Source organism: Barbatula barbatula, assembly GCF_947034865.1.
Source record: "Barbatula barbatula genome assembly, chromosome: 13".
Taxonomy (NCBI): domain Eukaryota; kingdom Metazoa; phylum Chordata; class Actinopteri; order Cypriniformes; family Nemacheilidae; genus Barbatula; species Barbatula barbatula.
The window spans coordinates 22,672,307-22,798,097 of NC_136776.1; the positions used below are offsets into that span (position 1 = coordinate 22,672,307).

General features: G+C 40.8%; 6 protein-coding genes across 10 annotated transcripts; 3 read left to right on the plus strand and 3 right to left on the minus strand.

The window, feature by feature from the left end:
- Nucleotides 1-3,538: 3,538 nt before the first annotated feature.
- kdm4b (lysine (K)-specific demethylase 4B) lies at nt 3,539-33,008 on the minus strand. Its single transcript, XM_079470698.1, has 22 exons — nt 32,882-33,008; nt 29,817-30,150; nt 29,548-29,723; nt 29,273-29,387; nt 28,805-28,998; nt 24,743-24,792; nt 22,354-22,457; nt 18,810-18,947; nt 15,145-15,341; nt 14,832-15,061; nt 14,407-14,543; nt 14,194-14,317; nt 13,296-13,474; nt 12,891-13,092; nt 9,499-9,575; nt 9,207-9,262; nt 9,007-9,115; nt 7,760-7,945; nt 7,517-7,684; nt 7,298-7,417; nt 6,463-6,555; nt 3,539-5,217 (listed from the first exon to the last, which is right to left on the minus strand). The coding sequence occupies exons 2-22, from the start codon at nt 30,129-30,131 to the stop codon at nt 4,888-4,890; spliced, it is 3,300 nt and encodes a 1,099-aa protein (XP_079326824.1). The 5' UTR covers nt 30,132-30,150; nt 32,882-33,008; the 3' UTR covers nt 3,539-4,887.
- Nucleotides 33,009-33,433: 425 nt separating this feature from the next.
- Nucleotides 33,434-41,816, minus strand: uhrf1 (ubiquitin-like with PHD and ring finger domains 1). 2 transcript variants are annotated; one of them, XM_079471766.1, is made up of 17 exons: nt 41,497-41,816; nt 39,387-39,549; nt 38,871-39,131; nt 38,647-38,795; nt 38,054-38,269; nt 37,678-37,793; nt 37,407-37,593; nt 37,181-37,304; nt 36,956-37,063; nt 36,669-36,773; nt 36,477-36,583; nt 36,225-36,387; nt 36,002-36,139; nt 35,614-35,731; nt 35,365-35,516; nt 35,186-35,284; nt 33,434-35,083 (listed from the first exon to the last, which is right to left on the minus strand). In XM_079471766.1, exons 2-17 carry the CDS (start codon nt 39,537-39,539, stop codon nt 34,937-34,939), a joined length of 2,343 nt encoding a protein of 780 aa, XP_079327892.1. In that variant the 5' UTR covers nt 39,540-39,549; nt 41,497-41,816; the 3' UTR covers nt 33,434-34,936. The 2 variants fall into 2 exon arrangements, with proteins under 2 accessions (XP_079327892.1, XP_079327891.1); XM_079471765.1 differs by having other exon boundaries at nt 33,445-35,083; nt 37,678-37,808; nt 41,497-41,784.
- ticam1 (TIR domain containing adaptor molecule 1) lies at nt 41,717-45,967 on the plus strand. The gene is made up of 2 exons (XM_079471767.1): nt 41,717-42,249; nt 43,613-45,967. Exon 2 carries the CDS (start codon nt 43,709-43,711, stop codon nt 45,476-45,478), a length of 1,770 nt encoding a protein of 589 aa, XP_079327893.1. The 5' UTR covers nt 41,717-42,249; nt 43,613-43,708; the 3' UTR covers nt 45,479-45,967.
- Nucleotides 45,968-46,776: 809 nt separating this feature from the next.
- timm44 (translocase of inner mitochondrial membrane 44 homolog (yeast)) lies at nt 46,777-51,893 on the plus strand. Of its 4 annotated transcripts, none has more exons than XM_079470927.1 (13): nt 46,777-46,822; nt 47,255-47,362; nt 47,515-47,688; nt 47,780-47,860; nt 47,989-48,138; nt 48,231-48,367; nt 48,550-48,635; nt 48,727-48,819; nt 49,304-49,428; nt 49,509-49,559; nt 49,709-49,798; nt 49,892-50,002; nt 50,901-51,884. In XM_079470927.1, exons 1-13 carry the CDS (start codon nt 46,793-46,795, stop codon nt 51,018-51,020), a joined length of 1,356 nt encoding a protein of 451 aa, XP_079327053.1. In that variant the 5' UTR covers nt 46,777-46,792; the 3' UTR covers nt 51,021-51,884. The 4 variants fall into 4 exon arrangements, with proteins under 4 accessions (XP_079327053.1, XP_079327050.1, XP_079327051.1 ...); XM_079470924.1 differs by lacking the exon at nt 46,777-46,822 and adding an exon at nt 46,841-46,889 and having other exon boundaries at nt 50,901-51,893; XM_079470925.1 differs by lacking the exon at nt 46,777-46,822 and adding an exon at nt 46,859-46,942.
- Nucleotides 51,894-65,921: 14,028 nt separating this feature from the next.
- On the minus strand, nt 65,922-109,019 carry fbn2b (fibrillin 2b; the record flags this gene model as incomplete). Its single annotated transcript, XM_079471256.1, has 64 exons — nt 65,922-70,315; nt 70,585-70,744; nt 70,826-71,057; nt 71,140-71,259; nt 71,552-71,680; nt 71,772-71,888; nt 71,976-72,098; nt 72,221-72,346; nt 72,458-72,664; nt 72,795-72,920; nt 73,064-73,195; nt 73,308-73,430; nt 73,545-73,664; nt 73,780-73,905; nt 73,991-74,056; nt 74,320-74,472; nt 74,588-74,713; nt 74,967-75,086; nt 75,523-75,651; nt 75,737-75,853; nt 75,931-76,056; nt 76,165-76,290; nt 76,382-76,507; nt 77,781-77,852; nt 77,974-78,123; nt 78,205-78,330; nt 78,591-78,716; nt 78,834-78,902; nt 79,096-79,257; nt 79,334-79,456; nt 80,941-81,063; nt 81,146-81,271; nt 81,483-81,605; nt 81,691-81,813; nt 82,067-82,192; nt 82,277-82,402; nt 82,484-82,606; nt 82,753-82,878; nt 83,682-83,798; nt 83,887-84,015; nt 84,100-84,225; nt 84,319-84,546; nt 84,695-84,820; nt 84,912-84,962; nt 85,189-85,326; nt 85,869-85,988; nt 86,103-86,228; nt 86,381-86,506; nt 86,603-86,656; nt 86,781-87,056; nt 87,153-87,275; nt 87,372-87,497; nt 87,880-87,999; nt 88,267-88,407; nt 88,480-88,713; nt 89,133-89,285; nt 91,675-91,800; nt 93,669-93,794; nt 95,284-95,481; nt 100,227-100,322; nt 100,457-100,552; nt 103,524-103,622; nt 103,823-103,905; nt 108,844-109,019. The coding sequence occupies 64 exons, from the start codon at nt 109,017-109,019 to the stop codon at nt 69,941-69,943; spliced, it is 8,643 nt and encodes a 2,880-aa protein (XP_079327382.1). The 3' UTR covers nt 65,922-69,940.
- Nucleotides 66,825-67,088, plus strand: LOC306902585 (cortexin-1-like; the record flags this gene model as incomplete). The annotated part of the gene is made up of 1 exon (XM_079471257.1): nt 66,825-67,088. The coding sequence occupies one exon, from the start codon at nt 66,825-66,827 to the stop codon at nt 67,086-67,088; it is 264 nt and encodes an 87-aa protein (XP_079327383.1).
- Nucleotides 109,020-125,791: the final 16,772 nt, after the last annotated feature.

Consider the following 125,791-nt stretch of genomic DNA (forward strand, 5'->3'; position numbering starts at 1 on the left):
GAGGGATAGAGGGAACGAATTAGCAGTTAGCAAAAACATTATTTACTCTAAAGCTAATAAGACCATTCCATGTGTGTGTGTGTGTGTGTGTGTGTGTGGATGCAGACGGTGATAAATAGAGCCGAGCTCAGAGTAAAAGATCCCTCATCCACTTCTGGACTAATGGAGCGTTTAGGAGCTTTCGGAGGAGAGAAGCGATTTGTTTGTCGCCTGTGACTGGACAAAGATGCACTTCATTAAGATGCCAGTAACTCAGCACACTGTTTTCATTAAACATCAGAGGACGACTTATCTCACACGCACACCGCAGTCAAGATGTTCTTTCAGCCTTCAAGCTTACACACACAAATCACTCACACGAAAGTATGTGTGGTACAGTGATCATATCATATAAGGTACATTTACACATTCAATTTCATGTTTAAGTACATGTCCACAATACCATGATAATGCCACAACAACCATCATGGCGACATGCTGAGTGATGTCACTCGGCCAACTAAACTGTGCTTCATTGCGTCTTGGCATCCTCTAAACGCATTTTAATATCTGTAATTGCAAATCTGGCAGGATCCCGCTGTCCTTTTCTGGACGTAAAGAAACACTGTTGGAATATCAATGGAGAGAGAGAGAGAGGTCAGAGGGATGCTTTCACATGCTTCTCCGTTTGGCTGGCAGAATTTGTCTAAGGTGGCGCCGGTCTGGTGGCTGTAATTAGGGGGGTCCACACTCACATGAAACGGGTCTGCCGAGGCGACGGGGTCACGTAGAACCTGCTCTCAACACGCCGGCCCTGTTTCATCCGCTGACCTCAAAACAACTTCCACCGGCATCAAAGATAAGGAGCTACATTCACATCACGTATCAGAGCAACGCTGAAGAGAGAGAGAGAGAGAGAGAGAGAGAGTGTGTTGTCATTTTTGTTTTTGGTGGACAGATAGACAAACAGACAAATACTATGGGACAGATAGACAGCCCATCAGACAAATGGATAGACTGACAAAGACAGACAGAGAGGCAAACCCACAGATAAACAGATAGATAGACAGACAGAATGCCCGATAAATAAACAGAAGCAGACCAAATAACCGTCAGACAGATAAACAGATGGACCATTCGATAGACAGATCATACGTTAAATAGGCAGACAGACAGATAGAGAAGTAGACAATCGCACATATAGACAGACAGACAGACAGACCGTCAGATTGATAGATAGACAGACCATCAGATATATAGGAAGGCAGACAATCAGACAGACAGACAGACCGTCAGATATAGATAGATTAGACAGACAGAAAGACAGACCATCCAATGGATGGATGGATGGATGGATGGATGGATGGATGGATGGATGGATGGATGGATGGATGGATGGATGGATGGATGGATGGATGGATGGATGGATGGATGGATGGATGGATGGATGGATGGATGGATGGATGGATGGATGGATGGATGGATGGATGGATGGATGGATGGATGGATGGATGGATGGATGGATGGATGGATGGATGGATGGATGGATGGATGGATGGATGGATGGATGGATGGATGGATGGATGGATGGATGGATGGATGGATGGATGGATGGATGGATGGATGGATGGATGGATGGATGGATGGATGGATGGATGGATGGATGGATGGATGGATGGATGGATGGATGGATGGATGGATGGATGGATGGATGGATGGATGGATGGATGGATGGATGGATGGATGGATGGATGGATGGATGGATGGATGGATGGATGGATGGATGGATGGATGGATGGATGGATGGATGGATGGATGGATGGATGGATGGATGGATGGATGGATGGATGGATGGATGGATGGATGGATGGATGGATGGATGGATGGATGGATGGATGGATGGATGGATGGATGGATGGATGGATGGATGGATGGATGGATGGATGGATGGATGGATGGATGGATGGATGGATGGACAGGATAGACAGATAGACCATCCAATAGATGGATGGATGGATAGATAGACAGACAGACAAGATAGACAGACAGACCATCCAATAGATGGATAGATGGACAGACAGACGATGGATGGATGATCAGACAGATAGATATGCAGACAGACAGATATGCAGACAGACAATCAGACAGGCAGACAGATAGACGGGCAGACAGACCATCAGACATATATATATATATATATATAAGTAAAAGATGATGTAAGATCCCCTTCTGAGGATCTGAACGAGTAGATTATAGTCACTGAAGAAAGTCAAAGCTAACATCATCTCTCCAAACACATCTTTATGCAAAGCAAAACACTGTCAGAAGATGCTGCTTATTTCTGTAGCAGGGACTTTTCTTTCTTCAATCTTCAGATGTTGCAGTTTTATGTTTGAAACATCTGATAGAGAGAGAGAGAGAGAGAGAGAGAGAGAGAGAGAGAGAGAGAGAGAGAGAGAGAGAGAGAGAGAGAGAGAGAGAATGAAGATGCACAGCAGTTAATGAATGCAGATGTCATTTCACATTTCTCCATTTCTGTCCCCAGATGCAGCTGTGTCTCAAAATATCTCCCACACGATGATTCGTAATGAGGAGCTTTACCTTCCACACGTATCTGCTACAGTCTGTCTAATGATCCGTGACATTATGGATACGCAGCGGCCCTGAAAAGTTAAGCCACACTTCAATGTTGTTGCATTAGAATAAATATCACGCAAGTGACATTTATTTAAAAATGCAATGAAGCATTTCAAGCAAATCAAAAATAGAACATTAGAAATGTCACTTTTTAGCAATAACTTCAATAAAACAAAAATATAACTTGCATACTAAATTTAAACATAAATGTGTTATACTGTAGCTTAAATGAACTGGGTGTTTCTGTTTTGGATAAAAGCGTTTACCAAATGCATTCTGGGATATAGATGACATCCTGGATTATCCCAAATACATGGATTGCCAAAATAATTGCACAATATTTTCAGCGCTTTATTATAATGTTTTCCGACGAAAGCTTATTCACAGCAGCTAAATGTCAATTTCGTATGCAAAAGAAACAAACCAAAATAATCTTTAGCATTTCATAATCAGGAGGATTTTTTTATCTATTTAATGGCCTGGGTCTGAGAAAAGCTTTTAATATTTCTACATTGTAATCATTCGCTATTAATGAACAGCAATTTACTGACCTCCAAACTGCCGGAGTGGACAGTTACGCTCGATTCTCAGACAAAAATGATAATGTTTTACAAGTGGAAAATAATAAATGCCTGACAGGATGAACGAACTTGACCTTTGTGATGTTTTCCTGATTTTACTGGTAAAGATTATAAAAATCACCTTTCATTTGTTTACATACATGCATTTGGTAAACACTTTTATCAAAAATGACTTGTGTATTTAAACTATACATTTTATTTGTCAGGATGTGTGCTTTTTGTTGTCCAAATTAGACATCAAAGGAGGGAAATCTATCAATTAAATATGTTGTAAAATATGTTGTTTTCCTGGAATTTCCAAAATACATGATAACATGAAATAAAACTATTCTGACACAGGGCACACTTTCACTTCACATTTTATTAGAATCTTTCCTAGTACTTCTGCACAGATAAACATTTGCCGTCATCAATACGTGACTTATATAGTTAAATTTTCCCACCTTTGTGAAGTTATTGTGTTAATGCGAACCTCACGCATATACCAGTCCAAATTAAATCGACACATATCAACCACCACAGGGACTCAAGATGATGTTGACACATGAGAAATTTGTCACATTAAACTTAAAAAGATGTTTGGCTTTACGGAACGTCCTTTCCAACAAAATCCCCCAAAATGTTCTGCATCTCTGACGATTCTTCAGCCATAGCATATCAGTCTGATGAGGTCTTAAAGCAGGAAGACCAAAAGACGTGTCTGACTCGCTCAAGACAGAAGAGGAAAATGGGCAGAGATTAGAAAAAACAAAACCAGTTTCGGGCACTTAATTTGAAGGTGACATGGCATTTCATCATGTATGGGACATCTAGTATGTACACCTCGTTGGGGTCGTGTGATCCTAAGCGGCCCTCAGTAGTCTAGGACTTCAATAGCACCATGAGAAGGCGGCTCGCGTGTCTATACTTTCCATTGTGAATTCAATCTCTTGAATATAAACCATAAACTAAAAAATGTTTCCCCCATATTTCAACATTATGTTGCAAAGTTTCACCAAATAAAAATCGATAGAAATAATAATAATAACAACAACAACAATAGTACTTTGAATAAAAACAGACAGGTGAATAGTATTCAATATCAACGTCGACATTTACCACGTATGCTACAAAAACGAATCCAATCAACTCGCTGACGAAAATCGTTGATTATAGTCGACAAAATACATGAAGACCTATCGTAACGCAAAGGATTACGCTAACTGAAAGCCATAGCTTCTGACACTGTCGTATTTGCGATTTCTTTATACAAATATTAAATCTATGTCTGACAAAAGACGTTTAAATACTTGTTAAACCCCGGCTGAACTCTTCCTGTCCCTCGAGTATTGAGAAAAATACCTGAAACTGTACAGATAAAGACTGTCTATTTGATATATGCCCGGTTAACGTGACAGTTTGGCTTGAATTAGAAAAATATTTAGTAGAGAAAATCAGGTATAAAGTAAAAAGCACAAAGCGTGATCAATTAGTCCAACAAAAAAAGCGTGTGGCGTCTTCTTCCAAAAGAAAGAGCGAGGGATCGCCGAAGGGTCGGAAGAGCGTGGTGCTCCCGCAAGTGACGCCAATTTCAGAAATCACGCCTCCCGCACGCATCCTTTCGTGGGCGCGAGACTTAGCACAACATAGAGAATAATGACACAAGACATGCAGAAGAGTCGTTTAAGAGTCGAAAGCGAAAGGCAGGGCTTTAATACATCAGCTCGCCGCATTGATCGCCCTCTTCTGGAAAGTCTGAGTTGAGGAGAGACTCCATGTAGGCTACGTAGCTGGAGCTGTGCGTGTAGGTCTCGCTGAGTTCCGGTTGAAGGGCTGGGGCGGGCAGTGTGGCGGGCGGCAGGCAGGGGGGAGTGCTGGCATTTGGGGTAATACTGCTGGGCAGGTAAGGGCTTTCTAAGTCGGGAGGTAGTACTGGTGGTTCGGCTGCTAGCGTAGGAGGCGGGATAGGCAAACGTGGGCGTTTTGCGGCCAGAGGTTCATCAGATGGCTGGGCCTGAGGTTGCAGTTGGTTTGAAGTTGCCTGTCCAAAAAAATTTAATAAACGTCAGAAGAGTTTCAACTTTATGGTTAGCTGAAAAAAAGGTGAATACGAAATTCTAAATCAATAATTTTAAGTCACTTGTACACGGCAAAAAAAAGATTGCTAGCTTACATTTTTCAGTACAATCAAACTCGCTTAGCAAGTCAATTACTTGTTAAAATTTTAAATGGGCAGTTTCATTGTATAGGGAGTTGTAGGGGCTATATATATTAACAATGGGATTGACTTTATAAATGTGAAATTGAAAAACTGCAACTGTCACAGTATTCATAAACTTTGAAAAACAATGTACTCCGAGGCCGCCATTTTTTGCGTCAAAATCTGTGACGTCAAATTGTTGCAACCTAAACCCGTTCTCTTAACGCTACAGCAAAGCACACGCGTTATTCAGTAAAATATGATACATCAAATATAATATCAGATATATAAATACACAGGGACAGTAGGTGGATTTATGTCCTCTTGACACAAGCTTGCCTGAATGCTAAATCATAAGACAGTTAAGACTATTAAAGACATCATACGATCAAATTAACGTATACTTTATACATCATAAGAATATACTGATAAACACAATGATAAGATGCTTACGGTTTATTTATTTATTCTGAATTATAGCCCCCGTCAGCTAATGACCGAGGGAGAGAAGACAATAACGTTAGGCTACTGATGTAAATCAGTCAAAAAGTCAAAATTTGAATTAAATGCCTTTTACATTGGTTAAAACATTGTGTATATATTAAATTAGCAATCATTTTGGTTTTTAATATGTATGTTTGTATCGTTTTATACCAACAATATTAAAATGTATGAAAACACACCAAATGGCTTCTTTATTTTATATCTTTATTATTATTTTAATAAATGTTCTTATCCTACAGCACCTTATATTTACTGAAGAACTGATAAGCGTCTCTGTGTTTAGTTTGGCTGCCATTTACGTCATGGAAAAAGAACACGGCGGCCTCCTTAGGTTACAATGAGTATTACATTTAGGGTTCTTTTAAAGAAATGAAAATATTTGGTTAGTTCCTTACGACAAATGCTACTAGTGTAAGGCTATTACCACGCATTAAGCCATACATCTCTGGGTTCCTTTTAAGGCAGACAATCTTTTAAAACAAACTAAATGTGCTGTATTGGCATTCTGAACGACACAGAACCCTTACACTTCATATTTGTACACAGATTAATTCAACCGCTGGATTAAAAAAAATCCCTCACCAGGCGAGACAAAACCCTCTTGGACAGATCCTGATCCAGAGAGTGAATCTCACTTCGCTTAAGCAGGAGCTGAGTATCATCCTGAAACTCCACCTTTCCGGCAAGAGAGAGAGAGAGAGAGAGAGAGAGAGAGAGAGAGAGAGAGAGAGAGAGAGAGAGAGAGAGAAAGTTCATGTGATATCCCTTTAGTCTTTTCTGACTCTTTGAAACTTTTCAGAAGTCTCCAACACCCTTTTATAAGTTGAAAGCAACAGACATTATGACCCCCAAAGTTGAAAAGAGTTTGCAATCAACACATCCATCTAACATCTGCTCGCTCATTATTTGTTTTCTGCACATGCTAGGTGGGAAAAAACATTTCACTGGAGGAGTCTGGCGAGGCTAAATCTGACCTAGGATTAGATTCCGAGGGCTGTCGCTCACACGGATCTGATAAATAACGAAATGTGGTGGCTTGTTAATTTTTGTGAGAGCTCGTTTAGAGACCTCTGTCCCCAAAGACTGTCTCATGGGTTTGGCTGGAGAACGAAAGAGTCTTGTGAGGTTTTAATTCGAAAGTTTGGTTGACGACAATGAAAACAAAGTCAAGAAGGCCAATCCAGTCTGTAGCCGGGTGTTGCTTCCCGAAAAATACAAGATTACATCCATTTTAATGAACAAAACTAGCAAGTTATCAAAAACATTCATGCAATAGCACTAAAAGAGCGTTTTACCAACATTATATGTCGTTGCTAACCAATCTCCAAATGTTTTTAAAACCCTGTGACATTGTTAAACACTCCTAACTATTTCATTACATAATTGATAGCTTCCAGTAGCATCAAAATGAAGTTACCTGGTACTTTCTGTGAATGTGTTCTTTCACAAAAGACGCGTTGAGGACCTTGCCGTCTAACGTCTTGATGACTACAAGTTCTCCAAGTTCTGGAGGGCCGTTCCGCAAGCAATCGTGACCCTAGAAGAAAATACCGTAACATAAGACCAACGGCCGTAGCTCTGAATTCTGATTGGTCGAGCCCAAAATGAAAGCAACCACAACATTTTACTTGCTCACCAGTAAATTCTCCGGGAAGACGTTATCACAGTATGAGCCGTCGTCAAAATTGACTTCGTAAAAGCTCTGGGATCCGATGCCAGTGATGGTGCAGCGATAGAACCAGCCGTTGCTGTGCTTGCCTATGACCTCCTGACCCAGAGACAGATCACGAGAGCCACCTTTGACCTGCGACGGGAAAGCCGTCAGTGTCCGGCCGGATCGAACATATCCATCGGTTTTCAAAATGCATTTTTCACGTACCTTCTGATTGGTCTGTTTGTGTTTGTGGCAGGTGACGGACACCACGTACGGCAAATCAGCAGGTTTCATCGTCACCCCGGCGAGGAGGGCGCAGGTGACGTGGAAGGACGTCGAGCAGTTGTCGAATGAGCACTGGATGCACGCACCGAAGATCTGTTTGGTCGTCTTGTGGCAGTACACGCACTTCTGAAATTCGTAAAGAGAAACGGCGTTCACGTTTCATTGTTTGGTTTCTCTCACTCGGTCATAATCTCAGCTTTCTTTCCGTCTTCTTTTCTATCACATCGACAGAAAACACCTTTAAACACACACACACTCCGGGATATCGACGGAAGCAAAATTCTTTATTAAATTGTCAATATTTCATTTCAGCAGGAGTGTGTAATGTACGATGCGGCGCCGGCTCGGAAATATTTCATCGGCTTGCGAGAGGTTTTGATTTATCATTCCACATGGATTGATCACGAGACGGGCCGACTGAGAAGAGAGAAAAGGTGATTTACGAACGTCAACCTCAGGGTAATTTATTGGTATATCTAAACATGGGCTTCATTTCTAAAAGAACTGATACAACAGAGAATCCCCTTTATTTTAACGGATGAACCGCACGACAAACATCAGACTTTTCTGAGCGGTTTAGCTCGTGCTATTTGTCCAAACATCAACTATAATGAGATGATTCTAACCTTTCTGAACTTCTAGCATTATGCGTACGATAAATGTTTCTTGAACGTTAACGTGAGGTTGTGCTGGTGAAACAGCTTAAGAAACATTCATACAAACATGTGTGATGAAAGATTATAATGATGTGACCGGTGCTTTCTGCCGGATAAATCTCGCAGGAATCAGACATATGAACATTACGGAGGGTCTATGAAGCGATCGCTCGAACAACATCAGAGACGATCATCTGATCTTCATGTCGCCTCTGTACGGTTTGTGTAATGATGCGTTTGGCGGCGTCAGTCGAGTCGTGGGCCGGTCTGTTCAATCGTGCGACGAAGGGAAAGAACCTGCCTGTATAATCAATGCAGCTCATTTAGCACAGTGAGAAACGACACCTGATTATTCACAAATGCCACATCATTAATAATGCATCATTCACTCGCTTGCCCGAGAGAGAGAGAGAGAGAGAGAGATATTGAACAACGATTGGTTGATATTTATCCTGATGCGTTTCAGCATCTTTACCTACAGGTTGTGGATACTGACGAGAGGTTAGAGGTCATGACTCTGTCTTTACTCACCAGACTCTTCCGGGTATCAGGGACGGCAGTGACGTCAACCGGCTCTCGCTCCACCGCGTTGACAAATCGAACCTCAGCCACGGCGATTGCACAAATCACGTGGACCCACCTGCAGATGGACGGCACAACTTCACACTTCATTCAAAATGAACATGAACAGATGCCTCCTCACTTCCAGAAAGAGAGTTTATAATACGGACCTGTCATCTGTGGTTTTCTTCAAAGCTCCTCCTCTTAAACTGCACAAACAGCACGCCTGCAGCGATGACGAAAAAACATCATCAAACCCATAATAAAACACAGCACTTCTGTTTTGTCTTATTTTCTTTAACGCAAAATGAATGTTGACCTGCGGAGTAGTGATTTACAGACGACTGAACTGACAGCTAGTCAGTGTTAAGACTTTGCTTGAGATCAGATTGACATCTAAGTGAAACTCGTTTTTTAATATTCACAACCGATGACATAACCTCCGTTGAGTCAGATACTTACAGCCGCACACGCCTGCACGCTACACCGTGAACACGTCCAGCCTTCTTGCTTCGTGTCGGGATTGACGCCGTAACAACCTGGTGAGAAAAAGGGACGCGAATTTAGCATTCAAAAGCAATTTTTTTTATTTTTATTTAATTTGATTCATTCTATAACTAATGTTTTTTACAGGTCAAAAAACCAATAACCTAACAGGACATTTCTATGATTTGATCAAACGCTAAAAACGCTGTTCCAACTGGGAGTTCTTAACCAATTAAATAACTCAATGTGGTGAGGAAGGCGGGATGAGAGCCGTGACGCGAGTGATAAATGCAATCAGCTGTGCGGTCCCGCATCTATCACGGAGGAGATTGGGAGCTTAAAAGGACGACCGGCAGGACTGTTGACGAGAGAGGACCGGGCCTGGACATATGTTTAGTTTATGTGTATGTTTTATGGCCGGCAGTCTACCGTGAGGTGGCTGCCGGTTACTTCCGTGTCTATTGTTTATTTAATTAAAGTTTTATTGTTTGAATGTTCGCCAGTTCTCGCCTCCTTCCTTCACTTTCTATGGATCTTTATTACACTCAAGAAAAAGTTGCAAATGTAGAAAATGTATTTGAAAATACTAGAAAAACAAAACAGTAGTACGTATTAAGCTAATTCTTACTCGTACCCATACTATACTCGTACTATAATTCATCATGGCTACGTTGTTCTGAATGCAACAACAAAGAAATCTTTTTTCGGTACAACGAAATCATTTGAAAACATCTTCGTACATATGAATCATGTTGAGCGATTCGTAAAATAAATTGCGTCGATTACGTTTTGTTACATTCTGTATACCACAAATAATACATTTATAAAATGGTATTTTAGTAAAGCAGTCAAATTAAATAAATATTTATTTCTATAAACCCATACAAACAAAAGGTCAGACGGTCAGTACAAGGCGTTCTGCTACAATCCAGAACATGCTGTTAGCAGTAATTACACGAGATGCTCTTCCATTGTGAGTCACAGAAATGGACTGTGATATTGCTGCGACGATCCTTTAAAAAAAAACTGAAATGGAAAGCTCTTTTGACACACTGTCATTTCTCTCTCATCTCAGTCTTATCGAAATCACCGGCTTTCACCTGCTGTGGTTCTAGGGGAAAATCCGTCTAAAAACGTTGAATTTTTCACAAACAAAGACGGTCCAGGTGTCAAGAGAATTGAACTTTATTTCCTCGCGCCAACAAAGTGAGATGTCCTCAAAGCTTCTGAAGATACAGCATCAACAGTTACACACAAACTTCGTAAACCCGTTACGAATCAGGTAAGGTCCTGTTGTCTCTTATTTTTTTATACCCAATCCCTTTTCTTCTGCCCCCCTTATTTCCCAAGCAACAAGGTATGGTTCTAACTGTGGCGGACCAACCGTAATTTAGTTTTTTAATATATTTACACACAATAGGTACGCTTATCGTTCTCGATGATACCAGCCTCCGACGGTTGCACAAGAACATGTTTTTACCAATATTACTGGACCAAGACCATTACTATGGATACTCATAAACGATGGAAAGTCCCCAGAAGTTATGCAAGCTTTTGATCAAAGGTATGCCTCAAAACCTTAAACCAGGAGTCTACAACTATAATCGCTTGAGGTCCAGTAAATGAAACCAGCAGAGGTCCGGACAATTTAAAACCTAAAAACATGAATTGATGGTTTCCGGCAGACCAAAGAAATAAACACTTCTTTTCACATCTATACGACATAACAATTGCTAAATGATCTTAACCTGCAGTGAACGCTTTCATTTCAACTTAAAAAGAAAACAAGTGTTGTTTTCTGCTGACCTGAGATGAACACATAGCAGCATCAAGTTAAGACCGAACATCCTCTGATCGCTCTTCTTGTGGCTGTTTCTATAATATTATTTTCTTTTAACCTTTAGTTATAATAAAACTGTAATATCATAAAAGGTCAACAATTCGTTATCAACCGTGTGATTTATCCAAGTTAGCTACGTTTCCTATGAATACTTCTTGGTTAAACATCATAACAATCGAATTGTGGTGAGTGAAGAAGTGATTATGGTGTGCGTTTACTTTATACTGCAGTGAACATCCATCACAAGTGCCTTAGAAATACACAATACGGTCACCTCACACGAGTCAGGTAAACCCTAACCGCAAGCCCGCCACACAACACACAATCCACGGGCACATGTTTACGTACACGTGCTTGTTTGTCTCATTTTCATAAGTGCTGGAAGAATGTTAGCGAGTTCAAGCGTGAACCGAGGTTGGGGGAAAAACAGTGTGGATAACTGCACAACGGCAGGACTAACAAGCTGTCCGTCACTTCACGCCCCGAGCTTCTAGGAAGTAAACAACCTGGAAGAAACAACTAGAAGTGGGTAAAAGTGGTGTTTTATCTGGAAACGTTCAAGTGGCTGAACCACTGTTTATTTTTATAACGCCAGAACGATGTTTTTAAATCAACTCATCTCATCGTAGAAAACGCAGGAAGATTTACTTGGAGGAAACCGAGAGCATGTGTTCCTATGACAAAATGACGACTTCAATTTGTTTGACGGAGTGAAAACACGGTGACGTTAAACTGATTAGTGTAGCTAAAAGCAGAGTAATAAAGAGCGACTCATCCGAGCGCAATCACACTCAATAAATCATCCGAGCAAACAGAACGACTGCCGAGCGCTCGCTCTAATGAACTTAAGATTCAGACGGCGAGCTGACAGACACGCTGCGTTCTTCTGAACGCAACAACTAAGATTCGGTTTTCTTAAATTGCAAAGTTCGTCCGTCTTTTGATCGAGTCGTTTTCGTAAATATAATCATGTCGCCAGCTTATGTTAAATAACACAGCAGGGTGATTCTGGCAAAGACGAATAGTTTTCTGGAGTAAAAACTTTTGCCTGCACATTTATTTTGGTCTACAGGAAGAAACTGACACAGAGCGCAAAGGGTCCAATCAGAAAGTGTTGTTACCTCAGTGACTCGACCCTCACGCATGTCCAATTCCACAATCTCGCTCTCTCTCTAACAAACACACACTCGTGGACTAATTGGCTAAGCGGCTTAGGCCCGGCCAGAGGAGAGAAACCAACTAAACAAACCGTTTTCCCGTCCGTTCTCTCGTTCGCTTCAGAGGTTTTTGTCGCTTTCTAAATAAATAACAACGCTCGAGTTCGCCGACGGTAAATTGGCTGGAGTTACAAACGGCGAGGGGTCCAGTCAGGAGATAAAGACAGTTTCCTGAATATTTATCAGCGCTTGGGCCCTGCTAGATGCACGGAAACGTGTCGTTTTCATCAAACGAACGCCTTACACGTGACATCATTTTGTTTGACAAACTTAAAGAATCAGGAGACGAGATATCAAGGGTTTGAGCTCACTGGCATGAACTTGTAGTCTGCAGCTTCCACAGGACATCAGGACGCTGGTACCATCATCACCGATATGGGAATTAGACGGAAGTGGTTCGGTGTTTTCCGCACCGGCGCTGAAACACATTTCCGGGACCAGAGGACGGGTGCGAGAGCCCAATCTGGAGGCCGACCCGGCCGTGTCCGAGAGGAGGGAGGGATCCTTCACCGGCTATTCACAGACGGACAGTTGTAAGACTTGCGTTAAATCGCTTTCGGTAAAAAGCATCCAAGGCCAACTGCAAATTGTTTCGCTAAATAAATACGTTAAGTTTAACACACAAACGTAACATTTTTCTGAACCATTTCCCATTGTTAGCTCTGTTATAAACCCCTCAAACGTTATGTTATTATTAAAGGGGGTCGGGTCACCACCTGCTTGTACGGACAGAAGAGCGCGCACACGGCACAGTGTGGCTCGATGGTTGCCATGGCAGCGTTGAACTGTTTCTCGGAGAGGAGGTTCGGCGAGCGGTTTTGCCACAGATCGCTGTCTTCCGTCTTCTTGACAACCGGCTCCACACCGCCATCTACAGGCAGCCCAGAGTAAAGCTCTGCACAAACAAAGATTGAAAAACATTAGAAAAAAAACTTTAGTTCATACATTAATGACATCATCTTTCGTTTTTTAAATGCTAAACAATGCAAATCAAAGAATGTTGTTGTTAATGAAGCATATACGATTATAGGGGATTGTGATTTTGATATTTTAGATGTTTGTTTTGCTCTACACGGACAGCAGGTAAAGCCGAGGGTACGGATGTTTTTGATCTGTTATGATGTCCTCTATCCTGTATTTTTTTGGCCACCCGCAGTGACAGCGGGCGGCTCTCTGTGGTACGGCGGTAAAGGTTTTCAGCTGTGTGTCTCTTCTTAACACACAGCACAGACAAATCAATAAGTGTATTCCTGCCTTTCTGTTTTATAAACCTCTGATTGTTGTGACCGCTTTTCTTCAAACTTTATTGCTTCTGCTTTTTGTGCGCACACAAGCAACACTTCTCCAGCAAACTAGAAAACTCTGAAATGCAGGAAGTTCAATGTGGTTTGCCGAGATACCCATTGTGATCATTGACAATCACATGGTTTTGAATATTAGATCCTCTTGCATTTAAACTTTTCACTTCTTTTTTTCTACTGGCATTGCTAATCTTCCTCTCACAATGAATTGTGGGTAATATCAACCGTTTATGGATCAACACTTATTCAAATGTATCCCAATTAACTTTGACAGCATCTGATGCTAATGATGCATCAGCAAGGCTCCACCCACCCTCATCGCTGGACGCTTCCTGTTTGACTATGGAGTGCGGCGACCTCATGGGCGGCTTGCTGAACGGATGCCGTCGGCTCTTCTTCACCTCCACCTTCTTCTTCAGCTTTGTGAAGGGACTCACCTGAGGGGGAATGACAATTTACGTGTTAACAAAACTCTTGCCTGGAACCGCAACAGAAAAGTTGACTCTTTTGGAGTTGGTTGTCATACCTGTTCAGTCGAAGCAAACTTTTCAAACGCCTCTTGGAAGCTGATTTCGTCTGGACTCTTTGGTTGCTTCTTCTTCCTCTTTTTCTGCTGGCCGTTTTCCAGCGGAGGATCCTGGGAATCTGTTTTGCTATCGTCACCTGATGCAAAGACATGCAGAAAACAAGTTACTACAATATATATATATATATATATTCCTAGGAACTTTATATGCAAAGGCTAAAATACACTACAATACTTTTGCTCAGATTTTCAGTCTGGACCTGTTGCAGAAAAGTGTTTCTATCTGAAGCTTAAAAAACGTCTGCACGTGTATGATGTCCAGTTTACAAAAAACGCGTTCAGATTTTAAAAGTAGTAGTTTTAAACTTGTAGTGTATTCCAGCCATAAGCAGTACTAGCCAATAAAATAATTGGGATTTTCTCACCTGCTTCCCGGAGCGCCGCCTCGGCCTGTTCCTGCTCCTCTCTCTCCAGCGCCTCCAGCGTCAGGAGCGCCTCGCGGGCCATCCGCTCGTCCTTCTGTTTCCGTCTCTCTTCCTCCCTCTCCTCCACCTTCCTCATATACTCGCTCATGTCTAGCTCAATGCCCTCCTCGGCCAGGATCTTCACCTCCTCCAGCTTCAGACGGCGGAACTGTTTCACCTTCGCTTGCGTCCTGGAAGACAAGTACACGTGACACTTCATATAATATACATATGAGGAGCGACATCTCCATCATCACCCAGATCCCTGTCTGACCTCCGCAGCAGTTTCTCTTTGTACGTGACTCTGGTTTTCCTCCAGTGCTCTAGCTCAGAGCTAGTGAGGGTTGTTGGTTTCAGGTGGTCCAGGACCGTAGTGTCTTTTCCCTGTTTCCACTGATCGTAGCGATCGGGCTGGAGGACGCGCACAAACACGTCCATGGAGATCTTCACCATGTCCTTACGACACGTGCACTGCAGAGGGACACGACAAGAACACATCATTCAACACCTCTATAAACCAATACAACAAACTAAGATAAGAGAATCGAGAGAGAGAGAGAGAGAGAGAGAGAGAGAACTAGAGAGAGAGAGAACGAGAGAGAGACACACAGAACAGACAGAGTTAAAAAGAGAGAAAGGAGAGAGGAGACGGAGAGGGGGAAGGTAAGAAAGCGAGATGAATCGAGAGAGAGATGAAGGCAGAAAAAAAGGTAGTACATTTACATTTATTCATTTGGCAGACGCTTTTATCCAAAGCGACTTACAAGTAGTTTTTATTTTATTTTATTTTTTTTAGTAAGACAGAAGAGGGGAAAGAAAGAGTGAGATTAAGAAGGAAAGAAGGAAAGAAGGCAGACAGACATATGGAAAAAGAAAAATAGAGACAGACAGACGGATGGATGGATAGATGGAAGAAAGACAGGACGAAAGAAAAAGAATGAACGAGATAAAAAGAAAAATAAAGACAGACAGGAATCAAGGAAGAATGGATTGATTGATGGATAGATGCAAGAAATACAGGCAGAAAGAGAGAAAGAGAGAAAGAGAGAAAGAGAGAAAGAAAGAAAGAGAGAAAGAAAGAAAGAAAGAAAGCAGACAGACAGACATATGGAAAAATAAAAATAGAGACAGACAGACGGATATATGCATGAAAGACAGAATGTAAGACAAAAAAAAGACAGACAGATACAAAAAAGAAAGAAAGAAAGAAAACAGGCAGACAGACAGATGGAAAAAGAAAAATAGAGACAGACAGATGGATGGATATATGCAAGAAAGAAAATTAATGAACGAGATAAAAAGAAAAAGAAAGACAGAAAGGAATCAAGGAAGGATGGATTGAAGGATAGATCGATGCAAGAAATATGGGCAGAAAGAGAGAAAGAGAGAAAGAAAGAAAGCAGGCAGACAGACAGACAGACAGACATATGGAAAAAGAAAAAGAAAAAGAAAAATAGACACAGACAGACAGAAATATGCATGAAAGAAAGAATGTAATACAAAAAAAAGACAGACAGATACAAAAAAGAAAGAAAGAAAACAGACAGACTGACAGATGGAAAAATAAAAATTGAGACAGACAGATGGATGGATGGATATATGCATAAAAGACAGAAAGAAAGAGATAAACAGAACAAAGCAAGGAAGGTTGGATTGATGGATGGATAGATGAAAGAAAGAAAGAAGTGTTGTGTTGATGTGTTATGCAAACTACCTAACTACAGGGTTAAAATGCAGATAAAGTTCAGACATCCTTTTACCCGATCAGTGATGAGACAACAGAGACAAACATGATGAAAACTGAGATTATTCAATCACATGAGAGGAAGTGAAGGTTTAATTCACGCGCTGCAGACGTCAGCAGAAACCACCGTCTCTCAATCAGCACACAACAGATGAAAATCAACGCGAGTGGCGGTACAATATATTACACCGCAGCGTTATTTTCTGTGCCCGATGTTCAATTACCGGAAACATTCTTCAGCTGAAGTGAAGACAGGCCGCCAGCGTCAACAACAACATCACTGTGTGTGTGTGTAATAACCACAACTAGTGCCAGACTTCACACACACAAGTCAATGTCTCATAACTCCAGAGGTCAGCATATTCTGCTCAGACCTCCCGAATGAGAAGCTGAAGTGCAGGATGATGTCATAAAAATCAAACAAATGTGAATTTTGACATTCGCCCAATGTTACATGTTTGTGGACATATCCCTCAACAGGCCAATAATCAGAATCTAGACAGTGATGCAGAAGTGGACTAACAAGCTGTCTTTGTGTTTTATAATGTGTGTGTGTGTTTAAGATATTTCACTAATGAGATGGGCAATTACAGGCATGTGAGGAGGAAAGTCAAATAATGACTTGGATTTCCAGTAACAGCTGTGAATGCTGGTGATTTGGTTTAATTAGACAGCAGCGAGCGCGAGTCTTCATCACACGACTGTGACCCTCACAACGCTCCTGTGATATTTACCAGCGCCGCTCTTCAGATATCCTTAATCCACACACAACAAGCTCTGTGTGTGTGTGTGTCTGTGTGTGTGTGTGTCACACGTGCTGTGGGACTTTAAAATGCCAGGCATGAAAGAAGCTGGAGAAATAAATAGAAAATTACAAAAAAGCTGAATTTTAAGTATATAGAGACTGTGATCCGCGCGCACAGACCGGAGTTTATTAAAAGAATGAAAGATCAAACAAAAAAAGAAAGAGAAAAAACAAAGCTGCAAACGTGTCAACAAAAATACAATCATAGTAGAAGGAAGATGGGAAAAACGAGAAAGAGACAGACAGACCCACAGAAATCAAAAAGCAGACAGAGTAAAATGAAAAACAGATACACAGAAAGTCAGATAGAAAGACAGACAGACAGACAGATAGACAGGCTCAGAAATCTACAGAAAGAAAGAAAAAACAGACACAACGATATGTGGAAAAAGAGAAAGACAGACAGACAGACACAAAAAAAAACAGAATACCAAAGAAAGAAAGACAAAACAAGCAAGCAGACAGAGGGAAAAGAAAAACAGATACACAGAAAGTCAGACACAAAAAACAGGCAGACAGATGGAAAAAGAACAATAGAGACAGACAGACAGACAGACAGACAGACAGAAATTCAGACAGAAATCCAAAGAAAGAAAGAAAAGACAGACAGATATATGGATGGAAAGAAAGAAAGAAAAAAACAAGCAAGCAGACAGAGGGAAAAGAAAAACAGACAGACAGTAAGATAGACAGACAGAAAGACCAAAAACAGGCAGACAGATGGAAAAAGAACAATAGAGACAGACAGACAGAAATTCAGACAGAAATCGAAAGAAAGAAAGAAAAGACAGACAGATATATGGATGGAAAGAAAGAAAGAAAGAAAGAAAGACAAAACAAGCAGTGCAGACAGAGGGAAAAGAAAAACAGACAGACAGTAAGATAGACAGACAGAAAGCCCAAAAACAGGCAGACAGATGGAAAAAGAACAATAGAGACAGACAGACAGAAATTCAGACAGAAATCCAAAGAAAGAAAGAAAAGACAGACAGATATATGGATGGAAAGAAAGAAAGAAAGAAAGAAAGAAAGACAAAACAAGCAGTGCAGACAGAGGGAAAAGAAAAACAGACAGACAGTAAGATAGACAGACAGAAAGCCCAAAAACAGGCAGACAGATGGAAAAAGAACAATAGAGACAGACAGACAGAAATTCAGACAGAAATCCAAAGAAAGAAAGAAAAGACAGACAGATATATGGATGGAAAGAAAGAAAGAAAGACAAAACAAGCAGTGCAGACAGAGGGAAAAGAAAAACAGACAGACAGTAAGATAGACAGACAGAAAGCCCAAAAACAGGCAGACAGATGGAAAAAGAACAATAGAGACAGACAGAAAGCTAGAAAAAAGACAGAAAGAAATGGAAAGAAAGAAACTCATGATACTGTACCTGTGTGGCCATCTTGCCGTAGTCGACCCAGCGCAGTGTTGCAAAGTTGGTGGATTCTGCGCAGTTGAAGCCGTGGTTGAATCCGGCGTGATAGCCGTACGGAAACGTGACCATAAACTCACCCTCTTCCTGAGTGATCTGCAGGAAAACAAATCTATCCTCAAACATCTTTACAAAAACAGGAATCCACGCAAAACTACAAAACTGTACGTCAATGACGCCGCATTATGACATATGCGGCAATAAGGCCAAATGTTTTCAACGTAAAAAACTAAACACACTGACAGCGATGATCAAGGGTTCACAAATATACCACACGCGACTACATAACAAATATAAGCTGCTATTTGTTTTAACATTATATTTATTTATATTCTAAATACTTATTAAAACCATTTGTTTTTTATGTTTAAATAAACGAACTGCTTTGCAACATTGTATGAAACTAATGTCTTCATTGAGTGTTTTGTCCTTTTATGGATTTGCACTTTTATATTTTTACAATTTTATACAATAACGTAAACAAATAGCAAATGAACAATGTTTGTATGCGGATTAATTTCATATATTATTTGAATATACATGTTGCTCCGTTGCTCCTCATCCTATTAATCCTGTCGAGCTTTGCTCTAATATGAAAACCTTGGAGCGGGAAACATTTACAGGACTCAGTGAAGTGTGCTTTGATGAAAGAGCCAATAACGTCTGAATTAAGCTGTAAACGACACTTCAGAGAGCAGAAAAACCTGACGCGGGAAAATCAGCCGAGACAGACAAACATGTTGAGTTTTAATATCTGTAGCCATTAACCGCCAATGGGCAAAGAAATTTGCTCTCCCCTCTCGTACCAGCACGCAGAACACTCTCTCCTCATTCATTTTCTCGTAGGAATCCGTCTCGCTGCTCGGCTGCCTAGTGGCGAGAGAAAGCTGCGACGGCGACCCAAGCGCAATTAAGGTGAAGACGGCGAGCTTGTCGGGGGGGTTTATCCACCCTTGGCAAATGAAGATTTTCATTTCAGTCAATTTTTCAGCCGGGCGATGGCTGTGAAGTCACGCTTCGACGTATCGCTGCCGTCCATTAGAAAGTTAGATTGATTAACGCTTTTTCTGTTACGTTTGTATAATCCTAAAGGGTGACCATCCTCTAACTTAAGTGTCAATTATGAAAACTATTTAAAAAATAGAAATAATACATAAAATATGAAATAAAATGAAATGAAATGTAAAATCAAATACTATTTACGTGAAACACATAAAATATAATTTAATATGAAATAAATAAATACATTATTTAAAGAGGAAAGATTTGAGGTTCTACATTGGTAACATCCAAAAAACATAGAGAGAGGAGAGAAAGAGGAGAGAAAGAGCGGAGAGAGAGATGAGTGAAAGAGAGGAGAGAAAGGAGAGAGAGGGAGAGGGAGAGGGAGAGAGGGAGAGGGAGAGAGAAGTGAAATAGAGAAGTGAAAGAGAGAAGTGAAAGAGAGAAGTGAAAGAGAGAGAGAGAAAGAGAGAGAGAGAAAGAGAGAGAGAGAAAGAGAGAAGTGAAAGAGAGGAAAGAGAGAAGTGAAAGAGAGGAAAGAGAGGAAAGAGAGAAGTGAAAGAGAGGAGAGAAAGAGAGAAGTGAAAGAGAGGAGAGAAAGAGAGGAAAGAGAGAAGTGAAAGAGAGGAAAGAGAGAGAGAAAGAGAGGAAAGAGAGAAGTGAAAGAGAGAGAGAGAAAGAGAGAAGTGAAAGAGAGGAAAGAGAGAAGTGAAAGAGAGGAGAGAAAGAGAGAAGTGAAAGAGAGGAAAGAGAGAAGTGAAAGAGAGGAGAGAAAGAGAGAAGTGAAAGAGAGGAGAGAAAGAGAGAAGTGAAATAGAGGAGAGAAAGAGAGAAGTGAAAGAGAGGAAAGAGAGAAGTGAAAGAGAGGAAAGAGAGAAGTGAAAGAGAGGAGAGAAAGAGAGAAGTGAAATAGAGGAGAGAAAGAGAGAAGTGAAAGAGAGGAAAGAGAGAAGTGAAAGACAGAGACACAGAGAGAGAGACACAGAGAGAGAGACACAGAGACACAGAGAGAGAGACACAGAGACACAGAGAGACAGAGAGACAGAGAGACAGAGAGACAGAGAGAGAGACAGAGAGAGAGAGAGAGAGAGAGACAGAGAGAGAGACAGAGAGAGAGACAGAGAGAGAGAGAGACAGAGAGAGAGAGAGAGAGAGAGAGAGAGAGAGAGAGAGAGAGAGAGAGAGAGAAGTGAAAGAGAGAAGTGAAAGAAAGACATCCTGCTGAGATCAACACTTTAATAATCTAGAAAATGCGATGGCTGCATCACCTGCCACATGAACGACATCAGCACCAATGAGGACAAAAATGAAGCGCAACACATGAGAGCAGCACACAGTGGATCACAGCTGAACTTGATTGAGAGATTTACTCTGTTTTTAATCTCCAGCCCAGAATCAGCACCAGGGTTTCTGGCTCCTGACAATGGGAATTATTTGTCGATTAAAATACGGCGACGCTGACTAATCTTCACGGGCAGAAATCCGCAGCGGAGTAAATTGAAATGTGAACTCCTGCATGTCCTCTGTCACTGTATGAAGCGGTGAGAATAAACTTCTCTTTGGTGAAGCGCTCTCATCATCTCTGTATACAGAGCTAAGCGCGGACTGCACGGTTTCTGCCCGCTGGCGGCCCGTGACATTTGTGCTCCGTCCCGCATGCATGCGCAGCACGTTCACACGCTCGCACGTGAGAATGCAAGGACATTTCTTCTTGCTTTAAATGTGTTTTGAACATATTGTCTCGATGGAAAGTCATAAGAGGCTGGCTTAAAGCAGCAATCTGTGCCTCTCTGTCGCCATCTCTGTTTCAAACATTAAATTGCAGGTTATGTCGGCTGCTATTTTGAGATCACCTTTTCTTTTTAATAACATCATATCCAAAAGCAAATTAAAGCCAATATCTAAACCATAGATTGAACCCATTCTTCATACATTTCTGACAGCCTCTTCATATGGCTTTATTGATTAGGAATTTGTGTTTAATGGCAAGCTCGCACTACGTGATTTTTGGCCGGATTTGACGTTGCGGACAGATTTCCACCAAGCAAATTATTGCGTGGAGGAATTAAAAACTGCTGGCACATATTCATTAACATTACAGATGGTGTTAAATGGCTAGTATAACAGACATAAAGCTATTTTAAATTATCCTAAAGCAAGTCGGTATAATGGAATATAGCAAACACTTTAATGTGTCGCGCTCCATTACAGTGGATGGCGTAAACGCACCAGCAACTTGTCTGCCATCCACCATCAAACTAGAAGTGTTTGTGTTTTTGCTGTTGGTTCTCGACCTAAGCGCCATAGCGATTCAAGTAGTTTCACAGTCCTGCAGTGTCAGCTCGGCTTTAGTCAATAAAAATTGGACTTGGGTGGTTGATATGGATGCGCAGATCTCCTTAAATTTCATCAGACTGTGGTGACAACCACTCCAACATCACAATACACAGCGAAACTGGATTTCTGCACATTGACAGGAATGGATGGGTATAGAACTCACCCTGTCAAACGGGATGCCGTATTTCTTCAGGATCGACGGAGAAATGAGGGTCATCTTGTGACGGAGGAACGCGTCGCAGCCCTGAGAACTTCCTGGGAAAAAACCTGCAACATAACGACAACAAATAATCAAACAAAATGACTTTGAGTTAGTTCTTGCAGTCAAAGAAACAAAAAAAGTGAGAGTTTGCGAAGTCATTACAATGAAACCATCTTTGTAGGTTAAGAAAGGATGGAGAGAGAGAAAGAGATTGTCATGGCTGATGAGAAAGACGTGATTATGAATGTAACGTATAATTGCCGGTTGGAGGTTATCGTAAAAAGCTCTCTGTACGTCAGACTGGGCCAGTGTGGGTCAGAACATCAACCGCATGCTGAATCATTCTGAAAGCTCTTAATTATTATAATCATCTCCCTCATTCCAGCGCACAGAACACAATATGGGTCATTACGACACGGGTCGCGAAAAACGCACGACGGCTGGACGACGGCGCAAACGCGAAAACACGTGACGGTCGATGATTCATGCCAGCAGCTGTCTATCATTACTGCGGATACGCTCTTAGTGAGTGAAGATCTGGTTTATTTTAATTTAGCGAACCATTTCCTTTAAATAATGCAAAGCTTTGGTTTACCTGCACAGTTTTTTGTCGGGACTGTGATTTGTAGCCCTAATCCCAATACATTTGAAGTCCTTTCTATTCGAACGCAATTTCTTTCAATAAAGTCAAAAAGATCAAGTATAAAGTCTATTAACGCCTCAAAAACAGCCGTTCAACATGTTTACCTTCCTACTTCCAGTGAATATGTCAACTAAAGTAATACATTTTATTTGCGGGGATGCTTTCTTATCCATTTCGTACTTTCGATAAACAAAAGACGGAGTCTGGCTGCCTCTTAGCAAGGTGGCGGCTGTTGATCCATTTATGAGCTGAAACTTAAAATCAGCTCGAACGCCAATTCACCCCTCTTACGTAAAGATGTGATGACATGTATTTTGCATAAACCATTAATGGGCTTTTTAAGAGTTTATCGGAAAGAGTGGCGTCTCTCCACACACGATCGCATGTCTAAACTACAGCTGTTTCCTTCCCTCTCAAACGTTGGGTTTATTTACAGCGGGTTGTCGGGCGCAGTGACTGAGGGTGACACGCGACACAAGCTAATCTTCAATGATCGGTAGAGCGAGAATTAATAATTCTACACGATCTACAGAAGCTATATTCTAAACCTAGTAAAGTGCCTTCTGTCCTCTTGGGGAGTATCATAACTCAAGCCCGTAGGCAGGGAGGGTTCTGGTGGTGCGAACGAACCCCCCCTCACTGCCAAAGGTCCAGAATTTAAGTCGTTTTTTTCCTGTGATTATTGTCATCATTGTTTTAATCAATGCTTGTGATAAATTTCTGGGTTGCTGTTTCAAATTAATATGATTATTATTGCAGGACGCGTGTGTGTGCGCAGACAGAAAGAGTTCTCTCAATACACTTTTCAAAGCAACATGAAGAAGCATCGTCTCTGAGTGAGCATCAGAATATTGCCTTTCAGACCCAAATTTCTCAAAGTTACTCACATAGCCTAATCATTTGTTAAATTCATAACGTACCATTGCGATAGAACTGACACGCGTGACGCGAATCATCTGAAAATTTCAAAGAGACGACAAAATGGCCAAGTGGTTGGGAAAGAGAAAGGTTAATTAATATGCATAAGAAAATGTTTCGAATTTGAGTAGCACTAAACTATTAACTATTAATAAACTATTATACCATTAGGAGGCATAATAAATAAATTTCAAATCATAATTCAAATCATCTCCACAATAATTCAAGTAGTACCTACCCGACCCGGCCCCCCATTAAAGACAGGGAGAATTATGTGGCCCTTGCAGAAAATATTTTGGGGACCCCTGGTCTACAATATAATAGCCATATAAACGTAGCGAAATTATAATAATAAAACATAGCAAAGAGGCATTGACAGAGAGTCAAGAATTATTATTAATATTTCAGTAAAGTTCATTAAATCTATTCTGTTGTTAGTTTGGTCTTTAAACTTATGAACTGTGTATGGACTGACAAAAGTGTTACATGAGGAAGCAATTTGACAACAATGCAATAAATATTTTAGGTGCATCAAAAAGCGTGCTTGTTAAGATACCAGCAGACAAGCTAATCTAACAGAAATTAGTGCATTAAAGGTCACCAAAATGAAGGATTTGAACCTCATAATTAAATACAAGGAGAAAAACTGTAAAATAGGCTGGCTACGGACCTGTAACTCAAATCCGAACCGCTCAGGTGCTGCTGTATCTTTAAATCATCAGTAAACATGTCCATTGATCGGCTATTATTTGCTCAAAATAGTTTTGAATGCGTAATGTGAGGTCGTACCTTGAGCCAGCCTCTCCAGCCTCTTGCCATGCTCGGGAGGAATCGCATACCTGGAGGGAGGAGAAAAAATAACCATTGATTAATCCGATCAATAAAGAAAGAGACAAGGCCACAGCAAGAATCCGACCACCACACACATCTACAGCCCTCAAAAACATCAAGACGCCTCGACTTCCTTCTGACACAGATTTCACATTCAATACTCGTACGGTGCTTTAGAGGCAAAGCTCAGAAAACAATTATGCGAGCCAGTTTGTTTCATGTAACCGGCTCAAGCGCGCTATATAATCATTATTATTATTCTAGAAAAATTCACAGATGCTGGATTTTAAAATCGACTGCGCAATTTGGGGTGAAATGATTTTTCTGAAGGGAAACTACATCATTCTCTGTTCGTCTGAAAGTTCAATTCGCTTGACGCTGCTATTGACATCGTCTGTATTAGGGTAATTATTTCTTCAAGTTTCCGGAAAGCCGATCCCTCCTGAGGCTCTGAAGCACGGATGTAAATCCGGCACGTCACCTTCCCAGTGGGATCACACGATCAGAACAGGGGGAACGAGGCTTTGGGATGGTTTAGCGCTGCAGTGCCCCCTGCTGGAGGCTTGATAAAATGAGAGAGTGCCCACTTTCACGTGAAAGAGATCAGAGCTTCCTTACACACAAAAAAACTCAACTAAACCTCCCACGTAAAGATTAAAACATGCGTTTGTAGGTGGTTGATGGGATGCGCAATGTCATTTCTGGCTGCACGTCTGTTTTAAAACTTAAAACAATCACAATCAGGTTTGGAATTACACGAGTATGAATCGATGAGAGAATTTGCTTGACTCTATTTTTAATCCCTTCCCATAATGCAGTTCGTCTTGCATCCGTTGAATTTGATGGACACGGACGCAAAAAAGCTAAACAAAAATCCCACAAATCGAACATACGGCAACGAGTGCTCCGGCCTCTAACAACTCTAAAGAGACCGGCGCTAGTAAATTTAATTTGGAGAAAGAGGTGCCACCACCGATCGATAATAATTAGATGTCTCTTCCCTCCTCTTCTCGCCGATAAAAGAGCGGATCCGATGGGCTACTGTAATTACGGTACGAATGCTTCCTGCCCTCCGACATCAAACTGACGGCAAAACTATCTGGCAACCCAAAGTTGCGAACGCTCGATTTCCTTTGAATCCGTCTGGGGAGGAAGGCAGGTATTGATGGAATCACACCGTGGCACCGAGAACCCAAGTGAAGCCAAATCAGAGTAATTTGACAAAACACGGCCTTCTAATTTTAACACACATCTCGAGCGACGGCAAACAACACGAATAAGATTTGAAACTCTTGACCCTGTATTAAAAATAAGAACTCCTATGCAACTCTATTCCTCCTTTACGGTCTATAAAACACTCCTACTCTTCCAGTCCACCTGTCGAGCCGTGCCAACGATTCATCTGCCATCAATGAGAACATGAAAACAAGTAATAACAATCGAGATATGGTCACGGTCTCCGCGCCCCCCGCGGTTCTTTACGGCGGCACAAGGGCCTTTCTGTAATCTTTAAGAACGTGACAGATGATCTCGGGTGGTTGGGACAATTATGACTTAGATGTGGGGAGAGTCGGAGGCGAATGAAGTTAATTTCACAGTGGCTGAACAGAGGGTTAGCAAACAGCCGACACACACACTTTAACATACTGTAATTACCAGAAAAGTAAAACCGATTCAATTTCAAAAAAGGAAGGGGGCGGCGGACGCATGTGCCGTCGCATCATGTCCGGCTGAAGGGTGAGTCAATTTTATTTTATTTTTTACAAGTGGCCTGTAATTCGTAGCTATGTGTAGAAGTGGCGGAAAGTTAACTTGAGATGAGAGCGCTTCTTAGCGAGAAAGATCAAGAGCGAACACTTCACAAAGAGAGAACGATACTCTAGAGACTAAAGAGAAGAGTATGCAAGAACTCTTGAAGAATGGAGTATTTGAACCCTTAACTGTTTGGTCGTCTAAAGAACGCTCAAACACAACCATCATGTCCCTCCCGTCGGTCAAGTTCAGTTCTGCTATACTCAGTTAAAAAAAAGATGACAGTGTTCGTATCTTTTGGACCTCAAATCCAACGTGTTGTCAAAACAGACGCTCGGAATGAGCGCTTCGTAGTATAAATGTGACGCCGTCCCTTTAAGAGCACACAAGCTAAGGGCATCAAGGACTAGCGTGCAGTATGCGGTTCACACTTCTCCCTTACAGAAATGACAGAATGCACCAGGGAACCTTGGAAAGATCCAGTAGAAGTCGAGAAGAAAGAAACGCTTTTGTAAACCCAGGCCAATTTAAGCTGGCTGTTCGTTCAAGTCGCAACAAACCACCGTCTGGAAAACTGCATACAGAACAACAAAATATAGTATTAAACGTCATACTGTGGCAGAACTGCAGGGAAACACAAATCTGACTGAATACCAAGTGATTTCAAACACGTTTTTAACCTTTCTTACTTCCTGTCTGCATTACGAAACAAAGACAAGTCACGCTTTCTGCATGCACGACACGCTTACATATAGTTGTTAATTAAGAGAGGTATCATCAGTTATTACAATACTGAAAACGGTTCAAATATTATATGTTCGTCTTCCCTGCGGACGGCCCTCTGAGCTTCTCATAAGTGCCTGTAAAATGACATGCCGTGTTTTAAATGCAGCAGGAGGATGCTGAGACAAAAGCACACGCCACGATGACATCATCCTGAATGTCCAATGCAGCTGTGAATGACAACAGCGCTTCCAAGTGGCCAGCAGCTGAACTACATGCAGGTTTGTGTAAAACCAAGGGTTTTGCACCTTTGGTGATTTGTATTCAACAATATTCAAAATTTGTAACCTATTAAAATGTTTTAGTGCTGAAAAACGTTTATTAACTATAAAATGGCCAAATAAATATTATTTCAATGCTTATTATAAAATATTGGTCATCTTGTTTAAACGTAGAGATTATATTGCTGCTTTGGTACAACAAAATCAAGCATAAAATCTACTTCTTGAGAGACTGATATCGGGTTTGAATGTCTCTCAAACTGAGATACCAGGATATTTCACAATGCCCAGCGTTCTAATATGGACATTTTTAGCATCAAGGTATTTTAGTGTCTATGCTAGAAGCAAAATAATGAGACACAACCCTCATCGTGCCGGCCTTTATTGTTAAATGTAATGTTTTTATTTGGCAGACGGAAAAAGGACATTAAAACCCAAAGATCTGAGGGAGAGACAAAAATCTATGGGATACTTGAGGGCAGAGCTTTTTTGATTTGGCCAAGGAAGCAACGACCAAGAACAAAATGAACATTGTATAGAAAACTAATACTGTTCTCAAAACACGGAGTTATTTGACGTATACATGTACGTGGAGTGGCATTTAGACCAATGAATTTCCACTGTGGGCAGAGCTAGCCAGCATGACAACGCGGGGACACAAACCGATAATTTACAAACTCATCTCACTATTTAAGATACAGTAAAATCACAACCAAATGATCTTAATTTACATGTTACCGGTCAACAACCTGACGTTGTTCAGAATCTTTTAATTCACCTAAATGCACGTCACCTCAACTATGCAAGTTAAAGTCCCAGTGAAATAAAAAATGACAATTGTTATTTTTTCATGAAATATTGCAGTAGCACATTATATATATTTATAGCAAATAGCTTATCAATGTGGTAATGTACCCTCATAATCTTCAGTTCAAATCTGAAAATGCACTTCTGTCCTGAAATGACTATCCATCTCAAATGTCGAACAGGAAAATAAGACACCTTGGGCGGAGAATCCGTTAACTCCTCCCCTTCAACTGTCTGCTGCCAGTCCCATTTAAAAATCAATGCAACAGCTGTTTTTACATATCCAATCAATTCGCAGTGAAAACCACACTGGATTTACATATCCAATCAATTTGCAGTGAAAACCACAAGCCACGCCCACTACATTCACTCGGAAATGTGTCAGAATATGGTAAAAATTATGTCTCCGGTTCACAGGGACTTTAAAGTCGTTACATTCAGCCTATGAGATGCTCACCAGGATTTTGGTTGTCCAAAATGTAGGTAGTTGATGCTGTAGAGGTCCATGTCCTCCGTGTGCCAGGCGAATGTGGTTTTCCACATCCCGAAGTACAAGTAGGGCGTGTTGACGCCTTCGATTACGATGCCGCACTCCTGCTCGACCATGTCCAGAAGAGTGTTGAGATGAGCGATGTTCCACTCTGTGATGTCCTGCAGGAAGAAGATATGTTTACAATTTACAAAATCAAACAAAAATTATTTTCTCAATGCAAACAAATGTAACAGATGTGATTCTTGTCATGTGAAATGTTTATTCAAACGTAACTTGTTTATTTATTTACTCTTACAAAAGTACATTTTTGTTTGGGAAATGCTGTAACTTGCACTTGAAACAATACATTAAATAAACAGTAGCTGGGATAAATTAAAACTATATATCACAGTAAAGCGCTTATGCTGTCGAACTGGTTGTTCTGCAACTAACCGGATCATAAAGAGACCCGCTGATGTCGGCGCCATATATGGGAGACACGAACGTCAGGTTTTTCCAGTATTTTCTTTCCAGGTCGTCAAAGTCCTTGTGTTGAGGGGTGCAGTATCTGTTATTGGTCAAAGTAAAAAAAAACTATTTAGAAAAATGGCCACAGAAAGTGACAGCGAAGACAGACAACTTTATATTGCACTACACTGCAATAAAACAGCTTTACTGCGTTGTTTACCATAACATTTGCAATGCACTCAAATTTAATCAAGCCGTACTTTTTACTGTAGGCCAGTTTGCGGTATTCGCCGACTGTCATGGACTTCTTCTGGATGTTGTACTGCGTGAAGAGCCCCGACTGGCCCGTCACCACTTGCATGATGGGGGCGGGAATGGCCATCTCCTCGATCGTCTCGTAAGAACGCCGCGGTTTCCACTCTTTCGGTGGGATAACCTGTGAGAAGAAAAATCACCCAGACGTAACTTTAATAAACATGGTTATTATCGTCACGGTTGTCAAAAAAATATCACGTTTTTCACACGATACCTTTGCCAGGCCAGCCCGGTGAGCTCCCTGCGTCTCCATGTACGCAATATACTTCCCAAAGTCCTGAAACTCTTCCATGGTGGGTTTGAAGGTCATGATCTTGTTGAGGTTGGCAGCGGGAATCGGCTCAGGGGTTAGATGTGGGGGTAGAGATGGATCTGCACATGGTTCTTGGGTTCGAACAGAAAGTTGTGGGCATTGGGGATTTGAATCAGAGGGTTCGAGGGATAATTCCTGAGCAGCGGCAGCTGGTGAAGTCATGTCTGGGCCGGGTTCACCCTCAGGATTCAGCTCGGGGGGTAAACAGGAATCCATAGCTGGAGGTCAGCTAACGCTGTAAATGCAAAATAGAAAAATGGCAGAAATAAACACAAAGCCAGAATCAAAACTACCTATGTATGATTATTTATTTGATATTGATAGTCTGCTTTTTACGTCTAACATTTTATAGAAAAAACTAAGAAATGGAGGTCATAACAAAAAGGTTTTTGGGAAAAAATATTTATAAAATGAAACCTTAAAATATAAATAAAAACAGGAAAAAGAAAAGGGAAGTAAAAATAATTATGAATTTAGATAACCAAAGAATTAGATAGCAATCAAAAGAATAACAGTTAAATAATAGATCTGCACGAAATAATAAAATAATTCATGAAATTCAATGAAACTCACAAACGCGAGTAAGTGAATATCATCAATATACTTTATATCAATACTAATGGAATTACATAAGAAACTACACATAAGAGATAATCTTATCAGTATCCAATATAGTAAAGTGTATTTAATGTAATGTATATTATATCTGGACATACTGTACTACCTCTAAGGACTAGTGAAAGACTTTGAGCCGTTCCGCTTTGCATGACATTTTCTTATATGAATAAAACACACCCAGTTTGACAATGGCATTCTCTAGTCTGTTTCTACAACTTTCAAGTAATGAAAGAACCTACAGATTACTGCTGGCAAGCAAATATACAAAAAAAGTAATAATATGACGAAGGTATATCGAAGTGTTGGTGGTGTTGGGATGGCATTTTTACTTTATAGAGACAGAAGTTTTCTAAACCAAGCCATGGGAGTAAATACCAGGGGTGACACGTCCCCTTCCCTCCGAGGGTTGTCCCCCCCCAAAATCATACAGATCGCACTGTCTATTGTGAAAAATGTCTCTATGTATACCTAAAATAATTGTTTAAGTAGCACTCTAGTAAGTAGGCTTGTTTAAAACACATCAAAGTGTCCCGTGCATTGTTTTATTTGTGGCAACCTGGCATAATGTTAACATTAACACCCACCAATCCTTGCCATTCGTACCAGTGACAATTTAGAGACTTTGGCACTATATTTAGCAAATTTCAGACCCCTTTTGTTCACAGAAGTTGCACAGCTTTCATCCAGTCGTTTCAGCATTGATTTTGTGCAGTGTGTGCGCGGCGGATAAACTAAAAATTCAGTTGACTGAAACTCAGGCGACTCATCAAGGAGTACAACACAGAATTTAAGCATCTGTCACTGTTATTGACTGGTCGGCTACACGAACATAAACAGTAAATCTATGCACATAGTTTGTTGGCGGAGGCTAGTGCACTACATCGGAAGATAACCACCACTCTTTAATGTAGATGTGCGGTGACTTCTTTTATATAAATTGCGTCATTGCGCAACAGTCACCTAATACTTTAATCTGTAACAATGTGATTTCTGTTATGCATCTTTTTCACAAAAACAGTCATTGCGTTTACATTTCATTGGACGTTGACGGCTGGATTGTTAACAATATTAATAATAAACAGTTTAAGACAAATCTGCTTTTTCATTGAACCAAAATGAAACTTTGAAAATTAACATGACCCGGTCTCCATGATACAATAATGATAGTAGCAAGGCTCTATAAGTACAATTTTGACTGCATCATTTGTGTCCCTTCAAAAATTGCTCTTGAGAATTTGTGTGTTTATTGTCCCCTCTACTGTTAAATAAAATGTACGCCCATGAATCAAGCAAACATGCATTAAAACACAATGACATGCTCCTGAAATCACCATTTTAGATTTCACTAGGACTTTACGTCACCAGTGTTTACAGAACGATGCATTAATAAAATAAGCAGGTCCAACGTCCATCCCAGCTCAAAATCAAAACAAGTAGACACACCCTTCTAACAGATTAAATGATTTTCTTCCTCTCTCTGTTAAATAAAAATAATGACCCTTGATGATGCTCAACACACTAAACAATGCATGCATGCATGGAAAAATGAAAACGTCAAATGACATCCCAAGTCAAATTTAAACCAAGTGGACATACATTTCTATAGCACACGCGTTTTTGCTTTATTGATTGATATGTTACATCATCATAATTGAATAATCACACTACTTATAGAGATTGCAAAGAAACATGCATTTCATGCATGCATGCATGCATAAAACATCCCAGTCCAAATTTAAACTAGATCGACAATTGGACCTACATTATAAAAGGTTTTGTATTAAATGTCACTAGATATTAATAAACCACACAAAGCCCATGCATGCATGCATGCATGCATGCATGCAATCATTTCCCCATTCCAGCCCGATTCCGTTTTCAAACATTACGATTTAACAATCCCACTCCAGAAGATGTTTTAACACACACCACCAGCAATGCATTCAATAAATAACTCCTACATGCACATTGAAAAACCTCAAAGTCTCGAGGCGAACTCAAGTTCAAACAGCGCGAGACCGAGGTTGTGTTTAAATGGCCTTTGTGTATACGTGCTGCCTCCAGCTGAACACATGAAAGCTTCTGGGACACAACGCGTTAAAAAACACACAGTAAACCAACAAACAAACACAAGTGCACGACATGCGCCGTTTAATGCGACAAACACACGTCAGTATTCACACAAACGCGCTTTAACGTCTTTACATTTCACATCTTGTGTATTCCTGCTTCAGCTTTGACAAGCACATCAACAGCTGCTTCATAACAACGCTAATAACAATAAAACCTCGCGCAATTCCCTCGGACACGAACTGAAACCGAATCATGAGGCAAACGTGTCGCTTTACCTGCTGCTCCTGCTCGGTTTTCGGTTTTTATTCGCGGTTTTATTTCGATTCTCTCCGTTTTCTGGATCGTGAAGGCTCGACGGTATCCAGTAGCAGCGTAGGGCCGCGGCTCCGCCCACTGCAGCGCTGCGTGACGATTGATTGGTCGATGCGACGTTTCCCGTTGGCCCGCGTGAATGATTGATGGCTCGATGAGCCAGTCGCGTTGTGCTTGCGGTACTACTATCGCGGAAAACACGTACTGCACGCAACAGTAGCGTGTCTTCCGGTATGACGTACCTCGTCACACGGGTTTGTGTTGTGTGTGTTTATAAACATCTATAGATGTTTAGACACACTTTACCTTATTTGTTTGTTTTATATTTTTGTTTTGACATTATTGTACACAAACGGCTCGGAAAAAGCAAAACTACATCGTGTGGTAAAGTTAAATAACAAATACATAAATGTAGCCTATATATATATATATTTCTAGTATATATCAGAAAGTACTTTAATGTTTTTATCCATTAAATATTGACAGCCAAAGGCTTCTCTGGACTTTCTCTTTTTAACCTTTTGATCTAAAGCAATTTTCCCAAATGTCTTTACATTGCATTCCTAACAAACCTTCGCTTTTAATGAAAGCTATAACTTCACCGTTTATTAAATATAGAAAATCAGCAGAACAAACTAAAATTGCAATTCAACAAGCACACAATTTTATTTTATATAAAAGTTCAATGAGGTGTATTGAAAAATATAGCACTCATCCCAGTGCAAGAAAATAGCTATGCATCATCATCCACTACATACAATGACTAAATACAAGTGCTAAAAATATACAATTTCAATTTCAGAATATACAGCTCCAGTCTACACAGATATTAGAAACAGACGAGGTCAAACTAAAAAAAATGCAAACGTAAAAACGAAATATCTGCAGCCATAGGCATTTATTTAGCAAATACTATAATAACGCTTACAACAAGCCAAAGAACGCCATTGAGCGAGAAGACAATGCATTTAAATACTTCCTGAATGAGTCAAACTGTCGGGTTTGTGCGAAAAACGGTCTGAGGATTCACCTCGAAAACCACTGAAAAGTCAGACCAGGTGCGTATAAAACCTGATCCGGTGAACACGCAGACCCTATAAAGTGAAAACAGAAACTGAAATACAGATCCTGGGTCAGTACTTCAACTTCAGAGGGCTTCACAAGCATGACCACTGTTTGCATAACGGCAACGTGACGGAAAAAAAAAAAATGACACACAGCAGTTACACAGAAAAGCAAATAAACAAAAAAAGAGGGATAATATCTCTATTCATTTTAGAATGTATTAAAATTTAGTTGAAAAAAGTTCAACAAACAGTGTTTACGTAAACTAGTAGGGTTAAAACAAATCCATTTTAGATTCAATTTAGTTAGTTACCAATAAAGGCAAGACGATTAAAACATTTTATAAAGCCGAATGTAAATATGCTAGAAAAAGCTACGCCACCTTAAACTCCGGGATCTTAGCGCAAAATCTGTTAACGGATCTTTGGATGTTTGTTAAACGTCATAACGTTACAATAAGCGCTAAATGAACACTGCGAACATCAATATTACACTGGCCGAAGAGAAAACGTCAGGTTTACACATCAGCCTTTTTAACGGGATTTAAGACGCAGTTCTTAAGAACTAACTATCGTTACAAATATATCATTGCAAAGAAAAAGCCATTTCAATCGGAACGCTAACATTGTGAACATCATTGTGCATAGCTAAAGTTCATTGTGCTGGAACACGGTACAAAAGGCGGCAAAAATACATTGGAAAGCTGCTATAGCTAAAATAGGACTAGCATGTTATAAAATCACCTTTAATCCTAAATGCCAAGATGCATTTTGGGAACACACCTACGACAGACAGAAGCGCACTGCCTAGGTAGGAGCTTGTCGCAAGACAGGGCCAAATCAAACATCAAGGAGATTTTCCGATCGATTCTACAACCTGATAAGTCGCAACATTCCTTAAATATATTAAAATGGAAATCCGAGTTTCTAGTGGAATTCTGTGCTGCTGTGACATCACCGGCCGCTGCTGTACCCGGGGAAGAGCTGGGTGAGGATGGCTTGAAGAGGTTTGTTCACGGTCATTGGATAGTTCTTGCCGAGGTCGTGTCGACAGGCCGGGCAGGTGTAGACCTCGGCTTTGAAAGAGCGCTGGAGGCATTCCTGTAGCAAAGAAATCGTTTCATTTAAACGTCGGCAACTTTTCAGAAACTATAAAACAGACAAACTTAAATCATCCGGGTGGTGAGTTTGTTTTTGTCTTACCCTGCAGACGCTGTGTTGACACTCTGTGGTGATGGGCTGGTAAACAACCTCTTGACAGCAGATGCAGAGAAAAACTTCCTCCACTTTATTCAAGAAGCGCTGCAGAACGCATTAACGCAAACATTTAGAAAACGCCAGCTGCTAAAAAGCTACAATACAGACGTTTGGTTTGTACGTACCGGTCCGAGCTTCAGAGACTCCATAGCTTCGTTCCACAATTTCTTATTGAGCTCATCGTCTTTGATCAAGGCCTTCTGCTCTTTGCTCAGTTTATACGCCTCCACTTTCATCTTCTTGGGAGTGCCTTTTGATGGAGAACTCTTCTCCTCCACTACAGTCACATGAAAGACGTTACACAAACTGATGCAGAAAATCGATCGGTTTATTACTACAACGATGATGTATAACAGTATCAACGTTCAACCCACCTTTCTGAGATTTCCTCTTCCTTTTCCCCTTGGTGGGCGTTTCCTCAATGTCATCCTCATTTTTATTCTCTTTCTCCTTTTCTTTAGCAGCCACGGCCTCCAGATAACCCTCGGGATACTGAGGAACAGAACAGAAGATAAACATCACAAAATTGTGTCCCACTCACTGTTTGGGTTTTGTTGCTCAATGAAATGAGAAATACACAAAAATAATGCCACTGTATTATGCTATTGTGCACACCTGGCACCAAATATATGAGCACGGATTCAGACAAACTCAAATATAACTTCCTTTTTTGAATTACAGAACTGAGAATTTAGTCAGTCACGCATTCGTTTTTTAACTTGGCAGGTAACAAACATAGTCTAGTAAATCTCAAAACGTCACCTGCATGGTGAGACCCAGTTTCTTAATGCGCTCTTTTCCGTCACGGGTCCATGGTGCCGCTTCGTCGTCATTTCTTTTCAACAAATATCGCCACACAAGGAAACCCGACTTGCCCTTCTCTGGCCAGTACTTTACAATCTGAAAAACAGAGTAAAATTACTTCCAACCAATCATTTAAGAGAAAAACAACAAATCATCTTTACCAAAACATTAGATAATATACCTTGTAAATGCCATCGTAGCGGTTGCCATCCTCAGGACTGTACTTGCTGTGTTTGCGGCCTTTGGAGCTCCGCACGACCCTGACGGGTTTCCCCGCCTTCCAATCCTTGGCCTCCGCCCCTTCTTTCTCATTCACGGCTGCATTGCAGTTCAAAGCCAGTGCTCTACAAGTACAACAAAAAAATAGATGAATACTCCGATCCTGATGGCAGCTTTTTTAGCAGCACAAAAACCACAATGGGGATCTTCTCACCTGTTCATGTTGGTTAGCTTTTGATCGCAGGACTGCTCGGCCGTCCTCTTGTTTCCGGAGAGGTCGCGACCCCCGGAGCCGGTGTAGGTGAACTCGTTTCCATCATCCTACAACAAAAAAAAAGTATTAATATGAACATATTGGAAGTTTTCACGCTCCATTTTAAGTGACCGAGTGTATCTGTCAGTGTACCTTGTCATCCTCGTAGCCTCCGGCGAGCACGAGAGAATAAGCCCCATCGTTACTTCGGCCGTGAATTCCGGCGACGTGAGGCCTGTGGACTCCGGATTCACTCACCTGTGAATCACACAACTTATTACGATCACGTTCACATTACCTGGACATGGAAGTTTATCAAGTTTGTAGTTGCAAAAACTAAAACAACATACGAAGATACAGCAAGCTATAAATGTCTATAGTTACCAATAAAATTTTATTTTAAATTACTTTTTGAAAATGATTTTGAAAATGATGCACACCTGCACTCTGAACTTCCACAGGGTTCCCACCGGGACTCCAGGAACGGGGCCGTAATGGTTGGAAGGTACGATGGTGCACTGTTTGGTGCGTCCGACACATGCCATACCCTGTGAAACAAACAAACCGTCAGAGATACTCAACAAACAAACGTCAGACAATTGTGTTGGAGCAAAACAAGCAGCTCAAGGTTAAACGCAGCATCAAACGCTCGAGCTTAACCGCACCTTCCCCCAGTCCCTCTGGCTGGACGAGCTCGCGGACGCCATCTTTGCCTTCTTCTTACTTTCCTTCAGCTTCTCTCCGGCCAGGACCACCTCGCTGGCGTCATTACGACATTCTGGACAGTACCTGCAAAACACGAAGGATTTAAAAAACATGTTTTGATGCGTCGCAAGAATCTGTCCAGCTAACAAATGCACTGCTCTCTATATAAAACAAGTAATGGTTTACCAGTCCTCATCGGCGGGGATGGTGGTAAGCGGAGGGTTAAGGCAGTAAGTGTGAAATGCCATGTCACACTCATCACAGAGCAACTGTTTGTCAGGATCCTGCTTCACGCCGCAGACGTGACAGTTACACATGCGACAGTTCTTCTTCAGGTCGTCTTTGCAGACTTTGCACTCGGGTCCGTTTGACCCTGAAGAAACCGAGGGTTAACATTGAATCAGAAAAAACATTTTCTTTTCTAATGTAATCTAATGTATTAGAAAGGCAAACTCACTTTTGAGAGGGCTATCGGAAGAGGCCCCTGGTCCCTCTGAGCTTCCTGGTTCTTCGATCTTGTAGATTTCAGTCACAAACATTATTCGACAGTCATTGAGAGAATCGCCAGCATCCCTAAGAGAGGACAGACTTTGTAAATAAAACAATGATTTTTAATAAAATAGTACAGTTAGCTCAAATTTGCTTATCTACACGATTATTTGGCAAAAATGTACTCAAACCTCAAGCAGTGAATAATATTAGTGCTAAATATTAATACAATATCATAATATAATTATATAAATAAAATATTCAGCTCAATATTACATGGCAATGGCCTCAGAAAGCAAATCTCGCTTGTTTTAGTTTCAAACCTAAAAGAAATATCCACAAACCCCAGGAGAATCTTGCCATAAACCTCCCGCTGGGTCCTGGTCTCCCTCTTCCTCTGGATCTGAGCGTCGTACCAGTATCCACGCTCCTTGGGCTCGTCCGGGTTGTAGTTTACCATGATGATCATGCCCTCCTCCAGCTGGTGCCACTGATATACGGTGCGTGCCCGCGGGCGAACGTCTTTTCCCCGCAGCTGCACCACGCCGTTCTCTGGGTAACTGTGTAGACCACAAGTGGGTAGAGGGGGGCAATTATCATTCAGCTGCAGTGAGACGTGCTTAACAGTCAGCTTTTGATCGAACCCACAGTTTCACACAAAGACGAACAGAGTTTGGATGCTAACAGCTGCGTGCGGCGTTTAGAGATGAATCCAGGTGTTCTGCATGTAATGCAACACGCATAAACACTGCTCACCTTACCAAACCCAATACATATCAAAAACCTACAAAATTAAATCCTGATTAAAAAAAGACTAAAAACATTATTTTCACGAGATATCCTGTTGTGATCTGAAAGGTCATATTGAAGTTAAATGTGTTTTGCATGCTAGATATGGCTCTGTGAGATATTTTAGTAGCCTGAAATCTATACTCACTCTTCGTATTTGACGTGGTAAAGTATCTCATCTCCTCCATCAAGCTCTCCATCATCCCCTGAAGGTTTTGGCGCCTTGGTCACGTTCTTGATCTGCGCCTCAAACCAAGCTCCCATGTTCAAGTCACGTGCGTCCACAAATTCATTGATCTGCAAAACAATCCTCAATTTTACGATCCCCCCAGTCTTTGAGAAAAAGACCATCATTCATAGATAGTTTCTTACCTTGTAAAACCCAAAGCCTGGGTCGATGAGGTCCGGCATGTCAGTTTGACCCGAGGTTCCTGCGCTTTGCCCTTCGCTCTCACCGTGAGTTGAACCTTTATCAGACTCGCTCTGGGCCGATCCGCAGCCTGAGTCAGAGTCGGACAATTCTGCTTCTTTGTCCTTCGACAGAACGGTTGGTGCAGCGGCCTGTCGTACCAACAGCTGAACGATGTCATTCAAACCCACATTGTAGTCGAAGAGCGTGTGACCATCTTCCATCTGCAAACATACAATAATTAAAGCAAACATACAGTCTGTTGTACAGCGCTACAAAACAGATCAAATAAAAATTTGATATGCAGTTCTGGTGATTGTGAATTAATATGTAATCTCATGTTTATTACTAAAAGCATTGTACTGATAGTGACGGAGGGCATTACTCCTCCGACTCCAGCCCCCTTTTCCCAAATTTAGAAATGTAACATTTGAATAATCAAACACCGTCTAAACACGGTTTAATGTTGACTTTAATACCTGTTTTCCTCTGTAAAAAAGTCTTTGTCTATCCGGCTCGATGTTGAAAAGCTCCATTATCTTCCCCCGCAGCTCGTCCACCTTGGTGAGCTTGGACAGGGAATCGACCCGATGGGTCTCCTTGCCATCCATAGTGCGCACCTGGATCCACATGGCGGCCGACCTGAAAAGGCACGCATAAGATTACAGACCTCGCCGACTTCCGTTTTTTATTTTATATCAAACAATGGCCCCGCGCCAGAACTCTCAAACCAGCAGGGAAAATGGGTTTCGTTTCTGGGTGACGCAAGCGTTGTTTTTTTCCCTTGCCATTGTTGCCCTGAGCTTTCCATTGGCTGTTTGATGCTTTCGCAAACCTGCTTTGCAACAATCCACCCTACACGAAATAAAGTTTATCGTTCATCCGTGCAAATTTGAGTCACAACAGAGTCATTATTGTCCATAATAAATATTTCAGATGTGGTTACATGGTTCTAGAGACTATCAGATAGCAATCCATTGGTTCTTTGATAGACGCTACCAGTTAGAAGTGTGTTCTACAACTATTGTTTCTGCTTTGGAGCTTTTGAAACTACGAATTTAAGTTGCAATAGACAAAACAAAACTTTTAAACAATTTAAAATGAGCTGTCAGGTAATATTGCGCAGGGAATGTCCGTTTGACATGTCACGTAAAGTATCAATTCTACGCATTAAACACAAATGCTAAATTTGCCTTACCATGGGAAAATCTGAATCATATAGTAAAGATTGTATCAGGTTTTCCTTTATCATGGGTACCCTACGGGGCGTAATTTCCACCATGGACAAGGGGGACTTTTCAAAATCCTGTTCGTGTCCCCCACACTTTCAAACTTGAACAGTAGTCTCACGTTAAGCTTGATTATTTTAAAGAAACTACATAACGTGACTCAAGGCAGCGACAAATTGTGAACATAAATCAATTCTGTTATCACCTTTATGTTTGTGTTAAACAAAATGTATTTCATTTGGTTTTCCGTGGTTGTTGTTTTGGTACGTTAAGTGGTTTCCTCACAATGGATTTTGAGAAAGAAATGCTCAGCGCTTTTTGGATCGCTTGCTGCCCTCCATCCGCACTTCACGCAGAAAATCCACGATTTCATGTCAACTTACCGTACGTAAATGGCATTCAAATCAATAACCCGTCCCCCCGCTTTGTGTCCCCCCACTTCTAAAACCAAAGTTACACCCTTGGGTACCCTGCATGCCATCCTTTACGAAAGTATCATCATATTTAAACGTGTGTTGCTTAATGACTAGACCAAAAATTCAACCAAAAAGAGGAATAGCTCTTCCCAACAATGGTGATTGTGTATAATGGGGTGAAAATCCCTTGTTTTCATGTCAGCACTCCAAACCACGCCTGTTCCTGGCGGAAATACACCCGAGCGCCCCCTATCGGCCAAGAGCGCACCAACGAGTCAAATGAATTACATCCATCCGACCTTAAGACAAAAACAGATCGCCTATAACGCATAATAATTGAATTAAGTTAACCTTTATCTATTAAAAATAATCTTTAACTATTGAAATAAAGTGATTTATGGAAACATAAACGAGCCATTCGGAGCCGATCATCGTGTGGGTGGTCTGTTATCAAAAATAGCAACTTATACGTCAAAAAATGTCAATATGGTTGAAATAACGTTACATCAACACATTTAAGTAAACAAACAATGAATTGATTTGTAAACAACAACATTTTCGAAGCCCTGCGTTACTTTAACGTTAGTCATGCATACACAAACACTTTCAAGACCTTGATGAGTTTGTTTTGGATTCATCTACTTGACTTCTTCTGCACATGAGAACATTAGTAAGACAAACGCAAACCTCGCGAGATCATTCACCGATTATTATTAAAACGAATACGCGCGTTTAACGTCGATTAAACGCGAACGGTTAAAGTTAAATAAACAGATTAATCGTGCAAAAGCATAAACCGTTAAGCTCAGCAAACATCGTATAAACATTGAAACGTAAATAATAAGAATTGATTCAAACACACTATGACGAAAGCAATAAATAAGGCGCATTTTCCACAAAAGTTAAAGACTATAACATAAAACAAGTTAAAAACAGCTCGTTACCTGTATTTACTTCCTCTTGAAAACGGAAGATGTAATTGTGTGATAATATACGAGATAATAAAGTCAAAATTGCTGCACTTTGTTACAGTTTAATGTTGCCGCGAAACGCACTGGAACTGACTCGAATCAATAAAACTGTTCAACAACGTGTTTCTCCTCCTGCCGCGGGCACGGCGCGCCGCTGATTGGCTAAGAGGGTGCGCAATCCACGCGTCGATTCGTCGACAGACGCGTCACTCACGCCCACCGCCGGAGCACAGGCTCAGCGCGCGAAACCCTGCTCTCGTTATCGCACATGTTTGTCCCTCAGCTGTGATATCGCGATACTTGAGGGCGCCTTTCATATAATAAGAGTCTGACGCGTTGAAGATTTAAAGTGGATTGAAATTTAAGGGTCGCGTGCAATAAAATAAATAACACGAATTAAAGTATTAAGCCGTCGTTCGGCAAACTTGACTAGAGCTCTTTAATAAAGAGCGAAAAACGGGAATCGGGTATTGAAGTGTTTTCGTACTGCCATCTTCTGGTTATTTTAAACGCGTCCAACGAAATCAATGGTGTTTTCCTTCCGCATTTCAAGGCGCAATAGTTAGTGTGAAACTTAAAAACAACACGTATTTTATCATGACTTCGATACGTAAACAACGAGAAGAGGCTTCGTGAACGTGTCGTTTAAGACGTTATGCATTTTTGCTGATCAATGAGAGCGTAATATATAGGCTTCATACTTCCTGCTTCTCAACTGCTGCTATGGTAAGACACAATAAATCATTTGCATGTAATATTAATATAATAGTATAGGATAGTTGTGTAGCGTTTATTTAAGCAGCGTTTCTTTTATTGATGGTTATTCGTCTCCCTCGACCTTAAAGAGCACCGTACTGTACTTTATAATATGTGATTAACTATTGTTGTTGTTTTATTCGTAATTGATAACATTTAAGGTTTACGTGATTGCATTTTTGTGCTGTTTGAAAAACACAGAAACGCGGAGTTGTTATATAATGTATGGTCAAACGTGTCACCTGTGTTGTGACGTCAGCAGATGTAAGAGTTTTGTCGAGCGCTCTTTTATGAATCGGGATTTGTTTCATTTATGTTTTAACTTCGTCTCGGATGTTTTTCATCTTAATTGTTTTGCTTGTAAGAAACAAATGAGACTAATGGTTGAAAGTCGTGAAGAGTATGTAGGTGTTAAATTAATGTATATTGGAAAGGTTAAATCATCTGGATTTGGGTATTTAATCTTCAATAATATTAATTTTTCATTCCAGACTTGACAGATCTAAGATATGAGTGTTTGTGACATGGCCGGCATCTCTTCTGAAACTCTAATGACAGAGACATTTCTGACTCTTTTTTCGCAGAAAAAATATCTGAGATTTAAGCACACGTTTCCATTTGCCCTCCATTTAAAGCCACAATATGCAAAAACATTTTAATGAACAATCCCAAAACCACTTGCACGGTGTGATATTGTTCATGCTGTTGTGTACTTACGTGATTCCAAATGTTCCCAAGAATGTGCAAATCCAGAGAAATTCCTATTTAAAATAATGTCCGGTCCCTTGTATTTGTCGCATATCAATGACTTAAATAACACTGCTCCGCAATACCCTCAGTTTCCTGTTGTAGAAACTATGGCAACACGCAAATGCGGAAGTGGTTATACAGCATCTGGAACGCAGATTCTGTTGTTCTATTATTATGGATCACGATTACTCTTTGGCGAGTGGAGGAAACCCCAAAAAGCGTAAACGTAGTTTACTTTTTAAACGGTATGACGGTTTTAAACTCGTAAAACTTTGTAGCATTACACTGCCAAATCATCGAACCCACGACCTTGCGTTGTTAACTTAATGCTCTTACCACTTTGCAACAGGAAAGCAGGACATACTCTACATTACGTCATTTAGCTTCGCCTTTTGTTATTGTTTCGAAAGTGCGCCATCTAGCGGTCCAAATGTACATATTGTGGCTTTAATCTTATGTTTAGTAGAAATAATGAGATCTTAAACAGATCTAAACTGTTAAATAATTTCAAAGCAATTTGATCTGTGCTTGTTTTTGTTCCTTGTGATGCTCATGCTGCAACTATTTTTATTTTGTTTTGCAGACACTCAAGTAATTCACTTAAGATCGCACGGAATGGCTTGAATATGTCAAATGACAACACACGTCCACATATGATCTCGTGTACTTGCTCGAAACTATGGCAGAGGAAAGCGTACGGCTTACGGATCATGGATATGCAGAGGGGTCCGGTCTGGCCGAGGCATTCGAGATTCTCTCTCAGGCCACCGAGGAGCGATTACTCAGCCTAACTTACAAAATGGGCAACACGTCTGCAGAGCTGATGGTTCATGCGATGTGCTTGATTCTTCTGAAGAAGAGCAAAGATGCTCACACCAAGCTGTTGGCAAACCGTGACAGCAAGGTTGTTAACTTCTTGGCTGAAATGATCAAGGCGCATGGAGAAAGACTGAACGATAGCCACTTTGGGGATTTTAAGATCTCAGGCCCCGACGTTGAGATGCTGTTGGATATTGCAAGACTATTTGCTGTATTGGTGCGGGAACGATTATGCGACGCGAAGCTCCGAGATCAAGCGTATCGCGCGGCGCTTGCAACGAGCAAGAGGGCAAATTTGCGTTCTTTAGATGTTGAAAACATCTTTGAGGAGATAAAAAATGCCTGTGGGTTTCAGACTAGTGATGAATTTGCAAGTTATGAAAATGGCGGGTTGAAATCTCTAGACGTATCGGTTGGAAACGTTAGCCATCCATCCTCGCTGCGATCCAGTTCGGTATGTAGCTCGCACACTCTGGAAATTAGCTCGCCAACCATTACGGAGTCCAGTATGGAAGAATCAAAGCTATTGAGTCTACCCACGCCGCAGACTAGAGAAAACTGTCGAGACCAAGCACTACGTTGTCCTGATAGATCGTCAAGTATTCCCACAACCGCACTTCAGACACCTCGCACACCAGACGTCACAAATGGATCGACCAGTCCAAATCCGAAGCCACATTTCGATCGCAGCGGAAGCTCACAGCTCCTGACGTCCCAAAACACAGATCCAGGTTTAGATTTCTCATCCGACCCAACAAACGCATCCAAAGTGAAGTCTCATCCTGCAAACTTGAACCAATATGCCAATACGCAACACCCCCATAAGAACTTCATCCCTCAGGCCGTGAGCGAAGTCGAGGACGAGTTTTACTCCTTCGTCATACTGCACGAACCGGAAGACGCGGATGAAGCTCAAAGGCTCAAGAACAAACTTGAAAGAATAATTGCAGGGATCGGAGTGACGTTCTCTGAATTCGAAGAACCCGGCCGGTCCACCTTGTGCTGCATGGAGGACGCCATCAACAACTCGGCGTTCACTTTGCTGCTGCTCACCCGAAACTTCAACACCAACCTCAGCGAAACGAGCACTGATTCGGCCATCTTCAACTCTCTGGAAAAGCATCACAAGAGGCACTCCGTCATCCCGTTGCTGCCTCAGAAGAACTGTTTGCCGAAAGACCGGCGACGACTGGTGCTCCGCGGTACCGTCCCTCTCGACGAGAGCAGCAGGACGTTTGAACGCGCTGCTTTCAGAGCGATGCGGCCAGAGAGGGTGGCCATTCAAAGGCAGGTGTGGTTGAAAGAGCAGCGAATTAAGAAGGCGGCCGAGGAACGAAGGCGACTACAAGAGGACATAAGTAGAAATATGGACCTCAGACAGAATATGGAAAGATTGGCGCGACTGAGATTAGAATCTAACATGTTTTATTTACAATCTGGCTCGGCGCCTGTATATCACACTGCTATGGATCAAGGCCGGGGACCGATGCCAATGCAGGGAGCCGCTCAACAAGGCACCTGGCAGCAGCCCTCATGCATCCACATTGGGAACGCGCAGAACGTTATGATCGGAAATAACTCAACGATGAATATCGACCATGTTCAACACAGCTCAGAAGAAGATGATTGATTAAAGTTGCTATTACTCTGTAGGAATATTGTTGGTTTGATATGGCTATGGTTCTCAGTTATTCTAATGATTTTTCACATATGCCTAAATGCCCGTTTACACCAAGAACTACAACTAATGTTTACGGGTTCACACCACAACTACAACATTAAAGACATCAAAACATTAAATTGAATTTATCATGGGTAGTTTATGCTCTTGGTGTGGACTGGCCTTGCGTGTCCTTGCAATAAAAATATGAAAACTTTATAATACTCATTGATATTTTCACAAAAGGGGTTTTAAATCAGAGATGTATGTGTTTTATTTTCCCTACGACAACTCCAAACTCTGTGAAATTGTAGTACAAATAAATGAAACTAAATCAAATCTGTGTCGGTCATCACAAAGCCTGTCTTATATTTACGTGTTTGAAAAAAAGTATTCATTTATTAAGTTGACATGCAATTTATTATATGGATGACAGTGTGATATTCACAAACTTAAATGCGTTTTACATGTACAAATAGTCATTTCATTTCCAATAAGAATTATCGTAAAAAACATATTTGGAAATCTACTTTGACAGAGATGCTCTGATACCATTTTTTTAAAGACAGAGTACGAGTAACAATATTTTTTTTCTGGTTCTCGCCGATACCAATTCCGATGCATGTACCTGTATTTTCAAGATGGGGGGTTTCGAAGCACCCATTGAAACCAATAACTCAAATCACATTATGAAAAAGGACAAATTCATGTGCTCATCACAAACTTTCAAAGCACAAATTTCAGTCTATCACATGAGATATCGGCCTTTGGTATGGAGTACACGAGCTGTATCGGCACGATATCACTGGTATCGCTGCATCCCTACATTTGCCTACTGACATTAAAGTAAACTATTTAAATAATTTAAAGATACAATATTAATTAAATAAAAAATAATCTAAAGATAACTTATATGTACTAATGTTTACTATAAATAAAAACTTTTTAAAATTCAAAATATATTTATGACAACATATTCATTTCTTCATTTAAAACAAAAACTAAAAAAAGGTCAAATAATTAATTAATTTGTTTCTATTTTAGACACAACATTCGTTTATGAATTTTAAAATGTGGTGTAAAAATATAAATAAAAACTGTGTTATTAACCTTGAACTTGTGAACGGTTGTTTATATTTACAAATGTATAAAATAAAGCTAAACTTAAATGAATATGTAAGACTAACACATCGTCGGCCCATTGGCTGTTCCCGGTCGTGGCTCCTCCCACGGATGTGCGTCACAAGGTCGTCAGCCAAACAGGTCACTCGCAGCGTTACCAAGATGGCGGCCTCCTTGTGTCAGTGTTACCAGGTGAGTTTATCATTTTAACTGTTTAAACATGACATTGAACAGCGCGATTAATATCATCATCATGAGTGTAATATTTGCGATGAAATCAACAACATCGCGTGTTTGATTCGTCATTTTTCTGTGTGTTTCTTGTGCAAATGTGATCAGATCTAGTATGTCATGCTGATGAAACATGTTTTTGGCCTTGATGGAAAATGAATAATTAAATATTATTTGTTACACGATATTTACGATTGTATTTAAATAGTGCTATTAAAAACAAAAGATCTTAGCATAGTCTATCCTTGTAGTATATCATGTAACACACGTGTGCTATGGTTTTACCATGTTTTTGAATGGCCATGTACCATGGTTACAACATCATGGGGTTCTGTGCGTATGTCGTGTTGTTATGACAATATCAATGTATTTTTCTTGTGTGTATGTGTGCAGCTATGTGTCAGAAGAGGTTGTGTGCTGTTATCCTCTCGTCAGTATGTGTCTTTACATGACAGAGCGAGTGTGTATAGGATATGTGGATCCACCATCACTGTATCACAGGTGAGTTTTTGTGAATCTCTATGCCAATGTTGATTTCCCAAAACCTTGGAGGGGCCGACCGCAGAATGTATTGAAAATAAAATGTCATGAACAGTAAATGCTGGCTAGGTAAGATTTAACTGCTGTCTAAACAAGTTGTTCTTGATGTGCAGGCGAGGTTTATGTCGTCTGGTGGCAGTCGCAAAGGCTTCTTGGGAGAGTTTCTGGACAACCTGAAACAGGACCTGAACAAAAACAAAGAGATGAAGGAAAACATCAAGAAGTTTCGCGCAGAGGCCAAGAAGCTGGAGGAATCGGATGCCCTCAAGCAAGCCAGAAGGAAATATGTACGGCTGTCAGCGAATGATGGGCTGCTGTGTCGTTTGAGGTCTTGTTGTATTGTGGATTTAATCACAAACGTTGCGTTATGTCTTTCAGAAAACCATTGAGTCAGAAACAGTCAAAACCTCAGAAGTGTTCAAGAAAACGTTCGGTTCAATATCAGAAACGGTCAAGGAGGTAAGTCTGTATGATCTGTAAATATAAAACCGTTAATTGACAACAATTCAATGCATGTATATTGAACCTCACTTGAATTTTCTATTTACATGATTGACAAACATGCTAATCCTGCATTTTCCCTGCAGGGTTTTGAAGAGGTCAGTCGCACAGACATCGGAAAGAAAATTAAAGAAGGGGTGGAAGAAGCTGCCAAAACGGCCAAGCAGTCGGCGGAGACGGTGTCTAAAAGCGGAGAAAAATTCGGGAAGACGGGAGCCTTCCGGGCAATCTCACAGGTCAGAAAACAGACTCTGCAATGTTAAATCATCTTCTCTGTGAATCGGTTTTAGAACTGTAAATGAAAACTACTAAATCTGAATCTCTAAAGAGTGTCGAGAGCGTCAAGAAGGAGATTGGAGACCTCGGTGAGAGCGGACCGTACCGACAACCCAGCACACTGAGAAAGAGAAGTGACTTCTCATCGAAGGTGGGCGGCAGCGAAGCTAAAGTCTTTGATGCCAACGAGTAAGTCGACCAACTAGAAAATGAGCCGAGAACATTAAAAGCGTCATTCAATTGTTTTTGCGTTAATAACAGTTGAATAGCAATATGCATTACATTTGTTTTTATAATAATATGATCTTTCTTATAACGTTTTTTGGATGCACTGAATATCGATCTTACATTTCTGTGCTTCCCTTACGCAGGGAAGCAATGGGTGTCGTTCTACACAAAGACTCTAAATGGTATCAGCAGTGGAAAGAATTCAAGGACAACAATGTAGTTTTCAACAGTGAGTGCGATCTATAGATGGCGCCACACTCCATTTGTTGTCGATTGGTTGTGCGCTGCATTATTTGATCATTTTGCTTTCTGCCTCTCAGGATTCTTTGAGATGAAGATGAAATATGACGAGAGCGACAACGCCTTAATCCGAGCGTCTCGCGCAGTGACCGACAAAATGACAGACATCATCGGTAAAGACGAACATTGTACACCAGTGTATAAAATTAACGAAACTTTTTATGGGTCGTTTATGCCAAAAATCATTAGGATAATAAGTATAGATCATGTTTCATGATTTTCCTACTGTAAATATTCAAAAACTACACTTGCAAAAATGAACAAACTGCTTTTTGGGAATTGCCCTCTTAAATTAGTAGTTAGGTATCTATGTAAAGCTTAGAAGTTTAGCTTTCAGGTTCATCTACTCTCAACATTACAGCGGTAAGCTCACAGAGAGTGTTAAATCGGCCAAATACTGTCCGATCCTAACAAACCATACATCAGTGGAAAGCTTATTTCTTCAGCTCTCATAGGATGTTTACATCTCTATTTCCCATAAGACTGGTTTTGTTGTCCAGGGTCACATATTAATAAACATACTGTGTGTGTGTAGTTAATAAAATATAAGTCTTCATGCATTTGACTGCAGTTTTCTAAATGATCTGACGTTCTTAGGTGGGCTGTTCTCCAAAACCGAGATGTCTGAGGTTCTGACCGAGGTCTTGAAAGCGGATCCGAGTTTCGACAAGGATTCGTTCCTGAAGCAATGCGAGAAGGACATTATTCCCAATATTCTAGAGGTGAGACGTGACATCCCAGAATCCATTCATCTGAAATATCAACAGAAATGCCAACAGCTGAACTTTTGCTCCATTTATAGGCCATGATTCAAGGAGAACTGGAAGTCCTCAGAGATTGGTGCTACGAGGCTGTAAGTGCATCAGAAACTCATCTCAGATGTGTGAAAGAACATTGAGCGAATGAGATGACTGAGAATCATCACAGACTTTGGTGGTGAATCTGACCCTTGTGGGGAAATGACATATCCACTGATCTATCGACGTGTTCTCTTGGTTTTAGACGTACAGTCAGCTCGCTCATCCCATCCAGCAGGCCAAAGCCATGGGACTCCAGTTCCACTCCAAAATACTCGACATTGATAATATTGATGTAAGTATGATGGAAAGATGTATAATATTTAAAGCGTGTGTGTTTATTGCGTGTGTTACCGTCATGTGTCATTTTATCATGTTTTTGCTCCAGTTGCCGATGGGTAAAATGATGGAACAAGGTCCCGTCCTCATCATCACTTTTCAGGCTCAACTGGTGATGGTCATTCGCAACGTGAAAGGCGAAGTCGTGGAGGGTGATCCGGTGAGTAACGGCCTCTCAACACATCATATTACAAATCACCATTAACATCTGGAAGCGCTGTTATACAACTCATCTTCTTGTGAATCAGTGGTGCGATTCACCTCTCGCGGCCCCTGTATGAGATCACTCAAGAGCCAGCGGAGCCCGGAGCCGTCCTGAGCAGCTAATAAAACAGACTGGTTATAAATCTATACAATGGCCAAATATAACGGCTCACGGGGGAAGATTCCGTGCCGCGATTTTGTAGTTAATTATTGCGCTCGGCTATTTGCCGACACTTCGTTCAGGCAGTTTCAGAGCGCTCGAAATTAAAAACCGCCTTTTATTTCACACGGCTGAAGTTAGCGTCATGTGCTCGATTAAATGCAATGATGTAAAGGATCATTTTCTCTGCATGCGCTTGCATAGAAGAAATTATCTTATTTTAAGAAAATGAAACACGAAGATTTTGGGACATTAATAGTTTCCCCCAAAATTTTTGTTAAGCATAACATTTTTAATATATGAATTATGATTAATAATTCTTTACTGCATAAATGCTGATCAAAAAATTTGAACAATAATGATTTCTCGATTGAGAATTTTGTACAAATAATCTACAAGTAATCTTAAAGCTCCAATACGTAACTTCTCTTTATTACCACCTCTGTTAAATATATAAAATATCAGGTTGTTTACATTTAGTCATTTAGAAGACGCTTTTTTTATCTTTACGTGTGTTAAGGACAACTGACATTTCCCATGAAATCGTAATAATTCATTTATTATGATTATTTTATCTACTTGCTCAATAACATTTGTTCATTTTTATATGGCAAAAAGGTCACGGATTGCAGATCAAACTGTTAAATATTCTTTTGACCACATTTTGTCTTTCTCATTGGTGTGTGTTCAACAGGAAAAGGTTCTCAGGATGATGTACGTATGGGCGTTATGTCGAGATCAGGAGGAGTTGAACCCTTACGCCGCCTGGAGACTCTTGGACATCTCCGCCTCCAGCACGGAGCAGATCCTTTGAGAACGGGCCCTACAGCCTCGGGGAATTGTGGGAGGGGTAAGGGGCGTGACTCGGCCACAGGGCGTGGCCACACATCATCTTGTTAGCATAACCCGGCGTCTTGCTTTCGTCCAGAGCTGACCCGGAAACCCTGGCTAGACCTCAGAGTTGTGAACCAACTGGGAGACAATCAGGACGGTGATGTGGCCCTCGGGACGAATGCACGCCATTGGACCGAAGCCCCCTTCAGTCATGATAAGAGACATAGAGACTAATTTGTGTTTGCGTTTCGTCTGTTTAACTGTGCTGAAATGAAACATTTAAATGTTTAAGAAACCCAGAAAGTTCCAGTAAGACGATTTAACAATAATTATAATGAGAGTACTTCATTTGTATTGAGTTAGATGATCAGACCTCCCTGTGCATCTTCAGTATAGACTGGCTGGAATTGTGGTGGCCGTCAGGTCGGCACAAACGTGTTTAAGCAACAGATTCAATGTTCCTATTTATTTTTTTGCTACATGTAAACTGGCAGCCACAGATTTGGTCCCGGTGCTTCTTTATCAGTTTGTATCGTTGACCTGTTGTGTTCGACGCATCTTTTATTGAGTCATTAAATCCTTTTTTAATACTGTTCAACTTCAATTCCGTGGGGACTTAAATGGTCGTTCATCTTTGGAGCTTTTCTCAAAATCCAAATTTCAACATTTATTGAATATTGTTCATCATTCCCTTTGAAATGTAAAAATATGTGCTGTTTGGGTGAATCGTAAAAACGAAATGCAAATTAAAACTATTCCACACTTGCCCACTCATTCAAAAATGTGTTGAAATGATAATCGATTTACTCACATTTAACAAATATACACAACATCTAAAGAACCTTTTCAGTTGATAAGTGCGTTTTCTTTCTGTGTGAAAGCTGTTATTCGAAACATTTGCCTCTCTGTCGCCATCTCTGTTTGAAACATGAAATTGTAGGTGTGGTGTTTTTACAAACATTTAAGTCGACCTGCATCACCTATCGGCTCAGATTTGCAATTTTTGTAAGCGTATCATCCTATTATTTTGGATTTTGATAACAGATTTTGGTTTATATACATCCAAAAAAGTTGCGTATTGCAACTCTAAAGTGCGTTTTAATATCTTTGTTTACAATTCTGCATCTTTGACTCTATTGCACTTTCAGAATGTTTGCTTATGTAAATCGTCCGTTTAACATCTGACAATTGCAAAACCTGGTTCAGCTAGTAGAATTTCAGCGAGTAGAAATGTCGTGAAATCGTTTTACATCTATTATTTTTTCTCAATGTTAGGCCCCAGAAGACCTATGGTTTCATACAGTCATGTGACCACGATAATATTGAGACAATTTTGCTATTGCGCTTACACGATATCGGTAATATTGTTACATCCCTAGACATTTATCTGCACATTGATAGAGAAGATGCTTTCTTATATAATGGGCTTAATGAATTTCCTGTGTTGTGAGTAGGCGCTGGCCAACACTCGCTGCTTGTCCATCCATCCTCTTGAATGTGGACACATCGGTTTGGACACCGATAGATTTATCGCCTGGGTTCTGGAAACACAGGCGATGCTTGATAAACAAGCTTTCGCATTCGTTCATATGTTCATACATGCCATTGACAAGATCGTCAGTTCGATGATGGATCTTCACAGCTTTAAGAAAGCGCTGAGCTGTATAGTTGTCTGCAGACTAAAGGCTTCCTGGACGTTTCCTACATTTGGATCAGGAGCTGGTTCAGTGGAGCCTTAAAAAATGTAAAATGCAGTCTCGGGAAATATGATGTGGTCTCATCTTAAATTATGCTTAACTTTACGTTTTTTTGCAGCCTAGTAGGCAGAATTCTGTAAATTGTGAGATGCGTTTGTAAGGTTTTCTATTTTAAACGGAGCCATTAAGTTCGAGGTTTGATATTGTTCATGCATATCAAAGTACAATATGTGATCCGGTCGCCCTCCATCAATTAAAAAAATATTCATACAGTATATATCATATGTAGTGTGGTACAGTTGTTTTATTTTCTGTGTCTCATGTCTCAAGACTCAATGTCTCCTCACAGAACTGTCAGGCGCACTCATTTATATGTGCAAATGAGATGCAATTAGTGTCTGTTTGATGAGAAACCCCCTGTATGTATTGATCAGGCCTTTAGGGTGTTTAGTAAGTTATGTTGCATATTACAAAAAGAAAATTGTTGGGTTCAATCACCCACCATGAAACCTGAAGAACATGTCAGGGTCGTTTTTAACCCCGGACCATTCAGATTAAAATATTTAAATACGTAATATCTGTTTGTGGTCCTGTACTGAAACCGTTCTATTACAGTAAAGTATAATGACAATCACTTCCTTGTCCTTAAAAACAAATGTTGCAATGCAAAAAATCTATACATTTTATTTATAGAGCTGCTATATTCCCCTTTAGTCTGTCTATCGCCACCTAAGTTTAAAACCTAAAATTGCAGATGACTTTACGCACTTAACTTCCCTAACAAAAATTAACCGTGTTTTTTTGTGCACGATTGTAGTAACCATGTTTGTTTGGGTATATAAATTATTTATTGCAAAATGATGGTTTAACTACAGTTTCCGATAAAAACCATTGTTTTCGTAACCATCATTTTCATAAGGGTTTGTGTGTCGCAGTGGTTGCGAATGACGTCAAACTCACATTTCTTGCAAAGATTTCTAGATAGCAAGAACTTTTAAGGGTTCTTTGGGCAACAGAAATGGTGAAAATTGTTTTAAAGAGTGAAAGCTTTCAGCTGTGTATCAGAATAAGGAGGCAGAACACTATTGCCCGGTTTCACAGACCAGGTTTAGGACTAGTCCCAGACTAAAATGTAAGTTAGAGTTGTCTTAACTAAAAATAAAATGCCCTGACATTTCTTTCAATATGTAATTGCCATTGTATTGTCTCACAATGCACGCCAGTAAGTCTTTTGTCTGAGGCATTTCAATAAACGCGACTTCAATGTTCTAATTTAACTACGGCATAGTCCTGGTTTAAGCTAAGCCTTGTCTATGATACCGGGTACATTTGTGCAACATTTATATGAACAGATTGCATTCTTAGGGTAAAATATGATTTTGTAGAATTGCTTTAGTTGAGACTTTAAAACAATATTGTCTTACGTTAGCTTATACTCGCTCAAAATTAAAAGACTGATTGTCACCGGACGCAAGTCTAAGCCCCGCCCACAGCTGCATAGCCTTTATCAGAAATGATTGTTTTGTTTTGGAGGATGAAAACAATGGCAAATCCTCTTTCTATTGATCAGCACGTCTACTGCCTGCGTTTCCCCCTGTTAGTGGCCTTCAGGAAGGCCATTTGTCAGCGGTTCTAACGCAGAGGAAGGGAGGATATCAGCTGGGTGTAAATTTAAACTTCAGACTTAAGCTTTTATTGTCGTCAACATGGGGACACTTTCTAAAGATGATTTCAAGCAGGTATAGTTTGAAATTAAGCTTCTGTTATTTAGGCCAGATGCCAGAAACAGACAAGAAGCAGGAAATTATGCTTGAGATTGTGGAAAACAAGTCTAATGGGGTGGCAAACCTTGTGGGAAATGTGTTCGGCTCTATATATCCTCAACGTCCAGCCGTGACTGATGCCCTCCACAATTACCCCCAGGGCTGTTACTTGTGTTTTTTAGGGCGTCCGTTTGCTCTGTGGAAGTGACAGCTAATCTATAGGTGTAAATCAGAGGACTGGAGGTTGGGAATGCGGTAACACAAGAGTCTCCCTCTTTGCTATAATTTATTTAACGGTGACTTTATGGCGTGCTAAATCAAGCCGGCAAGATTGGTTTGGGCACCTCATCGACATATTTGGGAAACGCTGTGAACTTCTAAAACGATGATAAAATTGAGATTTTGGTTGCTTTTGGTGGCTGGGTGGGAAGTTCAGTGAATGAGGGGAATTACTGGAATGGAAACAGTTCGGTGAAGTCCAGATTACATGGGAACCCGATGCCGTAAATCTTTCTCGTGTAACGAGTGTTTCCTCATATTTTAATATTTGCATTGAAGCAATATGGAGCCATAATTAAAGTCATTAAACAGCTAAACAACGTCTGGTTTCCGTTTCAAATTGAGCAATCCTTTACAAATCCTTATCGTGGTTCTATAATGAAGCCTAATCTCCGCCAACATCACGTCACAAAATTGAGGTAAAATACGACCTCAGGTTGCTCATTGCTTCATATCATATCGCCTTACGCCACCAGGAGTTTAATGGTTTCACAACTTCTCATTGGAAATACACATCGAGAGTACTTTATTCCAAGCTCACCCATGCCGAAATGTCCCTATGATGTAATGTTCAAGTGCATTGACCAATCTAACTTACCGTTAAGGTACAAATAAATCACAACTGTAAAATAAGTCTAACGTCTGCTTAACATCTGATAAACGACTTATAAAAGGCAGTTTTACATACGTTAAATAAATAAAAATCTTACAGGCATTAGATGTCTAGATGTCCTATCTGACAGGAGACATCTCCAAATAATTGGCTCGCAGATGTGAGCCAAAACTTCTAGTAAACGTCTCTCCTCCAGATGTACAGGATGGGGCGGTATTATGAATTATAGCCGTCCGTGAAGCTTATTAAAGTCCAATTGCATGATCAATAACAGGAGGGATATTAAGGAAGTCTGGATAATACATGACACGAGAGGAAATTTGAGCCCAGACGAAAATATCAAAATCAACTCTTTCAAAATGGCCGATGCAGATCTGATTTAAATATTTAATGTCCCACCTCCAGGTTGGTGCTAAATAAAGATCTGCTTTGCCATCATAAAATCGCTTAGTTTTGTGCCCGTCTTTCGGCGGGAGATCCTAACGTGTCCCCAGTGATTCCAGGGTCACGTTACTCAAAAGTCGATGAGTCTTCAAATTAAATTAGACCCGATCAATAAAAGCCATAACTGCTTTGGCGCGAAACCCTCGTAAGCAACGCCTTCATGCATAATTGATGCCACTCAATGGTAATTACCCAGAAAATGTCATTTCATTATTTGGCTGGAAGTTTAAAATGTGTGGGATAAATAGCTTTGAGCGTGTTTCAATCCGCTCCTGACATGGGCTACTCTGTAGTGTGGTTTGATATGATGGACGCTTAAAACCAACGCTAGTCCATTACCAGTTTCCCAGCTCATATCGCCTACCAAAACTAGCAAATAGAGAACTGGAATAATGGAAAAAATGGGTTTCGTGGTCGGGAAGCATCTAGTTCCCATAACTTAATTATTCAGTTCATTTATGAATGTGATCAATCATATAAATGTTTCCAGATTTAACCTGCTGGTTATGCTAATGAATGGTGCGGTAATCATAAAGTAATAAGCGATATATCATAAAAGAGCAATAGTACGATAGGTGTTAATAGAAAGTCACTAGTTTCAACAAAAGCCAGACCACTACCTGTTGAGAGAAGAGAGAGGGTTAGTGTACTTTTTTTACATAATTAAAACATACATACACAAAGTTTGCGTCACTGTGTTATTTTACGTTACGTATAGATTTACGTCCATATGCAGTCATGCAATATTAACATCTATACAATGCAGTTCGATCGGCTGCCTCCGTTTTGGCTCAAGAAAACGCATAAATCCTCCAAACTCAATTCCCAAGGACGTTTAAAGGCGTAATGTGTTTATCGCCGGGCTGTTTCGCTCACAATAAATCCATTCCCATTGGAATATTGGGATTGATGAATGTCTATGGGATATTGATCAATACCTGCTGGCGAAGGGAAAATTTGTATTAATGTAAATTCACAGAGCTCAGAGCCGTTCGGTTTCACAGTTCAGAGAAAGTTTTTTAACGCCCTTATTGGCTGTTATGAAATGTTTGATATTTTAGATGAAGTAGTTTATTGAATGAAATTAAATAGATTTTAACATGGGTTACACTGCATCACATAGGGTGATGATGGCAGTATAGAAATGTAACTTACGGAGAACTCATTTTAGTTTTTTCTCTCCAAATGGTGATGAATGTCCTTTCGAATTTAAAAAACAAACCAAACCCAGCAGAGTATCACGACGGGGAGGATTTTCTGATCACCGTAAAGGTTAATGAGGTGTGTTTGGAGCTCGGTGAAGACAACGCTCTTTACGGAAGACGGGGCATTTGTGGCCGGAGGGGGCGGCGATAATGACGCCCCACGGATCTCATTATCAAGGTTATTGATTCAATCGGGCCACCTGCTTTCGCCCTGACGCTCCTTACGGTTTCTGGTTTGGATGGGCAGAAGCTGGCAGAAGTGCCTCTCTGTGTCTCTTGTGACCTCCACACAATTACATTTTCAAGCTTATTAAGGTTTCGTTAGCTCGGAGGACAAAATGATGTTGTGTTTATTGAAAGCTTGCGTGATGCAGTTTCAAATGCAATGTTTGTAATATTCGATCATTATCATCGTTGGTGTGAATGGGCCTTTAGTCAGATATAAACAAAATTATGAATCTCATCCCGGCTGTCCCGTCAGCGTCTTCTCTAAAACATAAGTTATAAGATCTTTTCAGCAAAAATATGCTTTGCTGGATTCATTTGTGTATTGAACAGATTCTTACATATATATTTTTGAGATTTAAGAAAATGAGTCGCGAGTCTGCCAAAGCATCATCTATTGGGTTGCTTGAGAAAGGTCTGGAGGCTTTATGGAGATTTATCTCGCTGTTGCTGGACATTGTGGTCTGAGGGACAGACAGGCTTGGCACCAGCGAGGACGGGCAGAATGTGGGGTGGATGGCAGCAGGAGGGACAGATTGTCGAGTTGTCTCTCTAAGGATGACACTGTGTGTAGGGACTCAATTCTGAAGGTTAATATAAAGAACGTCCTTTTCTGCGGTACAAATGTTTTATTTAAAACGATTTTTTTTAAGATTGTCCCCAAAAAGTTTGTTTACACAAAGGATTGAATCTCATTTTGTTTTGTCTGCATCCATGTTTGTTTAAATGTAGTTGTCTGGGATCTGTTATGTAATTGGGTGGATGCGTTGTTATCGTTGGCAACAGATGGCCGATGGTGCCATGAACAGATGGGGGGCTTGTTATATTTTCAATTCTGAGCAGTCAAAACATAATTTTTATGTCACCTTGTACTTAACCGCGGCACATTTATGACTATATCTACACGAGTGTATAAAGTGTTTTTTCTTTTGTTTACTTTGTCAGTAATACCATATGTTTGCAGTTTCAGCAAACAAGAGAAGACAATAAAACTACACTAGATTATAACCGGGAAAACAGTTCATAACTGTATAAACGCTCTAATAAACCTCCCATTAGAAAAATGTGCGGTCTTAACAATGACCTGTCAATCAAATTGCATGATTTCTTTCTTCTTCGGAACACAAAAGAAGATATTTTAAAGTATGTTGATGACCACACTTATAACGCCATTGACTTCAATTGTATGAACATTTCTCAAAATATCCTATTTTGTGTGAAGAAAGAGTGGCATACAGGTTTTGATTGACAGAAGGGTAAATGCATGTTTATTTGTATGTCTTTATCTGTGACGGATACACACTAATCACCGTAAATCCAGTAACTTTGTCAACAATAATAAAAAAAATCCCTCAATCTCTTCTGTGCGCTTGCTGTGCGGTGTACTGTCTCTTTAAGTGCAGTGAGCGCGGTAGGCAGCGGGCGCGCGCACTGGCAAAACGCGCACAAGTTTGTAGGCGTGTGACACACGGGAGTGAATCTCCACACAGATGAGGAAGAACATCCGAAAGGTGAGCTTATACACACTAAATATATATTTATATTTATATATATATATATTTCATTAACATTTGTAAACGTCTGAAACAGTTTAAGTCTATATATCGCGTTTTTGAGGCACGTAAACGAGCGAATGCGAAATGTCCTGAAAGGAACTTCGATTATACTTTGTAATATTATTTATTTAAAATGAAAGTGTATTGTGGTATTTCACTTCATCAGCGCTGGAAAAAAAGTAAACAAAGTACCGCGGTATTACCGCCTATTGGTAATAATCGTTGTATCGTGATAATTTAGTGACGTCGGATACCATCACCGCACCATTGTAATGTCATAGTAGACTAACGTTACTTACTTTGTTGAACGATACGGTGACGGTAATCTCTAATACCGTGATATCAAATTGTGATTGTAATAAATCATTCAGTGTGTATTTTTATTTGCATTTTTGCAATTTCTGTCCACATCTATTTTTATCAATATTATTTTGACGCATAGACTTGAATGGCAGGCATCTTGTGGTGATTCTTCATTTGTTTGGCATCTTGCACGACGTTCATATACTTACAATACTTTCATATTTTTCAATGAAATATGATTTTCAAACCCATTTTATAAGACCGTATTGTGACAAGCTTACGTCGCATAAGTAGGAAGCATCATGAATATAGCATCAAGTTAAAAGTTAAAACGTGCTTTATTAAACCACTTTAATGCTCGGAGTCGTTGGTAAAATGGAGATATTATGGCTTCACACCAGGTACTTGATTTAAGATCAGACTTTTCCATCTGAGCTAAGATTAAAGAAAGCTTGGATATATTGTACATTAGAGCCGGTAATATACGTTGTATATAAGTAGGCATAGGCAGTGCTATTCTACTCGAGAGACAGAAACGTGAAGATTAATTATATACATTTATTAAAAATGCAAGTATGTAAAGTTCTGCCGGTCTTAGTCATCAAGTATGTGACAGAAACAATCCATAATGTTTTCTGTGCAAAAAATAGCACAAGTCAGGTACTTCTAATCACAGCACTAGGCAATTTACACTTAAGGAGGATCTTGATATGACACCTGAAGTGTAACCATCTGGATACATATCTGCAGGCTTGATCAGACTAGCGACGTGAATTTAATGACATTAGAATTTCCCAACGTGACTGTTTTATGCAATACGTCAAGCCGTCGATTGATTTGCATTTGGAATTAAAGCCGTCTGTGTTTAATACACTAAACATACATTGTATTTATTAATTTATTAAAGATATTATATTTGTTAGTTATTTAAAGTGGCTCGGTCATTGTTACAGAGCTGGTTTAGTTAATATCTGGGTGATTTTGAAAGTCAACCAGTTTGAGCTTTCGGTTTTAACACTCGTTCTTGTAAAATTCGCCAATTGTCATCTTGGACCGAATTTCTGCTGACCAGAAGTCAGCTACAGTAAAGCTTTAAATGTGTTTAGTGTGCTATTCTTTCAGCACTGTTCTGTGAGGTTGGGGAAAATCTCACATTAGATTTAACTTCATCCTCGTGTACTGGGTCGAAAGATGAATTTGTGCTTTCAGTGCAGTCGGTTCTTGGAATCTGGATTTTCATGCTGTTTTGATTTAATAACCGTTATCCTTCATTTGCATCCTTCATACCATTTCATTCTTCATCTCACGTATACATATATACGTTTGTTTTGTGTGAATAATACAGCGTACATTGCATTCTATATGCGTAGCCAAATTTGGGTACCTTCAAATGTTTTGTTCTTTGTATCAGTAACAGACCACCAAAAGACCATCTAAAACCAGTTTGAACTCAATTGAAGCTGGTTTTAAGCTTTAGAAACCGCCCCGTTCCTCCCGTCCTGACTAACACCCCTCGCTTACTCATTCAGACACATTGTTCTGCCGAGACCGCCTCACTAAAGACCAGCGCTGTCCAGCTCGCTCATTCTCCACCACTTACCCTGTCAATCAAACGCTCAACTGGCTTAATAATTCATGCTTTGATTGGGGATGTGAATTTAAGACATCAAGAGTCCTGACAGATCACGTCCTTGCTCTCCGAGAGCAACTTCCAAACTTCCAGGTTACCCATTTAGACGGATCTAGGATCAGCGGTCCTTATGGGAACCTAAACCCTATAACAAAGCTAGTAGTTGACGTTTTTGGATTTTGTATGATTTTCATTTTAGCTGAAGAACGGATAAATTCAAGATACGGTTTTGTTTTTAGAGTAAATTAATTGTAATAGTTTTAAGCTGATTGCAGTATTTTTAATAATATGGATTTAGCCAATATGGCTGTTCTTAACCATTGACCGACCATCAAGGTATGGTTTAATTGAGCAGTTATTGAAATGGGAGAGAAGGGAGACATTTGTTTTTGACAGTGAATGCAGTAGGACCCATCAGCAGCCCGCCGTCTTCATAGAGGACCGCTGGGTTTCCTTCTCTGACAGATATTCGTGACATGGGCACTTAAGGGAAAATTGCACAGCCATTTTCATGAGCAGCCTGCCACGTCTGAAATATCCGTCTCGTGATGTCCCGCCGTTCAGAATCGTACATCGCTGTGGGTTGCGCTGAATTATAGGGATCATTTTCAGTGTTTAATATTTTAAAGCAGACCCGGTTAAACGATTCTTCATGTTTTATGTCCTTATGCACTTTCTTCTAACATCAGCCTAGGAAGTGTAGGTGAAAATGAAATCTGCGAAATGAACTGAAATGAGTATTTTTGTTATTATTTGATTGTTTTATTTAATTACTTATTTCAAGTCCTAATTGTTCAGTTTAATCATTTAACTTAAGTCGGTCTTGAAATCCTGGCACCTGTAAAATATTCATTTTGTAAAAGTTATATTAATAAAAATTTTCTCAACTGTTGCTGAAAGACGACTTGCGCTCTCTGGACACACATCATGTATCAGAATAAAGTAAAGACGTACAAGACCCAGAATGTTGACGTGCAATTTATAAACATTAATAGTCACTTTTTTGTGTTCCGTTCCCCGTTTCTCAAGTGCACGGGCCGAGCAAGACTGCGCAACATTTATACACCAGAGCGGACGAATGACAGGAGCGTGAATATTAAACTAGCATTTCGTGTTTTTTCCCAGAGGTCAGCAGTTTGAAGATGTCTTGCGTGTCTCCAGCAGTTGCGCGCTCAGCAGATGCGTGGGCTGAACATTTTCGGGTCATATTTTGGATCAAAACAGGATCTAATACTCATATATCTCTTAAAATTTCGATTGCATATCTACATGATTGGTTTATACCAGTTATTGTTTTTCTTTTTTTCTATTCATATCTAAGACAAAGTTGACATTTCAAAATTAGAAACCTATGTGAAACACCACTGACATTTTTCAGGTTGTCCTCAAGCTCAAGGTGACCCTGACATGCTGCTATGGTGACAGTATTCTGATGAATGAAGTCAGACACAGAGACGTTTAATATAAGAAAAATCGCTAAAATGCCATCAATAACCGCCGTGATGGATAGCATCAGGTTCTGGGGCCGTCCACATTTTGGGCTCAACGTTTTGATCAGATTTAATCATTTAGTCTCTATAAAAACCAAGTTGGCAGGGGTTAACCAAATTCTGAAAGAGTTTAGCCCTCAGCAAGATGACGGTTTGATGTTAACCGCCTGCATTTGTCATTTGATTGTGGCTTCTAATTCGTTTTGGAGAGGCTTCTCAGACAAATAATGACAAATCCGGGCATTTAGCCTGTTACCATTTCGCGCGGTCAGTGAATAATGGGATTTGCTAGGTCATTTTCCTTTCAGGAGTTCGCAAGAGCGCTAATGAAAAAGGAGCCTGACGTTTCCTCCGGTGACCGTAGGCCGGCCGTCCCTCGAGGACCCGAGCAGGAGCCTGTTAATACTGTTCTGTTATTTCCCCCCCATGCGCCGTGACCGGGGCCGTCCTAATGCAAGTAATTGAGCACCCAAAGGGTGCATTGTGGATTTATTGAAAATCATTACAACGAGAAAACAGAAGGAATGGCGAAATTAAAAAGATGACTAAGAACGGAGGGAGAGCGGAGGCAGAATATTGCTGATTCATTTTCATTACACCAACACACACAAACAGACGGTTACTACTTAGTACGTGCGGTAACTACCGTGCCAAAGGCCACTGTTGGCCACATGTTGCTCTTTCACAGCGTATGAGGTTTGGTAGTGTTTTTAGTTTACTTAGGTATCAATATTGTCTCATATAAGCTGATATTTTTAACAACACAAATATATCAAACGAATAGAATAGAGATTTATGATTTAATACCTTGTCTTGCAACTGATGAGCATGTCAGTATTAAGACAATGTTTTTTTCAGCTTAAATTATCTCCATTTATTTCAGATTTGTTGCAAAGAATACTTGTTAATTGATCTTTGGATGTCATTGAGGTGGATTTTAGTGGGCTCAGTATTTGACAACCGGCCATATAAGTGGCCTTGTTATTTATATCAAGGATGGGTTTGCATATTAAGCAGTGCTGATAAACGGCCCGCTGATGAATGTTGGATTGAAGTTACTGTTGTTTTCTTCTCCGTCATTTGCACGGCGGCTGCGGCCACAAGCCGGAACGTCCTGACAGGCGATTTGTTAAACTTTAGTCCCTGAATGAATTCAATCATACTGAAGGATGAATAGAGCTGATCTTTAGAAAGCGTTAGCGCTCGGATGCTGTCACATGTGATTGATTGTTGCATCTTGCAGTGAGATTATTTGGATGCATTTTTATTTCTTCATCAATAATATTTTATCGTGAATTCATAATTCTTTGCTGGTTTTATGATGCATTACTTGTTTGTTTAAAAAAACAGATGTATTTTCATAGCAAGTGTTATCAGAACCTTTCCTGCTCTGTGTTAAAATGTGTGCAGTATTTTATGGCATCTTTTAATGATAATTAGTTCTGTTATAGATTGAAACGTAAGCACTTTTCGCCTGTGCAATTAACGTTTGGCGATGGAGTCTAAATTCCTCACACGAGCACATGTGACCCGTAAGTTTTTGAGCTCCTGCAGGGACGCCATCTGCTTTGAGATATGGACTGATCCCGGTGATGTTCAGCCAAAAAGATGAATCCATCCATCTTCATCTCCACTTTGCTTTGGCTTTTTTGTTTCATAGGAAAGCGAAGCCTTATATAATAAATATAGGAGAGACACGTATAGAGTGAGTTTAAAGGTAAGTACATCTAGAGTAAGTATAGAGCAAGCTAGTATAGAAACAGCACCAATAGAGTAAGTAAATGAGACACATATAGAGTAAGTATTGAGTAAGCACCTATAGAGTAGTATAGAAAGAGCACATATAGAGTAAGCGTCTCAAGAGTAGTATAGAATGAGCACTTATAGAGTAAGTATGGGAGACACACATATAGAGTAAGTATAGTAAGTACCTATAGATTAATATAGAAATAGCACTTATAGAGTCATTATAGGAGACGCACATATAGAGCAAACACAGATATTGTAGTATAGAAAGAACACTTATAGGAGACGCACATGTATATACTACGTATAGTAAGCACCTATAGATAAATATAGAAAGAACACTTATAGAGTCATTATAGGAGACGCGAGCAAACACAGATATTGTAGTATAGAAAGAACACTTATAGGAGACGCACATGTATATACTACGTATAGTAAGCACCAATAGATAAATATAGAAAGAGCACTTATAGAGTCATTATAGGAGACGCACATATAGAGCAAACACAGATATTGTAGTATAGAAAGAACACTTATAGGAGACGCACATGTATATACTACGTATAGTAAGCACCTATAGATAAATATAGAAAGAGCACTTATAGAGTCATTATAGGAGACGCACATATAGAGCAAACACAGATATTGTAGTATAGAAAGAACACTTATAGGAGACGCACATGTATATACTACGTATAGTAAGCACCTATAGATAAATATAGAAAGAACACTTATAGAGTCATTATAGGAGACGCACATATAGAGCAAACACAGATATTGTAGTATAGAAAGAACACTTATAGGAGACGCACATGTATATACTACGTATAGTAAGCACCTATAGATTAATATAGAAAGAGTATAGGAGATGCACATATAGAGTAGGATAGGAGACCATTTTATAACGACATGATTTTTGCTATTATATTTCATACATCTTTAAAACAAGACAAAATATGCAAATGAAGTAAAAAACGTTTTCCCTTCTCAAAGAGTAGTCTGATGCAGGCTCTTGGAAAAGACAGTCTTAGGGAAGACCTGATTGATTAAGTCCCCTTGATGAAGTGGCCACGGCTGCACTGGCAGGCAGCAGTTCAGGACAGAAAGAGATTGCCCGCACGCTGTGTGCAAGATTGTTTGTCAGTGTCCTCGTGCCTGGATTGGGCTCAGCGTACCACACAGATCCTCACATCATATTCACATCCATCACTACGCTTAGACCCATCTATTCAGCACTAGCAATTCTGCCCCCGCCATCCATCTTTACCCCACTCTTTTCCACAATTGCTTTAATTACATGCGGCTGTCACAAGTTTTAGATAATCGCCTGGTGACATTTCGTACTCCGCGATCCCAGACCGGTGGAACGCCTGACGTATTATTCACCAAAAGATATTTGGTTCTCTCCAGCGGATGGCTAATGATTTGTTAAAACGAGGCAAACATTTGAAACATCATGTAGTGCTGGTCTTCTAAACTTTGTCATTATGGAGAATGTCAGCGTAATTATTGGAGCTCTGCTTGGAATAATGGAAACATTGTTTTAAATTTAGACTTGGATTAATGGTGAGCAGTAGAAACTATTAATTGGTTTAGTTCTACAGTAGATGTATGAAAGCTGTTTTGTTAACTAAAATAAAACTATATGTCCATTATAATGCAAGAACCTTGTATAATTACTTTTAAATATTGCAAGTATGGATATCGCAGTGGCTTGCAGTAACATGATTAATTGCAAGGAATGGTCTTAGATAGGCACAATTTGATTTTACAAACTTCATGTAGCACATTGTATATACATTTCTTTAGCTAATTGTCACATGTTTTTAAATATTGTCCATTCCCACTAAAAGGACAACTTTAGTTTGGTGTTTACCAAGCAAACCAAATTAAACGTGGAATATGTGTGTTTTTGTGTTTACAGGGTAACACCATTGATTCACTAGATGACCAGAGGCCCACCAAGTGTCGGCGAACTGAGATTCAGTGCTGTCCACCCACATCTGCACCCGGCTCTGAATCCACACTTTAGTTCCAACTAATCGATAGTATCAACCTTAAGAGATCTTTTCTCAACATTTCCGCTTGTGAAAACACATACTGAGCCAAGCAGGAAAAGTACAGCTCATCTCTGACTCATCAAACTAATGCACAGCAAAAGCAGCCCACTAATGAAACCGTTTCTTGCAAATGGATCATTTTACGCTCATAGTAGCCACTCAGATTCACATATTGATCTAGTACCCTGCTGATCTGATTAGCCGTCCCTCTTCCTTCGTTTGTACGCACATATTCTGCCACTTTTAGCACTAACCAGGAATAGGAAATGCGCCGATGGGACATTGTCGGTTTGCTGAAGTTTCCTTAAGAGCGAAGTGATATCCAGCACAGGCAACACCTGTAAACTAAATCCCATCTGGAGCCAATTAGCCTCACCCCTGCAGCAAAGAGCAAGTACGCCATTGTGTGGCTTTGCACACGTCGGCTGTTTTTATTCGTCGTGGCAGCCTGTTGTGTCATGTTCCATCTCCTCACGCCGCATCGGTTGAGGACCGGATTAGATCTGACAGGTCGAAAATAAACAGGCCCGTCATTTCGACCCCTCCAGGAGCTGAGAGACCCCGACTGTGTCCGGATTGGCCCACTTGTGTCAATTTGCATCCAGGTGCTTGTCCATCACACGGCCGCTCTTTCACAGCGTACGAGGGTCGCTCCCAGGGTTGACTTTGACCTCATTCGTCTACACTGAAATCGCTGTCCCAATCTGGCCAATCTTTCTGTCCACCCCACCTTCCAGACAGCCTGCAAGTTCTGCCGTCGCCCTCCCTGGAGGATGAGCGATGTTTCCACACTGGACTATGAGCTGCTTTCTTCGGGGCCTTCTTTCTCAGGGGTTCCCAGCAGCCCACCTCATGGCGCGGATGCCGAACAAAGGACCGCCTTCGCTTTCGTTGGCCTACTGATGCTCTTTTTGATTTTTCTGTTGGTGCGATGCTTCCGCATTTTGCTGGATCCGTACAGCCGTATGCCTGCTTCATCCTGGACAGACCCCAAGGAGGGATTCGAGAGGGGCCAGTTCGACTACGCCCTGGTGTAAACATACCCAGGGACCTTAACCCTATGCCTTAAGCCTGTAGCACAACTGGCCTCTTGGAAGCTACTTTCTCACCACGTTGAAATTAACAGGGTTAACCATTTCTCAATTTACGCTGGAGCTATTTCCTCAGGGCACAAGCACCGTACAAAATATAGATATAGGTGGTCTATTAATGGAGGCTGCCCTGCATGAAACTGTGAACTATTCCAGTGGTTGGCCAGGCCACTGTAGATACTTCATAGAAACTTAAGATGTATCTTTGTGGATTTTCAACCCCATACAAAACCTAATCAGGGTAGATGGCATATTTAATGTAGTGTTTAGCTTGATTTTTAGCAGATCTACACTAAATGCACCTCTGCCACGTACCAACTGCCTTTCACAGACCATTTCTGTGATTTATATTCTTTAAGATGTCCTGGATCTATCCTCCCTAAGATGTTTACAGGAGCAAAAACCCTTTAATACTTCCCATCTTACGTGTCAGTCTGTGTAATGTTTAGTTTCACGACTACGTTGTCTTTAAGGATAATATGTATACATGCCACATGTTCTCTTGTTTGCTTTTGTGCCAAGCCCTCTGAAACTTGTGAACTAACGAAATGCTTTATTTTTGTATTTTGATTTAAAGTTGCTTTTGGCTTGCGTGCCATTTCCAATTTGCATCTCTGAAATTCTCTGATTGAACAAAATTTTAGTTGCTGTATGTGATGCCAAGAATATCGTGCGACGCAACTATCTGCATTACTTTGTCAGTTTTGTAAGTACATTGGATATTTTCCTAATTCGTGTTTGTTAAGATGGTGCAATTCTGTAAAATAAAACAGGGTTTATTCACTTGAGGTTTCCAATATCCTCCGTGGACAAAGTGTATTGGCTGCCTTCCAGTCCCACACGATCAATAAGCCATTGCAACTCTGATACACCCATTCAATCTCCTTAACATTGCAAAAAAATGGCTTCTGGACACAAAGAACGAAAAGACAGATTCAAAAATATAACCCATGTTGTTTTATTGCAATTGTTGTTTCTTACAGATGTTGACAAAAATATTGCGCGGCTCACTGGGGTGTGACACATGAACGCGTTACAACATAACTGTATTTTTTTCATAACAAAATGAATGCATTTGGAATTATTTGGTAACATCGTTACTCAAGGACGTCTCTGTCATGGATCTTCGTGGCTCAAATCCCTACAGACGCCTTGTCAAGGCACATTGGAAATGTATCAGAAGTGACCATTCAGCGTTATCCTGAGCACCCACAGTACAGTTGCTTTGGTCTGAAGTTCGTAACGACACTGTTGTTTTGATGACAGTAATATTTCAAGTTTGTTACTTGTTTCTGACAAACAGTACAGTTACATACACATTCGTTCGTTTACATGTAGTGGCATCAACAAAAATAAGCAAGTATACAAAGATCCCATGTTAGACAAATGGTTATGCATAAATAGAGCTCAGGCTGTCGTACAGTGCAGTTACGTAGATGATCAAGAGTTTCGTCATTGTAGCACCAGAGACAAAAACACGTTACCATGCCCAAGTTAACTCATATAAAACAAAAGTCAGGACACAGCTTTGGAAGACAGCCTGACGTTGCAATAAAAAAAAAAAACAGTAATTCGATGTCGAGTTAAAGCTTAACGGTCTCATGTAAACAGTCGCATGTTGTGCTCGCCACTGACGCTGTTTGTTACTTTAACTCGTGTTTCAGAGTACAACTCAACAGCAAGGATATTTATCTAAAGTTTACATGTAAATATTTGCTTCGGTCTTGATGCTCAAGAATAAAAACAAAACAAAGGAACAAGCAAAATCTACATATTACTTTAAAATATACAATTTAGTTTCAACAAGCAATTTGATAGTATTGATTTTTCAGCATTGAGACAGTACAAAAGAACAACACACACAAAATAAAAAACCTTTATCAAGCATTTTCGTTTACAGCGTAGGCTAAGTTGGAATTCTAGCACCTCTGTTTGTCGTTCCCATGTCGAGGTTAAAAGTGTGTTTTTGTGCCCGCATTTGGAGTGTAATTTCGAGGACGGCTTGCCAAACAGTCCTTATGTACCATCAAGAAATGACCACTGGTTGATTCGTCCAAATTTGGACCAATTCTTTGGATGTCTGTCGCTATTTTTGGAATGAAATTCCCTGATTAGTTCCAGTAAATATGTAAAGTGTTAAGCACCTCTCAACTGCTGCATGCATATGTGTGTATTTGTGTAAGGGTGTAAAATGAGGTAACACGTGTGGCACTCCAAAAGCACCAGATCACTTTGCATTTCGAGGATCGTAAGCTGTCTCCTTGACAGTTTTCCAACACTCGACTTGAACTTAACCTGAACATGTTTTGCTAGTTGATGCAGTCCTTTTGTAATTTAGTTTTTCTTCACAAACAGCACGATACTTGATGAACGACACAAAATACTGAATGGTTTACCTTTCGACCCCAGAGATAACAGCACGGCGAATGGAATTTCATATTGTGTTGCTTCGCTGTCTATACAATCCAAATGTTTATGTGCACTAAAGACTTAATACGTATTAATCGTTATTACGTAAAGTGTAACAGTTTACAACTGTAGTAAGAAAATATTTCTGATTGTCCGTCCAGTGAACGTGGGTGCTAAGGCTAACGAATAATGCTAACACACACCTGCAGATTAAAAGTTGCATGTATACGTTTTCCACCCAACCTGGTTTCAGTCTGCTTTGATATAATGGTGGAATCGGTCGGTAAATAAAACAAAACCCAAAGAAATTGCGCTAATAGGACACAGTCTTTCAGAGCGAACACCCTATAATGAAGGGCATGGGGTCAGCGGTCAAGGATCAAGCAGTCTCAGTGCAGGTGGATGTGCAGCTTGATGCGCAGCGCGTCGCCGATCTCTCCCAGTAGGTAGTCGCTGTCATGCTCGTCCTCCAGTTCCTGGAGTTTGCGAGGTCCAAACAGGGGCAAGCTGGCTATCTCCAGGCGGTACAATCCAGGAGGGGGCGGCCTCCGGCCCAAGCGCAGCATGCTCTTTCCATCACGTCGCTCAAGCAAACGGAAGTGATCGCCTTGGTTTCCGTGTGTTATGACGTAGCGCACGTGGTGCTCGAGTGGCTCCAAAGCTGGAAGCAACTCCAGCAAGGGTTCCTTGTTCTGCAGTTGTGCAAGACTCAGGTTCATGGGAATGGAAGTCTGAACATCCAGGCTGGCCATGCTCACCGTCTCCTGAGGTCAGGATGGAAAGGTAAGATGTGTTAAGACATTTTCGAAAGGAATTTACTTTCAAAGCGACATCGCTAAGTTTTGCAGTCCGCACTCTGAATTGAGATGTTAAATGACGATATTCATAGCAACATTTTGCAGTCTCAAAACACGAATACCAACAGATGTTAGCTATAGCATTCAGGAGTGAATCGACAATTTGTTTAGCTTCAACATAATTTGTGGTCATAGTGACAACAGCATAAACACTGGGAGACAGAACGTGAACGTACCTTGAGTTCATTATCGCCAGCATTACGCCTATGACGGCCTTTCTTTCCAAGGTCACCGTTAATCTTGCATTCATAGCAAGCCTCAGGTGAGAGGGCCTCTTCTTCCTCTTCGCCTTCTGAGCCAAACTGACCCTGGAAGCCCACTCCAGTGATGCAGTGACTAGACAAAAAACACCCAAATCACTTTCACTATGATTAAAGACGGTTGTTTACGATCAGCAGCGTTTGTCAGAATACCCACCCTTGTCCTGCTCGGTAAAAGCCCCCAGGGCATCCGCACAAGTACCCGCCATCTGTGTTAGAACAGCCATAGCTGCAGGGGTTATTGCCCATGGAGCATTCATTAACATCCTGGCAACCACTGGCCGAGGTGTCAAAGTCGAACCCTGACGGACACACGCACTTATAGCTTCCCAGCGTGTTGTAGCAAGATGCCGAACCGCAGGCTTGGTTCCCGGCGCATTCGTTCTCGTCTGTGTTAAAGGAAGAGATGGAAATGAGAAGTTGTTTGATTGAAATAAATTCTGGTTGAATCAAGCGTGTGAAAGCACCTACCCACACACTGGTTCCATTGGTAGTGCTGAACGTAGCCTTGCGGACAGCCGCAGCGGAAACCGCCCATCATGTTTTGGCAGCCGTGCTGACAGCGGTGGTTTCCTCCGCATTCGTCAACATCTGTAAAACAAATCCAAACACTAAAATTCAATACACCGATCTTATAAAAATGGTCCGGCCTAAAAATGTTACAAATTGTGTAAATGAATGCATAACACAAAACTATTTTCAGGACCTACATCGGACGTGGCAGGCACGACGCAACATGACAACCATCTTGTTCTTATTGGGTTTGTCGCATCCAGTGTGAACGAAATTTGGAATTATGATGGGTACTAATGCATTTCTAATGTATTTCGTCATGTCTCGTCGTGCCTGGTGTAGACACGGTGTTAATGCGAAATATACAAACCTTCGCAGTTATTCCCTGTGCCATCCAATGAGAAGCCCTTCTGACACTCGCAGTTGAAGCTTCCGGGCGTGTTCATACAGGAGGCTCGGGAACCGCACACACTAGTTTGTCCGCTGCATTCGTTGTTGTCTGTAAGATGTTTCGCACAGGCGATTTCAGGACCGGATGACCGCTCAATTATTTCGACTCGGCATGTTAGCCAACCGTACACATCTCTTACCTATGCATGCAGTCTGGTGCTGCATGAAGCCTGTGGGACATTTACAGTTGAAGCCACCGATGGTGTTGACGCACAAGAACTGACAGTTGTGCTGTTTGGTCGAGCACTCGTCCAGATCTGAGTGAGATTTTTCAAATTAGCAAACACAGGAACCAAGCAATGCCGTATAGAGAGCCAATTTAAGAACATAACAGCAGATTTAACCTTTGCAGGTCTTTCCGTCAGGCTGAAGGATGTATCCTCTGGGACAGGAGCACAGGTAACTGCCTTCTGTGTTCTTACACAGGAAGTTACAAGGTTTGGGCGACTGAGAGCACTCGTCCATGTCTAAACACAAAACATCGTTGAGAAGAACAAGTTTCGGAATGAGGTATTGCAACATTTGGTTGACATTAAAAAAAAAGTAGCTTTAATTTGCGAGTCGTACGAGTTGAATAAGGAAAACGTACCAACACATGAAGTGGTAGTGAAGTCATTAGTGTAACCCACATTACAGTGACAGCGGAACGAACCAATGGTGTTGATACACTGGCCGTTCTTACACAGGTTGGGAATGACTTCACATTCATTGATATCTGCAATACACGTTATGACAAAAATTGTGAATAGATGAAATTATTTAAGTCAACAAAAGAAATGTTTGAATTCAAAACTTTAAGATAAACACTCGAAATGAGCGCACACACCTCTGCCGTCTGTGGTGTATCCGGGGCCGAGCGGGCACATTTTCTTATACTGTACGGTGCCTGGCAGAGGACACAACTCGCACATCGAGCCCCAGCCGCGACTTCCGTGGCAGCAACACTCCGACTTGGTGACGGTGTTGCGGTTGGTGGAGGATTGCTGGCACATCGTCTGCAGAACCTCCATGAAACAGAAGCCCTTCCTGTTATCTGTAAACCATCAACAACAGCAACGTATCAAGCAATGTACTAAATGATGGGCGTCATGCTGCTTGCGCTTCATTGTATTCCAATTTAGTTTACTTCTTTAAAATGCAGCCGTTTAGGTATGAGGTCTTACCGATGCATTCAGTGCCAGTGGAACTTGGCTCGAAACCCTCATTACATTCACACTTGTAGCTGCCAATGGTGTTGACGCAGCGACCGTTCTTACAGATTCCAGGTTTAGCGCGGCACTCGTTCAAGTCTGTGGAAAAAAGGAATATGGGTCAACCAAAAATCGAATCATTGTATATTCTGTTGGTGGCAACATGGAGGTGTCTTCTGTCTTTAAACCATCACTGTTTTAGCCTTAGATCATTTCACACCGCACGCGTGGTGTTTACTCACCCATACAGCCCTCTCCATCAGGGCGGCGGGTCATGCCAGGAGGGCAGATGCACATAAAGGTGCCGATTTGGTTTTTGCAGGTCATGCCTCTGGATGCGCAGTCATCCAGACCTTCAGCACACTCATCCTGGTCTAAAGAGAGAGAATATGCAGTAAATGTATATTTTCTCTTTTTCTTTAAGATGGATACCATGAACAGTAGAATATTAATGAGGGGACAGGCACATGGGTGGCATATTCTCACCTCTACACATTCTGTTGTCGTCGCGGAGCACGTATCCCGTCGGGCACATGCACTCGTAAGAGCCGAAGGTGTTGACGCAGCGGAAGGCGCAGAGCAGAGGGTTTACGGCACATTCGTTGATGTCTGATGACGAAAAAGATTAAAAGATTTAAACCAAACATACAGACAGATTTTAAATAAATTACAGGTCTATTGAAATGAAAACCCAGTATTTTAATATACAGGTCTTTAGCTCACCTTCACAGGTCATCATGGACCCGGGTTCGAAACCTTCCTGACAGGCGCATTCGAACCCACCCAGAACATTTGTGCAAGTCCCGTTTCCACAAGGGTTTCCGATGGAGCATTCATCCGTATCTGTGACAAGAAATGACCAAGAACGACACTTCATTAACCAAAGTAAACCTACACCCTTTAAGTTACTGTAAAGTTCTTTTCCCGAAATGTGTAAAGTGTTAAATGTTGCCCTCACCGACGCATTTGACGCCCGTGTAGTCCAGGTTGTAGCCAAACGGACACTCGCAGCGGAACGAGCCGTCCGTATTGATGCACAAGCCGTTGTTGCAGATTCCAGGGTTTTCAATGCACTCGTTCATGTCTGTGCAGGCAGAGAGCATGTTAGCATGACATATTACACAGAGATGAGCTTTAGCTGACGCGGTGATGTCAAAGGGATTTCTCACCCTCTCGACCTTCTCCGGGTCTCAGCACAGCTTCATGGCCGTAAGGACACAAAGTTTGAAACACAGCTGTGGGAGAGCAAAAAAAACATTCCCTTTAACATTTCTTATTTATATTCTCAAACCTATAATATGTCATTCATTATATAATTTATGTAAAATATATATATCTTATCTATTTTCTTTGTAAAAATGTAAATTACTTTCACTTTAAAAAGGTGTAACTTCAGCTATGGAGCTAAATGCACTGTAACTCTGATACAACCTCCCGTCAGGATTATTTACAAACTAATGTTTTTTTTTGTAAGAATGCAAACCGCCTCTTATCGTACGTTCATTGACTCGTGGGCACAATTCACAGGGGTCGCCCCATCCCTCGCCCGGCAGCAGACTGCAGCAGCATTTGGCTTTGGTGGTGTTTAGGGGTTTGGGTACGGAGCATTTACCAGCTTCAAATTGTGTAAAACAGAAGCTCTCACGGGTATCTGAGGGCAAACATGTGATTATTTAATAAGAACTACTAATACAGGTATTACAAATCTCACAGATTTTATAGAAAGAGAATCATTACAACATATTTTTGTCACATTTGGGTCTTACCGAAGCAGCGTCGGCCATTATCAGACAACACAAAACCAGGCTGGCAGATGCACTGGAAGCTGCCCGCCGTGTTTTTACAGGTGCCAAACTGACATATGTTGGGCTCCACGTTACACTCGTTGATATCTGCCGAAGAAAACAGAAATTAGGTTTAGAGACTTCAGAGGACGCAACCTGCACACGACCGGAGGGCAGATTATGTCCCGCAGGACCCCGGCGACAGATGGAATGGGTCAGCGTGGGTCATGCACACGTGGATTTTTGTGAATGTGGGGTTGTGGGTAAATACAAAGTCAATCCTGCTGTTGTATTGAATCAAACATTACCTTTGACCTTTAACCAATGAAATGTGCTTTCTGGGTATGGCGTGAAATCTTACCGACACATTGGTCGTTCTGAACTTCGTATCCTGGCGGACAGATACAGCGGAATGAGCCGTCCAGGTTCTGACAGGTTCCAGGTTGGCAGGCACCCGGGAAAATGACACATTCATTGATATCTGAAGAGTTATACAGTATATAGCATGTTATACTTCGAGAAATCACACATATTTTATGTAAACTCAATACAATGCGATGTTTTATACACGTATTCAAACTTAAATTGTATTTTGCGCATAAATACATTTATTATAAATGTAGCCTATGCATTCTGGCACAACTTATCAGAACAGCTATTTTAGATACAACTTTAAGAGAGTATGTCTTTCTGTAAACGTTATTGATCAATCGTATGGATGTTTAGATGTAGAATTGAACCCTGTTAAAGGAAATCTATGGAAACACTTTCTGATTAAATCAGAAAGGTTTGTTGGTCGGTAGAAATCGTTTTAAAGACCTAATGTTAGCGTTTAACAAGGTTAAGCGTGGGTCCGTATAAATCTATAGCATCAGACATTGTGTTTATTAGCTCGGCTAAGGATTCTTTGATCTTACCGACACAGTTCTTTCCATCCGGCGTTAGGTTATATCCATCAGTACACAGACACTTGAAGGAACCCATGCTGTTGATACACTGGCCGTTTCTACAGACCTGACCGGCGTGCACGACGCACTCGTCAATATCTGCACAAAAGCACATGTCGGATAAAAGGTTTTAAGGTTGTTCATTAGAATGAGTACGTTTAACAGCTCGGATTTTTTATCTTACCCATGCAGTCGTTGTTGTGGGTGAGCTCGAAACCAGGGAAGCACAGACAGTTGTAGGAACCCACTGTGTTTTTACAGGTACCATTTCCACACGGCTGTCGGTCACACTCGTCGATATCTGCCAGAACGAAAGAGTATTACATTTACTTCAGAATGTTGGGTAATAAATGTATTTAAAAAGCGACAGATACGCACCCATGCACATAGTCTGGTCCGCCGTCGTCTTGAAGCCGTTGTGGCACAGACATCGATAGCTTCCCTGAGTGTCGATACACTCGCCGTGACTGCAAACATTCGCGATCTCGACACACTCGTTACGATCTGAGAAATAAAGACGATAACCCAAACAAATGTAATTCTCACGTCAAACTATGTTTTTACGCAAATTGTGTATATAGTTAATGAGTATGCCAATAACGTAATACTCACCCACACATGCTCCGCTAGGCGACAGCTTGAACCCCGCCGAGCATTCGCAGCGGTAGCTACCAGGGATGTTGATGCAGTTGGCGTTACGCTGGCACAGGTTGTCGCCGCTGTTACACTCGTCAATGTCTACAGTTAAAATGAAAACGTAAACAAACGCTGGTTAGCTTAAGTCGTCCTGTCACATTTCTCGTATGTATGACATTTGTGTGTATCATACCTTCACATATAAACAGAATGTTGTTGTAGCTAAAGCCCATTGGACATTCGCAACGGAAACTTCCAATCTGGTTGATGCACACTCCGTTCGCGCAGATGCCTGGAATTTCACGGCACTCGTCGATATCTAGGAGATGAGACAGAAAAGACTTTATAAGAGGAGGTAAAAGTATGTATCGTATCGCTACAGTGTTTTTTACCGTATGACATCGGTGTAATTCAGGGGCGTTTCCTCCGAGGAGGCAAGGGAGGCAGCGCCTCCCCTCCCCCTCGAAAATAATCGAATGAGAATATTATTAACAGTTCAGAAATAATATAGGACAGCGGATATAACGTATTGAGCTAAATATGAGATAAATCAGCGTGTACAACAGTGTGAAACAGCGACCCCGCTCGAAAGAATTCCAAAGGGAGACAGCGTTTCTCTTGCCTCCTCAAAGATCATTGACTTTAAATATACCCGCTAAAGCGTGCCGTGAGTTTGAGTGGGGGTAATTGAAAAGAATGGAGAAAAGTCACGTGAGAGGAGGCAATGCCTCCAACGGGCTATGATTGGATTAACTCATCAGCGAGATCCCGCCTTCCTGCTCGTCTTCATCATACATTTTAAACTGCGGGCGCTAAATTAGATTGAACGTTAATTAAATTGTTTTATTAGTTGTATTAATCGGAGTTTAGGATTCGTGTCGGAGATGGCGGAGGCAGAGGAGTTATCGATTGTTGACAGAATATTACGTGGTTCAGATTTGTTCAAAAACGTTTGCTTGTGATCAGGTTTGCTCAGGATAGCAGCAAGGCTAAAGTTAGTCACATCTATTTGATTTGGTCTCTTAAATGCTTTGAGTATTTCTGGGACTGCTAATAATTAAATTGATGGTATTGGTTAGGATGTTATTCTTGTATAGGAAATCCCAAATGTTCCAGAAAAAGATGAAGTACATACTGTAATGAACTTGTAGTAATTAAAAGGAATTTTTCACACATAAACACTGAAATGACACTGGTTTTCTGACAATCGCACTTGTGCAGAGATGAACAAAAATTACATGGGTAGAAATCTGCCTCCTCATTTTTTAAGTCCACCGCACACCACTGATGTAATTCTATTGGTTGAACTACTATGTTTTGTTTTTACTTGACGAAGCTTGTTCTTTGCGTTTAGCTTTCCTAACTTAGCCTTTCTTTTAGGCTATTCAATTTAAAATTTTAATCGAATTTTGACGTACAAAACAATGAAACGACGAATGCTTTGAAACAAGTTGTACTTACAACACAACTCTTAATTGAAAATTGCTAATGTTTTTGCGAATAACATTTCAACGGGAAATGTTGCTCCCAAATATCGTGATACTACCATGAACTCGGTATCGTGTATTTCAGCTTAGCTTAAGTCAACTCACCGATGGGTTTTCCAGTGTGAATGTCGATGATGAATCCAGGTGCCTGGTTTCCACATAAAAGCTGGTACTCGGCTGCAAAGATCGACATAACAAACCACTCATGATGAATGTCTTATTTGTTGTTTTATGTCTCATTGGCAATTATGTAAAAGCAATACGTAAGTATTCCGAACACAGTCGAAGAAAAACTCACAGGTAGCCGGAGTGGGACACGCCTCACACGGTCGGTTCCAGGCTTTGCCGACATTATACGCACAACAGCACACTTTCTTCGTCATGTTAAATGAAAGCTCGTTCTCGCACGTGTCGTTGAAGTTCCGATAGCACACGCTCTTTCTCATATCTATAAGACACGAATGATTTCACAGCAACCATTAGAGAACATCTCGAGGTTAAGTAGATTGAAGGTTAGTGTATGTCTTACCCATGCAGTTATTTCCTCCGTTGACCTGCATGTACTCCGGCGGACAGACGCATGTGTAGTTTCCCAGAGTGTTGTAACACGTGCCCGGTCCACAGATGCCAATGTGAGCCGTGCATTCATCGATATCTGTGGGCAGAAATATGAACGTTATCCAGAAATGTTTTGCTGCAAAGCTTTGAAATATAAGAGGTTGTGTGCAACATTCTGTGTGTTTCTGTTTGGACAAACAATAAACATGACGTAAAAATAATAGTTAATAGATAAAAGTACAATAGACAGTAAGTCTATAAGCAACATTTTTGCCCCGTGCTTAAATACATCCTAATTAAAATCGCATTAGTTGCAGATTTCTATTGGCTCTGAGCTGTAGCCGTCTCTCCTCTGACCTTCGCAGATGCGCGTCTCTTCGTTGAGGTAGTAGCCGTCCGGACACTCGCACTGGAAGCTGCCAAATGTGTTGACACAGTTGCCCCCTTGGCACAGCCCCGGGAGCTCCTGGCATTCATCGATGTCTGTGTCCGAACGAGAAAAAGAGCAGTCGTAAAACACACCGGAGCTTCACTATCAAAGCAATCAAACCTCACGCCCAGGACGAGTCGGAAATCACAAACACACGGTTTTGTCCTCACCCTCTAAGATGACGGTGATGGGATTCGGCCGGAAGCCCTCTCCTCCGGGACAGAGAGTTTTGTACTCCGCTGAAAAGAAAGAAAATGAATCACGCCATTAGTGGAGTGTGACACCTACCAATGACATCAGGAGGTGCCCCGAATCAGAGAGTACTTTTAGTAGTTTTACAAGTTGCAGACAGTTATCATTTTCTCAAGGCTCTGTTTTAGCCAAATAGACATTCTGGACTCCGTAGGATTTAAGAAGGTTTAGGTTTCATACTCGAGTTAAGAGGAGGGCAGAGTTCACAGGGGTTGCCCCAAGCTCCGCCCAGCGAGCAGCAACAGGACGCCCGAGTCACGCCCACACCGATCTCAGCGCTGCAGGAAATTCCTCCATCGCCACGGTCCAAAGTGTCCAGGAAACATTTTCCGACGCGCGTGTCTGTCAGACAACACAAAGTAAGACTTTGTTCTTTAAGTCTCAATGTTAGATCATCATCAGCTCGTAGAGCACATACCGACGCAGCCCACTCCGGTGGGGTTGAGCTCGAAGTCTGGGGGGCAGTTGCACAGGTAGGTGCCGGGCAGGTTGATGCACAGGCCGTTGATGCAGTTCACAGGGTCGAAACACTCGTTGATGTCTACCAGATGAAAATGAGATTACGGAGACGTATCGCAATTTCAAGCAGGTATCTCAAGTGTCTTGGGACGGTAAGATATCATTATGAGAGAAAATAATAATCAAAGAGATCCATTAAACCAAAAAAGAGACATTATTGAGAAACAGAAGAGTTCAGTTTTGGTGCTTAATATTTGTGTTTTAAAGGTTTGTGTTTTAAATTAAATGTGGCTCAGAGATGACCCAGAAGCAGACGCTGGTTCCCTTGACCGATTTTCCCATAGACTTTTGGAAGGTCGCGAAAAATAAGATCTGTGATGAGCAAAGGTTTATGATGTTTAATCTTCACAGATTAACACGATATTTGCTGTTTTTGAAGCCTTGATACAATCGCCAGAAGTAGTGTTGGGTAAATTACTCTGAAAAAGTAATTATTACAATATTACATATTCAATAGTGTAATAACTGTAGATTACTGCATGAACTACTCGCACCAAAAAGTATTTAATAAATGATTACCTTCTTTATCCAATATCATCCTCAATTATATATGATTCAAGGATAGACGCGAAATGGCTCATTTCATTCATTCAAATCAATAATAAATAACTACATCAATTATTCTTATTATTAACTAGACGTATAATTAGACTTACAATTTTAATGTCATTTCCACTATTGAATATATGACACAGTATTTATTTGAATGACATCAGAAGTAACTGTAATTCAATTACAGCGTAATCCCTTACTTTACATTTTCAAGGGAAAAGTAATTCAATTACAGTAACTAGTTACTTACTGACTAGTTACACCCAACACTGGCCAGAAGTAAAAAGCTAACACGATGCTGTAAACAGACTACACTAAAGGTATCGATATAAACGTCCCCACCACTCTTTCAAACTTTATTTAAAATGTAATGTAATTGTAATGTAATTACTCTGTGAATAAATCCCGAACAATGATTTTAGACGTTTGTGCCCATGTTGCATTATTTGTGAGGTGAACTTGTTAGCAACCACCGTTTTAAAGACACAAGCGGGTTGCAACTGGTGTGTTTTATGTCATAGATTAAAACGTGAAAATATTTCAAGGTTTTCCACAGACCTTATTAGAGGCGATTTACCAAAAACCTATTAAAAAACAGAGACTTTGGGGCGATGGAACGGGAAGTCTTCAAATGCTAAAATACATCATCTCTGAGCCAGTCGGTACTTGGGTGTGTGCATTCATGGCTGTGCTTTTCTGGGAGAACGAAACTGAGTAAAATGAGCCGAAAATGAGACATGAAACAGCAGATTTCTCAAATTCAGTGCTTAATGTAGTTGTGCTTTTAAAAGTCTGTGATTTAAATACTCTAGAAATGTTCGTTCTGAAAGTCAGTTGAAAATGCAATGCGTCCGACCAAATTATAGTTTTGATACTGTGTGTTTTAATAGTTTTTGATTTGATTGTATGTTAAATGTAGTCTTAACAAACACATGATGACACGTGTGTTCTCACCTGTGCAATTTCCTCCGCTGCGGTCCAGCTCGTATCCGTAGTCGCACGCGCAGCGGAACATTCCGGGCAAGTTCTGGCACGACCCGAACACGCAGATGTTCTGGAAGGTGCACTCGTCGATGTCTGATGAATGACACAGAGCGATGTGACTGTGTGTAAGGGAGTGTTTAAATCTGTAGACGTTTGTGTTTGTGTGCGTGATTACCTTGACATGCTTTGCTGTCCTCAGTAGGCGTGAAGCCCATCTCGCATTCACAGCGGTATCCGCCCGGGGCGTTCAGACACTGCCCGTTCTCACACAGATTCACATTGTCTGCACACTCATCCATATCTGAAGAAAGAATGAGTAAATTACACACGGGATTTCTTCAATATCTCAGTTACTGCTCTAGACGACAGCCACAAGATGACCAAATCACATTACCGGTAATACCACATGTGTCTCTTTCTTACGTTTCTCGAGACATGGGAAGATAGACGCATCCCTGCTGACATCTTTAATTCAATAAATGAGAACTGAGCAACAGAAGGTTCTCTCTCACCAGAGCAGGTAAATCCGTCTCCGTTGAAGCCCTCCTTACACGAGCAGCGGTACGACCCCGGCGTGTTCATGCACTCGGCGTTAGGGTTGCAGTTGTGGTCCTCGCTGACACACTCGTCAACATCTAAAGCGAGGGAAAGAACAAATCGTTCGCAAAAAATATATCTGCATTTCATCAACGTAACGTTTACGATGTGTCGTTCACTCACCGACGCATTTGATTCCATCGCCCTCCCAGCCGTCACGGCAACGACACTTGAAGCTACCGGGAGAGTTGACGCAAGTGGCGTGCATGTCGCAGTTATGAGCGCCGATCTCACATTCGTCAATATCTGAAAACATTTTGATTTAAACGTTGATCAACATCGTGATTTTGTTCTTTAACTTTCACTGCTGCAGTTAGTCTTTTTTGACTCTATATCGCCACCTCTGTTTCAAACATAAAATTGCAGGTTTTTTATGGATTTTGTTGTGCGGGGGAATGTCAAATGACGTCAAATGGACGTTTCCCGTGAAATATACCATAAATTGTAACACAATTTCCGATATTGGTACATCCATCCACATATACATTGAAAGATCTACCTGTACAGCCCGTGGAGCCTTTCTTAACGAAGTATCCCAGCTGACAATGGCAAATGAAAGAACCCTTGGTATTCTCACAGTCTCCGTGAAGGCAGATGTTGGGGTTCAGGTCGCATTCGTTCACATCTGGTCACAAACATATAAATTCGATTTCTATTGACGTAAGCTCTTTCCATGACGTACAGATAGGGGGCGCTCTCAAGTTCTCACCGATACAAGTCCGCATGTCCATGGAAGCCATAAAACCGTCGTAGCAGATGCAGCGATATTCTCCAGGGATGTTCGTGCACTGGCCCCCGTCGCAGATGTCTGGAGTGTCCTCGCACTCGTCGATGTCTGCGGAGGGATGCGGTTAGACAGTGAGGAATAATTCAAGATGTAGCATGTTTGCGTGTAGTCTGTGCGTGTTTGTCTTACCAGCGCAGGTCCTCAGGTCGGTCATGAGAGCGTAACCTTCGCTACAGCTGCATTCATAACTCCCCTCGGAGTTCGTACAGTGTGTGTCGCAACCTCCGTTCATGATGGTGCACTCGTCGATATCTACAGCGCAGTGTTTGTATTTAGAGTGTTGTTTGAAGTTCTTATCCAATTGTGTTACAGCAAATGCACATACTATATCTAGTTATTGTTTTAACAGATTGCCGAAGTGCATATTTGTTAAAGTCTACAAGTGGATCTTTTCTTACCCACGCAGCCTTGTCTATCAGGTGTGACCTGGTAACCCGTTTCACAGGAACACTGGTACGTGCCGACCATGTTAATACACTGGCCATTCCTACACAAGGTGTCGCTTAACTGACACTCGTTCACATCTGCAAAACACAACCAAAATATATATGTATTTTTTATAATAACAGCCAACAATCAAATAAAAAAAACTTATTAAATTATTTTGATTGGGTTCATTTTGTAATAATTCAATAAATAAATACTATTATATAAAGAAATTATTTGTAAATAAAACTGTAATGTAATATATTTATTATTTCAACAATTCTATACATTACATATTGTAATGGAATAACATATGTAAATGTGAATAATATATTTTTGCAAATTGAAGGACACATTTTAAAATAATGTATAGAGTTTTTAATGTATAGAGTTTTTAATGTATAGAGTTTTTAATGTATAGAGTTTTTAATGTATAGAGTTTTTAATGTATAGAGTTTTTATATAGTGTGTGTGTGTGTGTGTGTGTGTGTGTGTGTGTGTGTGTGTGCGTGCGTGCGTGCGTGCGTGCGTGCGTGCGTGCGTGCGTGCGTGCGTGCGTGTGTGTGTGCTTGTGTGCGTGTGTGTGTGTGTGTGACTTGTCAAAAACATTTACATTAACACTCTTTTAAAATATAAAGGTATGGGAAATGATGTAATAATGTAATTGTATTGTTTAAACATACCATGTTTACATATAAGATATAGAATAAATTATAAATATACATACTGCAAATACATATATTTTATACAAATACAAATAAATAGCATATACTTTATAACATGTGAATAATATAATTACATATTTTCTTTAAATAATATATAAAATGTGCACTCACACTTATTCGGATTACTTTATACCACTAGACATAAAGGTCGATAAGACAGAACTCTTTACCTTCACACACAGATCCCTCTGCAAGCTGATGTCCTGTGGGGCAGTCGCACTCATAACTGCCCTCTGTGTTCAGACACGTGCCCCCGCGACACAGCAGGGGTTCTCGCTCGCACTCGTCAATGTCTGAAAGAAAGAGAGAGAGAGAGAAAAGATGACTCTGCAGGTCTGAGAAAATGTCAACGGGAAGAATGTGTGTGCGCTCGCGTCTCACCCATGCAGTTCTTCATCATCATAAAGCCGCTCTCATAACCATCGAAACATTCACACTCGAAACTTCCAGGCGTGTTGACGCAGGTGCCTTGACCGCATAGGTCAGGAGAGATGGTGCACTCGTCGATATCTGCAAGAACGACACAAGCGGTGTCATCGGTATTCGTGCATTACTATAGTATTCATGTTGCAGACGTTCATGTGAACCACGCACCTGTACAGTTTCTCTCCTCCATGGTGAGCGCAAAACCGCTGTCACAGCGGCACTTGAAGCTTCCGATGGTGTTCCGGCACGTTCCGTGAGTACACAGACCTCTGAAGACCTTACATTCATTCACGTCTACAGACACGGATGATAACAACGTAAGTTTCCAAAAACAACTAGATTCGCATTTCCTGGTGTAAAAAGATTTTCTCGTAAGAATGCAAGAACCTTTATAGAAGGGTCTTCCTGTGATGATATCCCCACGGTTGGCGATTCCAGGTCCTCGTGGGCAGATGGTTTTGAATTCGGGTGTGCCGGGTTTGGGACACGCCTCACAGTCGACGCCCCACGCCGCTCCCACCGTACAACAGCACAGATCCGCGCGGTACCGGCCCGGTAAGGGTTCGCCACACTCGTCCTCGTCCCATTTCATGTAACACTGCTCGCTGCGGATGTCTACAAGGCAAACGCACATTTACAGTTCAACTTTCGGTTTTTAATTCAAGAACATGTTCTCTTCAAAGCAAAGCAAATGTTTTGCGGTGTTGGATACACTAAATTCAAGTATAGAATCACTTATGAAAAAAAAGCTCTGTTGTCCTACCGACACATGTTCGTCCGGCTCCGTCCAGCGTGAGTCCATCAGCACACTCGCATCGGAACGAGCCCTGTGTGTTCACGCAACGGCCGTTTGTGCACACGCCGGGGAACACCTCGCATTCATTTATGTCTGAAAAACAAAAACACCATGTAACATTGGGTCATGTCACGCACTTGATATTCTGTGAAGTAAATGCAGCAACGCATTATGGGTAATGTACCTTCACAGACGAGTCCTTTCATTCGAGCGAAACCTTTGGAGCAGGCCGTGTCTGTGCGAAGAGAATACAGGTAAAAGTTTGTGTTTCATAAATAAATGCAAAACACGATATGAATAGGACGTCATTGCAAGTATTTGGGAAATACCAAACGTTCACGTAACATCTACATTACGTATGAAAACAAATCTCTTAAAACAATAAACATTTACACTTTTTGTGTAGATACAGTGGCTGGGCAAAACTGTGTATGCGTGTATATGCGTATAACGTAACTAACCGACTTCACAGCGTTCACACGGGCTTCCCCAGGCCGCCCCCAGAGTAGAACAGCACTCCGACTTCAGCGTCGCCCCGTTTATGTTCACCTCACAGCGGCCGTCCTGAATGTTCAGCCAGCAAGTTCCTTTCATGCTGTCTGCATGGAGAAAACGCACAGAAACCCAGATAAGGATTTTCTTTTTAAAAGAGCGTGACATTCAAGAAATGGACATTGTGGCATTTGGAAGGCCCCCCCCCCGCAGAGAATCAAGGCATTTTTGAAGATATGAAGCAACATGGGAGGAAATCTCTGCGGGCATTCATCCCGAACGCCTAAACGCTCGACCTATTGCCTTCACGGCCCATTAATTTCAATCAGACCAAGTTCAGCTTTAGACAAATGAAACACGCCTCCCGAACCAATAAGAGCAGCCGTTCGCATCTAAAGGGGAAATAAACACCCGCATGCGCATCGGTGTGTTAATGTTGGGTAATACTTTCTTGTGGGTGTCGTTTGTACGCTCTTTAGTCATGAGAGGCGGCAGGAAAGCTAATGTAGCACAACGAAGGGGTTCTGGAAGTGAAAATCGTATTCATTTTTCTTGATAGAGAAAATTGCTTTCACAAACTTTTCAAGACTGATCAAGCCTGAGGTTGTCCGGTGCAGATTTTCATTTAAAAGAAACTCGCAACACTTACCCACACAGACGGTATTGGTAGAGTCCAGCTTGCTGCCGTGAGAACATTCGCAGTTGAAGGATCCCGCCACATTGCGACAAATGCCGTTGATACAAGGGTTCGAGTCGCATTCATTGATGTCTGAACGAGAAAAAAACAGTTGAGACATTTTCGGTATTAGAAGAATATGACGTTTGCGAAAAACCAACAAATAATTTCTGTGAAAAAGAAATAAAGATTTCGGGTACAAATCACCTTCACATGTCTCTGAGTCCGCTTTGAAGGAAAATCCTTTAGGACACGAGCATGTGTAACTTCCGGGCGTGTTTCTGCACATGCCGTTATCGCACAATAGACGATTTACCAAACATTCGTTAATGTCTGAAAAAGGAAACGTAAAAATATAGTTTCACACTTTTTTACTGAACTATCACGATAAACAAACCATCGAAATAAAAAGTATTACACGGGTCGTTTTCCACATAACAGTGACATTTGTTGAAGTGACATAAAATGTAGCTAGCCTAACTCACCGACACAGTTCTTGCCGCTAGCGTCGGACTCATAGCCGATGTTACAGATACAACGGTAGCTTCCGCGCAGGTTTTCGCAGATCCCGTTCTGACAGATATCCGGATCCAAAGCGCATTCGTTGATGTCTGCGAGAAAACAGATCCCGGTCAATCACAGTTAACTGTATACAAACGTATGCCTGTGATCAAGAAATAGCAATCTTGCCATAAACAGACTCTCACCTCGTCCATCTGTGGTAATCCCAGGCCCGCTGCTGCACACCGCCTGAAATTCAGCTGAGCGCAAACAAACCAACTTATTTGCGTCGTAGCATCAACATAATATATTCGTGTTCAAAAGATCTTAAATTCAAAAGTATTGCGAGCACCGTATTCAGCATTGATATTAGTTATGGTTTACCCGAGTTGAACGCGGGACAGGGCTGGCAGGGCTCTCCAAAGCCGTGCTCTGGGTTGGCACAGCAACACTCCGATTTGGTCACCGCCCCTGGGAACGGGCGAGAGCAGGTGCCCATCTTTATTGCTCCGTAGCACGTGGAGCGCATGTGGGTGTCTACACACACACGCCCGTCCATGTCAATGGCCAGACCGGGAGGACACTCGCAGCGGAAAGAGCCCTCGGTGTTAACACAGCGGCCGTTCATACAGATGCCCGACGTCTGGCATTCATCAATGTCTGTTCAAATCAAACGAGATAAAGAAAACAACGCAATTCTTTAGAGAATGTTTTTGTTGAAACAACACGTTCCTGAAACTTTGTGCGGATGCTCACCGGTACAGTAGCGTCCGTTGGGCGCCAAAGCAAATCCAGGTTTGCAGATACACTTGAAGCTTCCATCTTCGTTTATACACATGCCGTTAAGGCACATGTTGGTGGTGGCACATTCATCGTGGTCTGGGGGAAAGACCAAGCGCTCTCATGAATCATTTGAATGAATAGTTTCTCATGGATGGATGCATGGACGGATTAAGCTCGGGTTGAAAGGCTTACCGACACAGTTTTTGCCATCAGGGCTGACCTCGAAACCAGCGTTACAGATGCACTGGAAACTTCCATCGGTGTTCACGCAGCGGCCGTTACGACACATCACACCGTTCACGATACACTCGTCAATGTCTGAGTGAGCGATAAGCAAATGTAAGTTGAGGTCATGAGGTCAATGAGGCATGTAAATGTGCCTTGGTTATTATAGTATAAAATAAAAACATTTTGTTTAACTGATAATAAACGTGAAATTATCAAATTAAAAGCTTATTAATAAAACAACGATAAAACTGATAACAAATCTATACTCTGAAGTATGCATACCGACTATTCATTTGTGTTCAATGAATAACTAGACTAACTGAAAATATTAATGGGAGATTGACTATATAATATAGTTCTGCACTCATAATAACCTATGACATTCAACAACCCCAAAACAGTTTGAAGCAACAAAACATTCTGAAAACAAAACGGAAGTATGTAATGACAGTAAAACAGCAACAAATAATACCAATGCAAGCTTGTTTGGTGGGGGTGCTCTGGTATCCTTCGTGGCATTTGCAATGATATGATCCTTGAGTATTGACACAGTCTCCATTGATGCAGGGGTTACTGGAACACTCGTCCACATCTGAGGGAACAAACACAAACATGTTTCCAAAAATCAACCATCAAACCTTCTTTAGCACAGTCGTGCACTACCATCAGTCTCCTACAGATGGTAGCAGAGGCCACCTTGAACCATTTTTCCAACATCAGATAAGAACATGATTTTCTTATCAGGTAGAGCATGACACTAGCAACACCAGGGCATGGGTTCGAATCCCAGGACTGTGTACATCTGCATAAAACGTACATCTTAAAAAGCGGCACGAATAAGAAGATGTGAAATATTTACCGATGCATTCTCTACGCACGTCCTGCCTGTACCCCATGTTGCATTCGCACCTGTAGCTGGTCGGCGTGGGAATGCAGCGGCCGTTGAGACACAGGTTAGTGAAGTGCTTGCACACGTCGACAGTGGTCTCGTTTAACTGGCCTAAAAAACACACGAGCTCTGGTTAACTTGCTACTCTCGATTTAAGAAAGAATTACACAGTCAGTGACTCACTGATCTTTGTGCCTCCGTTGCCGTTTACAGTCGGGTCGCCGCCGAAGCCACCGGGAATGTACGTGCCTCCGTTTCCGTTCTGCGTTGGGTGTTTGATGCCGTAACCGTTGAAACCGCCGTTGAAATCGCCGCCGCCGTTATAAACAACGCCACCGTTGATGGTCCCCCCGTGGATTCCCCCTCCATTACCTGTGGCGAACGGAAGCCTCTGGATGCAAAGACGCCTGTATTCATCTGCAAACAAATAACGAACAATGACAGAATTATGGTTTGTATATTTCTGGCTAAAGATTCTTGCAGTGTAAGAAAGGGCGGAGGAGGGCACAACACAAGGGTGCGAAGGGGAGGCAATGAAAGAGAGCGTTTCATCCTGAACTGTATTTCTCCTGAACTCGTTCTGTAAGGTACGTCTGAAATAACTCTTCCTAGAGAGCCGCGTGAAGGTCACGCTCTTGTAGATCTAAAGGAATTCCTTCTCTGGATGTTGTTTGTATTGTAATACAGTTCGAGGTGGGTCATTTATAACGGCACTGCTTTTGGGTGTATCTTGACAAGATCGTGGTGTATTTTAGGGTCAAAAAATTATTTAGTACTAAATCGCATTTCAAATTTGCCCCAGCATTTCCCAATGAATGAAAGCGTTACACACTCACCTGATCCCCTGACAGGGCACATCTCCGGAATGTGTCCGAGGGCCCAGCAGCGGCCCGTCTCACAACAACACTGCGGCTTCGAGTACTGACCCGTCAATTCGGACGCACAACGCCCACTCGTCACAGAGGAAAAACACGTACCAACCCTTTGATCTGTGATGGAGAGAAAAAAGAATAATGCATTTTATTTGTAATGTGCCTTTCCTATACTCAAATGTGCCGGAACAACATGACAAATAACGAAAAAACGTTTCCAGAGTAAATCAAAATGATCCGTAACATTTATTGCATTTGTAAAAGAAGTTTGCACTGAAATGCATTATCTTATTAAAGTTCACATCTAGCTCTTATATCACAGGTACAAAGAAACATGATTAACATATGGACTGCTACCTCAAGAGCGTGCAAGCATCTGCTAGCAACCACTCATTTCACGTTAACTTTAACGACGACTTTACCCAGAAGACAAATGCGAAAAACAGACATTTTCAAATACCACAAATACTTTTCTCGCCAGTACAGTTGCAGTCACATGAAATCAAGTTGGTGCGCTACGTGTGCTCTGTCCCACCGGAAGCTAATTTACGAGGTGGCAACTGGAAGGGTGAGGAAAGCCACTGGACACAGTGCTGCAAATGGAAATTCGTCTGGAATGGCGCTGAAGGTTTTACATGGTCAAGGTCACCGATAGGGCGAAGGGGCGAGCTTGTTGAGATGCATGGATACCAAGGGGGTGAAAGTCGATTAACTCGGCTAATGAGCTAGCAATCTGCCATAAATCAAGCCCATGTGGAGTAATCTAGACCAATTATATTGAACATAAGAGGCCATTCGTCTGCAGGTTCCATACTCTCCCGCCAGCCCTTGGGATCGACTCTGAGGTTTGGGGCTGGGGGCAGGGTTGGTTTCGCAACAGCTCTCTGATGGGAACGCCGGTTTCAATTGGAACCAGACCTCTCTCTGAATGTGGGCTCTCACGTGTTTGTAGATATTTCAAAGGCCGATATTCACAGAGCGAAAGTGCATTAGCGTTGATTAGCATCACTCCCAGAAATTCCCTGCGGTTCGGGTCTGAGACACAAAGCACCAGCTGTGGGTCAAACACACACTCCAAAATTCTACCCGCCTGAATAGTTGAAATCTACAACGTTTGCCTCTCTATCGCCATCTCTGTTTGAAACATGAAATTGCAGGTTATTGTACATTGCTTAAACCAATATTAAAACAATAAAGGGTGTTTTCAAGCGAACACGTGAAATTTTATTTTCACTTTAATTTCTCCTGTGACATCAGGCTGTTAAACCACGGTGAACCTTTATGTTTAACACTGAAAACAAGCCTTGACTCCAGCTTGACCGGATCCACATGTACAGTAAGAGACCGTCAATAATCCAGACAGGTCTCTGGGAATATACGAAGGACACGTCAGTGCGTCATCCGGGGCCGACTTCTCACATTTCTTTATTCTCACCCGGGGACGCAACAGATCAGAAGGTTATGAAAGACAGATGAGGAGGCAACAGTGAGAAAGTCAAGACCACGTGTAAAGACTGTATAACATACATTACACATACTGTATATATGAAAAACCCCAGACGGGGTCGACGGTATCTGTGCTGCGCTATTCTGGAATGTTTGTGAGGAAATATCAGCCAACTGGCTCTGTTGTCTTCTGGTGATTAATCGCCCTGAGGGGAAACCGGACTGTCCCGAGTCCAGCTAAAGAAACCTGTTCTCAAACCACTTTCTGAGAAAAGTAAAACCTTATAGGTTTGTTTCATAAGTGTGTGACAGGAGCAGATCTGGATGATCAAGTGTTTTGTCGAGCTTTCGACATCCATAATGACGTATTTCGAAGATGAACTACATTTAACAGGAAGTTATGTAGGACGGCATCTGATTGGCTCAATAACCGTCAGGCTGTGATATTATTGGTTAATATTACTTTGTCTATGCCAGTTATTCTCAAACCTAGTGACCCCCGTGGAAAATAACACGAATAAACACTCAAACTAATAGTAGAGCTGTGAATCTTTACCTTTACACCTCATCTACCAAATTCTAATGTAGTATTAATAATACGAACACTTTTAAGAAGTTATGATTTTAACAATATTTCAAGTGCAATTTATGAGATTTGTTGCATTTTGAATCCCATCTTTCTTTGTAAAAGGCATAAAATTGATCATACCGATTTCAAAGTTAAGGATTCATTAGTTTATACATACATTGAACCAAACACTGTCGTAACATCTTAGTTGATAATTTAATATACGTTATTTTTGACGAAACATCCCATGCATCCTATGTAGTGATGGTAATGTTTTGGTAGTGTTCACAATATTTCATTTGCCCATCTGAATCAGACTTTCAACAAAACTACAGACACACGTATACACACAGCAACACATTTATCTGGGCTTGAAGTGGCTGACCGCAGAGCGACTCATCCTGCGAGTCATACAGGCATCAGGGGCCAGATGTGGTTCATGAGCGTGAGGTCAAGTGTGCGGTTACATGCGTGTGTGTTCATTAGACTCACCGACACATCTGGATCCATCTGTGCTGGTGACGTAACCTCGCGGACAGGTGCAGACGTAGCTGCCGGCCGTGTTCGTACATTCTCCACCGTCGCACACTCCTGAGATGGTCGCGCATTCATCGATATCTGAAAAAAAAACACAACAAGGTTTTCTGATGATCTAGAGCGAGAGATAAAGGAAAACGGTAGAAATAGACACGGTGTGTACAAAATAAGCACAGTTTGACCTAAACTTAATTGGGTTTGTCTGGTTACAGTACAGTCAGAACGCATCGAAAAGCGCAAACTCAAACTGAAACCCAAACTCAAAGTGAACAGATGGAAAAACTTGCTTTTATTGCGTGCCGCTCTTATATTTATAAACACGTGCAGTTCAATTTATTATAGTAAAATTATATACAGCCACTGTGTGCAAGGATGTGGGCAAAACATGGCAAAGTAGATTGTGTTTTTGATGAATATATGTGTGCGTGTGTCGCCCGGCTGTGGTCACAAAAACCTCTTTCAAACCAGCGAAAGATCACTGAGGCCTAAAAACAGTTTCATGAGCGATGTGACGTTCTCAGAGCAACGTCTGCCACCTGGATCAACGCGTAGACGCCGCAGGGACATTTGCAAAATGGAGAAACATCGGCTAACAACATCACACGTGTGTTAAAGTCATTAGACGTACGTGTGACATTTGCGAATATCAACGTCTGCTAGTGTGCCCGTACATACAATGGAGGGAAAAACGATGAAAATGTAATATTCATGGCACAATAGCCCCATTATTTTGTTTCACGTCCATCATTTGGGTTTCCTGTAGAGGGAAATGTGACTGGGCTAACGATACTATTCAGCATGATCATGCATTCAAATAAAATGTCCCAAAATGGTTTTGCAGCCTTATGTCTTATAAGAGCGTATTAAGGTTCCGGCTGTGGCTTTAAATTGACGTGATGCTTAATGAAGAAATGTTTAAGTTCCTATAAAGGAACACTATATCATATTAGATTCTTCATAAAGGCCGTGTCAAGAATCTCTCGTAACTGAAACTGTCCTGTAAGCACCAAAAAGTTATGCCCTACCTCCTCGCCCGGGGCAAGACTTTTTCCACTACCCCATTGTCCTGTAATTATCCCCCTTTCCATCCAGCACATCTAGCACCTGGGTTTTTCCGCCCTCAGCACAGCTTCAAAGAAGAGAGAAGCACTTTCCTGCCAAAATCCAGCCGTTCACACTCAAAGTTCGGCGAGTTTACGGCACGGCAGGTCTCGTCGACTGAACCCGTGCGTCTAATTACAGGATTCTTCACGTTCTCTGTTTCTGACCCTAAGCGAACGTCTGCTTTCACCGAGTTCCATCTTTATAAACCTTCATTCAGTCGCAGGCACGTCATTTACATCCAAAATGTTATTAGGAGTTAAGCTAAGAGGTCCAATTCCCTCCTTTACAAAATCTAAATCCATTCATTTTCCTTAATACCGTCAGGTTGACCTATTTTGCAACGGCTAATGATTGATTTGGCGATACGAATGTGCATTAAACGCCTCTAATACGCAATTTAAGTGAAATACTGCGTTAGATAAGGAGTAAAACAACCCTACTGGTATGAAAGTCCACTATCTCTCTCTGTAAGTTTTATCTGAATACGCCCCAAAGGCCAGGACTGAGTCCAAGAAACACAGACCCCCCCTTCACAAGATTATTTTCACTCTGCATTGTTTAAATTCCACTCAAGCGTCTCTATCTAATGTTAAAGACGAGCGAGACGAACCCAGAGGGACGTGAGACTCGAGTAAGTATCCCAAAACAGAGTTTCAGAGCCAATATTTACTGCATACTTGGACCTGAAAGTGACAACAAGCACGTGACAAGCCTTGCAATGTTAACGTTTTTTTTTATTCTGTGCTGACATCATCACTATTTTATATTTTTACATTTGCACTCTGTACTGGTTTTTCTTCGTCAGCTTGTATATTTGATATGTTACCATGTTGGTTTTGCCGTACCTTCGCACTTTTGGTTGGTCTCGCTTTGCCGATGGCCCGCGGGACATTTGCACTCGTACGATCCGACGGTGTTGATGCAGTTTCCTCCAGCGCACAATCCGGGAATAGCCTGACATTCATCCACATCTAACAACACAAAAACACATCATGACGCATTAAAACTATTTAAACATTTCTGTTCATTGAAATAAAACAAAACACAAAAAGTACTCAAAAATATTGCTTCAGAAATAAACTGTAACATTTTTAAGACGGAAGGCAATAAAAACTAAACTAAAACTGAACACTGAAATAAAATATATTTAACATAAATAGCAATTTGTGAGTGAATAAATAAATAAATAAAATGACTAAAGCACTAAAAAATAGCAATAATTGTTAAAAGAAATATCATTCAAATGAACATAAACACTACAAAACAACTTAAAAGTACAATATTCCTGGTACCATGTATATTGTGGGAGAGTATCGCTGCTGTTCTTCTGAAACCTCCAAATTTCACGATGTTTTTGCAATACAGCATGCAATCATTGAAAATACAGAGTTTATTCAATTTCCAGAAAAACAGCAAATTTGGTTTCAGAAGGAAAGCAACGATATTGGAAAACAATAAAATTCTATGGACCTGATGACCTGCAACGTGTCAGAACGTGCAGTTGTGATTTTCTTGGACAGTCTTGCATCGGACACTTTACAAATTTGCTTTTCATCTGAACTCACAGCCCTCGGGCTTCTTACCCCCACCCAAAGACCTTTGGTTCGCTCTAGATCGGACAGAAGTCTGGATGAGTTTGGACAGCGGTAACGTGTCTGGCCTGCGCACAGACCCGGCAGACATCAAACCAGATCCATCATCCAACGTCTGCGTCTGATTTATCTCGCTTTCTTTTCCTCGATTGATATGCACATGGTCAATTGCCAAACCGAAATCTGCAGACCCTCAGCCTTCATCCGATTGTGCCAATCTGTCCTTTAATACATTCCCAAAATAACATCTCGCCATCGTGCGAGGAGTTTCTGGAAGGCTCTACGTACAGCACACAAAGCCTCTATTTAAATGTGCACATGTGTGCTTTGTAGTTCATCCAGACAGACTTTTGGTTAAATCCAGGTCAGAATTGTGTTGGGTATTGAAGGATATTCAAGTCAAGAGGAGCCTCTTTCTTCAAGACTTTTAAATGGGATGTGGTATTTGAGTCACAAAATGTTCCCTAAGGCAAAGCAACTTGACTTTGTGAGTCTATATGTTTGTGTATAGCACATATACAATTCTATACGCACAAAAGCCCACATAATGTTAAACAAAGGCAACGTATGCCTAATATCATCCCATTCAAAGTCGCAAGACCCGTCTCTTAATGGAAGTCATCTAAATATTTGACATTGCTAAGTAATACAATGGCTGCGCTTCTGGTGGTACGGTTTACCAAACACAGGTCACAACATTTGTTACGCTCATCTGCTCCGTCAGGCCGGTCATTAGGGCAAGAATTCCACAAACACGTGAACCAGACACCAGGGAGAAAAGACTAAGCTTTTTGTTCAGACGCTGGTTGGAATAGCGATGTAGTAACAACAACCTTGCTTCTAGAATTAGACACTTGGTCACTCTCACCTTGGCAGGCACCCGTGCGGATGTTGGGAATGAAACCTCTTCGGCAGGGGTGCGGCTGCGCGGGGCACATCTCGCACGGGTGACCCCACGCTCGTCCGATGGTGGCGCAGCACAGCGTCTTGGTGCACACGATGCCACTAAGCTGACCTTGGCACATTTGGTTGTTGACCTGCGTGAAGCAAGGTCCTGTCCGGTAGTCTGCAAGTGCGATAGAGAGTAAAATGTATTTGACAAAATTTAAACAAACACTAATAAAAAATTATGGCATGCAAGTACAAAATATAAGCCACAAGAGACCAAACAATTATAACAGATCTTCTCCAGCTCTCACTAGGCTGGTGGTCAGTCTGGGAATGTTCTTCCAATATATGTCTTTCACATTTCCTTAATAAGATAATGAGATAATGACTAAGAAATTGGTGGATGGTATCAATACTGGTGAAATCCATGAGAAGCTTTCTTGTCTTTGGCAGAAATGGTTGAGCGTGCATTGATGGTACTGGGGCTGTTTCTACTTTCACTGTGAAAATTCTTGCGCCGATGGCCAACTGAGACAACGTACTCTCTTAAAGAAGGTTTTGCGAAACAAATAAACCAACTTGATGCTAAAGTAAACGGAGCGGTTGAATATCTGGACATTTGTACTCAATAAAACTCAAAGGCGTAACCTTTCACAATGCTTTGCTAGTGATGTTTAATGCTACAATAGAACACGAGTTTGTATTTCTCAAAGGTTTATTAAAAACATTGGACTAGAATAGGAAATTACCCCACAATTTCCAGTCTTTTAAAGTATTTGGTAATATTTCATGTAAAACGAAAGGTGGATCACATTAATTCCTACCCAAAAGGGACTGGCATTAAGAAAGTAGGTCAAGGGAAGGCAAATAAAGGAGAACTATAGAGATTTCCACCTCACGTGTCTTAAAATCCCTTTGCTGTCCCCTCAACAACCCCCCCTCGACCTGACTGTTCTTCCTGGACAATTTGAGTTGAGGAATGCAGGTCCTCTCTCCAAGCGGAGGCGACCCACAGCGAGAATCCTGTGCACATCTGGGATGGATTAATTGCGCCCGGTTGGGACTAAAGATAAGACACGGCCCAGATGTGTCCGGGCGTATCCAGTATACAATGCATCAGCCTGTGTGAGCGACAATATTCACAGGAGCCGCGGGAAAAGTTTTTTGGGGTGTATACTACAAAAACGAGATCTTGTTGATTTGTGGACTTAGTCGTTTTCCCATGCTGGGAGGAATGAAATCAGACCAATGCACTTGAAAAATGACCTGGGGGTTAAAGATGTCTATAAGTACATGATTCACGGGTTGACGTGTTGCCTGTGTGTTAAGTCATTTTGGACCCCATGCCGTTGTTTTATACATGGCAAGCAGCAAAAGTAAATTTCACATACCTTTCAAAGTGGTGAGTAAAGAAATTTGTTATAAATAAAAATATATATATTATATTGTAATATATTATAACACATAAGCTTGAAATTCACTGTGCTGTTGATCCCAGAATAATAATAAAATAAAACAAAAGTTAGACTATTTAGCTCATGTTTTGAATTAGCAAAATTCAAAAATGTCGCTGAAGAAATTCGCTGTTCCCTTGATCCAAAAAGAATAATAATAAAATTAAGTTAACTGGGTTAACAAAGCAACCACACAGAATGTAGTTCATTTACGAGTTTTCACTTACAAGCCAAAATGCTTGAGTAGCTCCCCTAAAACTAACCCAATGTCCCTCATAGGCGGAAAGAAACTATAAGAGAGCGTGACACGATCGCCTCGCTCTTCATGACAATGCATGCATCAAAAATCTGTCAACAGCCATAGGCAAGCTTTCATTTCTCATCCACACCATTTGTCTGCTCTGTTAACACAATGCTGTGTGACCAGAAACAACATAGACATTGCACATTGATGGGTGGCATTCATGTCACAACTAGTTCAACTTTCAACTAGTAAACAAAACACTATAGTCCACAGCCATACTCTGCTGAGCAACCTATGATCTTGATGTCCAAAAACCAAGAAAAACTGCTTCAAGACCATCTTGGTGAGCTGGTGAGATCTGTCTGCCGGCTCCTTTGATCTACAGTACATGGAAGCTGGAGCCCTATAGTCTGGAAACTCTAGCCAACATCGTTAAGAAGATGTTACCCTGCAAGCCAAGTTAAGCTCAACTCCATCTGTATGCTCACACGGCCAAAGAATAACAGTGTAACATGGTAGGACATCACAATCCAGTACTAGGTCTCAGGTTTGCAAGGTCACACTGACGGCAACGTACGGACACCGTTTCCCAGAAACAAGCACGCTCATTTATAAAGGAAGCTGAGAAGGGGGAAGTGTTGATGATGCAGACATAATTTGAGAAATTATGCCATGATTACGGTTCGGATGGTAAGACTGAAACCAGTTACCTACATCTCCTTCCCGCCAAACGCTTACTCGTCTCGTCTTTCCGTTAAGTCACTACTTTGTTTCCATGCCAACGACGTCTGCCAAGTATTACTTTCTGAGAAGACTATGAATCATGATGTTAAACTCCAGGTTAACACACGACGCCTCTCAAGGGATCGGGACAATATTGTGTGTGATGGAGAGCCATCTTCACACTCCGATGACTTGGCCTGTATTCATTATCCCTAATGCTAATGGACCAAAAGGATAGCCTGTCATGAAGGACCTTCTACAAAATGAAAAATCAGCCGATGGAAGTTAATCTGGTCTGGAACGCGCAACCTCGGGGGACCAAATGCACACTGAACGACAGAGGAGGAAACTTGACATCCTACCAAAAACCTGCTAAGGCTACGTCTGGGCCTAATTTAGTTTAATCAGAGTGGAGATCAAGATATGAAATCTGCAAAGAAATGCTTAAAAGCGTAAATTCATGCACATGGAGGAATGAAGATGTAAAGAAAAAGCTTTGCACCTTGAGAAAATGAGGGTGAAGGAAACATTATACGCTCAAGCCCTCCTGTGTAAAGCTTTGATGTTGCCTGAACTGATCAACAAACACTTTTACTGCTCAATGATTTACAGTCCGACAAAAACAGTGGCTTTAATTCTACCTTATCCATCTCCCACATGTACAGCAAGCCTTGATTTCAACCATTTTATGACTCACAAATGAGTCTACGGCCAATCATACTCATGTGGTTACATGTCTTACTGCTCTGAACATTGCTTTTCTCTTTAATCCGTTCTCAGCATGTAAAGGCTTCCAAAAAGGCCAACGGCTTCGGAAGTGACGTCAACTTCAATATGGGAAAATTCAACCCTCGGCTGCAACATAAATATTACGTGTTGTATTGTTCTGCAAAGGTTATCTTATGTACACATGCTATAGGGAAAATTAATTCCATGAATGGGTCCGACACCATTTCTGAAGTGATCTCATTTATTCACTTTCTATAAACCGCACCCAAGCTGAGCTCACGTCTTGCTCGCAGAACATGTATGCAACTTACTTTCCCAAAACACAAGGCATGTACACATGTTGCTTCTTAAGGTCTACTTTCTTTGGTACCAAGTCTTTGTACAAATAATGACCAAACAGAGAGAAAAACTTGCACTATATGTCGTCAGCTATGTTTGAAATGTAAAATTGCAAGTTACTTAACCCACATTTGCCCCAAAGCTTCCCGTTGTATATTAGGTAAGATAAGGAGTGATTTTTCATGTACTTGCTCAACGTGATTTGCTTTTTAACCCCCCCAAAAATGCTGTAATTCTTAGTGTCATAATGGAGCACATAAACACATAAATGCAAGTCAGATGAACCGTATGAATTGATCTCAGCTTAACTTCTCTTAGACGTTTCCTTGTGCAAAACAATATGCTCCAAATAAATTTCATGTCCCCTTTCATTCACTTTTCATCACCAGAAAGCAGTGTGCCAAACTTCATGTAAGTTTGGTATTGCTAACAAATGCACACTTGGCTGACACTAGTTGGATTTAAGCAGAGTTAACGGGCCAGGACAGTGGACCTGGGCTTCTCACTCACTCTCTCTCTCTCGCTAACTGTGTCTCTATCTCTCTACCCATCTTAAAAGCTGATGTTACTAATGGTTAGCTTTGAGCTTTTTACAGCCTCCTCCAGACACCCAACAGCCTTGAGGGTGCGTCTGGAGGACTATGAGAAACGGCTCTGAGCTGAACGGATGTGGTCGGGTGGCCGGGGAACAAGTCGCTGGGGGGCAGCTGGTGTCAGGTGGACGACACTCCCAGTGTGAAGAGTAGATTGTTTGTGCTAGTTGTATACACAGCTGGGGTCTCCATCCAACGCCCCCAGTTCTACTAAGAAAACGTCTACGGCGCCACGCAGAAATGTTCCCTTGTCATTTACACCCTACTTTATCTGTTGCCAGATGTCTACCAAAGTTTTCCATCACCCCCCTGTGTTGTATTTTCAAAGGAAACCGTCCCGCGATTGCACAAGTGGCTTCATGATGGGGTGGGTCTGGACGGGAAGGCAGATGGAGGAGGGTGAAGTAACCCAAAAAGGGTCAGGTATTCGGTCCTGTGTGCCTGGGGCGTTTCTCTCCCACATTTCACACGGCCTTATTGGAGCCTTGTCTTTACTATCACGTCACTCTGTCATTTTCTGCAGTCAAGGATTTTGCCTCAAGAGCGCCTTGGCAGGCGTAGAGGAGGCTGTCGTCCTTACTGGGGGAGACTTGGCCACAATTTGAACTGTATTATTAATTTCACACTAGCTACGGTAAACTAAAGTGCATTATTAAACCTGCGTCAAAACTGTAGCACTGTACATTATTCTGTCGAGCGTTTCTGGGTCACAGCAACATCCTTTGTGGCCGCATTTTTAAAACAGATGCGAGACAGTAAATAAACCTCACAAACTTCAAGACATCTTAAAGTGTGCCACAACACAATTTAGAAGTAAGAGGAACTTTAAAAGGGTTGTTACCTCGTTCACATTGTGGCCCAGTAAACCCGTAGACACAGGCACATCTGCTGGGACCGACGCACCGGCCGCCATTTTGACATCCATTTTCACACACAGCTGCGGAAAACAAATTTGTCAAAATAGTTTTTTTTTATAACAGACATAAGATGCTATTTTGGGTTCTTGAGTTGCTACTGTATGTATCTTCATGTGGTTTTATGAATGAAATCATTAAGATGAAGTACACTTACGCTGTCCGCAGTGATTTCCTGTATAGCCCTTCTGACACGAGCAGGCGTCTTCATTACAAACGCCTCCGTTCATACAACGAACGCTGCAGGACTGGACTGTAAAACCGGGAAAAAGGCGAGATAATGAAAATGCTTGATTGCTCAATTCTCCTCTCCATCCAGCCAACCGTTACTCATCTGAAGTTATTTAATACGGAATTAGCCCCAAAACTATTTTGAAAGATTTCCACACACCGTATAGCAGTAAAAATATTATTTGAAACAGTAAGCTCGTGTGATTCATTTCCAATGATTTCCAAGAACTAGAAATTCTTTGGCGCAGACAAAATCACTAAGCAAAGATTTCCATCTTAACAGAATAATTTTACAATGATGTGAGATAAAAAATATTGTCATTTTAAATAGCATTTCCTCAGGGATAATTTTCACGTTGTCAAAAGAGCAACAAATCATCTTCGATGCATCGATTTTAAAATATTGATATTTCCCATTGGTCGCGTCAAAGCGATGCTCGCCAATCTCTTTGTTCTGTCTAAACACAGGCGTCGTGCCATATAGTTTCAGCCCAAAACATAATTCACTCTACTATTCTTTCCAGACCCAAATTTTTTTAAGCAACTATCATATTATTCTTTATTGGCAATGATCTCAACTTGCCATGACCTAATAAAAAAAACTGGACGGTTATTGTCTTAATACAAAAAGCCTAAAACATAGCCATTTTGTGTGTCTTTACATTGAAAATGGAGATGGAGACAGAGAGATCAAACATGTCCAATTCATTTTTTTTGGAGATGGCATGCTTTCAACAGCCATGCCTGTGAGCATTTGAGTAGGGTCGTGTTTTCCTAAAGAACAGGAAATGACTTAATCGGCTAGACCTGCTGGCGGTCCACAATAGGTGGGGGTGGGGGCGATGTAGCTTGCCAACCCATTCGAAGAAAGCTGCACGTGCTCAACCGCACATGCAAACATGCGACCCACGCAAAATTGGGGTTCCCTGAGGTTCCAGCACCACAATGCACCTCTGTATGCACCAGTCACATCTGTCTGTTTTTTACAAGCTACGAAACGTGAGCAAAGCAGAGAAACAGAGGTCCTTTATGACCGTCTGTATCGCGCATCTAGCATGGAAATCCGCAGCCTGTCAACGTCAAGTTCATGGCGAGATGTTTTGGGGCTTAAGAAGAAATCCGGTGGCTTGCATTACTGACGCGTTGGTGTTGAGTTTTAATTCTTGAGCTGTTAAATCTTAAAAACCACATGTATGTATGATTTTGTGGTTGAAAATGAAAGACACAGTTAGGTAATAATGCCCAGACATGAGATCAGCCTAGGGCGATTCGGACATTTGGACACCTGCTAAAACAGCTAAACACTATCTTGTCCGTGCTCAGTTAACCACCTTAGTCTTGGTTAAGCAGTTTATTTCCATGCGTTATTTTGATCTTGCAACATCTGGACGCTTATGGCTAGGCTAACATCCTTGTAATTTATGGAACAATTGCAGATTCATGGCTGACTCAAAAATGCGACCGCTCCCAACCACTGCAGACGGCACGCGGTCAGGTGGGTGTAATGACAGCAAAACCGATCTCACAAATCCTATAAGGCTGCCCAAACAGATCACGAGTGTATGTTTAGTGTTTGCTTTCAAACAGGCAACTGTATGGTCAATTTCTCACTACAGAATAAATCAACTGTGGGTTTACAGCTTACGAGACCAAACCCTATGGTTAGGTGTATTTGGGTTTATTTGTCTATGACCGCATATTCCTGGCATTTGCTATGAAATGGACGGACACTGCTGGCAGGTGTAGAAACAGAAACCTGCAACTATGTTCGACAGCTTATCCCAAAATTACAAAAAACGAACTAAACAATTATAAATTAAACCTTTTATTCATAAAAAAGGCATTTCTAGGTGGCCAGAACATATCTCAACAGAAAATACTCATGGCTGATGATTCGTAAGAAACGTGATACTCTGTTGAAGAAATTTCCTGAATGGCAATACCTCTGCTCAATATCAACTGATACAGCATTTAACCTAATAAATCCTTCAAAACATTCAAGGAATATGGCTTAAAAAGACTTTTAACCAGGGCTGGTATTAAAACTTTGGAGGCCCAAGGCAAAATTTATTTTGAAGGGCTACTCACAGCACCCTCATCCCCTCAGACATTTAGAAAAAATAAAGTATTTTATTACACTGTAATGTTATGATATTATAAAGTTTCAATTTAAAACTGGTCTAAATTAAATTTTACGGCAGTCAGGATTAGATTTTTGTGTAATCATTTTACAGTAACACAGACATTAATTTCCAGTCTTTTTGATAAGTTTAGCCTACTGTAAATTACTTTAAATTATTTAATATAGGCTAGTGATATAGATCTGACTGATACCTTCATTTCAGACATAACGGACTGTTTACGTGTGTTTTTTACATAGCCTTATATTTCACAGTATAAAAGATGCACAAAAAGGCACAATAGAGAACTTGCGTTTACCCTGGCGCTTTATGAGAACTGTCATCTGTGTGTGCTGTTCGAGTGAGAAATCAATAGAAAGTTTAAATGGGCAAGCATTAAAACGTGTAAAAATAATCATATTTTGTGATGACAAACAATGCCAAAGACGGTAAAAGAGATATGCGGTTACATGCATCGCGCAACTCTAGCTGCATGTGAGGACAGGTGAGTGCAGTCAAGACTTAAGTAGACTATGCCTATATGCTTTGGAAACACTGTTGCCGTAGTGTGATGTTATGTGCATCAAAGTTGGAGACACGTTACAGTTATGGAGTCCCCACCTCCAAGCCTGAGGCCCTAAGCAACTGCCTGCTCTTCTTATAGGTAGCGATGGCCCTGCTTTTAGCCAATTAAAAAACATGTTGGAACCATGGTCTAGTGGTGAGTTTTCAAAACAGTGACCCTTGGTTTAAAAAGGCCCATTCGAGTGAATCTACTGTAAAATGGTCACAGAGTTCGTTATGTATTTAGCTCATTAATGGATGTTTTGTAAGTGTAATGAGGTGCAGGAAAGCTGAAATGACTGAACTCACCTGCGGCCGCTCCACAGTTAGGCGAAAGATGACCACTAGAGCAAGTGCACATGTTGGGCCTTGAGCAGAAGCCATCGCCACATGAGTTCCTGCAGATCGCTGAAAGGAGAAAATGACTTTATACAGTACACATCTTAGCCTTTACATTTCTGAAAGACTTCAGTTTCCCCAGTTTGTCCTATGAGTGAACCCTGCGATTGTAGTCAAGCTAATGTAAGTTGTGTACCATAAATCCTTCAACCCCCAACTTTAAAAGCAAGAATATCCTGCGTCAGTCACGTGATGCTGCAGATACTTACGAACGATGCACTGGTTCCCTCCAGGAAGCGTTTTCCATCCTGGACAACAATAGGAGTGAAAGCGAGAACCACATACATTGGGCCTGAAACAAAGAAAACAAACCCAATGAAATTAAACCATAATGAACCGTTTCTCAGAATGAAATATCTGCAGTCTGAAAGACCCGCATTTGGAAATAAATGCCGCTCACTGAGTGGCCCGAAGGACTTTATTCATCTATCCAGGGACCATAGTGAAAATAGGCAGTTTGTTTTGAGTAGGATCCTAACCAAACATCCTGAGACAGATATATTTACTAGCTACTCTAATGTTGGTACAGACTTTCCCACCAACAGCAAGAATTAGTCCAGAGAAATGAAGCTGATGTATGTGAGATACTTTACAAGGCCAAGTCCAAAGTTAATCGTTTCTCTGCATGAGCACCGTTTCTCACGAGTAAGACCACGTTTTAGGGGCCACTGTTTGGGGAATAAGACTTGATCCAAGTGCTCAGGACTACTTCCCAGACTGTGGGCCAGTACCACACCTTCGGTTAATATTCACGGTTCCCTTCCAACAAGCTCAGGGGATCTCCATTAAACCTGGACACTCACTGAGAAAAAGCTTTATTTCTATCAGCACCCAGTTTAGTCTGCCATAAATAGAGCTTTGAAAAAACCTTGGACATCTGTCTTTCTAAACACACACACAGAGACAAATTCCTTTGCTCTACAAGGCAGAAGTTTACTGCTGTCATTCACCTGGGGATGACCAGCTGTAGTTTGAATCGTTTGTTGGATTTTAAACCACAATACCAGACGACATGACTACAAACTGCAGAGCCGGAGACAGAGAGCTGGAGGGAGTTGGGGCAAAAACAGTATTAGAAGTTGGAGTACGGAAACGGAAAATGCTGGTAAAAGGGCAAGAATCAGTGGGAGGTAAAGAAAACAAGTGGAAGTGGACAGGGGGTTGGAAGGGTGGGATGTTAAAAAAAAACATGGAAGCAAGGAGTCTTGCTTCTTAAAATCAAACTAAATTAGTCTTAAACACATCTAGATATAAGAGAGACACCAATTGCGCTTTTGCATGGTACCATCAGGTTTAGTATGACTCGGCTCTGTGAAGCTCACTTCGGCTCGGATTGCTTTTCCACAGCAGTTTAGTACAACTTCAAACTGAGTGGGCATTATAAACATCATTGTGAATGCAACACACGCAAAACAAAGGAGAAATTGAGCATATCGATGACAGATGGCAGTAAAACAAAATAATGCTAATAGTACCAGAGAGTGGGAAATCATACAGCAAGACCAGACAATGATTGTTAGGTTTGCTCGACGGCGCACCATGGTAAGCTAATGTTGCATTAAACATTGCTTTAAGGGTCTCAATCTCTATATTACTGTAATGAAGCATACAACGAATTGCCAATATTACGTATTAAAATGCGTATTCATGTGTTGCTAATCCAATGATGCTGGTAATGATTCTCTGCCACATCAGTTATCTGTGTGTAAACACGTCACATTTTGGCATTGGTACACTCAGTAAAAAGTGGTACTAAAAAAGGATCAGGTACTAGGTACTGTACCTAGTGGAAAATCCCCCAAAAGTGAGCTGCACTTGGGCTGGGCGATCATCCCAAAAATGCATATCACAAACTTCTTAAAAAGAATCTCGATCAACAATGTGAATTGAAATACAGGTCTGTACATTCACTTTTTTGCACATAGCACAGTGCTACCGAGGTTTACAGTTTGTAGCGCAGGCCAAAGCGATTCCGTTGAAAAGTGGATTGAGGATGCCTTCAAGATCGATTGGGATTTAAGATCGTCAGATCTCACCCTCCTAAGCTGTACCTGTGCAGTACTATGCAATGGAAAAGAGCCACAAGATGAATGGCCATCGCTTCCAGCAGATAACTCTTGAGTTGTATTATAAAAAACAAATGTTGACGTAATCCTAAAATTTGTTGGGTTCAATTTCACAGAGCCAAAGAAAAGAGCCAAGACAAATGCATTTCAAACATGCAATCCATGTGCAAATGAATTGTATTACTTGCAGAACTGTGTGTTTACCGCTACTAAATGAAAAAAATGTACAGACCCAGGAACTCAAATACAAACCAGCACATAAATTGGTAAAGGTTTTTTGCTACAAGGCAAATACCTAGGAAGACCATGTGACTCCTCAACTGGAACCAATAATTTCTCAAAACTTACAAACTTTAAATTACAAGATCCACCAAAGGATTTGCATAAATTATTTGCCGAAGATCTCTGGATAAAACAGCTTAGCTTTAAAGTTCTTGGAGGGGGATCACAAAGGACCCCTCATGAACCAAATTCCAAGGCAAAAGGTCAACAACCAGTCTGAGATAGGAAATCAGGACGTGCTTTGATGGCCTTAGGCCGACATTCGGTGAGGTCATAAAAACTTGTACGGGAGCTCTCGTAAGGGCTTGTAGGTTATCTCGGAGAGGTCATAGACAAAGATAGCACAACTCTCGCCCACAGGGTACCACTCCTAAAGAGGTTAAAGGTCAATTCAATGGCCTTTGGCCCCCAGCCCCCAGTAATGTTGGATCTACAGCCCAAAGAAATTGTCATTTTAACATTATAAACATTTCATGATCACAAGGATCTCAAAGGTCTTTATGTGTCCAACTTGGCCTGTATCAAGCCCTTTACCCTGATGAACAAGAATCCCTATTTTATTGCACAGACTCCTGTGGGAATGAGGCATTCTTGAAACGATTGCTGCACGAGACTTATGGAGTTATGGCAACTGATGGTATCTGATATAGACAACAGAAAGCCATTTTATGCCTTTTCTTTTGTGTGGAACAATAAGAGAAACAAGTCCATTTGATAAGTCAATAAGAATGTCTGGGCATGCTATTATGGACACATAAGGATACACTTATAAGACTTGCATCTTTCTTTTGGTTAGACGACGCACTGAAACGTTGCAATATGTTTTTCTCTTTTCAGTGGGGTCCCTCTCACATGAGATGTATTAAACAAGTTGGCACCAAATCCGTATATGATTTTCCATATAAGCACCCTCTTGACCATTTAACGTTTATACTTGAAAATCTTGAAAGTTTCACTCAATGCTTTTATTAATCACATATTGCAGGAATCAAGTCCTTTGCCATGTTTTTCTTCTTGAGAATGTATTTCAACAATGCACAAATCCAAAACAAAACATTGCTGGCGTCTATTAAACTCTTTGATATCCGAGAACGATTGTTTTCCTTTAGGCTGGCATGTGTTTCAACTGTTTTAAGAAGTGCATATCCTAGACAAAGAGCTCACTCTCTGTGGGGACACAAACATCAATTGTTCCGCAAGCCCATCTTTGGATTCGAATGGAACTGACATTGCCTTCGAAGCATGTTGAACGAATGAAAATGTTGTTCTGCTTTGAGGACCTGCGCAAAGCCAACAAACGTCTAGTTGAACGCTCTGCAGAACACTTCAGGTTCTGTTTGGCATCAACCACTGAGGACCACATAATCATATTCTCACCCCCAAGATAATTGCTTTTACAGCAGTCTCGCAGAATTTACCTTCATTTGTAGGGGCCCCCGGACACAACGTGATCATGTGACAGAGCACAGAGAGCCAATAAGCTCCAAATCTCCCACTGCAAGTCGCTTAAACCATCTGACCCAAGATAACTCTGCTTAATTGGTCAGTGGTAGAAAGCATAAATGTGCACATTCAACAGCAGTCTTAGGCTAATATGCACTTGGTGATTATAAATTACAAAGATTCTATAAAAACGAATGGCAAACAGTGAAAGATATTCGTAATTAGACTTTTCTTTAAATGACGCAACAGCTACAGCATTAGTCAAGAGGGATTGTGAATTTCAAGGAAATATTCTGGCAAGGAAATAATATGGTCTTGGAGTTGGAAATTTATGTTGGACCAATGGGCACTATGGTTCCGCTCCAATGGCCGTATCACAAACTCCCTTCTGAGCTGAAAATTTGGACAAAATAGCTAATTAAAACACTTTCTGTGCATTATAGGTCAACTATGACTGCTTCAACTTGTTGGCCCATTTGGACGTACAGAATAGCCCTATTGTTTCTGCCAGAGCTGTACAGCTAACTACAGCACTAATCCAACTGCCCCAAAGCGTTTGTTTGACCTTGCTTCAAAATTAGTTTGGGAGATACGTCTGTTTTTAAATACTCTCTCACCTGCACTTTGAAACAAATGTGCCTTGTTGGAACCCTAGGTAATCAGAATACCTCATTTCCTGTCTAAGTTTGTTGGAGAGTTTTAAGCAAGCACAGATGAGAGGAATAACCGATTCAAACATATGAGCGTCGCACAAACCAACCATTGTTTTCACAAAAATGAGAAAGATACACAGCTCTGGCTTTCTGAACAAAAAAATGTGACCTGAGTTTGAGAAGCAATGGAAGGCTAGGAAAACACATCCATCATCAAATCCGTCTGTGTTCTTTTTCAGTGTATTTAAGTGTGTTTACCTCAACAAAAACTTCAAACATTGTGCATTCTTCTGAGAGACATGGAAGTAAAGTTTACTATAACCAAACTTTACTGTCTTTCAACGTGGCTAGAAATCTGTAGGAAATGACACCCCTGTTGAGACGACCAACATACAGAGTCATCCCAGTACTTAAAATTCCTTCACAGCAGATTAACACACATTTGACAAACATTATCACAGCTGGCTCCCCCACATATGTTGCTTTTTAGGGAACAATCAGGCAACCAACCTGACAGAAGTTTGGCTTCAACTCAAACATCACAGCAGGTAGTAAAAGAAATCCACAGCAGTAGAATTCTACAGCAGCAAACTCATTTAACTTTTGCAAAAGAAGGATAAGCTAATTCTAACTCTTAATTGTGCCATCTGCACCACTACAGTTTAAAAAAAGATATACCAGTTTGATTATACTTTTGGAAATAAAATCTAAGTGTTGCTTATTCTCAAACAATAATTGTGTTTACTTCAAGAGAAAAGCTGACAGAAGACCAAAAAACATTCTTACCCCCTAAGGGACTCCTGGCCTCTCCGACGGACCCTCAGTTGCACCTCCCCTTCTGGTTTTCCAGTGAATCGGCTGGCCTGGATATCTCCATCAGCCTGCACCCACACCGAATGCGCCGCTGCCCACCAGACTGCGACCCATCCGAGCACCACCTTGGCCAGCTTCCAGGCTCCCATTGGCCCCTGCTGTGCGACTCCTAAAACCTCCTGTTAAACGTGCCTCGCCCGTAATAAACCTCTTCCTCCTCAATGAGCTCTTCAGACGTGTCCCCTCAAAAGTGTGATGTAAGAGCACTCCGGGCTGAAAGAAAGAAGACAGAAATACTTCAAATGTGCTTTGCATAATTTTCATTGAATTTGGTAATTGGTGGAGTATACAATTAACGTACGAACAAATGTCCCGCTTCATAAATGTAGCCATGAAATCGGCCACTGTCGATGATGGAGTTTTTTATAAACTATAGAATTATTCCAGGCAAACGCTTTTTTAAACATAGGTCTGCAATATTTTACAAGCCCGCTAAGGCCATAGCATGCATTCGCTGCAGAAAAAACCCAAGTCTTGGCCAGGACTGTACTTCCTCAACCGGCTCATTAAAAATATGGTTTTAGGGTAAGTCATAGTCCTCAAAAGATTTTTAAACATGGCATAAATTGGTTTTGAGAGCGGGTGGCAAAACAACAAAGTATGAAATATTGTGGATAAAAAACACCACAAAAATAGAGAAAAAAGTTCTTGAGGAAAACCAGATAAAAAAGTGCGTACTGTTTGCGTACAAATATTATTTGAATCATATGAACAGAGTATCTTGGAAATCATCTTAAAATAAATATTACGCTGTTGAATCGCAGTCCGTTACTTTGGATGACAGCTCCGCTGGGAGGGGAGGGACGTTTGAGGCGTGTTCAAGTGGGCGGGTCTAATCGCGGCGCGAACAATGAAGCGAAAAAAACATCAATGGGCGACACGATCAGCGATCTCATGAATCATCATCATCATTAATGACTCCCGGCGCTCCCGTGGCGTTAGACACCGTGTCACTACCGAACATCTGCAAGTTGTATGTGTGTGACTTCAAGAAAAGCGAGAAAAACGAGAGCGTTTCCTTCGTGAGGAGAAAGAAAAAAGTTTGCTGAGGTAACGTTGAACGCGCTCACGAGCGAACGTTTTACGTTTTACGCACCTTTTACGACAGATTTTTCTGCTATGCGTTGCCTATGGATGAGGTAAAGTTTCAAATGTAACGCGTTTGATATCTATTTATCACAGCTGTAAAAAAACATCTCTCAAAACGTTGTTTTTTCAGCAAAGGCATTTAACGTTAAAATTGTTTTATCAATTCTTCAGTCGTTCACCACATTTATGATTTTATTTATGTTTTGAATCGGTTTGCCGGTCAGCAGATCTCAAAGCTGAAGGAAAGAATCGCCGGATGACTGAGCCGATAACTTTTTTTTACCTCAGGTCAAGATTTCCAACATCGCATTTGACGTGATTTGCATCATTTTTACCGTTAAATGCGTGTCAGGGATGCGTCTAAAGCGATGCAAAAAATAATGCCCAAATAAAGAGAATATTAAATGCGAAATACCTCAGATGTGTCGGATTGCCCGGAGGAGTCCGTTATTGTCACGGGATATGATCCACTGAATGGAAAACTGCACTGTTGCCCCTGTGAGGGGGGAGAAGAGTGAGTGAATTGCCCTGATAGGCCGAGGGGAGGTGCTTTCTTTGAGATGGGAGGGGGTTTGCACCTCCTGACTGTCCCTCAAAACCCGCAATAATCTGCCACCATTTACAGAAACTCGAAGAGAAACACTATTTAGGCCTTCTCCTAGGAACAAATACCACGGTTTTACTACAGTAAAAGTCTTGTAACCATGTTTTGGGGGGAAGAATGATTGATATTCGTATATTACCATAGTTTTACTATCATGCTTGCTGTGGTGAATGGTAAAACCATGGTGAATATTCGTAAGGAGTTTCATAAAACTGTTTTATTGTTTTGATACATTCGTGATTTTATTACATCATGTAATGGCAATAGTCATCTTACTTGACGTTAATAATTAATGTTAATACAGTTCTATATCATATAAAAACGTTGCATTTGTCTGACAGATCATTTACATAAAACATAAATCATACACACTTCAGCCAGTAGCGATTAGCCTATGTGTTTATTTTGCATTATTTTCATTGCATTTTGAGAGAACTATATTTTTACTAATTCGATTAAATTGTACTTTAACATTTGCAGAAGGTTTATATACCTTTAACGCATATTAAATAATTAACATCATATGACGAGTCCCGGTGCTCCACGTTATGTCGACTCTAAAAATACTTTATCTCGGAGTTATGTGGCAACACAATAGAAACAGTCACCACTAGATATGTGGTAATGACATAATGTGCATCATTATGATGTTTCGTCATATGGAAATGCAGCATTCAGCAGTGTTAAACTAATCACGACGAACGGTTTGCTTTCTCGCTTGAAATCTTTACAGCCCAAAGCTCACGGTCTACCCCTAATTGCCTAATTTTAATTGGCTGTTAGGAGAGACACGCCAGCTGGGTGGTCAGACAGCTGAGTGGAACCCAAATGCCGGTAAAACGTAGTGGAAACTACCACACTGAGTCAGCAGGTTTGGAAAACATAGATGCCTTTGTTGTCTGAGCAATTAAAGGAACCGCCTCCATAGCTCTTGTATTGATTGTGCTCATTTTATCACTCGGCAGTGAAAAACTATCAAGATTTTTAGTTTTGTCGAGCTTTGTTTCACTTGTGTTTCAGTGCGTCTTTTAAATTAAGTTATTTCCCAATGCCATAAAAGTTAATTGAAGAAATCAACACGTTTGAGTATGTCTCACGGGTTCGCTATGTCATGTAAAATTCATTTGAGGAATTTTCTGTGTTGCCTGGTCGTAGAAATGATTTGCTGCATTTCCGACGTCCCCCCTCCCATGTCCTTGAAGTGTGTATGCAGTGAAATTGGATGTTCGCTGCATTTTTGCCAGACTCCGCCTCCTAAGACCCACTTCGCTAAACAGAACCATATTGTCCGTGGAGCACAGAGAAAAATGCTTTCCCTTTCTTTGCATCTCCCCCTCAACATCTGACAGGTCATGTTAAACAGTATGTTTCATGACTCAATGTTCAATAAAAGGCTTTCCAGATGAAAGGTAAAAATTTGACTTTTCTAAATTACTATATCTTGAGAACTGACTCCCTATTTACATTTGAAGATCACAAACACTACTGTCTTAATACAATGTTTTTCTTATTAGTTAGTGGTGTTTGTGGGGCAAACAGCACTTAGCGTTGCTTATTATTATGGCATTTGAACAAACCCCCATACAATAAGTATTTACTTTTAGTACAACTCATGTTCTTACGTTGTTGTCCACGAATTGTGACTTGTGATTATTACTTTTCTAAGCAAACTAATGTAGAAATTAAGATAAACCCATAGATGCCAGAAGCAGATGGAAATGTATGGGTGTGGTTTTGTGACGCTCACTTGGCAACCACCCTGAACACCACGGCAACAACATAGCAATGCTCTAAGGAAGACTCAGAGTACCTTAGCAACAGCAAAGCGACACCGTGGCAACCGTCTACAGCAGGTAGCATCGTGTCTCAACAACTTTTACTCGGGTATTTTTTATTACACTTTAAAGTTATTTTTAAAGAGAGGTTTTTTGTGTTTGCCATTTGTGTTGTTAAATTACTCCAAAAAGCATTTTCTTAATCATGTTTGTTTGAAACCTGGCAGGTCTTGAAGGAAAATAATGACCAACATGATCTGCGATGTGATGAGCTTCTTCTGTTTTCCAAGTTCTCAAGAGAGGACAAATCCTACATAAACCAGATGAAGACCCAGTTGTTTTTAATATGACTCTCATCCAACCAAAGCCTCTGTTTCGCCCCTTCATTATTTCTGTGAATGCGACTTTTATCTTCGCTTCTTTCTTGTTTCAGAAGGACAAATGAATGTTTCACAAAGACCAGTGAAATCACAAATGATGTATCTTAAAGTGCTCCCTCTTTTCCTGTAGACATCAAAGAAATGAAATGCAGAATTTGCTTAACGCCGATGAAAGCCAGAAGCAACGTTGAGCTCTGTGTTTCATACTACTATCGCTTCGTCTCAGATGTTGCGCCTTCCATGAGGAGAGATAAACATGTGGACAAGTGAGACGATGTTGGCTAACTATAAAGTCAACATGGATAACACAGAACTGATAATTCAGTCTTGAATGAGACTTATTTGAGTTCATATTGATAGCTTTGACCTTGGCCGGGACATTGAGATGAAATTCTGGAGTTGATTTCGCGTGTGTCTCCTGTATAATTTCAGCAGATGTCTAGCGGATTTTTATTTTGTATACGTTAAACTTTGATTTCTAATTCAGAGCTCCAACTTAACTCAAACATAGCTGAAAAAGCCATTAGATATGATTGTTACATAGTCAGACACACGGGGAGTGCTCTGCTCATTAGTGCCGTGGAAACTAAAAGCATCGTTTAGATTCGTGTTGACAAAGAGTTTCTTTTCTGTCTGGCATTTGTACAATAGTTTAGAGAAAGCTTGAGTGTGAGTCATGAAATCCCTGAAATGTGATGTTATATCCTTGACGCACAGAACAGATGCACAGTCCCTCTGGTTTGGAGAGAGAAGTTGTATTGCAATAAGTCAGAATCTGGAATGGCTTCAGATCAGGGAGGGTTTTCAGAGGAGAGCACCAGGTCAGGGCTGACGAAGAAACCATTTAAACTTTATCGGAAAACCGGAAATCTTGCACTTCGAGGAGTTTATTTGTAATTGTATGACTTCAGAAGACATTCAATATTTTATGAAATAAAATTAGTTCTGATCGCTGTATTCTCATAATTTTTTGTGTTCTTTCTAGAAGATGGAAAGATGAGTTCAGCGAGGGTGAGCAAATGAGAAAACTTTCATTTTTGTGTGAACTGCTCCTTCACCCCATCTGCACCAAGCCTGTTAGATGCCCGTGTGGTGAGAACAGAAGAACTTTGCGGTCGTCTGTTGAAATGATTCCCCCATTTATTCTTCCGTAAAATCCGTTGGAACAGACCACTCTTTTATTTCGTTCAAAAAAATCCCGCACAGAACTCGCATATATTTAGGGAGGGAGCTCTTACGTCATTCGTTTATGTCATTTAAGATCTCACAAGCCTTTAGTTAAAACTCAGTCACCTGTGTTGTATTTTAATCATTCGGTGTCCGTTCCGCTAACCTCATCTTCCTCCAGTGATGTAGCGAGGGAGGAATGCGGGACTTCAAAGGCGACGGGGAGGACAAACTCAAACCGTTTCATACAATGACTCTGTGTCATCCTATGAAAAACAGAAACAGAAAAACAATCCCACACTTGTGTTTAGGTCTTTATACATACATGTGAGAACGGTACATGCTATGACACTGTTTGCCATACGTGAGCTGCAAGGTTTGCTTTATTGCCCTCTCAAACAAAGAGATAAAAAGTCTTGTGCGAGATAAGGTGAGTGTTTGCAGAGTTTTAGGAAACGCACAGAGTTCCCAGAAGGCAACTCGAGGAATTCAGTGGTGCTCGTAGCTACAGAAAAGTCAGAGATGTTGGTTTTAGGAAGAGTTGGCAATGAGGTGGAATTCCAATTGGGCTGCAAGCGGGGTCCGTTTGCAAACTGCACCCTTTACTAATGGATTTCAGATGTACCGTGTCTTTGACTCGCAAACACGCATAAAACATTCCGTCTTACGGGAATTTAAGAAACGGCTGGAATTTACTGCAAGACGTTGTACCAAACCAAGATGTACATGTGATGAACTATTTTAAGGAATTTAAAGCATAAATGCATTTCTGTCTTAAGTATTCGTTATTCTTTCCTTTTTGGTTGAACTTTAAATATTCTGTATCATCAGGCAGGCGTGATGTATGATGCCTTAGAGGTTTCACACTGGTTTTCAAAGTCTCTTAAATACCTATCTGCTAAGCTGACGATTCATCTAGCTATCGCTAAGGTCGAAAGGTTGCTAAATATCCACTCCCGATAGCAAAATCCTCTGCGTGAGACCTTTTTCACAGACTATCATATATTCAAACAGAGCTTCAGGCCAAAAATTATGTATTTGTTAACACCAACACTGTCCATACCTTTTGGCTCCATGTTTAAAGTGATACTTCACCCAAAAATTAAAATCATTTACTTTACATATATCGTTAACTGATGAATCTTATACAGATCAAATGTTAACTTTTGTAAATTAAGTGGAACCTAGTGGCTTTGTCCTGATAACATGAACACGTTTTTTTAATGAAAGTGACGAAAGCTACGAGACCATCATTTACTCTCCAGGGAACCAAAAAAGGTTCAGTGACTTGTCTTCAAACGTCCCAAATGTTTTGCCTTAATCTTAAACTGTAAACGTGTCATGTATGTTTGTTCCAGTTATAATTCATAGTCTGCGATTTTGTTTCGGCATTTTGTCTTTAAAGCACCTGGTTCTATTTGCGAAACCATTTTGTCAGCATGTGTTCTGCTTTTAGAAGTACCCTTGGTGGTGCGCATTACCCAAAACCTGCACAAAGTTGAAGAATGTATGCAAAACTAAATATCGGGTTTCGTAAAGGGTTTGGAGGTCCATTTTTTGTTTCATGTGTTCGGACTGTACTCCATTTGAAATGGAGTACAAACGGCTGAGAACGCAATTCTCAATCCTCACCCATTTCCCCTTCCAAGTCTAGCGAGATAGCATCTGTCTTATTTATTTTCTGCAAACACAAAAGCTTCTGTCAAATGTTTAAGCATTTCAAATCAGAACAAAGGAAACTGAATTCTCACTTTGAATTAATGTCTCAAAAGTGCCCATCCGTGATGTCCTCGTGCTTTCCTGTGATAGAATGCGAGGCGCTGAGACTTTCGAAGAGGAAGCGAGAAAGACTGAGCCAGACAGACGTTCAGTTCAGCAATGCCAAAATTGGACTCGGCCCAGATTTCTGATTATTTGCACAGCAGTACCTCATCTCGCTCACTTCGGCACGGCTTGTTTACATTGAAACCGACCCAGAAAAGATGGCTCAGCCTGCACTCCGCCACCAGACCTCCTTATGACCGAGGTGAGAACGCCGTCACGATTCAGCCAAAGGTTCTTGATAAGCAAACAGAGACGCTTCCTAAATATCAAAATAAGACATTCATTTACAACTCAAAGCTATCCCGTGAGATTTGCAAACGAAATGGGAAATCTTCGAAACTAAAAGCATCACCAAGGGACGTTTTGATAGGAAGTAGGCTCTTTAGTTTCAAAAAATTTTCTCCTAGATTTCAATGGTATTAGTTGAAACATCAATTAAGACAAACAAAGAATTTTGCATGCATAAAACGGAACGCTCAGACATACGTTTCAGGCCATGATAGAAGTTTTCTCAGGGTGGGTGTCTCCCCTTGAGCTCCATTGCGTTTGGTGTACGTGTGTTTGCAGGGGGGTGTTAGTGAGTTCGATATTCTGGGTTTCCTTTAAGCCGTCAGACAGAAGCAAACACAGCTGGCCACCTGGATCACTATCAGCTCAAACTGACCCTCTACAAAATGGCGTCAAACGTGACCACACAGGCACACGCTGGGGGTGGGGGTAAGCCCACTTTGACTTTGTGAAAGTAAAATGTAGACTGTGGTTCCTAAAGGATGGTTAAGGAAGTAATTGTAGCAATTCTATTTTAGACATCTGCGGAAAACGACATGGGTACACGTAGGATGTCCTGATATTAAGCTCCCAAGCATCTGCTGAGTATCGCCCCATAATGATATTCCAGGCTGTCCGTTCATTTGTCCTGGGTACACCTGCTTCACTTGTTTTTCAAACCCATAAAAGAGGCTTTTTGCTGCTTTTCCACCGTGATTTGTTAGCAAATGAAGAAGACTTGTCATTACAGTTCATTATTTATCAAGGGTGCTATAAGAAATGTCCAGGTTATTCAAACAGTAACAGAAAAGCGCTTCACCAAAAATACACACTTAGTGAACTTGATCTATGGAACAATTTATTGCTTTATCGTAGCTGGTAAAGCCACTTTCATGCATGGTTACCTTAATCTTACTGCAGATGCTGAAATCCAAAGCAGTCTTTCACTTGCAATTCAATTACATTTTACTTTACATTGTAAATATTATTTTTTCTTATTTTCTCAGGTTGTTACAGCTTGAAAGTATCGACACCATTCAAAGTCAAGCTTGGCTTTACTTAGCATTCGCAAGTGTGATCCTTCAGGCCGTGCCGTGGAGAAATGTCACCTCTGTGAAACTCCCATGCGAGGTCTTTGAAGTCTGTAGATGGTGGTGGTTGGGGGGGGGGTGTTCTTCTCATGACGGGTGAAGCCAACCAGCTGTTAGGTACTGTACCCCACACTGAGATTGTTTTGAAGTTCATCGCCCTTTATTGTGATTTTTGGACAGACATATTAATTGTGACACCTTGTTCACCCTTTAGTGACTATGAAAGTAAGATAACACATGAGATCTTTCTAAAATCTGCCATCAGGATTGCGGGAAACATTTTTTGCTCCAAGTTTATGACATCCTATGTTGTTTTTAGTTGTGTTTTTCCCAAATTGCTCTAGATAAATCAAAGCAGAAATTGGAGTGTAATTGTCGAAACCCGTGAAAAGTTTGGAGGTGTACAATAAATGTAGATTGTAGAGGTAAAATAATCTCGATTTGAGTGAATTTGATGAGAAATGCGAGTTCATGTTGAGATCTTCAATAATATTTACTTGGAAAATCTGAGATCCCCCAAATTCTGTCATCATTTACTCAACCTTCATGTTTCCAAATCTGTGCAAATGTCACACAGAGAACATTTTTGGAAGAATGCGTATTACCAAATCAACACCCATTGACTCCCATAGTAGAAAAATATACTTTATCTTTGTTTTTGTTCTGTTGCACACAAAATAAGACATTTTGAAGAATGGATAGCAAACAGTTCTGGGGCACTTTTGACTACTATGGGAGTCAATGGGGGGCAAAATCTGTCTGGTTATAAGCATTCTTCCAAATATCTTTCTCTGTGTTCATCAGAACAAAGACATTTATAAGGATTTCGAACAACTGGAAGGAGAGTAAATTATGACTTTCATTTTTGGGGGAAGTATCCCTTCAATGTTTAGGAGAAATAATTTCAATATTGAAGAGGTCTTTCTTTCTTGTGGGTCATCAACATTTTCAATAAAGTTTTTTTGCATCCTAAAACCAAATAATCCGAACTACAATATTGAAATGAGACCTAAATATTTAATCAAATTGTGACCTCACAAGTAATTTTAATGTTTTATTTTAAAGCTGTCTATTATTTTTATTATTTAAAGTGAATCTATCATCGTTTACTCACCCACTTGGCATTTCAAACCCATATGACTTTCTTCTGCAGAACACATTTAGAAAAAAGTGGGTAATCGAACAGTATAGACACAAAACTAATGCAAGTGAATGGATTCTGTAGCTGTTCGGTTAGCAGTGTTCCTTAAAGTATCTTCTTTTGTGTGAGTAAATGATGACAGAATAAAAGTTTGGGGCGTTTTATGCCTATTTATATCATGTTCCTCTATACCTCTAGACTTTTTATCTGTCAATAATTATTTACATTTGCATTTACCAATTAGCAGACCCCTTACACGTGTACACGTAACTGAGTTCTGGAAGTCTTGTACACCAAGAATGAGCAGCAACCGAGCAATAATTGCCTTTAGTTGTCTGCAATGGACATCACATGTTCCCTGTACAATTAGCTTTGAAAGACCTGTCATTGTTTCAGAAGGTGTGTGGTCTGTGAACAGGATGCTCTTTAGAGTCACAGTCAAACATACTCTTAGCCATCTGGTGGTCGTACAAGTTTGGCTTTTCATTGCTTTCTGCTGAAGCCACAGCAATCCCGGTTTAGCATGAGATACGTTTAACAGGGCACAGACACTTACGATGGGAGTGGAATGCACTCTTACTCGGCACGGCCCGCTCTCAGCCTGCAAGCAGAGGTCATTTTTCATATAGATGCCTAAACAGACCCTGTTGAGATTAAGTGCGGGCCGGTTCACGTGAGTGAATTCCAAAGTCAGACCATTGAATATAGCATCCTTTAGACGGTTTCAAAGTGACAATATACATAAACGTCACTGCACATGTGCATGTTCGTGGGCTGCCCTTTACTTCGGGGACACGTCTGCAAACAATAGAGTGACTGTAGATTTTTTCTGATAACAAGCAAAAGAAACCGAGAGGAACCATTACTTGGCTAAACTTGTCTCTCCAATATTTTTAATTAAGAATGCAATACCGAGCTCAACTGCCATGTACCATACGGCTTCTTTAAATGCGACAAAACTTTAGGACCCATTCAACAAATAGTTTATTTAATAAAATAAACATACAACAAAATTCATCAAATCGTTTATTTATACAATTATTATAACAATAAAATAATAATTCAAATCAATATTAACATAAATTCCCAGATGCTGAATAACCACTTCCGCATTTGCATGTTGCCGAAGTTTCTACAACCGGAAACTGAGGGTCGTGCGGAGCAGCGGATTTTAGGTCACTGATATGAAACAAATACAAGCGAGACGAGGGACAGGCCATTATTTTTAAAAGGAATTTCTCTGGATTTGCACATTCTTGGGAACATTTGGGATTATGTAAGTACACAACCGCATGAAATATATCACACCGTGCAAGTGGTTTTTGCATATTTCCTAACAAAATTCTTCCATATTGTGGCTTTAAAGTGGCACTGGTGGCTCATACATTATCAAATTAAACACAAATGCAGCTATTCTACATTTAAGAATGTTGAACCTCATTGACCCCATTGTATGAACACAAAACCACATTCTTAAAATATCTTCTTTGGTGTTGCACCGAAAAGGGTTTCTGTTGTCTGTCACCTCACCGAGTCCCATCTGTCTTTATTTTAGACGCCTTATCCTTCAAAACATTATGGAGGTTCACACTTCTGCCAAGTGAGTTGATTCTCAAAGGTGACATTTTTGGGTGTGTTCCAATAATGAGAATCTGATTAGCACCTTGTTAGTGAAGTGTATGTGAAGTAAATCACCCCCTCAGAAAGTCAAGAGTATGCATTAATCATTCATGTTTGACTATCAAAGCAATATCACACATCTAAATGTTTTACTTTTCTTTTAATTTTAGCATAACATGTGATCTCAACAAAGACGAGATTTTTCTACTCCACCGATATGACTGAAGTCTTGCGTAAGTGAACATTGCTTTAAATAGATTAGCCAAAAATACTGTTCATCTCATTCGTACATCACTATGGTTAACGGTGAATGTGAATATCATCCCAGAATTACTCCACACATGATCGCTATTATGATTCTCACATGCGTCGTGTCCCAAATGATGCAGTTGTAACGGAATGAATGATCTTTGATAATGATACTCATTCATAAAATGACAATTGCCTCTGATCTCATGCAGGAAAAACCTGAGCTCATCTCAGTACAATGAAGGAGATACATGTTGTAACGTTCCTCTTGAAAGCATTCGCTGTAGATGAGAAGCTCTTAGGGATGATAATATTCAATGAAAGAGGCAGTTAACACTTACGACACAGAACAAACCTCATCTGACATCTGCGTCGAGTAGTTGATGTGTGAGCAGTGTGTCGCCGGTGTGTTTTGCTCCGTGGGAAAATGTTGAATGTAAATCAGATCCAACTTTGGTTAAAATAAACACAAATCAGTTACTTATATTACATAGAATATCAACGTTAAATAATGATTTATATGCTGAGCCATTGGTTACGATTTCTCCAGAAAAAGATGAGTACGTAAAATAACCAGCAGTTTTATGTTTCAAACAGAGGTGGTGACAGTGACCAATAAATTGAAGTCTTAACGGTAATGTTTGACATTTATTAAAATAAATATTTCTTACATTTTTAAAGCATTAACTACAAAATGTGAGTGACACTTTTCCTAAGCTATTTACGCTTTTGCAAGCCCACGAAAAGAGACTGTAATGAAATATGCGATTATATGTTAAAACAAAAATCTGTTTTGTAGAATTCATGGCTATTTAAAGTAATACTTCACCAAAAAATGAACATTCGAGTTCCAAATCTGTATAAATGTCTTTGTTCTGATGAGCACAGTGAAAGATATTTGAAAGAATGCTTGTGACCAGAAAGATCTTCGCCCCATTGACTCCCATAGTGGGAAAAGTTACTCTATCATTCTTTTGGGTTCTGTTGAACACAAAAGACGACATTTTGAAGAATCTAGGACAGCCAACATTTCTGGGGCACTTTTGACTGCAATTGTGTATTTTTCCTACTATGGGAGTCAATGGGGGGCAAAATCTTTCTGCTTATAAGCGTTCTTCCAAATATCTATTTCTCTGTGTTCATCAGAACAAAGACATTTATAAGGATTTTGAACTCGAATGTGTGTAAATGATGACAGAATTTTCATTTTTGGGTGAAGTATCACTTTAAATAGTCATTGATAGTGGCAAATGCCTTTCCTGCTAAATAGTAAATTGATGGCTTATACCGAAAGCTAATTGTACCATGCTAACAGTCAAAATCATGTTTCTGAGAGTTTTCTATCTTTGTTTTTCCAAGTCTGAAGAAGATATAACTGTATTCCATTAACAGAAAACAGCTAGCCTACTTGAGGGGACACTATCAAGATGGCCGTCGAGTGACCTTCCGTGACGATTGAACTATTGTTCCTTGGCCCTTCTCACTGTGCGGTAAATAGTTTTCTATTCTCTGCGAGGACTTCAATAAGACGTTATTTGTTGTTTGATAGAATTACATCCATTCCTTGTAAATGAGAAGCAGGGGGGCTTCTAAACATTTGCTGAGTGAAAACTACATTCAGATGTTTGACCCCCAGAACGTTTATAATGCCTCGACAGCGAACATGACGCAACTAGATTTGAGGTAACGTTTACTTGTTAATTGCTCCCATAAACGGATATGCAAGAGATGACCTTCAGGCTGAGAAGAGTCAGGAAGCTCAAAAGAACACAATATTTTGTTCAAATAACTCTTATGACACATTTAACTATTCAACAAACACATAGCTGAATTTGGGAAGGAAGTTCATATAAACTTTATACATATTATTTGATTAAGTTAGCTGTTAGTTGGCAGTTCAGGTATTTTCTGTGGCTGCTAGTCATTTGCTAGCGTATTCTGGGAGATTGTTAGGGCATCCTAAGGTGGCCAATAGGGTTTTATGGCTGGTTTCTAGGCTGTCTAACTAATCTGAAGATAAGATATTTACATATCTATATGTCACATATCCATTTCATAAACAGGCCAGATGGTTGATATGAAGTTGGTTGGTATAGTATGTGGTCCATAGGGTGTATGACTGGTTGCTGCTAGGCTGTCCAGCTTAAACATATCTCTATGTCTAATTTTTCTGTAATGTGTGTTATGACATTTCAGAGCCAAGTAGAGAAGTAATGTTCATATAGACACATTTTTTATGAAGATGGTTGCTAGGGTGGTTGCTAGCGTATTCTGGGAGATTGTTAAGGCATTGGTAGGTGGCCCATTTGGTGCTACGTTGGCTGCAGCTGTTTTGAATGCTTGCCATGGCCTTGCTAAGTGTTATGACTGGCTGCTAGGCAGTTGCTAGCATATTCTGGGTGATTGTTAGGACATTGCTTGGTGGTCCAAAGGGTGTTTTGGCTCGATGCTAGGTTCTTCTGAATGCATACAGTGATGTTGCTAAGTGTTATGAGTGGTTGTTAGGCTGTTGCTAGGCTGTCTAGCTAATCCGGGCTAAATATATTTACGTATCTATATGTCATATGTCTATATGATGTGTGACATTTCAGAAACAACTAGAGAAGGAACGTTCATAGACAAACTTGTTTATGAAGGTGGTTGCTAGGGAGATGCTAGCATATTCTAGGTGATTGCGATCGCATCGCTAGTCGGTCTATAGGGTTGCTAAGTGTTATGACTGGTTGCGAGGCTGTCTAGTTGGTCAGAACAAAGAAATTTGACTTGGAAAACTTAAAAGAAATTGTTTAATGCCCTGTAGCTTTACTTAATCTGTGAATTATGTATCCGTTATTTCACTTAAGAACTCAAACTGACATTTTGTGATCATATCTCATTTATATTCCAATATCGTGGAACGATGGTTTATGTACTTCAATCCCTGCTTTGCTTCGACACCTCCTCAAGACATCTGTGTTACGCCTCTGCAAGAGGATAAGACATACGGTCACGTTCTGGGTGGACTGGAATAACATTTACTCAAGACACGCAGGGTAATATCAGAAGAACCAGTTATATTGTCCGCATTCATCATGAATCAGAAGAAAGTAGTTTCGGCCTTCTTTGTTTGTTTTGATGGTAAACCGATCACAGATGTTAATAAACTTTTTAATAAAATGTTACCATCAATGACATGGCTTTGCCCAAACTATACAAACCCTCTTTTGTTTAAAACAACACGTTTTTCACAAACCAATAATGGTGCAAAAATGAGCCTGGCAAGAACTTGACATCACGCTCTCTGCTGGAAAGACAGGGTATGTGCAGTCTGTCCCATATTGCTATTTTAAAGCTCAGGAGATTTATTGGAGTTGTGTTTCAATTATAGACTCCGATGTTTCTTCTAAAATAGGAGAGATAAAAACAGAAACAAATGAGAGTGTATTTGTTTAAATCCTTGAAGAGTATGGAGGTGTAACATAAATGTCGATTGAATAATTAAAATAACCTGGATTTGCTGAGAAATGTTTGAGTTCACAGTGAGATCTTCATTGGCTTTTGATCGCGGACCAACATGAGCTCAGCTTGAGACATTGTTGACATCACTTCCTAAACTCTAATGACAGAGACATTTAAGATGTATGACACTTAAGCAAACTTTCCATTGTTTCTATGGGCTGTGAGAATTGCCCAGCAGTGCTTAAAATAAAACACTGGTCTCTTGCCGAGATGAAGAATGGGCTGTTGTGTTGGAGACTTGAGGAGCGGGCGGGCGGGTAGCTGGCAGCGGGTTTTGCTCTGATGCATTTTGAGAGATGTTAATCTCCGAGGACGTTTTACTTCAACAAACAGAAACATAAACTGGGAATTCTTTTTACTTTTGGGCCATGACTGGATGGTGAAAAGTGGGTGTTACGTAACAGAAAAGAGCCAATTGATTGGATGGGAGGGGCTGAAATGGATGGAGGCGGAGAAGTGCATTATATTTGGATTATGAAGGTTAACATATTGATGAATTACGTTCATATCAATACATTTGTTATGTATGATGATGGCCTTGAGGGAATTCAACTAAACTTCTAGAGTGAGTGTTACACCTCTAAACCTTTGACTGTTGGTTGCATCACTTGGTCGAGCATCTCCTTTAACTTTAGCGTTTTAGTTTTTTTTGGCACCCATGGTTCTCCGCGCTGTGAAATATAGTTTCCCTGTTGACATTCCCGACCTCCCCGGTGTTGTTTTTGTTGGCCCTCGGAGGCCACACCATGAGGCTAACCACAGCCTAGCAGTTTGACCTCCGGCTCTGTTTGAGGTTTACCCACAGAGACAGCTGGGCACACGGCATGTTCCCCACCAAATCCTTCACGCTCTTTTGTCTCATCTCTTCTCACTTCTGGCTTAATTCACAGGAGAAAGCACAAAGATGAATTCTCTTTTGTTTCGTATTGTTAATCGAACCGGTATCTGGACTGTATAGTTTCATTTATTTTTTGTAGCCTTGCGTGGCGTTGTGTTCATGTGCTGCATCGCAGAATTTCAAAACACTGTCATATAAACAGCCCAAAACAAATGAGATAAATGACGAATTACACATTCACCGCCTGTTTCGTGTCAAGACGCAGGTCAGCGCGGTCCATTAACACAATCCATCACTTTCCAGCGGTGTGGGTTTATATGTCGGGTTGGGAGTGGCTATGAAGTCAATTTCTCTCCACGGGAAACTTTATGTGGTGTTTATGGTTGTATATCTAGTTGCCGGCTGTTGCAGAAACAGTATTTTTCTTGCACTTATTGGAGTTGTACGTCACCGGAAAGCCTGTAATGCGTCGATTAGGAAGGTATGAGAATATTTGTTTGCTATTAAGTGGTCGTCGATAAATGTTGCTTTAAATAAAATATGACAAATGTCTTAAAAATATGAGACTTTAAACCGACTTCCATTCTAAGTACATTAAATGCATAATATTCTTTCAATTTCATTCTTGTACCAAATGTTTACATAAAGTATAAGGGGGTATAAAATCCTCAACCCATCAATAAATCTATTATTTCATTAGTTGAAAACAGAGACGTTTTCCAAGAAGTGAGAGATCAAGTGACACCAAATAAGGCTTGAAATCATGGAAACACATGCAGTCTGTATATATTGAATGACATTAGGGTTGTTCACATTGGTAATGTTTACATAAGCTCTCGGATAGATCTATTGCGTTCAAAAGTTGGGGAAAAGCTCCATAAAAGCCAAGCAAAACATTTGAGAAACTCTTATTTGATGTGACATCTTTAAAAAGCAACACAAGTGCTGTTCACAAATCTAACAATTAAAAATCATTACAATTTAAAACAGCGTTGTTGTAAAACAACTGCGTGGCTGGTGTTTATTTCTCTTAATCCTGGCATAAGATTTATAAGGAGCCAGAAAGACAGGCCGTGCACCCATTACTGAAGATAACTCCAGCACAGCACCTGTCAATCATCTCATTGTAAATAAATACCAAAACAAACAAAAGCAAAAACTTTGAGAAAACTGAAATTTGGGAATAAAAATTGTTAATGCATTACTAGCTACAGTAACATTATCTAACAAAAACCAACACTTTTTATTTAAAACCACAAGCATTCAATGTCCGTTCATGTTAGTTCACTGTGACTAATGCGTTTTCCTCATATTTAGC

Bases quoted from the DNA above. Each gene is read 5' to 3' on its own strand.
- kdm4b (XM_079470698.1), bottom strand. From the start codon at position 30,131: ATGGATTCCTGTTTACCCCCCGAGCTGAATCCTGAGGGTGAACCCGGC. The intron at 15,062-15,144 runs GTCAGACAGGGA...CTTGTCTTCCAG, and splicing joins AAAGAGAAACTGCTGCGGAG to GACGCAAGCGAAGGTGAAAC. The intron at 14,318-14,406 runs GTATGACAACCA...ATTCCCCCTCAG, and splicing joins AGTTTGCTTCGACTGAACAG to GTGAGTCCCTTCACAAAGCT.
- uhrf1 (XM_079471765.1), bottom strand. From the start codon at position 39,539: ATGTGGATCCAGGTGCGCACTATGGATGGCAAGGAGACCCATCGGGTC. The intron at 36,774-36,955 runs GTGTGCATCATT...TGTGATTCACAG, and splicing joins TGTGGAAGTTCAGAGTGCAG to GTGAGTGAATCCGGAGTCCA. The intron at 35,732-36,001 runs GTGACGTTTTGA...TCTGTTCCTCAG, and splicing joins AACTGGGTCTCACCATGCAG to TATCCCGAGGGTTATCTGGA.
- ticam1 (XM_079471767.1), top strand. From the start codon at position 43,709: ATGGCAGAGGAAAGCGTACGGCTTACGGATCATGGATATGCAGAGGGG.
- timm44 (XM_079470924.1), top strand. From the start codon at position 46,851: ATGACATTGAACAGCGCGATTAATATCATCATCATGAGT. The intron at 48,368-48,549 runs GTAAGTCGACCA...TCCCTTACGCAG, and splicing joins AAAGTCTTTGATGCCAACGA to GGAAGCAATGGGTGTCGTTC. The intron at 48,636-48,726 runs GTGAGTGCGATC...TCTGCCTCTCAG, and splicing joins CAACAATGTAGTTTTCAACA to GATTCTTTGAGATGAAGATG.